General features: G+C 42.5%; 1 protein-coding gene across 1 annotated transcript; it reads left to right on the top strand.

The window, feature by feature from the left end:
* The first annotated feature begins 79,699 nt into the window (after positions 1-79,699).
* On the top strand, positions 79,700-141,732 carry LOC145403275 (glutamate receptor-like). Its single transcript, XM_080275089.1, has 7 exons — positions 79,700-79,729; positions 80,388-80,504; positions 88,988-89,223; positions 97,207-97,335; positions 98,847-99,005; positions 100,788-100,878; positions 141,400-141,732. The coding sequence occupies exons 1-7, from the start codon at positions 79,700-79,702 to the stop codon at positions 141,730-141,732; spliced, it is 1,095 nt and encodes a 364-aa protein (XP_080131215.1).
* The last annotated feature ends 2,447 nt before the right edge of the window (positions 141,733-144,179 follow it).

Here is a 144,179-nt window from a genome sequence, read left to right as displayed (position 1 = left end):
GACATGAAGGCAGAGCAGTGAACTAACCACATAAAGGAAGTCAGCAAGAAAAGCACCAGTGATAATATCAAAGTGGTGAAGAGAATAAAAGTGACAGTGCAACCGTGAACACGGCCACGCAGTGAGATACGGGTAATTACAGTGAATGCGCTACCATCTGCTAACACCACCTAATACTAAAACCGTAGACAGATTCCAGTGCTAAAGTAATACTTACCAACAGTGAAACAGTACCATCCACTCCACGAATATATAAAACCTATACTTCCTGCACTAACTTCTTCCCTAGGTGCTATTCATCTTGACCTGAGTAGTATCGTGCACGATACTAATAACCCATATCTAGCCATAAGAGTTGTAATTGTCCAGTATATCTGTATATGTGAAATCTACCCATTCCACTGTAGAACTTAGTAATACATGTGTAAGGTTGTTGCGTTGGGTTTTTGTGTCCTGCCTCTCTCCTATTTGTCTAAGCTCTGCTCTAGAAAGAGAGCCCACCTATACACTAGGCATTAGAGGGATGGGAAGCCAACCCTTAAAACACCTAGCATTACACTGGTGGACAGCGGTGGTTCTTGACCCAGGCATACGAGAGAGGTAATCAGGAAATACTGGAAAAATGACACCCAAACCGCATGTGCAATTTCCTAAGTTCGACCCCGAACAGTATGATGTTCACACCTACCTGGCAATTATTAAACCGTTGCTAGATATCAATTTTGAGGATGAGAAGCAGAGAATTGCGGTCACACTCCCACTACTGGGCAAAGCGGCAACTAATATAGCACCGAAGATCATTCTGGGGCTCACCTGGCAGAATTTCATGAAACTTGTGATCCAAGCCATCACTCCATCACTAGGTAAAGTGGTGGTGCTATCCCAACTGGATAGTTTAACTTTCGATGGCAACTTAGACAGTACTTTAATCCAGGCAAGATGCCTGATCACTGCTGCCTACGCTGAGGCAGATGATGAAACCCAGGAGGAACACACCTTTAATATTCCTCTGAGAGTGCTCCCCAGCACAGTCTAAAAGCACTTTACGATCCATGACCCGACTGGAGACATGGAAAAGGACGTTCAACTGCTATGTCGCCTCCTGACCTCCTGCTCTGCACTCCAGCAAATCATCGTGGTAAGAAAGTTTTCCACAAAGATTCTGGCTCCCCCAGTCAAGCCACGTCCACTTATGCCACGTACCATCCCCACTCCAGCACCCAGCCCACCAAGGGCACACCCCACCCACTGGCGCCCTAGCCACAGGGAGAACCCCAACCTCATCTTAGTGAATCCCTGGGAGTTCTCCACGTGCAGCTCCATGTGCCCACTGCACGATATCAGAGATCAATTAAAAGCTGCACGACGAAAAAGCACCACAACAGGCCAACACAAAGTTTCCTTTTTTACAGAATGAGGTAATAGAGGACGAACCCACACCCGTGGAGGAGACGAAACCTGGGGAACAAGAGCCAGAAGAAGAAGAAGGAGGCCCCAGACAGTTGGATTTTTAGGACCGCCCCCGCACCTTCCCAGGGTGGCGGTGGCCATCTTCCCCAAATATCGCCCCCAAGGTTACCACAAGATGAAGCTGAACAGGGTGAAAGCCGGACTTCTGGTTGATACGGGAGCAGCCAGATCCTGCCTGTATAACCACTACTTCTCCCGTCACAAATCGACCTTTGGCCCGTTCTTCCCAACAGCTACTCACCTTGTGGATGCGGGGGATGTCCCCCTGACAATCCGTGGGGAAACACGGGCCCAGCACGTCGACACCCATCAACCAGTGTCGACCCAGCATCAGTTCATAATATTCGACTCTTTCTGCCACAGTTACGATGGATACCTGGGGTTGGACCTGTTGCAGAAGTTAGGAGCCACCACTGATTGCCGCAACAGACAGCTCCAGTTTTGAAAATCACCCCCCCCCCCTCGGGCCGTCTGCACCAGCAAGCTCCGGCCCTGGCAGGAAGACTCTGCACCCCCCTCCTCCCCTCCTTCCCCCCCATCTTTTCCCACCACCATTTCCTCTGCCATCACCATTCCCCCCCACCATGAAGCCTAGGCGCCCCTCAACCGGCCCTCCGGCACCTCTGTCCTGTTCTCCCCACTCCTGCCGCCTGGAACCCTCTCAGCCTGCCTTCTTAACCCAACCTTCCTTCCCCCTCATCACATGGCAGTCCAGATTGCCAACCTCGCCCTCTCGCCCCTCACCCTTCCTATAGGGCTCATAATTGGAGAGATGGAGGGAGCCGAGCCCTGCATCCCCTCCCCTTGCCACTTCCCTGCCCCCCTGCCCCTCATCCCCGACCATCTCTCCACTCACCAGAAACCCTCCGCCGCCTCCTCCTGGATTTCCAGGACCTGTTCACAGCGGGACCAGCCAACACTGGACACACCACCTACCTGGCTCACGAGATTCATAAAACGGGCCCATCGATCTGGCAGCCATTCCAGCAGAAGAACCCCAAACAGCGGGAAAAGGAAGACTGTCAGGTACAGGAGATGATCGAAGCCAGAGTTGTCTCCCCCTCTACCAGCCCCTGGTCCTCCCCCATCGTCCTTGTGAAGAAGGATGGCACAATGCGGTTCTGCGTCAATTACTGCCAGCTTAACGACGTAACCACCAAGGATGCCACTCCACTCCCGCACATAGACGACTCCCTGGATTCCCTATGCGGCACTTCCTACTTCTCTACCCTTGACCTGCAGTCGGGATATTGGAAGGCCCCGGTGTGCCCGGAGGACAGAGGTAAAACTGCCTTCTCGACCAGCAACAGGAAACATTATGAATTTGATGTTTTGCATTTAGCCTCTGTAACTCCCCTGCCACCTTCTCCAGACTAATGGAATCAGTCCTCAGTGGCTTCACGTGGGAGATCTGTCTCGCATACTTGGATGACGTCATAGTTTTCAGCCAGACCTGGGCTGACCACTTTTTTTTTTTTTTTTATGTGTCCGACTCTGGGCATAGGCTTCACAGCCTGCTATCAAGGCCCACCAGTCCTCCTACATACCATACACCTCTACATGTCACCACTTCGGCGCTAACACCCACCATCCATATTGAATACATGCTAGGGCTGTCTCATACAGGACTGGTGTACTGGTATCAGCAGGTGTATTTTTAAGACATGTCGGCGGGTCTTCTGGTAGACCAGTAAAGCCTGATTTAATGAAATTCAAATCCTTAAACTGTTACCTGCCCCAGCCGGGATTTGAACCTGGGTCCGTTAGGACCGCACGCCACCTCTCTACTGGTTGAGCCACCGCCTCCCCCTGCAGCGCCTCCTCCTGGTTTTCACCAGGATCTGACAGGCAGGCCTCAAACTCCGGCCCACCGAGTGTGTCCTGGCTGCCAGAACCTTTTCATTCCTGGGGCATGTCACCTCCCAGGCTGGCATATCTTCCAACCCAGACAAACTTCGCGTCATCGTGGACATACCCCCACCACAAGACGTTCACAGGATCCGAGCCTTCCTTGGCCTGATGTCCTACTACTGCCGTTTTGTGAAGGGTTTCGCCCACATTGCCAAGCCACTCCATGACCTGACCCGTAAGGGAGAACCATTCATCTGAACAGAAGAGAGACGAGCCGCCTTCCAACAATCTCAAGATAAGCTCGTTTCCGCCCCCATTGTGGCCTTTCCCGATAATGCCCTCCCATTCCAGCTCTATACAGACGTTTCCCTAATTGAGATCGGCGCTGTGCTGGCACAAGTCCAAGAGGGCCACGAGCACATCATCGCCTGTGCCAGCCGTACTCTCAATCAGGAGGAAAAAAATTATGCCACCACCAAGAGAGAGTGCCTAGGCATCATCTGGGCACTTGAGCACTTCTGGGCATATCTATCAGGGACCCAAGTCACCATCATCACTGATCACCAGTCCCTCCAGTGGTTGCAGCAGTCTGACACCCACAATGCCCAGCTCATCCGATGGCGCAAAACCCTGGAGGACTTCACCTATGAAAACTCGTACTGCCCCCGCACACTCCACACCAACGCGGACGCTCTCTCTCGGCTCCCCATCCACGCCGCCCAGCCAGAACCAGACCTCCTCCAGGAGTGATATCACATGGAGCAACTCCCTTGGATCCCCCAGCACATTTTCAAGAAACTGAATCGCCAGGGCGACCACCTACTTGCCTCATCAGGGCATATCCTCCTAGCCCTCAACGCTGTCCTCGATGCCCTATGACACCTGCACACCCACAACGGCATTCACCTGGGCATGAAAAAACTTCTGCAGGTCTTTAACGACACCTACTGGTTGCCCAATCCTTCCACCCTCGCCAATGAAATTATCCAAACCTGCCGTGCGTGCGCTCTAGGTAAAGACATCACCCGTACCGCAGGTCCATTGGGCCATATTACCGCCCACAAGCCTTGGCAGCTGTTGGCAATTAATGTAGTGGAACCCTTACCCCTGAAATCGGGCTATAGGTACATGATCACACTTGTTGCCACATACTCCAAATTCATTGTGGCCTGCCCAGCATAGAAACATCACACTGTCGCAGTGGCCGACGCCCTGATTCAGCACGTGTTCCCGTACTTTGGTATCCCGCAAGCAATCCACTCAGATAACGCACCTGAGTTCACCAGTAAGATCTGGGAGGAGCTGGCCCACATCTTCGGTTTTAACAGCTCCCATTCATCCCCATACTGGCTCCAAGGAAATGCCATATGCGAGCGTAGCTATCGCATACTGATGAATCAACTCCTCACCCGGATGGAAGCCCAAAGATGACGAATGGCCCACCCATGTAAAAATTGTGCAATGGGTCATCAACTTCTGCCCCCGAGAAGATGGAATTTCACCATACGAACGAGTGTTCGGGGAAACGCCAATCCTCCTGCCTCTTCGGCAGCATTTGCAACCCCCCACTTCAACCCCCACAACAGACACATTACACCATCTCAAAACTTGCCTGACCCACCTCCAAAACAACCTGGACCTCTGCCCCGACACTGCCTCCAACCCCTACAAGCTGGGCGACACGGGTATGATTGCACAGCTCCCCACTCCCCACAAACTCATTCCGTGCTTCACGGGACCCCACACCATTATCCGCGTCCCTAACCCCTATCAGGTAATCGTCGAGTACCACAGCATTCCCCGCACTCTCCGAAACCAGCATGTGTGCCCCTTTCACATTCCTGCTTCCACCACCCCGGCCCCGTGCCCTGTCCCACCCTCTACCCCTGCACCGCTCCCCCCTTCCACCTACAACTGCTACATCTCTCCCTCCCCATCTCTCTCTCCCTCCCCCTCCCCAGCCGCCTCCACCTCACCTTCCGTCACGCCGCATCGCACCTCACCTGATGACCCACCGACACCACCAACTCCCCGCCACTCCCCCACCTCCTCATCACCCGCCGGCTCCTCTCCCACGCCCAGCGCCATGTGTCCCATCCACAACCCCACACCCCTTCCTCCCACCACATCCCCTCCCCAGCCACTGCCCACCATTGCCACCGCATCTCCCAGCCCGCCACCCACACATGCCCCCTCAACCTTGCCCGCCCTCAACTCCACCTGCGCCGCCCATGCTCCCATGACCCCACCACCCACTCACCCTACACCCCACTCCCCTCGCCGTGCTGCCCACACCCCTACAACCCCACAACTGCCCTCACGTGCCCCGAGCACCTCACACACACACTGACACTGCATACCCACATCACCACCCACACCCACCCTTAAATCAACCATCATGCACTCCAGCCGTCACATCCACCCACCTGCCTGATTCACGCACTCTCCCACCCCACCTGCCTCTTCGCAAAATCACACCCCTACCCCTGCCATAAATCATCGCACACTCATGATACACCAGGCACAAATCCCGACCACCTACACTCCCCAGAGACACCATGCCACATTACCCCCAAATAAAACCCCACACTCACCGTCCCTCTCCACCATTTGACACATCCCTGCAAGAGGACAACACTTAGCACCATGAGGATTCGACGAGCTGTATGGGCACCGCCCCTTGAATGGAAGCAACGAGTCTGAGGACCTCACCACCTCCTATGACTCCTCCACTCCTCCACCGACTTATCCACCCCCTTCCTCACCTGTGATGAACAACAAGATGAGAACTCCGCCACAACAGCCTGGCACACCCTCCAACACCTACAGCCAGTCTACAACACCTACGACACCAAAGTTTACCCACCTCCAGTCACAGAAGATGGTGGTAAAATGCAGTATAGTGCCACAGGGGGCGACCCGACACCCCCAGAAGGAGCCCATAGAGGAGCAACGAAAGCTCACCGGGACTCAGGACGACAACGGCATAAGTCCTCCCGGGCTGTGCACCCCTATGACCCGGAGCTCACCCGCCGCCACAGTAGCAGGAATACAAGACTACCTTCCAGGTGAGCCTTCCCCAACCAACATCAGGGTGGAGCTGTTTCTCCAGCTCCTGCTAGCATCCCTGAGACGGCCTGTAGCTGCTCAACCCTCCTGAAGGAGATGGTCTGCAGCTGCTCCCACATTCATCAGGAGACGGCCTGTAGCCGCTCTGAAGGTGCCCCTGAGTCTGCTGGTAGCTGCTCCCTCCCTCAGGCCACGGCCAGTAGCCGGGCCTTGGTGACGACCTGTAGCTGTGCCCGTAGAAGGCCATGGCCAATAGCCGGGCCCTACTGCAGGAGATGGCCTGTAGCCGCTCCTCTGTCAGGAGCTGACTCCGTTTCCCCAACCCACGACTCAGAGAAAGTCCCCAGCCTGGAGGAGTACTGGAGAGGCCCCTTGACTTCCCATAGCCTCTTCTCCCTGTAATCAGATCTAGAGAGGACTCACCTGATGGACCCCGACGTAGGCCAGTGCCGCGGCCCCTTCATGATGACACCGCTGAGCACCGGGGACCACAGCCCTCAGGACCCCTGGACCGCCCCCAGGACCCCTGGGAGGGACCTCCCTACACCATCACGCCGGAGATCTTCGTCCTCCATCAGGCGCATAAACGAGAAGCTCAGGTAGTTGTTCGGCCCCAGCCCTGAGGGTCGTACTCCCACCCCCAGCCCTGAAAGTGTGGGACCCTTCGCCACCCACAGCCCCGGATGAGAGAGGACCCCCCTACACGTGATCCCGTGACCTCTAGACGCAGAGGCCCCAAGCGGAACCCAGCCCCATCAGTAGTGAGACTGTGACACCTCCGCCGCCCTTGTACTAGACCACCATGATGCCTAGATCAGAAAGGAGTGACAGTGATAGTGCAGTGTCCGTGACTCAGTGACATGAAGGCAGAGCAGTGAACTAACCACAGAAAGGAAGTCAGTAAGAAAAGCACCAGTGATAATATCAAAGTGGAGGAGTGAATAAAAGTGTCAGTGCAACCGTGAACACGGCCATGCAGTGAAATACAGGTCATTACAGTGAATCTGCTACCATCTGCTAACACCGCCTAATACTAAAACTGTATGCAGATCCCAGTGCTAAAGTAATACTTACCAACAGTGAAACAGTACCATCCACTCCACGAATATATAAAACCTAGACTTCCTGCACTAACAGTATATAAACCTCTGCCCTAGGTGCTATTCATCTTGACCCGAGTAGTATCCTGCGCGATACTAATAACCCATATCTAGCCATAAGAGTTGTAATTGTCCAGTATATCAGTATACATGACATCTACCCGTTACAGTGTGGAACTTAGTAATACATGTGTAAGGTTGTTGCATTGGGATTTTGTGTCCTGCCTCTCTCTTATTTGTCTAAGCTCCAGTCTAGGAAGAGAGCCCAGCTACACACTAGGCGTTAGAGGGACGGGAAGCAGACCCTTAAAACACCTAGCATTACAGTTATGGTAATATACTGTTGTGCAATATAATGTGCAAGTTTGTTTTGCTCTGAAGTCGCTAGTAATAAACCTGTGCAGTTCTTGTAGTGCAGTATGGAATTTGATAAGTAAGTGATTTCACTACATCTGTCTATCTATTGTCAGATGCCTTAATCCCGTACGGGGTGGCCACAAACAAATCGCCTCCACGTCGCCCTGTCCCCCGCCATTTCACTGCCCTGCTCCCAGTTCACACCCCTCTCTCTCATATACCTCTCCATTCCATCCCTCCATCTCATTCTCGGCCTCCCCCTCCCTCTCCCCCTCTCCACCTCACTCACATACACTCTCCTCGTCAGTCTCTCACCCTCTATCCTCTCCACATGGCCAAACCACCTCAGTGTGTTGCTCCTAACGCTTCCTATCACATCCACATTCACACCAAAAAGCTTCTATATATCCTCATTCGTCAGCCTGTCTCTCCATGTAACTCCACAGGCTCCTCTTAAATAACTCATTTCCCCTGCTCTCACTCTTGACTTGTGTCCTTCCAACAACGTCCAAGCTTCACTTCCATACGTTAGAGATGGTATCACAATACTGTCATGCAGTAACTTTTTCACTTCCATGCTCACTTCCCTGTTTCTTATCACTGCTTTCAAGGAACCAGCAGCCTTTCTTCCTTGTTGTACCCTTTCAAGCACTTCACCCTCCAAACTTCTATCCTTACTCATCACACTCCGCAAGTACTTAAACATAGTCACATTTTCCATTTCCTCACCATCCAACTACATAATATTGAAAAGTATGGGTATAAAAAACCGAGCTCTGGTGACAATAAAAGTGATCTGACAATACAAGTACAAATGTTGCAATTACCAACAATGTATATATTTGTAGAGGGCCTGTTGTAAAGTAAGAAATTAGCTATATAAATGCTTTAGAGAATAAAGAGCATTGCAAGTGTAAGAAAAGAAAGTGATCTCAGGGATACTTAACCCGCCGCATCCTGGCAAATTTTCCACCAATGACCCCCCTCCCAATCCCGGCAGATTTTCGAAAAGTTTTTTTTTTTTTTGCTATAACCTCAACTTTCTATGAGAAACATCGAAAACTCAGAAAGTGCTCAGTTGAATTTAGAAACACAAATACAGATAAGAGTACCCTCGGTACTGTGTTCTCTCAGGGCTGGCTCCAAAGAAGATGTTTTCTTGGGAGGGGTAACTATTCCAAACCACTCATTATAGGTAAATATTCATTCATTTGGTACGAATCTATATGTAGTACGAGAGTATATTGGTTATTTCATACAATAATATAGGCGATATAAGCTTTGTTCACTTACCAAACACATCAACATATGGCACCTTCCCTTACAACGTTACTGCCTCATCACTTCTGCTTGTTTCTTCCTCTGGCTTGTTTCTTCCTTTGTCCTTCACCTCGGGAATCACTTTCGCCTTGAATTTCGTCACTGGAGAGACCGTGGTGCGACATGTCTTTATTGGCCTGGTTATTGCTAACAGGTGAGTTGCTGAGAAAATGGCGGGAAGGGAGGAGGGGGGGTCAGGTGGGGCCAGGCATTATCCCCGCCTGGCGTTGGGTAGAGGAAGGCCTCCCACATATGTCCACCAAAAATCACCCGTGAAACTTGAAAAATGTGCAAATGACGGACCTCGCAATTGCAAAATGTATGGATACGTTGTCGGGTGTCACCGTGACAAAACATGGCAATATATCCATCCGTCACCAGGACGCCTCGGATTAAAATGATTTTAGACGACACAGAAAACGTACCTGCAGGAAAGTAATAAATGATCTTTTGTGGCAAGTAACAAACCTTGGAAATTCTTTTCTCTCTGCCACACATACAAGGGGTGATGATTCATTCATGCAGTGGTAGCAGGGGCTAGTGGAACGGAGTGTCAAGTTCATGTGGGACAAAGGGGAGTGTTAGCAAGTGCCAATGGGAAATCTCCATCTGAGCAAGGCATCGCATGGCTTAAGAGCTGTAGTCACCTGTTTCCTGGCTTATATTAATGCAGCCTCATATGAACCCCCCACGCCAATTTGTCTTATTAATCACCTCTTACCTCAACACTGCCTCTACCTACAGACCTAGGAACATTTACAATGGAAACAGAAGGACTGGTGAGTATTACGATCTTAACAGAAAATTCTGCGTGCTATAGTTACGGAGCTGTGATTGGGTGAAAACAGGCTAGGCTACTTTTGAAAAAAAAAAAAAAAAATGCATGCAGGGAGGGCCCAGCACACAAGACCATCAAGCTTTAAGGATTGGAAACGGTGTTATGAAAGCTGCCTGTGTGTTCATTTTTTTGTTTGTGTTTAATTGCTCTTGTTACTTTGGATTTTCAAAAGTTTTTGGGTGTGGTATCAAAATAAGAAATTTGCTCTATGAATTGACCATCAAATTGTATACCGTTAGAATGTGTCACCAGTAAAATATTTTCATCTGTCACTGTACATAGGCCAAGAAGAATATTTGCTTTAATTGATAAATTCTCTGCTATGCAGATATACAGTAGTAGTGATTGCTGTGGTAGTCTCTGTAAATTTGATGTCTAACTGAATTGTACCTTTTACAGATATTTCTTTACCATCTAGAGTTTATAAATTTAAGTTTATTTCCTTCAAAAATGTGACATTCCTTCTATTTCAGAAAGTTCATTCTAATTCATCTTGTGTTATTAGATTGACTGGTGAGCCTGAATAAAAAAGAATAAAATGAGATATTTGCATCTTCACAAAAAAGCAGAAACCAGAATCCTGTCATTTCCATCTATGATTCCTATTTTAACTCTTGATTTGTTTCATTGTTTACTTTATTCTAAGTATTGTTATCGTTTGTGGTGATGCAGTCTTCCCCTGAATTGTACGTAGCAATTAGTTTTTCCACCACTTTACACTCTGCAGTCCAATGACCGACAGTTCTATGCTTCCTATGGGAGGGTTTAAACCCCTTTGATTTGTCTCTGTCTTTAGTTTTCATGTGACATTCAGGTCTCGTGTGGCCTGAATTTGCTAAGTAGAAACATAGTCTATCTCTCAAAAATGACCTACGAGATGATTTAACATATTTTGGTCTTTGTCGCATGATGCCTAGTAGGGCTATGCCCGAATTTCTGAACCTGCCTGTTGCTAGGTGTGTGTGTGTGTGTGTGTGTGTGTGACCGTGAGCTCTGCGGACAGTCTGTTTGTCTGAATTCTGGATGAGACTTTCTTTGGCCTTTATTTGGACTAGATTTACTTATCACTGTGCCAGTCTCTGCTGCTCTCATACCTGTTTTATAGCATTGTGATATTTCAGTCACACCAGCCTTATTGCACTACAATAATAATTCATACACACAACCAAGTAAACACATTCCTGGACTGTATCTTCTTTGCGATTTTTAGAACTCTTTAAGGCAATTTACATAGTGTAGCTATATATCCAGTTATGTCAATGACATGCACTGGTGACATATTACCTTCATCTCTAACCCAGTCTGAATTGCTAGATAACAGAGTTCTTTTAACCCGCCGCAAGCCGGACACCTCAGACAAAATGGCACGCCAGTGCTGGCCATTTTTTTTTTTTTTTTAGGGTAAAATTATATAATTTGATGTGAAAAAAAAAAAAACAATATGACCATTAAAAGACTCACCGGAGGGTACAAGTGCGTTTTCCGGAAGTCCTCGTCTGCCCCTCAGATGTGGTTTCCCAAAAGAACTGCTGTGAAGGTGAGAGAAAACCTCGTTTTCTATGAAGGCAAACTCAGGTATTCTGGCCAACGTTACTCTGGGAAGGTCTAGGAATGTTTTTTACACTTTTCAGTTCACTTCATATGCATATTTTTTCACTGGATTTCATACAGAATGTTTTTTTTTTTTTTTCCATACAAATCACTTAGTACTGCAACACCTGTCACTTGTCACGTATCTCTCTCACTGTTCATTCTTCGTCTTACATATACGGTAACTTATGTACAACTTTACTTCACTATGTACTGCATTTACCATCTATCTCTATCTATAGCCCGACGCCCAAATCCCACAAAGGGTGGCCGCAGACAAAACGCCTCCAAGTTGCTCTGGTACCCACCACTTGATTACCCTCCCCCCAACTCACCCCCTCTCCCTCATATACCTCTCAACTCCATCCCTCCACCTCATCCTCGGTCTACCCCTCCCTCTCCCTCCCTCCACCTCACCTACATACACCCTCTTAGTCAGTCTTTCATTCTCCATTCTCTCCACATGTCCAAACCACCTCAGTGTGTTTCTCCTAATCTTCTCAACCATATCCACATCCACCCCACAATGTTCCTTCACTTCTTCATTCGTCAACCTGTCCCTCCATGGCACTCAACATGCTCCTCTCAAGTAACTAATTTCTACTGCTCTCACTCTTGACTTGTTCCCCTCTTGCAGGGTCCACACCTCACTTCCATACGTCAGGGTAGGGATCACAATACTATCATGCAGTGACTTCTTAACTTCCATACTCACCTCCCTATTCCTCATCACTACTTTCAGTGAACCAACAACCTTCCTTCCCTGCTGTACCCTTTCGTGCACTTCATCCCCCAAAGTTCCATCCTTACTCATCACACTACCCAAGTACTTGAATGCACTCACATTCTCCATCTCACCATCCAACCTTACTTTACATTCTGTGACTTCATTCCTCTCAAACACTATAACTTTACTTTTCTTTACATTAACTTTCAGTTTCCTCCTCCTACACACTGTCCCAAATTCATTCCTTGCAACTCCCATTCATCTTCACTCAACAATACTGTATCATCAGCAAACAGAAACACCGGAATCTTCCAAATCTCACCCTCATTCATCAGATCCACCCCCACATCCATTGCCCTACCTTGCCCCTCCTTTACAACCCCATCCATGTATATATTAAACAGCCATGGAGACATCACACAACCCTGTTTCAATCCCACATTGAGATCAAAGAACTCACTCAGCTCACTATCCACTCGCACCATAGCCCGAGCTCCTTCGTACATACTCTTCACAGCACTCAACAATTTCCCCTCCACTCCATATATTCTTAATACCTTCCACATGCCTTGCCTATCTATTCTGTCATAAGCTTTCTTCAAGTCCATGAAAGCAGCATACACTTTCCTTCCCTTCTCTAGATACTTCTCCACTAAACATCTTAGAACAAATATCTGATCTACACACCCTTTTCCCTTCTTAAATCCCCCTTGTTCTTCTCCAACTAGCTCCCTGTCATATGCCTAACCCTATCAATGAGTATTCTACCATATATTTTACCAGTCACACTAAGAAGGCAAATACCCCTATGGTTACCACATACTTCTCTCTTCCCCTTTCCTTTGTATAAAGGAACAATTAGCCTGATTTCCAGTCCTCTGGAACCCTTTCCTCTTCCCAAGCCAATCTACACAGCTTCCATATCCACTCCACAACAATCTCACCCCCATACCTCAGCATTTCACCATACACTCCATCAATTCCTGGGGCCTTTCCCAACTTGATCTTCTTCATTGCTTCCACTACTTCTGCCCTACTGATCTCTTCCTCCCTCCTCTCATTTCTTCTTCTCCCAGCCATTCCCCAACCACTTATACTCGCACCGCTCTCACTCTACATTCAACAAATCCTCAAAGTGCTCCTTCCATCTCCTCAATTTCTCTCGCTTCTCCACCAACAATCTATTTTTCCTATCTTTCAGTCCCCTACTATTTCCCCTTTCACATTGCCTTACTTTCTTTACCTCCATCCAAAGCAATTTCTTACTCTTCCTCCATTTCACACTCAGATTACTCCCAAACTCTTCATCCACTTTCTTCTTATTCTCCTTCACCGGTTTCTTCACCTCCCTTCTCCTGCCCACATATACCTCTCTCTTCTCTCTCTCATCTTCTCCCCTACCTCTACTCGCTAACCATTCACTATATGCCTTCTTCTTTTGTTTTACAGCTCGTTTCACTTCATCATTCCACCATGCTGTCCCTTGCACATCCTTGCATCTCCTCCTTACTCCACAAACCACCTCACACGTTGAGCCTATCTCATCCGTGAATATCTTACATACGTCTTCCACCCTTCCATCTGCTCTGCCTCATACCTTCTCAATCTTTCTTCCACTATTCTCTTATACTCTGCCATTTTCTCACTATCTTGCAAATTCTCCACTCTTCTCACAGGAGCTGTTTCCTCCAGTCTTCCCCTTCGTCTCCTCAACCATTTTCTTTGCAGCTTTACCTTGGCCATCACTAAGTGATGTCCAAGACTCCATTTCCCCACCCTCTCCAAACTATTGCATCCACCACTTGTTTTCTCATTCGCTCATCCACACACACACAGTCTATCATTGCCTTTCGTTCAACAAGTTCACCATCCATCCTTCTCATTACTCTCCATGTATACCGGTGGATCATCTTATGCCGAAAGTAGGTGTTGGCTATTACCAACCCCTTACCAGCACAGATGTCCACCAAAGCACTATCAATCCCATCTACTTCAGCTGGCACACCCCACTGACCAACCACTCCATCCACTCATATATTCCCAACTTTGCCATTCATGCCTCCAATCAAAAACACTCTCTTGCTCCTCTCAAATTTGTCCATACATGCTTCTACTCTCACCCAAAACTCATCTTTCACTCTTGCCACTCGGTCCTCTGTCGGGGCATACACACATACAATCGCCCACGCTTGAATACCTACTTTCATCCTCACCCATACAATCCTTGCACCCACTGTTCCATACTGTCTTATATTCCCCTTCCACTTCTTGCTTATTATCAGACATACTCCCTCTCTTGCCCTCTCATTCTCATTGACTCCCGCACATATACCTAAACCAGATTCCCATTCTCTCACCCTTTCACATCCCATTTAGTTTCAGTCAATCCACATATATCCACTTTTCCATCCTCAAACTCCTGAACAATCTCTCTCTCTTTCACTTCATCATTCACTCCTCTCACATTCCAAGTTCCCACCTTACTTATGGTAAAATATTTACAGCATGCCTTCAGTATACACAGACACTGTAAGAGTTTTTCTGAGTGTCTTACTGTGAATACGTCGTCTTACACTTACGATAACAACATTACTTCACTACATACAGTCCTTACACTTATGAGAAAATATTTACAAGAGTCTTTCACTGTCTTACTCAATAGTTTTGAGGAGTGTGGTACTCCTCAAAGCAAGGATAGATGCACAGGCCAAGGTTGCATTGTGCACACATATACCTAGAGTCCTTCCACTGAGTGCGTGGCCCTGCAGTGCTATTTGCGCACACATGACACCTTCACTGCGGATTCTGACGAATCTCAGTGGGAGGGATAATCGTGGGGAAGTGGCGACCGGTGAGGCGGATAGGTATTCCAGCAGTGTGGCATGGTGAGCGGCAGTCCTTTCCTCTGAGTATTCTCTCAGTATTTCCCACACCAGCTCACGAATATAGCCCTTAAAGGTCTCCTTTACACCAGTTACCTAAGTGTGGAGTAGGTGAGCATTTAGGACTGTGATGTCGGGGAGATGGAAGAATAGTTTCTTGTACCACTTCATTGTAGGCCTGGCACAATCCACGCTGGAAATCATTGTGTCTGACTGATCTACCTGTCACATATTCACATTGTAGGCCAGGAAAGGTTCTGGTTTCCAGACTGGTGCCGCCCTTCTGTCCTGTAGTTGATGCTGTCGGTGCGGTGTACGAGTGGCCTGTGTACAGATGAGAGGAGGAGGACTTCTCTATTGTGATACCAGGCTGTTGCAAGGATGTTATTGCCCTTGTAAAATACAACTTCGTTCCTTTGCAGCTTCCTTCCCACCTTCACCATGTGCTTGTGGCTCTTTTTCACAGTGCCACACAGACCTGTCTCCTGAAGGTGAAGGTACCTGGCCAGAAGGGGGCTTGTTTATCAGTTGTCCAGGTATAGGACGTGCCCACGATGAAGGTATTCATCGATCATCGTCTTCACCACAGCCCCAGACAGTCCCAAGGTTCGATCTTTGACGATGTCCGTCTGAATACCTTTGTACAGGACTATGTCCTGCACATACCCAGTCTTACAGTCGCACATCACGAAGATTTTGAAACCAAACCTGTGCCTTTTGCTGGGGATATATTGCCTGAAGGCAATATTACCTCTCCATAGCACAAGACTCTCATCTATGACGAGGTCTCTGTAGGGATAAAAGGAGGTACGAAATTTCTCACGTAGGTGATTGAAAACCACACATACCCTCCTCATCCTGTCTATGTTGTTTGCATTTGCAGGGTCAAGTTGGTCAAAGAAATGCAGTCAGCTCAGGATGTATTGGAACCGATTCCTCCCTATTACTTTCCCAAAGACAGGTGTTTCCATTAGAGGATCTACGGTCCAGTAGGAAGGGAGCTGGTTCTTTTTCAAAATCCCCATCAAAAGTACCAGACCTAGGAACACATACATTTCGTTTAGGCTCACGTCCATCTCAAACAACCGGCTATGTGTTGCCTCTGCACGTTCAAAAGCAACAAAGGCATTTGTTAGGGCTACAATTCTCAATACAGAGTCCACAGTAAAGAAATTTCTAAAGAAATCCAGCCTACCTGAAGTTGGGGTTAGTTCAGGTACAGTACACCCAGCAACATGTTCATATGTGAAAGGGTGTATTTCTGGAACAAAGTCACTCCCATCCTTCCATTCCCACGTCTGTTACTCCTCATCACCCTCATCACCTCCCTCATCCAAGGGCCGTGGAGAAGCGTGGGGAAGTGTGGGGAAGGAGGGAAAAGTCTCACTGGAGGTGCTGGGAAGTGTGGGGAAGGAGGGAAAAGTCTCACTGGAGGTGCTGGGAAGTGTAGGGGATAGGGCAACACTTTCCCTCGATGTGCTGGGAAATGTAGCAAAAGGAGGAACACTCTCACGAGATGTGCTGGGTGTGGGGAATTGGGGAACACTTTCTGTGGATGTGCTGGGTGCGGGGAATGGGGAAACACTTAGTCCTGAGGTGCTAGGGCGGGCTGGGTCACGTGGGTGTGAGTGATAGCGCGGGCGAGATGACTCATCCACTTCCCCAGCCAGCGGAATATTCCCAAATCTCCCTCTCTTCCTCTTAACACTTCCAACCCCACGTGGGAAAATCCTTGGCTTCCCCAGCCACCTAGGAATACTAGAAGCCTTACCTTCCTCCTCTGAATCCTCCTCCTCATCACATAGGTCTAGGCGACGACGTGCTGATGGCCTCATTCCTCACTAGCATACCCCACATACCTGGATTTCCTTGGTGTGGGTATTTCCTCCTCATTAGTACTTTCCTCTTCCGGTTGCACATAATCCTTATCTTGCACATCGTCATCAACGTCGCTTTCGCCAGTGTAGGGCACCTTCAGGAGCTCATGAATCTCATCGTCAGAGAGACCGCAGCGAGACATGACTGTACAATATGAGTAGTACAAGCAGAGTAAGGCAGAGCGAGGGCGTTGACTCAGCGCACGGGTGTATCGGCCTGAGCGCCTGAGGCAAGGTGGTGGAAGAGTTGACATACATCCTCACCTATTCTTGCGAGAGTAGTTTGAAAATTGCTCTCTCCATGATTTTTTTTTTTTAAATGATGGTTTAAAACAGCACTGGCACTGAGCATGCAGTTGCGTAATGCTGTTTTAAAACGGCACTGGCACGAGGTGGGTTAATTGTGGACACGTCAGCTGTTATGTTACCCAGTTCTGAGTTGGAATTTGTTTGTTATAGTAGGTCTACAGTTTTATGTAATTCTGGGGCTATATAAGCCCCCCCCCCAAAAAAAAAATCTACCTCCAGAGAATTTTCTCAGGAATTCTTTCTTAAACTCATCATATGTTTTAGCTTGCAGAAGCTTGTCTGACTTAATTAAATTACCAGCTGGGCAATGTTCCTGATTAATTTTAGCTGAAAGAACAGGTATTTTTTCCCTCTCATCTGTAATGTTTCTCTTAACGAAATATTGTTCACATTCGTCTAACACTGTCTGTATATCTACTCTGTCCTTATCATTACCTGTAAATTTTCAGAGACTTTTGTCCTCATGATAAAAATACGCTGATACCGAATTTGTGTATTGTTGTTGTAAGGAAAGTAATGCACTGGAACTTGCTTTGTTTGTCTTGCTATTACCTTTTTGTCTTTCCATTTTTACTGGAATTTCCTTGCAATTGTAACATGAAGGTCATTCAACAGTGTTTCCTGACCTGCATTCTCTGTTGTCTAGGTTTTCTTAATTTATTTGATGATGATAAAAATGTATGAAAGTTCCCTAATCCTCACTGTCTGTGTCTGACAACTTTGACCACTCATCAACATCATTTAGTTCTGAGTAATTTTCATCTTTATTTTGTTGTTCTGTTTCTACTTCTGGATCGTTATTTGTTTCCTGGTTTTCGTGCTCTTCTTCTACTTATATTTATACTTGTGTTGGGTCATTTGATTCCTTGTGGTGGTTTTCTGCTACTACTTGTGTAGGGCTATTGGGTAATGCTAATGCGGGTTCTTTTGGCACTAAGCATGGGAGCTTTTAAAACATAATGATGTTACACACTAGATAGCATTAATTAATACTGTAATCACATTTTACAATTCTCTTGATACCTCATTAAATTAAAATCTAAATTATAAAACACGTACTATATTTCGGTGTACAATGTATATTGTCTTTCAGTATAGTTGTGTAGGGAGAAATACTGAGGTATTAAAGATAAATGATTGGAAGATATAAATGAATGATATATAATTTGTCGTCATCATCCAGACCTCCTTTCCCACCCTAGGGAAGGGTGAGTAGTAACAATGTCCAGACAGCTCTAATTTGCCCAGTCCAATAGGCCACGCTTCCATTCGCTCACCATTCAAACCCAAAGAATCATGGCTCTATCTGATACGCCAAAAACATTCACCAAGTTCTGTAGTTTCACATAACCATATCCGATAAAGTCAATCCGGACGTTGTCACGTGAACCCTGCTCAGGTAGAGGTGGATCTGAGAGACCTACACCACCTGTCCCATCTTCTAGTTCATTAACGTCTAAATACCCGAGAGCCCTGTTCTTCTCTGTAGCTTCCTAACCTGTGTATCCATGGAAGGGGTGAGGAGGTTACTTCAAGCTCTCTCTCCATTTTCGCAGTTTAAGGGTAAGTGAGTGTAAGTTGGGAATGTGAGACTCATGTCTACCTGAGGTGTGAGATATTTTGTTCTCCCTGATTGCAGATATGAATGCAGTGTCTGGCAGCCCCTCTTCACACCATGAAGCACCATCCCATACCAAGCTTTGGGATCATTCAAGCAACCATTCAGATTTTTAAATTATTTTCTTATAAAAGGCCTTTTTTGTTTTTACTGTTTTTTCTATTTTTTTGAGTTTGTTAAAAATATAAATAAAGAGAAGAACAGTTCATCTTTTTACATGTTTGTGTTCCAAAACATTATATATGTTACTCTATTTTCAGTACTGGAATAAAGGAAACATAAACATTTTTCCCGAATTTCTATATTTTGGGGTCTGAGAGATTCATGTCTACTTACTATGCAACACGCACCGACCTGTTGCTGAGCAGGGTTAAAATGGGGTGCCAAATCCCTGATCATGCGCTTTTCCTCACGATATTCATCCAGCCAGCTTGATCTCTTGTCAGTCCCATACCTCACCGACTTCCAGACCTCTCTTCTTCACACACTCATCCACCATATCCCTCCACCTTCTCCTTGGCCTACCTCGCCCCTTCCCTCCTTCAGATTCGCTCAGGTTTACCTTTTTTACAACTCTATTATTATCCATTCTCTCAACATGACCATATCATCTTCATACACTCTCTTCGATTCTTGTGTCCACAGCCTTCCTGTCTCCACATCTTTCACGAATCACATTATTTCGTATCCTATCCACTCTCTGTTTTCCACATGCGTTCGTCGACAGTCTCATCTCCACTGCTTTCACTCTTGACTTTTTATTTTCATGCCACATCATAGTCCTATATCTATATGTTAAAGTTAGCACTAACACTCCTTCATGTTAGCCTCGTGCAGCTGAAACACTCAAGCCTTTGTTTCTTGTCAAGACCTTCATGCACCAGCTACTTTCCTTCCTTGTGTCGCTCTACTTTGCACTTCTTCACACATTTTCCTCTCTTTTCTATCACCGTACCCAGGTGAACTCTCTCACCAATTCCAGTCTCTCTCCATTCATTCTTACACTGGCCTGGGAGTCCTTTCTCTCTCAGTAACCATTACTTTACTCTTTTCTACATTTCCTCTAAAGGCTCGATGCTCACAGACATTAGCAAAAACTCTGCACTAGTCTACCAAGTTCTTGTCCGGTATTTGCATGTAGTACTGCATCATCAGCATACAACAAATTTGAGATATACCATCCATCACCATTCAGTACCAACGCCATCCCCCTCTCCATTACTCGTGTTTTTACTTGTATTCTCACCCCATCAACATAAATAAATAAATATATAAATATATCTATATCTATATCTATCTATCTATCGATCTATCTATCTATCTATCTATCTATCTATCTATATATATATATATATATATATATATATATATATATATATATATATGTATATATATATATATATATATATATATATATATATATATATATATATATATATATATATATATATTGAACAACAATGGGGACATCACACAACCTTGTTGCACGCCCACACCGATCGTGATCTATCTATCTATCTATCTATCTATCTATATATTATATATATATATTTTATAGATAGATAGATAGATAGATAGATATAGATACACACACACACACACACACACACACACACACACACACACACACACACACACACACACACACACACACACACACACACACACACACACACACACACAAACACACACTCTAGCAGGGGTACCTAGCGTTGCCCAGGCCAAAAATGCAAACATTCTAATCCTGTTTGTTCTAATTCAATCTTTCTACTCCAGAATGACTATGTATCTCTTATGTTTTTGAAGAGGAGTTATAAGAGGTTCAGGAACCTTATATTTCAGCTTTGGCAGACTAACGCACAGTGGTTGTGTGCACTTGTTTACTATTACCAGTTACCTCAAAAAACTTCCGACTGGTGACCTCTAATGACCTCAGAGGTCAACCTCACATTGCATATGTCCGAACTGGAGGTCATGTGAGTCTCCATGTCAGATATTGGGCTGCTGGGTCCTGTCGTTTGATGATGTATTACCGGTGACCTCAAATTACTTCCAATCAGTGACCTCAAATGACCTTAGAGGTCAACCTCACATAGCCTATGTCCTAAAAGGAGGTCATCTGAGTCTCCATGTCAAAAATTGGGCTGCAGGGGTACCTGGCGTTGCCTTGACCAAAAAGGCGATCACTGTACCAGTAACCTCAGCTTACCTAGATCTGAATTTGGACACCCCCTCTCCCTCAAAACCATCCTTGGGTCACCCTGATTCAGATTATATGTATGGGGTGACTGTCTCTGGCCCTTGGTTTGGGTGTGATTGAAGGACAAGCAAACGAATAAATAATGGTGCTTTATATATATATATATATATATATATATATATATATATATATATATATATATATATATATATATATATATATATATATATATATATATATATATATATATATATATATATATATATATATATATATATATATATATATATATATATATATATATAATTTTTATTTATTTTTAGCACAATAGGTTGGTATTATTTTAATATTAAATGAATTAATGTTAGTTTAATATTTTAGGTATATAAACGGAACGTAGGTATATTTATATATGACGAAGTGCCAGTGAACTAACAGAACTTTGAAAAGAAAAAAAATATTTAACTCACTAAAGATAAATGTGGTAGGAATGTTTGTAGTCGATGGTGGTAGTGATGGTGATGATGGTGGTGGTGGAGGTGGTTGTTTGGTCTGGGACATGTTATGCTTCTGTCAGACTTTGTCACCATTGTATTCCTACTGGGTCGTTGGAAGTTGTGGTCGATGTGGTGGTAGCTGTGGTAGTTGTGGCAGATGTGGTAGTAGTTGTGGTAGCTGAGGTAGTAGTTGTGGTAGAGGTGGTCATAGAGGTCGGAGGTCAGGTGTTGATGTGCTTATTTCAGCTGCTTGCATCAAAACTCCATTCTCTTGCAGGTCAATACAGTACAGATATGCATATGTCACTTTTTTACTTTGTACTTTAGCCTTGCTTCATTCTTCCTTCACTTTCTACTTCTTTGTTATTCTTTATCTTTTTCTTCTTGTGATTAACTTGTAGAGTTTGTTTCCTGTAGAAGACTGCTGATTCTTTGTTGTAGTTGATCATAGAGTTGTAAATCGTAGAGTTTCGTCGTAGATACGTTGTTGTATGTCTTCGTAGAGTTGTAAATCGTAGAGTTGCATCTTAGATACTTTGTTGCAGTTGATCATAGAGTTGTAAATCATACGGCTGTGCCACAGACAGTTGTTGTAGCTTCTTTACTGCTGCCACCGGTGTCAGTAGGTAGATAGGTAGGTATCTTGGTAGGTAGGTGCCACCAGTGCCAATAATGTGGATAATGTAGAGAATTGTTGCCACCAGTGTCGGTTACCAATGTGTATTGTAGATTACTGCTGTTGCCAAATGTAGATAATAATCTTGGCTTAGGAGGCAGGGACTGTAGCTGCAGATTGGCGAGGCACCTATGTTACCAGTATGGGCTGGTACCAATGTAAAGAGTTGTGAGGCATTGGATAGTATGGAGATTGTATACTCGTGGGTTTTATCTCTCTAGTCTCGAGGTAGGTCTTTCTCAGCCAGACTCCCCCCCTCTGTCTATTTTGCATCATAAGTAAAGGTGAGGTAAAGACACTCTGGGGTTAAGGGGTTTTACTGTGACAGTCGTATTGTTCACCGCCTACCCCTGCACTCGTGATGATGGACAGAGTGACGTGACCCACTGATTGTCAGAGAGACACATTTCTTACTCTCCTGCCTATCTCCTACTCCTTCTGACTCCTGCACCTGATTTCTGGGTATATATTACTGCCTGGTTTCTGCTGACATATGCGTGAGTATGTGTGCGCGTATAATGTCTAGCACACTTCTGTCACATGGCTGAATGGCTTCCGTGAGTTATATCCTGTGTTTGACATTCTTGGTAGTCTAGGCCGGGGATGTTTTGTGTTCTTTTCCCAATACCAGACATATCCACCTGCATATTAAGTAATGTGCTAGTGTTACATATTGTGCTATAATTATATTAATGCCCACAACTATTACATATTGTGCTATGACCATATTAATGCCTATAGCCAAAAGGATGCAGAGTGTGACGATGGAAATCATAATATTGAACAAAATGCAGTGAGTCTTGCATACATCTCACACGGTCCCAGGACTAAATTATTAGCGACTTGCACTGTGGATGTTGGGGAGGCACACCGGCCTCGACGAGAAAGCTAGGTATTGGGGAGGATCTGAAAGAACCAGAAGCAAGATGCAAACCACTTTGACTGACAGGACTGAGAATACTAAGCTACTGTCCGGTAGCAGAGGAGCACACCTGGGAATTATTACCAAGTTTAGATCCTGCTAAGGTTTGATACAGGTATAGGAGTATCTTCTGATCAGCATCCCACGAGGTGTGAGACAGTACCCTACATAAATTCATTGGTTGCAATCATTCTCAGAAGTTTCACATGCGAAACCCAGTTAAGTCGACACTCAGATGTTCAGCCAAGAAACCTGTTTCCTTCCATTGGTTGACTGATTGATTAAATGTAGTAATAAAACAAACTGGTGGCGTAACTGCCAGGGTCATATATCACCGGAGATAAAGGTAGGAAACGCCAACAGAGAATAAGAGCAGGGAATGATTTAAAAGTCAAGTAAAAATATAAACACTAAAACACATCAAACTTATATTACAAAAATGCGAAAAAAGAGCATTTAAATTAAAAACAAAACTAAAACGACCTTCTGAGTGCAAAATCTTATTGCCGCTGCCACAACCAAGCTGCCACAACAAAGCTGAGGGTTTCCTTCCCATACAACAGGTCACCTCCCCAAGTATCGATGAAAGATGGCACGACTCATCACCAGCCTGGTGCTCAGAGTTATCGATGATGAAAATCTCTCAGACTGGAACATTCCACAAGCAAGTGCCAAACTATCAGGGGGACCAAGCACTCCTCACAGAAAGAAGGGGGAGAGCCCTCCATAAAAAATCCACTAGAGAACAGGATGTGGCCAATAATTTACCAGGATAAAGCAATCTCCCATCGGCGAGACAATGTCGGTAGCCTAAGTGAAGGAGCCCACCTTACCACAAGCAATACGCATCTTGTTAGGCCCCCCCACATTCCAAGGGTCGTGGAATCCATTTAGCAAAAAGCGGATGAAAACCATAATATGCAGGCATCCAGTGCAGAGGAGGATGGCATCCCACGGATGCAAGAGAGCGAACTGTTGCTGCTCTAGCAAGCAGATCACCCCACTCATTCACGGACATCCCCTTATGGACAGGAACCCAACAAAACACCAAGGAGAGAAAGCCACTCTTAAATTGATAATACCAGTGAGTCAGATGAAATAACCCGCCCCATCCCGGCAGATTTTTAACCAATGACCTCCCCTAATGCCGATTTGTTATTTCTGGCTAAAACCTCTGCTTTTTATGAGAAACATCGAAAATTCATAGAGAAATCACTCAGCTGAGGTTTAAAATACTGGATACAGGTAAAAGTACCCCATACCTCTACTGTGTTTTCTATGGGGCTGGCTCCAGATAAAACGTGTTCTACTGGAGGGGTGACTATTCACACCACTCATAAAAGGTATTTACTTACTTGTTTGGTATGAATTTATATGTAGTACAGGAGTATATTGGCTTTCACACAGTAATGTAGGTGATATAAGTATTGTTTCACTCACCAATCACATCAACATACCTCACCTTTTTTGGCGACATTACCTGATCATCATTTCTGACTGTTTCTTCCTCTAATACTACGTAAACTTTGTCCTCCACATTGTCATCGATTGGGGAATCACTCTGGCCTTGAATTTCGTACCATGGTGCGACATGTCTTTACTGGCCAGGTCACTGGTAACAGGCGAATTGCTGAGACAATGGCGTGCAGGGGGGGGGAGGTCATGCGGGGTAAGGCATTGCCCCTGCCTGGCATCTGGTAGAGGAAGGTGTCCCGTGTATACGTACCAAAAATCATGAACGAAATTTGAAAAATGTGCAAATGACAATCTGTACATGGATGGGGTAATAAAAGAGGTACAAGGTAGGGTAGTGGATGTTGGAGTGGCCTTTGTGAGAGAGGATAGTGTCTGGAAACTCCCTGTACTGTTGTTTGCAGATGATACTGTGTTGTTGAATGAAGACGAAGGGGAGCTGCAAGGCTTGGTGGATGAGTTTGAGAGAGTGTGTAAGAAAAGGAATCTAAAGGTGAATGTAGGGAAGAGTAAAGTGATGGTCTTTGACAGAGGTGAAGTCAGTGAATGTACAGCGAGGTTGGATGGTGAGGAATTGGAAAATGTGAGTATGTTTAAGTACTTGGGTAGTGTGATGAGTAATGATGGAGGTTTGGAGGGTGAAGTGCTTGAAAGGGTACAGCAGGGAAGAAAGGTTGCTGGTTCTTTGAAAGCAGTGATAAGAAACAGGGAAGTGAGCATGGAAGTGAAAAAGTTACTACAGGACAGTATTGTGATACCAACTCTAACGTACGGAAGTGAAGCTTGGACGTTGTTGGAAGGACACAAGTCAAGAGTGAGAGCCGTGGAAATGAGTTATTTAAGAGGAGCATGTGGAGTCACATGGAGAGACAGGCTGACGAATGAGGATATAAAGGAGCGTTGTGGTGTTGATGTGGATGTGATAGGAAGCGTTATGAGGAACACACTGAGGTGGTTTGGCCATGTGGAGGGTGAAAGACTGACGAAGAGAGTGTATGTGAGTGAGGTGGAGGGGGAAAGAGGGAGGGGGAGGCCGAGGATGAGATGGAGAGATTGGGTGGAGAGGTATATGAGAAAGGGGGGTGTGAGTTGGGAGCAGGGCAGTGAAATGGCGGGGGACAGGGCGATTTAGAGGCCATTTGTTTGTGGCCACCCCAAACGGGATTGAGGCATCTGGCAATAGATAGATAGATAGATAGTAAATGACAGACCTTGCAATTGTGGCACATTTATATACGTCAATGGGAATCACAGTGACAAAACGTTTGGACATATATATATGTCAACGGGAGTCAGCAGGTTAAAAGACTTTACTGTAGACAAAGCATGGTGGAAGACACTTAAAATTACAAAAACAGATTGGGAGTGAGCAAAAATGATTTCCAGAGTACATAAAATCACATTCAGTTCTGCTGTATGTCTTTCTATCTATATACCTAGGCTGCTTCCCCCAAGGAAAGGGAGGTAGCCGAGACGGGATGACACACTCCCCATTTACTATTCCATTCAAACACATTCATTTGCATCTTAGCCCCAAAGGGGAGAACGGACAGATCTTCACCGCACCACACCGCACAAGGGTCAACTGCGCAATGCAATCAGTGACATCCGCAGCAGGGCCCGACAGCAGAACTGGTTTACCCCTGCCACATCATAACAGACCCATCCCCTTACCCGCACCTGACCTGGCTAGCTGATCAGACCAAATGCGGGAGAATATCCCCTCAGGGCTGCATCATCACTTATTCATTCACAATTTCTCTCCATTTATTTCTGTCACGCACAGCCACTCTTCCTTGCTCAATAGACATCCCTCTCGCATCCAGCGCTCTCTTCACACTGTCCATCCATCCTATTCGTGGTCTTCCTCTCAGCCGTACACCTCTCACATCAGATCTAGTTATCTTTTTCACCAATCGCTCATTATCCATTCTCTCCATATGCCCAAATCATCGCAACACCCTCTGCTCAACTCTACCAGCCATCTCCCGAACAACTCCAGTTCTCCTTCACACTTCATCATTTCACACCCGATCCATACGCGTCACTCCACACATACTCCTCAGACACCTCATCTCCATTACATTCAAACTTTTCCTCTCTGTTACACCCATATTCCATGTTTCAGCCCCATATAACGCAGTCGGTACCACAACACCTTCATACAGCCTTCTCTTTACATCCATTCTAAGCGAACGACATTTAAACACTTTTTTCATTCCTCCCAGCACCTTTCCTACTTCATTTATTCTAAACTTCATTTCTGCATCTATTCTTCCATCCACAGCAACATGTGACCCTAGATATTTAAAACAATCTACCTCCTCAAGCAACTCACCATTCAAAACTATATTCATCCCCCTACCATCTATCAACCTCGTACACTTCATCACTTTACTCTTATTCTCATTTACTTTCAATTTCCTCCTTTCACACACCCTTCCAAACTCCTCTACCAACTGTCTCAATCTCTCCTCTGAATCAGCCACCAGTGCAGTATCATCTGCAAACAGCAGCTGCTTCAGATTTCACTCTCCACCATCAACATTCACCAGACTCAGACCTCCACCTAAAACTCTTGCATTCACCTCCCTTACAACACCATCCATGTAAATATTAAACAACCAAGGTGACATCACACATCCCTGTCGCAGCCCCACTCTCACGGGAAACCAATCACTCACAGCATTTCCCACTCTTACACACGCTCTACTATTTACGTAAAAACTTTTCACCCCTTTTAGTAACCTACCATCAAGTCCATACAATCTTATAACAGTCCACAAAGCCTCCCTATCAGTTCTATCATACGCTTTCTCTAAATCCATAAATGCCCAAAACACATCCTTGCCTTTCGCTAAATACTTTTCACACACTTGTCTCACAGCAAACACCTGATCAACGCATCCCCTCCCTCTCCTAAAGCCACACTGCTCATCACCAATCACTCCCTCTGTACCCTCTCTAACTCTCATAATTAACACTCTACCATACACCTTACCTACAACACTCAACAGACTTATACCCCTAAAGCTAGTACAGTCATACTTATCACCCTTGCCTTTATACAACGGGACCACACAAGCACTTGCCCAGTCAATTGGCACCATACCTTTCTCAAAGCACACATTCAACAATTTTACTAACCAGTCAACAATAGTCACTCCACCACCCTTCAGGCATTCCACAGCACACCCATCCATACCTGCAGCTTTCCCTGTTTTCATCTCCTTTACTGCCTTCTCCACTTCCTCCTTCGTGATCAAAGAATCATTCAACTCTCCCAACACATTTATTCCTTGCACCCTTCCATCCGCCCCAATCTCAGCCACTCTTTCCTCTTCTACATTTAACAATCTTTCAAAATACTCTGCCCATCTCTTCCTTACTGCATCCATCTCAATTAACATCCTTCCATCCTCTGCTTTTACTCGTTCTTCCTTCCTAGACTCTCCCTTTTGCACCCTTTTCACCTCCTTCCAAAACATTTTCTTATTCTGTTGAAAATTCTCTGTCAGCCGCCTACCCCACCTCTCATCTGCTGCCACTTTAGCATCACGCACAGCCCTTCTCGCTCTATTCCTCTTTTCCTTATACCTTTCATATGACATCTCATCCTTCCTCTGCAGCCACACTTCATATGCACGTCTCTTCTCAGCCACAGCCATACTTCCTCGCACCACCATTCACTTCCTTTTCTTACACCACCACCCACACGTCTCACACCACACACCTCTTCTGCATGCCCCACCACAGCACTCTTAAACAACTGCCATTCCTCCTCCACGCTGCCATTTTCCCGATCTTTCACTGCGTTCCACTCATCTTTCAATTTCTCCTGATACTCTATCTTTTTCTCTCTTTTATCCAACTCACTCACTTTCAAAACCTCCCTGCCACACCTAACCCTCCTAGCTCTCACCCATCTCTTACCTATTCTTAACTTTCCCTCCACCAGGTAGTGGTCAGACATACCTCCACCCTCCCCTCTCAGAACTCTCACATCCAACAATTTTCCTATTACATTCCTAGACACAACCACATAGTCCATCAAAGCTCTATCAACAACCCTTCCACCCTCCTGTCTCACCCATGTATACTTATAAATATCTTTCTTCTCAAACAGCGTATTCCCAATCACCATCTCTCGCTCAACACACATCGCTATCATTCGTTCCCCATTTTCATTTCTTCCAGGCACACCATGCATACCAACTACGCCTTCAACTGCTACATTTCCCACTCTAGCATTCAAATCTCCCATCATTACCACATTCAAATTCGCTCCAAAACTCTGCAGACACTCATCAACATCATTCCAGAAAGACTCCCTCTCTTCTTCATCCTTTTCACTACCAGGCCCATATGCACTCACAAACACCCACAACTCACGTTCAAATTTCGCTTTCACCCACATCAGTCTATGACACCTCCTTCCATTCAATCACACATTGCTGTACTTCCGGACTCACTAACAAGGCCACACCTTCTCTTGCCCTTCCTCTATCAACACCTGACAATCTTCCATTCACACTTCCAAACATAGACGCCCCCTTCCCTTTCATCTTCGTTTCACTCAAAGCTAACACATCCAACTTTCTTCTCACAAACATTCTCCCAATCTCCTCCCTTTTAGCCTCAATCGTACTACATCCACGCACATTCATAGACCCAATCTTCAGGGTACGGAGATAACTCCATCCCCCATCCCTTTCTCTGGCCTGTCTCTTTTTAGGAACTAAAAAACAGAGGAGGGGGTCCCTACTCCCCTCACCCCGCCCCTTTTAGTCGCCTTTTACGACACGCAGGGAATACGGTGGCAGTATTCTTCCTAACACAATATGTATGAAGCAATATCAATAAGGCAATTGCCCCAGTTGAAGGAAGGGAAAACAACACCAAAGCCCACTCCAGTATCAGTCTTGAGATCCATCAGTACAGACTGGGAAAGAGCCTTCATGAGTAGAACCATGCTCTAACAAGAGGGAGAGCGACACCTGAGAGGGAAGTAAGTTTTTTTTACAACCAACAGTACCTACAGAATGTCCCAAAACATCATGGTGAAGGGAAATAGCACTTCCCTGATGAGCTTTGTCGGGACAAGATCAGAATAAACTGCATGGTAGTCAGAAGGGCCGGATGGAACAGCATCACCAACCATGGTCCCGTGGATGCACATGCATACAGAAAAAAAAAGTGCAACAAGATGACACATTTCCTCCCACCTAGCATGTAAACTCCAATAAATCCACTGAATGGTGGAATCCATTGTGGAGGAAGTATCTCGATAAGGTGCACTGCAGTACAGCTTCTGACAGGCAAGCAGGTTTAGACTGATGCGTAGGAAGGCCCTTACGAAATGACTACTCACCACCAGTAAGCGGCACTTTGTGCTGAATATGTGAAGGCAAACATGAGAACGAGGAAGAAGAAGGTTTTACAATACTCCTCCCCTGAGGCAGAAGAATAGGTTGCATGGAAGATGGTTAGTAGGCTGTCACTGGTCCACAGGACCAGTACCCTGTGATGATGATATCCTATGGGGCAGAATTGAAGCACCAACGATCCGTCCAACACCATCCTCAGGTGGGGACCAGACCAGAGGCGAACCATCCACTTCACCCTGCACCTGGCAAGCATAGATATATAAACATAGGTGCCTCATGGGGAGGCAAAATATTCATTAGCTTTGCCGCCATGTTTGAAAGGTCTTGTACATGTCATCTTCTATGGTCTATAATTGTACCATCTTTAACATCTCTGAAATGTCACAGTGTTGCACTAACAAACGAACAGTTGGCACCAGACAACAGGGAATAACATTTCATCGGTAAATATATACATTTTGTATTATAAAATCAATTCAAACGTCAAATAGCCCTGCACTGCTCAGACTGATGCATGCAGACATGCAGTACATCCACACTGAGTTTAGTTGTAATAGAAACAAACTAGTCAATATGAATAACACCCAAGCTTCTGATAAAACGTTTGACAGTACCACAATGCATTATTTTCTATTTTGGTATGGTAATCAGAGTACAGTACTCAGATTCTCATTTACTGAGCCATGTAAGGTCAATGTCAAGAAAGCTCTCGCTGCCTCACTTTTGTCTGGTCTTGCAATTTTTTGTTGGGATGACACTGTGTACACATTATGCTTACTTTCAGCAAGTATTTTCACCCTCCCCCTTAAAAAAATTATGGGAATTATGTTCCCAGGTTCTGCTAATACTTCTTCCACCTCTGTTTTCCACAAAAATCTGATATATAATTAGTTAACCCCTAACATGTAGGCGCCGTTACGTAACGTCCGTGCATGTGTGTGAGGAGGCGGGTGACGTTACTTAATGTCCTGCCATTTTCGGTCCTAATTTATTGGTGAAATTGGGTGATGAGGCATCCTTGTCACCTATTGTCCTTCCCTCTACTCTCCCGAGCCTTGAAACAAGTAAAATAGAATATATATATATATATATATATATATATATATATATATATATATATATATACATACAGTAATCACTCTAATATCCAGACGCCCAATATCCGAACATCCCCACTAACCGGACATAATCGTCCCGGGATCCAATATTCCCAAAATGGTCCGAAAACCGCAAAAAAAAAAAAAACGAAATTTTCCCTCCCGTAATTTGAGCTTGCTGCGCGCGGCGCGGGAGAGCATTGTTGTGGTGCGTCATTCCTCCGATAGAGTGCCGCTGCATCCTCCTCACTTTCTGCCTGTCTCTCGCCGCGAGTGCACGCTCGTCGTTATGGCTGCCCACGTGCTCACTTTTGTGGTGATGCCTTACCTGCTGCAGGCACTCCTGCTGCTCTCGGGCCTCCTCTTAGTGTGTGTGATGATGGCCCCGCCACCTGAGAAAAGGAAGAGAGTGGTGTTGACTCTGGAGAAGAAACGGGAGATATTGGAGAAAGTAGATGCGGGGTGGTCTTCTTCCCACATCCTCCGCGAGTTCAACCTGGCCTGATCTACTTTGTTCGATATTAAGAGATCCCGAGACAAACTCATGCAGTACACGGCTGACTTCTCATCGAGAAGCAAACGCAACGTGGAGAGGAAGGTGATGCTTACTCCCAAGTTTGCTGAAATCGACCACGCCACGTTGATTTGGTATCGACAGCAACGTGCTGCTGGTGTGACAGTATGTGGAAAGGAGCTGAAGGCTGCTGCTGAGAAGTTCGCCAGGCTTCATGACGCCCTAGACTTCAAGGCATCTGAGGGTTGGCTCTTTGCATTCAAGTTACAGCATGGCCTTACCAACCATAAAGCTCATGGTGAAGCTTTAGACGCTAATGAGGATGGAGTTGACGAGTTTCGGCACAAGGTGAAGGGCTTGATCGACAGGGAGGGCCTCACTCTCGGTCAAGTCTACATCGCTGACGAAACTGGTCTATTCTATCGCTCTTTGCCAACAAACACTCTAGCCGAGGAGACGGAGAAGCGTGTACATGGCCGCAAGCTCTCCAAGGAACGAATATCTGCTTTGTGTTGTGCCAGTGCTAATGGCAGGCACCGGCTTAACCCCTAAAACGCGGGGCGTCGCGTATGGGATGCTCGCCGAAAAGAACATAACGGCGGAGCATCGCGTTTGCAATTCGAGTTAATTTTGAATAAACGCAGGCAAGGATGTTCCAGCTGGTATTGTCTATCAGTACCACCACCCTTTAGCTACAATTAGCATACTTTACCTTTGTACTACTGACCTCCGTTGTTGCCAAGTATCGCGTTTTTCTCCCCTCCCCCCCCACCACGGCCCGGCCAGCCTGGCTGTGATACATGGCAGCGCTCTGACTGCTCAGAACTGTAAATCTGCACTCTCCTCTCACAAGCAGTTTATGCTAATAGGAAACGTTTGTTTCCCCAGTTGTAACACTAGCCTTTTTTTCGCACAGTTTGCCCCTGTTTAGCGTCGGTTTACCGCAGGCTTTCAAAGTGACATTATGGTGAGTTCTAGCTCTTCCGAGTCAGTGCGAGCGGCCGACAGGAACGAGAATAAAGTGACGGGCGTAAGGCAGAATAAAAAGCGCTCTGCGGTGATCTTTTGAGAAGAAATATGATTCAAAATAATGTAGTATACATGTTTTTAGCTGTGAAAATGGAAATGTTTGTTGAGTGACGGGAAGACCGCCGCCACGCTGCATGTCGGCTGTATGCTTTGTTGATTTTAGCCTTATTTTCAGTGCTTATTGTACAAATACGGATTCCAAACTACCTGTACGTTGTAGTATAAAGTTTACTGTGACAGAATGAGGCTGTGGTAGAGGGGAAACTGGGTTGCTGGAGGTGTGAAAGTGAAGATTTTGTTACCCAACTTTGAAAGTCTCCACAAGTCCTTGGGTAGTCCACGAAGGCTCAACACCTGTCTCTGGAGAAAGCAGAATGTAAGTACTATCTGCCATACCAAGTATAATGTTCTAGGGTTAATCTCTGATTTTTGGCTAATATATTCCTACAGGTACTCAGACCGCGATCGAACGTCGCCACCCAGGGGGATCAGCTGTCAATGGCCGCTCTTTAGGGATTAAGCCCGTTGTTGTTGGCCGTGCAAAGCAGTCTCGGTGTCTTCGTGGGGTGATGGATGTCCTTCCTGTCGTCTGGTACCATTCTTTGAAGGCATGGTTTACAACCATGATCTTCAAAGACTGGTTCCACCGCCACTTCGTCAAGGAGGTCATCAATTACCAGACGAAGACACTGGGAATCCCAAGCGACCTGGTAAAGGCTCTCCTTCTCCTCGACAATGCACCTGCCCACCCGTGCGACAAGGACTTGGTGGCTGAGAATGGCCGGATTAGGTGCATGTTTCTGGCACCTAATACGACTGCTCTCATCCAACCAATGGACCAAGGAGTGATCGTGGCAACAAAGCTCCTATACCAACGGAAGTTCCTGGATGAGGCGATGGTTGTTCTCGAGGACGAGGACGAGCGCAGGGAGGGACGGGACACACGAGGGCCAGCGGACTTTGGAAAACCTTCGCCGCTACAACATCAAGTCTGCACTGTACAACTGGGCGAGTGTATGGAAGGAAGTCCCTGTGAAGACTCTGGAAAATAGTTGGTCTCGTCTGCTTCTCGAAACAGATGTGGAGTACGATTTTCTAGGGTTTGACGTGGATGACTTCCATGCACGGCTACGTACGCATGGCGACGATGTTGATGTGGACGATGTTCGTGAGTGGTTGGATGACGACGAGGGTGATCCTGGGTATCAGACATTGTCTGATATCGAGATCGCGTCTTCAGTTGCAGGTGTCAGTACTGAGCTTGAAGATTCCGACGAGGAAGGCGACAATGATGCGGACTCCTCTCAGCAGGACACTACTCCAGCCATCCCCAAGCTGAGCGCACTCCGGGAACATCTAGAGTTTGTCCTAGACTACCTGGAACACCCGGACTGTGACAGGGAAATGGGGCCCCTGGGACTTGTGGAGGAAGTGCGTGCTTTCAGGCAGCGCATCATCAATCGTCAGAATCGTCGGTCATTGCGTCAATCAACCATTGACAGTTTTTTCAGGCCCGTGACCCCCGCTGTGCCCAGCCCTGTCTCCACTCCAATGCCTCCCCAAGACAGGCCCTCATGCTCCGAGCCACAGCCCAGCACATCAGCCACGGTGGAATCACCACTTGACGTGAGTTTGTGGCTGTCTTCAGAGTCGTCTGCAGTGGGTACGCCATCACCACGACCCAGCGACGCACCCCTAGGTCACCTGCCAGTGATACTCTCGGACTCTGACAGTGAATAAACAGCAAGAACTTCTCCACTAGACCACACGGGAATTTACAGTGTTGTGCAGTGAAAAAAACAGTGTGTTGCATTAAGGATTTACAGTTGGGAGTGAAAAGACTAATATGGAACAAAATTTAACATAAATAGACTTGTTTGTTTTTGCTTTTAAAAATTATCAGAAGAATGGGAAAAGTTAAAGTGCAGAGTGCAACACTTAATAAGTTACAATGGAGCATTAGTTAGACAAGAGTGCGCACTGTGAAGAGAACGGACTTCTGTGTGCGATTGACTAAGTTCAGTGCAAGACTTCATGAACAGTGTACTGGAAGTGCTTCAGGAAATCCTTCTCACTGTCAGAGTCCGAGAGGAGGTGGTTATTCATCGAGGAGGCCATGGACTTGATGTAAGTAGGCAGAATGTTTCATACTGTACTTTTTTCCACACTGTGCTTACCTTATTTCACTCTTTAACGTCCTTTATTGGTGTGAATAGGGTGTTAGGAGCTAAACATGTGCGGTAGGAAGGTGTTTTTATGAGTTAGGCTAGGTTAGGGTCCATAAGTACCAGTCCAGGAGCCAGTCACCAGAATGTTTAATACTGTATGAACCTACTTCTAAACCCTCATTTTATGTTTCTTTTGTATTTATTTCAGTCATTTATGTGCCTTATTGGTGTGATTTGGGTCTTAAATAGGTGCTATGCATGTCCAGAGGGAGTTGTATAGGTGTTTCTCTGAGTTAGGGTCCATAAGTACAAGTCCATAAGCTGGGGCACAATATCCGGACAGGACCACTATCCGGACCTGCCTATGGCTCTATTACATCAGATATTGGAGAGATTACTGTATGTATATATATATATATATATATATATATATATATATATATATATATATATATATATATATATATACATATATATATATATATATATATATATATATATATATATATATATATATATATATATATATATATATATATATATATATATATATATATATATATATATATATATATATATATATATATATATATATATATATATATATATATATATATATATATATATATATATATATATATATATATATATATATATATACATATATATATATATATATATATATATATATATATATATATATATATATATATATATAAGTTGTACTGTTGTAGTTGTTCAAGTAAAACAGCATATACGTATGTAAGTTATATTGTTATAAGTGATCAAGTAAAACAGAAAACACATACAAAAGACGTTGAAGACAATGAATAATGTAAAGAAAGCATAAATGATGAATATAATGTTCAGTGGTGAAGAAAAAACAAATGAGTGAATAGTTTGCTAGCCTCACTCGAGGCGCGCCTGGTGATAAGCTGCCTGACCGCTCTCCTCCCTCATTCCTCCCCACCTCCTTCAACAGCCAGCAAAGACGTAATACCACGCATGTAACACCTCTTACCTTCGTTTTTCATCCATGTTCATCGATTTATGCATGTTTAGGCTTATTCTTTGATACTTTATTTTTCCGAGAATATACCGCCCAATACGGTGGTATAATTAATAAGTTGCCTGCCCATAAGGGGTTAATACTGCCACATTAGTGAGTGGCGAGGGCTTTCTTGAATTTAACAATTGTCACTGAATGTTTCCTTGCTTCACCATGTCCATATAAGTTGTAAACTGTAACACTCCCTGAATTCCTATATGCATATACGTAAACATTCGATATTTTACATTAACAAAAGGTATAATCAATATTTTCACTATGGTGGCATATAATTTACTTAAAATTTTGGAGGAAGTAGGCTGTAGCACCAGTTGAACATGGTGGTACTCCCGAGATGGATGGGAAGCTAGTGACAGGGAGAGCTGGAGCTCCCGTTTCACCAGCCCTCAGGACCTGGTCCTAACCATCTCCCATTGCTGAACATTTTCAGTGCTTTCACTTACACAAAGCATGCTCTCAAAATACCTCTACCTTCAAATGTCTACACCACGCTCCATGCACACTAGATACCACACCTGTTTCCATTCCCCCTCAGCAATGGCCGCTGCATTATCTTCAAACCAGTGGTATCTCGGATTGCAACCAGGGGCAGGGTAGGGCTGGAAGCACAGTGTCCTCACGCTCGCTATAAAGCGACTGTGCCGACAGTGACTATTGCAAACACAGTTCATGCTCATCAGCAAACAAGTGCAGGATCGGCCCTATACTTCACCAGAATCCATGGTCTTAGTACCCATTTGAATTCTGTGCACGTTTTTCTTATATCAGTATCCCCTCTTGCCCTGTTCCTCACAGAATCCCAAATCTCACCCTCTACTGAAATATCTCCATTTTCTTTTCCTTGTTATCAATTCCTCACAAACTTCCATAACAAAAGTGGCACCTGTTGTTATGTCAAATCTGATTTGGCAGTTGACAATTTTTTGAACTTCAACTAATTTTGATTATTCACTGTATAAACTAAATTATCTTAATATTACCAGATATGTCTGTGTAGTTTACTTCTCCCTCATCGTTTTTTCAGAACCCTGTGGATTGGACTCCATATCCACTTGGTTAACTAACCTTAACCTCACCCATAACATTGAAAATGGTTTTGTGGTTGACTGTAACGTACATAATGTAGAATGGTTATTGCATTCTGCCAGGGCCGATGATTTTGGTCTAGAATGTGAGCTGTTTGCAGAATCATTTAATTTCACGCAGTTGGTAAAGCAACCAACCAGATTACAGATAATCCAGACCATAATGCCAATCTCTTGGATCTACTCCTGACAAAAAACCCTGATCAGCACTGGATAGAAGTAATGTCACTATTTGGATCCTCCAACCACACTCTTATTAAATCCCAAACCTCCCATTTCTGAACCAGTCAGAGTGACCCGATGGCACTTCGACAGGTCAGACTGGATGGATTCAGAAATTGCTGACATTCCATGGCAGTCTTTCTTCTCCAGTGACATCAGTTCTACCCAGTCCCATATTAATGACTTAATACAACCTGGTATAGAACTGTCCATACCAAGTCAACATTTCAGTAAAAGATCAGACTCCTCAAAATGTTTTGATAGCAGTTGTAACATTACAACGGCCCAAAAGTCATTAGCATATAACTCTTACTTAAAATAAGAAACACCTGAATCACTCAATTTAAAATTGCTAGAAACCATGCTAAAGCAGTAATAAATCTCGCTAAGTCAAACTTTCATCACAACCAAGCATCCAAACTACTACACAGTCCTAATGACAATAGAATACTCCGGTAAATTGTTTCAAAATAACTTTATCAAGTCATCGCCCATTACCCCTCAATAATCTTCAAATGATAACATCACAAATGACCTGAGTGAAAGCGAATATCCTTGCCAGTATACTTACGAGACATTCTACGTTAGAGGAAGTCAGCCGTTACGTCCCAGTACTAGAACTTGACTCTCCCGAAATTGCTCCACTTAAAACTCAGACTAGATGTGTACAATCCATCCTAGACAATTTACCAACCAACAAAGCTCCAGGCCCAGATGGAATTCTTCCAATTCTTTTGAAAAAGTGCTCCCCAGAACTTGTTTCTGTTCTAGTCAAATTGTTCAAACTATGCATATGTCGGCGAGGGTGTAATGGCTCGGACACTATTTTTCAAATATTTCTAAAAATCTAGGTTTAAGCAGTAGTGAAATCGTGTTCATGTTAAAACGTTGCCTCATCATTTGGTTCTTCAGCCTGATTATATTCAACTCTTAGTTCCTTTCAGTTTAACGCTACAGTTAAGAATACACAATTTTGAAAATAGTCCAGACCATCCCTACCAGCGGTGATGGTTCTGACAGAAGGGTGGGATGGTTTGGGTACATGAATTACTAGGCACATTCTTAAAGTTTTTTGATTTGGACTAGCTAAAAAACAAAAATATATCAATTCCAAGACATTTTATTTTCCTAAAGTAGAAAAAAACAGCTCAGAAGCCAAATGAACATCATATTTCTTTAAAAATAACAGACCTATTTTACAAGTGAAAAAAGCTTCACCAGAATAATGGATACTGGAATTAGCCTCTTACTTTCTGCATTAAAATGATGCATAATTGGCCTCTTTTCTCTCTTTCACACACACAGGCACAAAATCTGACTCCAACATCCAAATAAATCTCTAAACATCTGTTCCAAAACATATTTTGTTTAAAAGTGAAATTTAATTAATCAAAATTATGGATAACTGACATAACCTCTTACTCTGCTTAAAATAATGCATATTTGGCCTTACATCTCTCTCTCTCTATCTCTCTTTCTAAGTTCCATTCCCTTTCTGTCAATGAGTTTGGCTGTCTTACTGAGGCGATGTCATATTTCACTGACGTGTTGCACTCAGCAGCCCTAATATCTATTGACCCCTCGTTTCCAAGAACGACAGGTCAGTTTCCTAAATATCCGGTTCCTTGGTGGAACTCTGAGTGCAGTTCTGCAGAGAAAGCCAAACGAGTCGCCTTCTCTCGACTTCGTCGTCACAGTCGGGATTCTCAGAGTTTGGTGGCATATCAGAGGGCACAAGCGGTCAGGCGTGGAACCGGGTAAATTTTCAGGAAAATTTACTGTTCCCTTCCCTCCTGTTTTATCTGGAGCAGGTGAAACTGTGGCTGATCCTTTCGCTCTTGCAGATTTGTTTGTTGATCATTTTGCCAAATAATGTAGGGAAGAGTTAATTCTTTTTTTTTTTTTTTTATAATGAATGGAGGAAGTAAAAACAAAGTAAAAAAAATAAGTCCATGTGCCTAAAGACATCCTCCATTCATAAAATACTTATAACAATTGGATTTAAAATTGAGAGGATTAAATGTATGTGGGAAGCAACTCCCAGGAAGTGAATTCCAGAGAGTAGTAGTTCTGGGGATAAATGAATTTTGATAAGCAGAGGTTCTGCATTGTGGGGAAGAGAGTGTGAGTTCATGGGTGCTCCCAGCTGCCCGAGTATTTCGGGAGAAAATGTGAAGAGGAGGCACAATTGAAGCCAGTTCGTTAGAGCACTTACGATAAAAATATCGATAAAGTAGTGCTAAAGAAGCAACATCTCTTCATACTGATAACAGAGGAAGGTCCTGCGTTATGGCAGGATTATTGATTAATCTAATGGTTTTATTTTGAATTTTGTCCAACTGCCTCAATGCAACCGCTCCACATCCACTCCACAGTGGTGAACAGTATTCGATCTGAGAACGCACATGACTTTTGTATATTGTGGCCATCTGCTCGTCCATGAAGAACTCACGAACTCTGTAAATAAGTCCTAGTTTTTTAGAAGCATTTTTAGCAAGGGATTTAACATAAGCTGTCCAGCTTAGGTTGGCTTTTAGAGTAACACCTAGGATATCAATTGTAGTGGATATGGAAATACTGACATCACTTAAAATTATATGAGAGTCTGAGGGATTCTTTCTATTGGAGAAATTAATGTATTTAGTTTTCTGAGGATTAAATGAGACCAGATTTTTTTGTCCCCATTGATTAATTTTAGAAAAGTCCTGGTTCAGAGAAATTGCTGTGTTTATTTGGGAATTTATATCAAATTGTGTAAAGGAGGTACTAAATGTGAAAGAACTATGAAGGGTCGAGTCATCAGCATAAGAGTGTACTGGGTTGTGCGTGACAACTAGGAGGGCATTTATATGTATGAGAAAAAGGGTTGGCACCAAAACTGATTCCTGAGGTATGTCAGCATTTATGGAATGAAACTGAGAATAAATTCCATCTACCATGACCCGTATTTTTCTACTACGAAGGTAAGAAGAAATTAGAGGAACCAGTGATGCAAGGCCATAGTGTGACATCTTAGACAATAAGGCCTTGTGCCATGCTCTGTCAAATGCTTTTGAAATATCAAGTGCTACTGTGTGTGTTTTACCATGATGGTCTACTGTTTTGTTAATCTGATGGGTAAGAAGGCAAAGTATATCTACAGTTGAACGTTCCTGTCTAAATCCATACTGCCGATCATTGAGCTATTTATTGATTTCTAGATGCTTGACGATGTGTTTGTTAATTAGTATCACAAACTTTATCGAGAACGGAAGTTATTGCAATTGGTCAATAGTTTGATGGATCAGAAATTGCCCCCTTTTTAGGAACAGGATGGATATTAGCTTCTTTCCAAGGGGCTGGAAAAATTGAGGTACGGATGCATAAGTGGAAAAATTTTGCTAATAAAGGAGCCACCATTGAGGAGCAATTTTTAAGTACTATTGAAGGCATTTCATCTGGACCAGTGGCTTTGTCTGCTGATAGATTCTGTAATACGGCTTGTATTGAGAGGGGTGAAGTCAATGAATGTACAGCGAGGTTGGATGGTGAGGAAATGGAAAATGTGAGTACGTTTAAGTACTTAACCCGCCCCGTCCCGACCACTTTTTCACCACTGGTACCCCCCAATCCCGACCATTTTTCGACCCTTTTTTTTTTTTTTTTGCTAAAACTTTCGCTTTTGGTCAGAAACAATGGTCAGTGACAAAGAAATTGTTCCCCGGTGTCCATAATTACCTTAAACAGGTATGCCTTGGTCCCACCTGGCCCCGTGTTCTCCGTAGGCGGTCTGAGCCTCTAACATTTTCTATGGTATTATAAGTCTGGGAAACCAATGAAAGTAAGTAGATATGTATTTATTACAAACATAAAAACATGTGATAAAAGAGTATATTGGATTTTATACAAAAATAGAGCAGAAATAAGCATTGTACCATCGTGCGAAACGAGCAAAATCGGGCAACTTGGTCACGATGAATCGCTAACATTCGAAAATCATGATACATATCATTTTTTTTACTTACATAATACTTCTACAATAACATTATACCATTTTACATTTTATTGAACTGTTTTTACGTATTCACAGGCCTTTTGATAACATTTAGCGTAATGTTAACGCTTATTTACGTAGTGAGTGAACTCGCTGTGATTGTTGTTTCAACTCGTATTGTGTTTTTTCTACTCACATAATACTTTTCTAATAACATTATACACTTTTCAACTTTATAGAACTGTTTTGAGATAATTTCAGGCCTTACGTAAATATATAGTGTAATAATAGCGCATAATAACACACACGGTGAAGTCGCTATGACTACTATTTCAACTTACAACCTATTTTTGTACTTATATAATAATTCTCCACTAACATTGCACATGTTTACACTTGATATAATTGATATCACATAATTTCAGAACTTACGATGCAACTGAGCGTCATATTAGCGCGTACTTACACAGGGAGTGTTATCGCGATATCATTTGTTTCATCTTACACTAGTATTCAACTTATAAAATACCTTACTACTAACATTACAACAAATTCCACTTTATATAATTCCTATCACATACTTACTGACCAGAATGTGGGTGTACTCGTGACATCAATTATTACAACTTACACTATTGTTCAACTTATACATTTTATTCATGCTAACATTACGCCCGTTTCCACTTTATATTCTTGCTATCACATATTTACTGACCAGAGTGTTATACTGAGCGTCATATTTTCGCAGATTTACACAGTGGGTGTACTCATGACATCAATTATTACAACTTACGCTATTTTTCAACTTATACGTTTTATTCATGCTAACATTACACCTGTTTCCACTTTATATTCTTGCTATCACATATTTACTGACCAGAGTGTTATACTGAGCATCATATTTTCGCAGATTTATACAGTGGGTGTAGTTTTCATATCACTTCGTTCAACTTACACTATTTCTCAACTTATACATTACTTTCCTGTAAACATTACACCCGTTTCAAGTTTATATAAGACTTGGCACATACTGACTGGCCTTACCATTATACTGAGCGTCATATCGCCATCCCACAGTTTCAGTAGTGTAGGAAGTTATGGTACTCTCTGAAACATGGCTGAAGGCACAACGCAACATTGGTGGTGGTGGGGGAGGTGGAGAGCGGCGCCTTTCATCACTCGCACTTCTCTTCCCTCTCCCTTTTCCTTTACCCTTTCCCTTCCCTTTCCTTCCTTTCCCCACATCCTGGGGCTGTGTGGAGGAAGTTTGGGAATATTGTATGGCGAAAGATGTGCTGGGGAGTGGCTCCACCTCCTCTCCCCTAGGCCTACGTGCACCACGTGCTTGTGCTGCCTCCCTCACACCACTTCCCTTTCACCCCGCACTCCCACCACACCACTTTCGCCTTCCCCAGACAAAACACTAGGCCATACTTTATTTGCCTTCTCGCCCCACCTTCTGATCCTCGGGGTGAGATTTTTTCCTTCCCCAACCACGAGGCAACATCACATCCTAAGCCGCCGTCATCGTCATCGTCCTCATCCTCGTCCTCATCAGAATCTCTCTCTAGGGGATGGAGAGAGGTCCATGCAGGTGTTTTGGGTGCAGGCTGGCCTTCCCTTGCCTTACGATACGTGACATACCGCTTTTTCCGGGGCGAAGGGACCTCCTCATCACTGCTTGTTATTTCCTCCTCAGGCTGCACATAATCTCGATCCACCACATCATCATCAAGTGGAGAATCACTATCTCCAGTGAAGGCATCCAGGGCGGATTGTATTTCGTCGTCTGAGAGACCTTTACGTGCCATGTCTGACCTGGGTCACTGCTAACAGGTGAGTGACCGAGACAAGGGCGAGCACAGGTCACGCGGGGTCTGGGACGCTGCCTGCCTGGGGGCAGGTAGGCGAGGCTTGGGTACGTGGGCGAATCGAAAATCTCGCGCGAATTTTGAAAATTGTGGAAATTATGAACCTTGCAATTGCAGGACGTTGAAGTACGTCAACGGGATTGGCAGTGACATAACGTGAGGACGTGGAAGTACGTCGACGGGACGCCGTGGGTTAAGGAGTGTGATGAGTAAGGATGGAAGTTTGGAGGGTGAGGTGCTTGAAAGGGTACAACAAGGAAGAAAGGTTCCTAGTTCCTTGAAAGCAGTGATAAGAAACAGGGAAGGGAGCATGGATGTGAAAAAGCTAGTACATGACAGTATTGTGATACCAATTCTGACGTACGGAAGTGAAGCTTGGACGTTGTTGGAAGGACACAAGTCAAGAGTGAGAGCAGTGGAAGTGAGTTATTTAAGAGGAGCCCATGGAGTCACATGGAGAGACAGGCAGCATTGTGGTGTGGATGTGATCAGAAGCATTAGGAGGAACACACTGAGGTGGTTTAGCCATGTGGAGAGGATGGAGGGTGAGAAACTGACGAGGAGAGTGTATCTGAGGTGGAGAGGGGGAGAGGGAGGGAGAGGCCGAGGAGATGGAGGGATGGGATGGAGAGGTATATGAGAGGGAGATGTGAATTGGGAGCAGGGCAGTGAAATGTCGAGGTACGGGGCGACGTGGAGGCGATTTGTCTGTGCCCACCCTGTATGGGATTGAGGCATCTGGCAATAGATAGATAGATAGTCACAGAAGGATGCAGATACGCCTTCAGCTTGCCACCGTCAGCACCCAGAGTCTCGTGGTCTCAGTTTTGCCTCTTCTGGGGGAGAGTCTTATAATGTTCCCTTTTCAATTTCTGAACTCCAGGCGGCTCTGTTACAGTGTCATGATTTCTCTTCTGGTTGTGATGATATTCCTTATGCTTTTTTACATCACCTGTCAGATGAATCCCGTTCGTTTTAGCTGTCATTATTTAACCCGTCACGTCCCGAGGTTTTCCGCACCTCCGATATCCCCCAGTCCCAAGGTATTTTCGATTTTTTTTTTTTTGGCTAAAACCTTCGCTTTTGGTGAGAAACATCGAAAATTCATAGAGAAATCGCTCACCTGAGGTTTAAAGTGCCCAATCCAGGTAGGAGTTCCTCCTTACCTGAGTGGGTTTTCTAACATGCTGGCACCAAAGAAAACGAGTTCTATGGGAGGGTAACTACTTTATCCACTCATAAACGGTATTTATTTATTTACTTGGGACGAATGTATATGTAGTATGACAGTATATTGGTTTTCAAGCAGTAATAAAGGCATTATAAGCATTGTTTCACTCACTAACTAATCACCATACCTGACCTATTTTTGCCACACTACCTGATCATTATTTCTGGCTGTTTCTTCTTCTAATGCTATGTAAACATTGTCCTCCACATTGTCATCGATTGGGGAATCACTCTGGCCCTGAATAACTTTACTAGCCAGGTCACTGGTAACAGGTCCTTTGCCAAGACAATGGCGTGAGGGGGGGAGGGGGGAGGTTATGCAGTGTAAGGCATTGTCCTTGCTTGGTATCTTGTATAGGAATAGAGGAAGGTGTCCCGTGTATACATACAAAAAATCATGTGCGAAAATTGAAAGTTGTGCAAATTAGCGACCTTGCAATTGCACGACGTACTGGTATGTCGCCGGGACTGGCAAATGCAAATCGTTGCAACGTACCCATACGTCGTCGGGACGGGGCGGGTTAATAAGAGCTGGTGTTCTGGTGAGTTTCTGGCTTGTCGGGGTGTTGCTGTAGTTATCCCGATCCCCAAACCAGGTAAGGGCCACCTACAAGTGACCAATTACTGACCAAATTCTCTGACTTCCTGCATATGTAAAGTTCTGGAAAAGATGGTCAGTGTTAGGCTTGTGTGGTTTTTGGAGATAGGCAACTTCTTATGCCGTGCCCAGTATGGTTTTCGAAAAATTCGATCTACCTCTGATGCACTGCTGTCCTTGGAATCTTCTGTCTGTGAGGGTTTCTCCACTAACCAACACCAGGCCATGGTCTTCTTTGATCTGGAGAAGGCATATGACACTGCATGGTGTCATGGCACTTTACTTTCCCTTCATGAGTTTGGTCTTTGTGGACACTTACCTATTTTTTTTCAGTAGTTCTTATCTAACCGTCTTTTAAGGGTCCGAGAGGGAGGAGTGCTTTCTAATGCCTGTGCACTAGAAGATGGAGTACCACAAAGAGGTATCCTTAGTGTTACTCTCTTTGCTGTGGCCATCAACAGCGTAATTAGTATACTTCCTGATGGTGTATTAGCCTTACTAGATGCCAATGACCTCTCAATTTTCTCCACTGCATCTAGAATATATCTGATAGAGAGGAAGTTGCAGCTGGCACTTAATATAATTTCTGAGTGGGCAGAGTTTCACTGTTTCCGTTCTTCTTTGACAAAGGCAGTGGCTATGCATTTTTGTCACCTTTGGGGGTTCACTCAGACCCTTACTTGTATCTCTATGGTCGGGGAATATCCTGTGTGGAAGAGACGCAGTTTCTGGGTCTTCTTTTTGATAGACGAATACCCTGGGTTCCTCATATTCATTCAGTTAAGGTAGCTTGTCTTAATGTTTTGTGTCTGTTGAGGGTTTTGGCTCATACCTCTTGGGGTGCTGACTGTCAGACCCTCCTCCTGTTGCATAGGTCTCTTATTCTTCCTAAACTTGAATATGGGTGTGATTTCTACTCCTCTGGAACAAATGCCCATCTCCGGTTATTAAATTCTTTGCATCATGCTGGTGTACATCTGGCAACCGGGGCATTCAGGTCATCCCCGATTTCAAGTTTGTTGGTGGATGCTGGTGTCCTCCCCTTAGATTTGTGGTGCCAGTCGTTGATGACGAGGGGTTGGTATGGTCTTCACTGCATTCCAGACTCAATTTCTTATGCCATCACCTCCCAGGATTCACGATCTTTTTTTATGACACCCTTCTTAGATTCTCGAAGCCCCTTGGTTACAGGGTCTGGTCTGTCACATTAGCCCTCTCTGTTCCGAAACTGGCAGTTATTCCACATTGGATCCCAAGAGTGGGTTTTTGGCTACTCCCTTGTGTGACATTATGTAGGTCCGTTGTTGGTAAAAAGGGCTCACTTCCCTCTCAGGTGTCCCTCTCTCTCTCTTTAGAACATGCCTCCATTCATGAAAGTTTTGTCCCCGTCAATAATGATGGGTCTAAGACTGATACTGGGGTAGGCTTTGGTGTTGCCTTCCCTTCCTATAGTAGGGGCAGTAACCTTCCTGGTACTACTTCAATGTATGTGGCGGAACTGATTACGATTTTATATGCTCTTAATATAATTTTTCTCTCCCCCAATCTGTTTTTGTATTTTTGGTGACTCCAATTGTGCTCTATCTCCACTGGAGTCTTAATGCATCCCATCCATTGCTTTTATCAATTTTAGAGTGGCTTTTTCTTCTTGGTCGTTGTGACCCTCATGTGGACTTCTTTTGGGTTCCTGCACATGTTGGTGTGGTGGGCAATGAGAGGGCAGATACAATAGCTAAAGCTGTGTCTTCTCAACAGCCCCAATCCGACTACCCGCTTCCTGATTCAGATGTAACACCTTACTTGCGGTACACGATTCGTACGTGTTGGAAGAGACAATGAGATAGTGTTGCTCATAATAAGCTAAAAGAAATCTTTAAGAAGAGTGGTTGTGCCAAGGGTTCTTCCTTCCATGCCTTGGCAACTGGAGTTGGCTCTTGCTACACTTTGTACTGGGCACTCTTAGCTTACATGTGGGTTCCTGATGATTGGTGGGACTCAACCATACTATGATGATTCCCTTGTTCCCCTTACTATCCGTCGCTTGCTGGTTGAGTGTCCGAGTTTGGGGGACCTCCGTCAGAGTTTTCTCCATATGCATAGGAGAGCAGATGGTGCCTGCTGCCTGTCCTTGATGCTTGTGGTGCCTCCGACGATTTTTCTGATGTTATTAATTTTCTTCAGAAGGCAGGTCTCCTTCAACTTTTATAAGTAATAGATATTTTATATGTTTATTTTCAGTCTTTTATTCCTACTAATGGTTATTAACCTCATTTTGAATATGGATTTCTTTTTTCTGTTTTCTTTTATTTTTTTGGTGTCTTTTACATTACTGCCCTGTGGCATATGACCCTGGAAGTTGTGCAGCCAGATTTAACTTATATTCAGTCAATACTCTCTCTCTCTCTCTCTCTCTCTCTCTCTCTCTCTCTCTCTGGCATACTGACTTTACTTATCACTTTCCAGGCTTCTCTTTCATATTGCAAAACAAACCTAATCTATCATTTTATCTATTTATTTCCCTCTCTGACTGCCTGACTGACTTAAGACATTTTTAATGCATATTGTAGCCAGGGATCATCCGGACACTGACGAACTATCCTCCTCCTCAACTGTCCGAATCATTCCGAATTTATATAATCAGTTAATGGGTACTTGCAACTTTTACACCAGACTGTATTACATTCATTTTTTATACTTGCAAGGTTTACACCAGGGTATATTACATTGATTTTTGATAGCAGTATCTTCTACATCCAACACAGATCCACCATAATAATGCATAATTCACTGCTTGACATATTCATGGAGGTAGAGCTTACAATATTCACTCAAAATATAACATTGGAGGTGCCAAAAAAATGACCTGCACCAAGAAGTGTGGCATTTGTAGCTAGGAGGTTCCACGTGATCGAAGCAAAGAAACGATCACACTTTCATGCAAGACTCACATCCGTAGGTCCCTTATGTTTCCCAGGAAATGCACTGTCAAACCATCACACTGCCCGAACCATCACTGCACTCCCCTACTTCCTCATTCCCTGATTCTTGCAAAGAAGCCAATATCCACCCAATTCCAAAGAAAGGAGGTTCCTCTGACCCCATTGATTACACGCTAATAGCTATCACATCTTTTCTTGGTAAATACTTAAAATCTTAATTAATATGCAATGTTAAACATCTTGATTCCAATAACTTAATTAGTGACAGACAGTATGGTTTCTGCCTTGAAAAATTTACCATTGATATACTTAACCTCCTGACTCACACAATCCATCAATCAGCTGACTAACATGGAGATACTCAGGCAGTATCCCTTGATTCTAAAGCTTTTGACAGAGTGTCCCATGTTCCCTGCTATCCAAACTCCCTTGCTATGGACTAATGTCTTTTGTTCCTCAGATTTCCTCAGATCTCAGGGGCAGAAAGATAAAAGTAGGTGATGTATATTCCAATTTCCACAAAATTTCCATCGGCATGCCACAAGAATAAGTTCTGGCTTCAACCCTATTCCTGATTTATATTAATAGTCTCTTCTCTGTCACCCAGAATCCCATCCATTCATATGCAGACTCAACACTTCATAGTTCATCAACATTTAAACACCCATTCACAAAGTTTAATATCTCTAACTCACAGCTCAGTACAGCTATCTCCATAAATCAACACTCATCTAGGGTCACTGAATGGAGACAAAATAACCTTGTCTGATTTAATGCTAGTAGAACCAAATATATACAGTTTACTAATAGACAGATATTGCCAAATTCCTTTAGTACCTTCAGTGCTATAACACTCCTGTCTCCAAAAGTATTGAAATTCCTGGTGTTTCACTTAACCATCTCACACACCATGACGCAATACGAGTCATAGTCCTTGCAATCTGAGGAGTAACTGATGACTCACTATTATGCAACTTCCCTATAAATGATAGTAGAAACTTTTCCTGTGGCTGAAAGTGCGTCAAATTTTGATGAGTCAAAGGTGAGGGTGGCCAGGTCTGAAGAGAGTCTATGGCAACACCCACCAGCCTATCACAAGGACAAGCAGCCTATTTTTAGCTCAGTGTCCTCTCGGCAGTCAGGCTTGGAGGGTGTGTGCGCACTCAGCCAACCATCTTTTTCCTCATTTTCAATTATGTCACCATCCATTTCTTAAGTGCATTTTAGTGATATTATGTTATATATTGTGCAGTGTGCCAATGAAGAAGGTGTATAGGGTTTTTATATATTTTCAGAGAAATCCAAATTTGAAATTCATAACCGATTGCGACCATTCCCCTGCTATACATTGAAACCATGTTGGATGGGAAGGGCTTATCAGAGGAGGAGTACTTGAAATACCTGTTCAGTGAGAGGGAAAGTGAGGAAGATAGTGACAAAGAATCTGGTGAAAATGAATAGGAGAGTGACGGGTGAGTTGCAGAGAGAGAGGGAGAAGAAGGGGAGAGCTAAATCCTCCCACAGAGGACTAGATAAACCCAAAGCCACGATCAAGGCCATGGCAATTAGCACAACCACAGCCAGTAGCACCATCACTACCACCACTGGTATCACCACTGGTATCACCACTGTCTGGTCAGCCCTATTATATGGGTGCGAAACGTGGACAGCAGAGAAGAAAATGAGGGAGAGATTACAAGCAGCTGAGGTATGGTTTTTGGAAAAATGATGCCAATATCATGAATAGAAAAAGTAACAAATGAAGAAGTTCTGAGAAGGGCACCAGTGGAAACAGAAATGATGAAGACTATAAGGAAAAGACAGATGGAATTTTTGGGACATGTTATAAGAGTAAAAGAACTTGAAAATGACTGTCTACTTGGAAGAATAGAGGGAAGAAGAGCAAGAGGAAGACAATGATTAAAGTATATGGATTGTATAAGAAGCCATTTACAAGAAAGCATTTGCAATGTGGAGTTAATCAGGATAGCTGAGGATAGAGGAAGATGGTGCTCCATGGCTGCTAATGTCACCTGACTAGCACTTTGGTAAAGGTAAATCACCACTGCCACCACTGGTATCACCACTACCACCACTAGAACCACTATGACCACGGAGACTGAGCTGTCTTATTGCTACCTCTCTTCCACCCATCCCCCATCGCAAACACTGACCTCTTTACCTCCACAGTCACCCTACAATCTCACAACACTCCAACCTGCCTGTATTTCACCACCCATCCAAGATATTTCAGTATCATCTTCCCCTACGAAATCATAAAAGTCACTGTCCCCTTCAGACTTCATTCCCCCTGAAATTCAGCCATCATCATCATCAGCAGCAGCTGCACCACAACCATATCCACCACCATGATCACCTGAACCTTCATCCATCCAACCATCATCAACACAATCATCATCACCACCTCCCCCCAACACCACAAAGTTGAGGGTGGCTTGGGCATAGGCGAGGCAGCAGTGGGCAACAGAGAGGTAGTCATCTGGCTCGGGGTCGTGTACGCCACACATGTACACAGCCAAGTATTTCCTCAGGTGAAAACTGTTAGGATGGAACCTGAAATTCTGGGTCATTCACACCCAATTCTGGCCCCTTCACTGAAACTCCAAGTTTTTGAGTGGCAGCACCAACAACTCCACTCCAATATTTCCAAATTTTTTTTTACCAGGGAGTTGTTGATCTAACTGACTGTCAAATCCAACAACTGTGCAAAATTCCTGGGGACTGCACTAGATGCTTAGTACCTCTGGAATGAAGAGGAGATGGCCAGGTTCCTCGGGTTATACTTTCTTTGGGGGATTTGTAATCTGCCAACCATAAGACACTATTGGCGGTCCACAGAATGTTCACGATTACCCCATCTTTCGGTGGACAATGAATGGAAAGTGCTTCAGAGCCATCGTGAAGCATTTTCATGCTTTCAAAAGTCTCACCATACCCAAAGACAGTCAAGACTGGCTAATAAGGATTCGCACAGTGATGCAGTATCTCCTTCAGAGGTTCAAGGAGGTTTACATCCTGTGTGAACATCTTAGCCTGGATGAGGGATCTCTTCTTGGAAGGGGCGGCTCTCCTTCCATGTATAGAACCCTATGAAGCCCCAAAAGTATGCCATCAAACTTTACATCTTGGCTGAGGCAAAGAGTGCTTACATTAGGAAATTTTGAGATATACCTGGGGGAGATAAATCTCTAGAAAACACAGTGTGGGAACTTGTTGAACCTTTGAAGGTCAAAGGATACAAGTTGTATATGGACAGTTATTACAACTCTGTATCACTGTGCGAGCACTTCTTCAGTGAGTGTGCATGTGTGTGGCACAGTACAACTTGAAAGGGGAGCAGTGAGGGAGCTGAAGGACATCAACAGTACTAGACGCAATCCTGATGATGGAGTGGAAGCTAGGCACAAGGGCAATGTATTGGTGTTGCTGTGGAAGGACAAACATATCGTAAGTATGGTGTCCACCTTCCACAGTGACACCACCGTCCCTAAGCAGATGACAGCATTATAAATGGCACGCATAGGAAAGCGATTATCTTTGCCAGTACATTTGCCAGAAATTCTACTGCGGAGGAAGTCAGCCAGAACGTCATAGTACTAGAACTTGACTCTCCCGAAACTGTTCCACTTAAAATGTAGTTTAGATATGTAAAATCCATCCTAGCCAATTTACCAACCAACAAAGCTTCAGGCCCAGATGGAATTCCTCCAGTTGTTTTGAAAAAGTGTTTCCCTGAGCATGACTCTGTTCTAGCTAAATTATTCGGACTATGCATACGTAAATCTTCATTCCCTAATTCATGGGAAGAAGCCAATATCCATCCATTTCCAAACAAAGGAAGTTTCTCTGACCCCACTGATTTCAGACGAATAGCTATCACATCTTCTCTTAGTAAAGTATTTGAAACTGTAATTAATAAGCACATAGATAAACACTTTGAGTCCAACAACTTAATTAGTGATAGACAATATGGTTTTCACCACGAAACATCCACCATTGACATACTCAGTCCCCTGACTCACACCATCCATCAATCAATTGACCAACATGAAGAAATTCAAGCAGTAGCCCTGGATATTTCTAAAGCTTTCGACAGACTGCAGCGCCGTTCCCTGCTGTCCAAACTCCTTTGCTATGGACTAGCATCTTTTGTTCCTCTGCTTTCCTCATATCGCAGCGACATGAAGATATAAGTAAAGGTAGATGTATATTGCAATTTCCACTCAATCAACGCCGGCGTGCCACAGGGATCAGTTCTGGTGCCAACCCTATTCCTTGTTCATATTATTGATCTCTTATCTGTCACAACCACATTCATTCACATGCAGATGACTCAACACTTCGTAGTTCATTCACACTCAAACATCTATTTACAAATTTTAATATCTCTAACTCTCAACTCAATACAGCCATCTCCATAAATCAAGACTTACCTAAAATCAGTGACTGGGGACAAAATAACCTCGTCTCATTTAAATCTAGTAAAACCAAATATATACAGTTTACTAATAGACAGATATTGCCAGATTCGCATACTACCTTCAATGCTACTAATAATCCCATCTCCAAAAGAATGAAAATCTCAGAGTTTCACTTAACAATGCCCTTAGCTGGACCTCTCATGTCAGATTACTTGCTAAAACTGCCTTAAAGCAACTTGGATTATTGTATAGAGTCCGAAACTTCTTCACTGACGAGCACTTAGGTATAATTCATAAGAGTCATATGCACTCTCAGGTTGAATATTGTTCACCCTTGTTGAATGGATGTGGAGAGGTCACACTAAAACAACTAGACAAAATTCAGAACAAAACTGTTGGAAGTATTAATAACCCTGCTATTATAAACAAACTACCTCCCCTACAAGTAAGAAAAAATGTTGCCAACCTTGCATTATTTTACAGATACTTTTGTGGCAAGTGCTCAGACGAAGCTGCGTCCATTGTGCCACCTCTACATGCCTTTCCTCGTGCTATACAGGCATCTGGTAGTGCTCATGATTGGAATGTCACACAGCCATATTGCAGAACTTCTACCTATCAGAATTCTCTTGTTTCCTGAACTGCATCTCTCTGGAACTCGGTTAAGTGGAGTTGTTTCCCCCCAATTTTCAACCGACAGCTGTTCAAATCCAACTGTTACAAATATTTTATGAATGGAGGACGCCAGTAATCTGGTGTATGGATTATTATTTTTATTCATTTGTTATTCCTTCCTCTGTTCTCTTATCAGAAAAAAATAAAAAATGTTTGTCTGTGGGTTTAATCGCAGAAGGGCACTTAGGGTGAGGGCTTGAAACGTTCCAAGCCTCTCGCAGACGATCGATTGCCTTTGCTGTCACGAAAGTTGTGCTGACTGGGAATCGGCATACCTGCACTGCTGAGGTGAGGTGGCGTTGTTCTGGCGAGATCAGCAGCGATGGTTACCAATACTGCTGGTCTGGTTTTGACACTGGAGCCGATCTTGGGAGTGTTTCTGTGGTAAATTCTATTTACTTTACTTCCTCTGCCGAGAAGGCTATGTCATTGCTCTTGATTCTGTAGAACGATGGGACACCTTTAATCATATGACTCTGCCATTAGTTCTTGATTGTCTTGTAGGATGTATGAAACTAAAGAGGGGTTATATCTTACCAAGGATGCTGACAACAAATGAAGAGCGTCATGTTGTGGTCAGGAGTGTGGGATCCTTGCGCAGTAGGGTCATCCAGGTTTGATATTAGAGTTTCCACTCTCGTAGGTGGACTGCCTACCTAGGATAGCGAGCTCTACCAACTTCAACAGATGGCTAACTTTTAACAGAATTCATAACGTATATATACCATCATCTATCTATCTATAATCTATTAATCAATCTCTCTCTCTCTCTTTCTCTCTCTCTCTCTCTCTCTCTCTTTCTCTATACGTGTGTGTGTGTGTGTGTGTGTGTGTGTGTGTGTGTGTGTGTGTGTGTGTGTGTGTGTGTGTGTGTGTGTGTGTGTGTGTGTGTGTGTGTGTGTGTGTGTGTGTGTGTGTGTGTGTGTGTGTGTGTGTGTGTGTGTGTGTGTGTGTGTGTGTGTGTGTGTGTGTGTGTGTGTGTGTGAATAATGAAACAAGTCATGGCGGTACCGTATTTTTCACTTGAAAATTCATAGGTTTCTGCATATAGAAACACACTTCATGTAAATTTCACCTAGACGATGATGCAGATTAAGAAATGGGACATACTTCTCCAAGTCCTTCAAGTGTGAAGCACCTCGTAACAGTTTTTGAACTCAGTGCCAAGGTGACATTAGATTTTTTTTTAAATTTAAAATTTATGTCTAGAATACTGTAAGATGGTGTTAGACACGTTTGGAATCACTGATGGATATCTCCGTATCACTTATCATGGGTTAGTGTTTGGCCGAGTTATCAGTGAGGAATTTCGGAGAAAACGTTTGTATTTAGAAAAACTAGCATTTTCGATGGGTATTTATCCTTGCATAGACAATGGATAAATTGAATTTACATGAACAGATTAATATCAAGGAAAATGTTTTACAGTGACAGTTCATTCTTTCATTTTTTTAATTTTTTCCTAAGCCTTATGATGTAAAAATTAATTGTTTCAGCAACAAACCAAGCGTGACTAAAATGGGCAAGCCCCACTCCACAGCAGGAGACTAACTGCAATCACATATATATGCACAGTTTGTCCCTAATCATCTTTATCTTGTTTTTAGTCAGAACTCTGCATTTCTTCCTCCTTCTCCTCCTCCTGCTCCATGGAGAAAAGCCACGTGTTACCCACTCCCAGATGGGCTAGACGTGGAGTGAGAAAAATAATAACTGAAAATAATTGTATTAAACCCTCTGCAGTTTTTGTAAGCACTACCTCAACTAATGCCAGATGTAGTCTGTCTTTCTACATTTTCATACCACTGAAATGGTAAATTTCTAACAAATTTATGGTAGAAAATTTCGTAAACTTTGCACTGAATACATAAAAACATGATACTGTTCAGCAAAATAATTCAGTCATAAGGTCAAAGTAAAATATATCTATATATTATATTTATATCTAGGAGTGGCTCAATCGGTAGAGAGGTGGCCTGACGTTCTAACGGACCCAGGTTCAAATCCCCGCTGGAGCAGAGAACAGTTTAAGGATTTGAATTTCATTAAATCAGGCTTTACTGATCTACCAGAAGACCCGCCGACATGTCGTTAAAATACCCTCGCTAATACCAATACACCAATCCTGTATGAGACAGCCCTAGCATGTATTCAATATGGACGGTGGGTGTTAGCGCCGAAGTGGTGACATGTAGAGGTGTATAGTATGTAAGAGGACTGCTGGGCCATGATAGCTGGCTGTGAAGCCCATGCCCAGAGTCGGACACATAAAAAAAAAAAAAAATCTGCATCTATATCTATCTATCTATGTATATATCTATCTTTACTTCCCTTGAACATCACGAACTCCAAAAGCATTACGTCTGCATAATATTATTTTATCATGTAAGAATAATGATAAAATGTTTCTTATATGCCTTCAAGTTGAAAATATGTTGATTTAGCTGAATAGTACGGTATGCTCAAAAGTATATACTGTACAAGACTACCTGTGGCTCCAGCTCATTGCACTCAGTTACATCCATGACCTACTTATGAAAAGTGCAATGCTTGACCCTCTGATAGCGTCGATCTCCCACATACCCACCCACTATCTACAGTACGCCAAAATACAACGTAGCTCCATGGCTATTAAAACTTTGTTTAAGCTGTCTGGCCCAAGAACTGAACTTGAGGTTTTGCAGTTACAGGATGTAGTATATAAAAATGCTACCACTATATCACCAGAACCCCCATATGTCAGGTGTTGTCCCCGTCCTGTGGTTCTTTATCTAACAAAGAAAGGGCAGGATGCTGATGATATGAAAGAAAACGATTTGTCAGTTTTACCTTTGCTACACCGTATTACCCTTCCACACCATGCATGCTGACTGTGCATCATATTACCCCAATAGATTTTAAACATTTTTCTTCCTGTTTCATTCATGATAACACCCCTCTTCCAGCTTGTCAAATCTGGGGTGTACCGTGATTTTGCAGACCTCTTTGACAGAGCGAATGACCATCACCTCGTAGAGCACTTTCCTGGCAGACATTGATAGGCTGGCAAGACATCACACTCATGTGGTGTTTGATGTCGATATTAACTTCTGGAATTTCATGGGTGCAGACTTTTCTCATTCAGGTTCTGGTCTATTCATAATCGCTCCGCATGAATTACAGTAAGGAAGCTCTGTAGTAAGGGAAAAAATAATACTCTTTGATATATTAATGAATAGTTTGGTAGATTATAGCTTATTTAACTGGAGAAAAGGTAATTTGTATTTAATCTGGTAACTCAGTTGAAACTTTACGTTACTTATTTTGGACAGGTCAGTGTGATTTCTACATGAGCAGGACCACTTACCTACCGCTGCCTCCGATATTTTTGGCTCAGAAGAACAGTCCAATTTTTCCTGCTTTGGACAGGGGGTAAGTGGGGCGGAAATATCGAAAATTCAAGACGGAAAATACAAACGAAAAAGAATTAAACTTAATAACATACTCTAAATCAGTGACACACACACACACACACACACACACACACACACACACACACACACACACAACCTCGGTGGCTGTACGGTGTCCACGGAGGAAAGGGCAAGAGAAAAAACTTTGAGAAATCATGAATGAGGATTATGTAGGACAGAAATATTACATAAACACATGCATGGCTTATGGAACAACGGTATGATAAAAGTTCAGTCCAGGGTCGTTAGACACCAACTCTTTGCCACTGGCCAGGGACTGGTTATTGGATGGAGGACACACCCTCCTCCATCCTCTTCTCGATAATGTTTACATAAAGCTTCATATGTTTGTACTTCTTATCGATCACATTAGTTAAACAGAATATCACAGCAATATTTTGTATATATCAAGGCTTCTGTTACACATAAAATGTAATAAGATGTAAATGTATGAAGTTACAATGTCATAGTTTTCACTCGATTCGTAAACAGAATGAGAATAACTCAAAATTAATTACCATCATTAATAATATACCAGTACATGGAAGCGAGATGCAATGAAAATTTATCAGTTCAGTGAACTACGCGACTACCATGGCCAAAATTAATCTTATTACGCTTCATATGTTACATAAACTCAAGAATGTAAAATAAAATCTATTGGAGGGTAATAAATTAACTGCGAGTAATGGTGTGTCTATTTTTATAATACGTATATAAATTTATTTTGTTTGATCTTGACGATTACTGCTAACGCTGTTATAGATCAAACATTTACCAATTTTTTCGGACATGCAGGATTAGGGTCTGTAGGAAATGGCAGGGCAGTTAGATTAGACTATTTATATTTGGAAGACCATACAATGTGACCCATTAATAGCACTCCTCTTCCACTCTACCGCATGAGCTCCCATGTGTTTCGGGAACGGCTCAGTCAGCGTTTTCAATGTCAGTCCTGAATTATTTACTTAATCCCTACTCCCAGAGCCACATCCACGCCCATACCAGCACATTGAGCCATCCCCTGAACACATAAGATATCGGCAGGTGGGTATCTAGAGTGATATTTCTGGGCCAACTGGTATCTGACAAAACAATATAACAGAGTAAGTACAAGGACATACAATCTGGAAATGAGACTGTTTCTGTTCTTCCTAGTGCCTTTGCAATTGTGGAATCGGCTTTACATGAGAAGTAGATGAAGCACTCCCTGGCCAACACCACCGCCTGTGTCAATCCACCCATGGTTATTACCGTCCTCTAACTCCCCAACCTCTGGGTAATTAAGTGTGTGCAGACAGACACACACTGAGAGAGAGAGAGAGAGAGAGAGAGAGAGAGAGAGAGAGAGAGAGAGAGAGAGAGAGAGAGAGAGAACTCTAAAATCTTCATTAATAAGGCTTTTTTTTTTTTTTTTTCCATTTCAGGGAATGTTTGTGGTGCTTGGTATTGGTTGTGCAGTAGGCTTCCTTGTACTGCTTTTGGAGAAGATTGTGTCCAGTATAGTGTCAGTGATACGCTGAATGAACATCACGGTGAATTATCCGTTAAGAAGAGAGTGTCTATCTACAGGTATTGCCAAACACCATAATCCCGTGAGGGGTGTGTGTTTGCAGTTACCTTATTAAATATATCAATTGCAGCGATATCAAGGTCAAAACTGTGGCCAACGAGGAACAAAATAAATTATGCCGAATATGCTTCGAGAGTTTCATTTCATATAAAGAAAAAGAATATTAGCTGAAAATCACTCGCACTTTGACGCATGGAGACCCGCTCTTACATACAAAATATATTAGCTAGGATGACACCAACTCACAAACTATCTTGCATGATAATACGAACATGTAATTAAGTGAATTTAAAGGATCTGTCTGATGATGAGCCAGACTTCTACTAGTGCCAGCATATTGCGAATATATCTACCTTTTGGATGCTGACCTAAAAATTATTTAGAGGTTGCCTGGAGGTGGATGGAGAAGAGATGAATTGTGTGAATAGATGAGAGTTTGATACCAGGAAGGGGCAAGGAACAATGCAATTATTTCTTCTTTAAAATAGACTTCATTGACCCTCCATAAACTCACAGACGCTCATATCACCACACCAGAGCTAAATGAGACAGCCCTTGCCTGAAATTAACATGTCACGTGGGCATTAGTGGTGACATGGAGGTATGTGGCACGAAGGAGGGTTTCTGGGCCTCAGGGAATGGGCTAACAAATCTATGTTCAAAAGTAGGACTAATACATTAAGGGAAAAAATTTATCCTACAGCTCTACTAGCTACATGATTTTGAAATATGCATACCCTTCACTTGATAACATGTCTAATTAATTATACAAAAAATTAAAGGTGCTCAGTTACAGAATTAAACCATCATATAATTATTCATCTTCAACCGGGTGTGAAAAAATCCAGTCAGGATAATACCAAATATTCCTTTATATTAAGTTACCACTGTTGACTGCTAAGATCGTGAGTGCATACATAGCTAGGAAGTCCATGCATTATATTCTTTTTAACCTGTCTTCCTGGGCTGATATAAGTTCAAGGTCCATGGTCCATATTCTCGTCGGGTGAGGAAGCTCCCTAACACCTTTTCCTAATTGATTTGTTTTGTTTATTACGCCTTCTGCGTTACATAAACCCTTCCAGTATAGCCATACTTTGCATAAATAACCAGCCATATCTCAAAATAAATCGCTAAAGAAGAGGTGCTGGGGAGTTTCCTTAACCGATGGGAATACCAGCCCAAGTTCTTACCAAGAGACTAAGGTCCGTGTCCCATATTCAAGTTCATCTTCGAGAACGGCCCCGATCACCACGATCTTACCCTTGAGGTATGATCTTGGTGAAATGCCACGATCATACCTCAAACGGTAGGCCTAAACGGCCATTTCGCGACACAGTTACGTTAGCACTATGACGCACAAAGACATTGCTACGACATCCCACGACACCCTACGGAAGTGTTACGTTATCCTGACGACACACTACGCTCATCCCTCAGTAAAAAATAACGGTCACTTTGACTGCACGTCACGCCAAGACATCGCCACGTAGCGTGTCGTAAGTTGTCGTAGCGTACCTTAGGTATATCTTTGCCTGTCGTAGGTATAACTTCGCCTGTCATAGCAGGTCTTTGGGATCCGATCTCCAAGTTATTGCTACGACACGTCGTCACACGTAACGACAAGCTACGACAACCTACGACAAGCTAAGACGCGCTAAGTCACAGCTAAGACAAATAACGTTATCGTCACGACATGTCACGTTCTCCTCCTTGTCGGCGCCCACGCCGAAAATTTTTGAACATTCCAAAAATTGTTGCAGCGCGCCAAGAATCGCGAAAAATGACCAAGTTCTCCACGTCAGCGCTACGTCATCGCTAAGTCACGCCATGAAACTCATGATGACATTCGGCGACACACGAAGACATGAAGATCGTGGCGTGTCGTGGGAAAGTTCCTGACAGTGGGACAAAGGCTTAATTCCAAATGTTTCTATGCCTACTTGTGTATTAATGTGGTTCTCTCTTATTTCTTACTGGATTAAGGGCTGCCTGGCTGCACCGTTGGCTCTACAAATTCGTAAATCTGTGTTTTTGCCTTAGTGTACACGGTGTTCCGTATAACAATAACTGTGAATGAGCAACTGTGAGAAGGAAAGGAGTGTGAGGAGTGTATGTGACTGTGAGAGTAAAATGAGTATAGGGTGTGTATGTTACTCTGTGTGAGAGTGAAATAAGTGTGAGGGACCAAGAGTGTATGTGACTGAGTGTGAAAAAGAAATGTGTCCGACTAAGTGAAAGTGTATGTGACAGAGTGAGGGTGAAATGAGTGTGGACTTAGTGAAAGTATGTGATTTAGTGTAAGTGAAATAAATGTAAGGGACTATTTGGAAGTGTAGCTGACTTAATGCGAGAGTGAAATAAGTGTGAAGGACTAAACGAGAGTGTGTGACAATGTAAGAATGAGCTAAGTGTGAGGGACTAAGTGAAAGTGTGTGTCAGAATGAGTGTGAAAAGAGTGTGGACTAAGTGAGTGTATGTGACTGAGTGAGAGACTAAGTGAGAGTGTATGTGCCTGAGTGAGAGAGTGAAATGAGTGTGAGGGAAATGAAAGCATATGTGACTGAGTGTGAGTGATGAGTTGGGAAGTATGTTAAAGTGTGTGTAACTGAGTGTGAAATTTAAACAAGTATGAGGAACTAAGTGAGAGAGAACCAGTATGTGGCTGAGTATACGAGTATGTGACTGTGTAAGAACGATAGTAAAAAACAGAACGATTTAGTAAAACTGAGAGAGAGTGTGATATCATAATATGAGTGTATGGCTTTAGGGAAAAAATAGGGAGACTATGAGAATATGAATTAATGAGACTCAGAAAAGTGAGAGTGAATGATCGTGTGAGCATGCGGGACAAAGTGAGTGACCTAAGGTTTGTGGGGAAATATATGGGAGGCTGAGAGATTACTGTAAATATATAACTGAAAGTGTGAAAATGTTCTAAGATGTGCCGATGTGTGTGTGTGTGTGTGTGTGTGTGTGTGTGTGTGTGTGTGTGTGTGTGTGTGTGTGTGTGTGTGTGTTTACAGAAAAAAGAAAATACGGAGACCGAGGGAAAGGAACCGATTTATTGACGGTAAAATTTTCGAGTCTTTTTTCCCCCATTAAATCAGCAAAATAACGCTTAGTGAAAGTGTAGGCGATCACTGGCTGGTGCAGTGAGAGGGAAGGTGTTCATTGGCTGGTGCGGTGAGAGGGGAGGTGTTCACTGGCTGGTGTGGTGAGAGAGGAGGTGATCACTGGCTGGCGTTCGCTGGCTGGGAGTGCTTACATAAGGGCGGCGGGAGGCGGGTCAGCAATCAGTGCTCAGCTGCCGCTCCAGCTGAGTCCTGCTCCGGCCTTACCGGCCCCCGCACCTTCACTGTGAGTCATGTGGCACCGTGTTACTGTACACTTTGTTGTCAGTCATGTGGCACCGCGTTACTGCACACTTTGTTGTCAGTCATGTGGCACCGTGTTACTGCACACTTTGTTGTCAGTCATGTGGCACCGTGTTACTGCACACTTTGTTGTCAGTCATGTGGCACCGTGTTACTACACACTTTGTTGTCAGTCATGTGGCACCGTGTTACTGCACACTTTGTTGTCAGTCATGTGGCACCGTGTTACTGCACACTTTGTTGTCAGTCATGTGGCACTGTGTTACTACACACTTTGTTGTCAGTCATGTGGCACCGTGTTACTGCACACTTTGTTGTCAGTCATGTGGCACCGTGTTACTGCACACTTTGTTGTCAGTCATGTGGCACCGTGTTACTGCACACTTTGTTGTCAGTCATGTGGCACCGTGTTACTGCACACTTTGTTGTCAGTCATGTGGCACCGTGTTACTGCACACTTTGTTGTCAGTCATGTGGCACCGTGTTACTGCACACTTTGTTGTCAGTCATGTGGCACCGTGTGACTACACACTTTGTTGTCAGTCATGTGGCACCGTGTTACTGCACACTTTGTTTTCAGTCACGTGGCACCGTGTTACTACACACTTTGATGTCAGTCATGTGGCATCGTTTTACAAAACACTTTGTTGTCAGTCATGTGACACCATGTTACTGCACACTTTGTTGTGAGGTACTGTCACCCCGTAATTACAAAGCTGTTTGAGTTGCTGCACTATTGCTGATGTGCTAATATCGTTTGTTGTGTCCACAGAGTGCAACGATTGTCACAGAAATATCAAGTACTCGTCTGGGGCATTTACCAAGTTGTATTTTACATTCAACCATTTGTAGGGACGAGCTACGTGTAATGAAAAGTAAAATAATTAAATTGGGTTCGTGCAGTTTAATCAAAAGCATTCATGTATTAACGTATGCCTATTGTTTGAATGAAATCAGCGTATGTCAGTCCAGTGCTAAAATCTGGCTTGAAGAATGATGAAGCCAGGAACACTGTGGAAAAATATGGTTCTCTAGTCTTCAGTTACGTAGACAATGACTATTCATTCGTTTATAGTTAATGTAATGTTGCTGGAAAATAAAGAAATTATTATTACGAATATGGTAAAAGGAACTTACTAGTATATACGAAAGACCAAAATTAAAGTGAATGATTGATTGATTGATCGATTGTATTAGAAACTGGCGGCGCAACTGCCAGGGTCATATGCTGCCGAACAACAAGCTAAAACACGTAGCCAATAAATAGTGCATATTGGAAATAAAGTTAATAACTATTTCTAGAAATATTAAAGTGAAGGAAGAATATTTTATTTTTGTATATGAAAAACGGATGGATATGAAAGAATTTTGCAATTTCCATTGGCGTCAGACTAACTTTTTTTTTTTTTTAATAACAGAACGGAGTAAGGAAAAACAAATGAGTAAAAAAAAAAAAAAATCCATACACCAGATTACTGGCGTCCTCTGTTCATAAAATATCTGTAACAGTTAGACTTCAACAGCTGTGGGGTGAAATTTGGAGGGACAGAACTCTGAGGAAGCGAATTCCAGAGAGATGCAGTTCTGGGAATGAAAGAATTCTGATAGGCAGAAGTTCTGCATTATGGCTGAGTGACATTCCAGTCATGAGCGCTACCAGATGCCCGTGTAGCACAAGGGAAGGCATGGAGAGGTGGCACCATGGACGCAACTTCGTCTGAGCATTTGCCCAAAAAATATCTGTAAAATAATGCAAGGGAGGCAACATTCCTTATTACATGCAGGGGAGGTAGTTTATATGTAATGACAGGGTTGTTAATGATTCTAACAGTTTTGTTCTGAATTTTGTCTAGTTGTTTCAATGCAACCCCTCCAGAACCATTCCGCAAGGGTGAGCAATATTAAAGCTGAGAGCGCACATGACTCATGTAAATTATAGCTAACTGCTCATCAGCGAAGAAGTTACGGACTCTGTACAATAATCCAAGTTTCTTTGAGGTGGTTTTAGCAAGTGATTTGACATGAGAGGTCCAGCTGAGGGCACTGTTATGTGAGATGCCAAGAATTTAAATACTTTTGGAGATGGGAATATTAGTAGCACTGAAGGTAATGTACGAATCTGGCAATATCTGTCTATCAGTAAACTGTATATATTTAGTTTTACTAGCATTAAAAGAAACAAGGTTGTTTTCTCCCCATTCAGCGATCGCAGATAGATCATGATTTATGGAGACGGCTGTACTGAGTTGAGAAGAAGAGATATTAGACTTTGTAAATGGGTGTCTGAGTGTGAATGAACTATGTGGTGTTGAGTCATCTGCATATGAGTGAATGGGATTGTGGGTGACAGATAATAGATCATTAATATGAACCAGAAATAGGGTTGGCACCAGAACTGATCCCTGCGGCACGCCGGCGTTGATTAAGTGGAAATTGGAATATACATCGTCTACTTTTACTCTTATTTTCCTGTCATTAAGATATGAAATCAAAGGAACAATAGACGTTAGTCCATAGCAAGGGAGTTTGGACAGCAGGGAACGTGCCGTACGCTGTCGAAAGCTTTTGAGATATCAAGAGCTACTGCATGAGTTTCTCCAAAAAGATCAATTGATTGATGGATGGTATGAGTTAAGACAATGAGTATGTCAATGATGGATCTTTCGTGGCGAAAACCATGTTGTCTATCACTAATTAAGTTGTTGAATTGAAGATGTTTAACAATTTTCTTATTAATTAAAGTTTCAAATACCTTACCAAGAGAAGATGTGACAGCTATTGGTCTGTAATTGGAGGGGTCAGACGAACTTCCATTCATCAGAATTGGGTGGATATTGGCTTCTTTCCATGAATTTGGGAATAAAGAAGTACGCATGCATAGTCTGAATAATTTAGCTAGGAGAGAGGCAAGTTCAGGGGAACACTTTTTCAAAACAATTGGCGGAATTCCATCTGGGCCTGCAGCTTTGTTGGTAGGTAAATTGTCTAGGATGGATATTACGTATCTTGTCTGTATTTTAAGTGGGGCAATTTCGGGAGGATCAAGTTCCAGTACTGGGACATTCTGGCTGGTATTGTCTATGGTAGAGTTTCTGGCAAAGGTACTGGCAAAGCTATCTGCTTTTCCACGCAAGTCATTTGTAATGTTGCCATTTGAAAATTTTAGTGAGGGAATGGAAGATGACTTGTTAAAGTTATTATTGAAAGAATTAAGAGTTGACCAGAATATTTTATTGTCATTAGGGTTGTTAAGTAGTTTTGATGCTTGCTTTTGATGAAAGTTTGATTTAGATAGATTTAATACAGCTTTTGCATGATTTCTAGCAATTTTAAATTGGGAGGTGATTCAGATGTTTTTGATTTTAAGTAAGAGTTATATGCTAATATCTTTTGGGCTGTTGTTCTGGCACAGTTGCCATCAAACCATTTTGGAGAGTTCGATGTTTTAGTGAACTGTTGACTTGGTATGAATAAATCCATACCAGCTAGTATTAAGTCACAAATGTGGGACTGGGTAGAATTGGGATCACTAGAGAAGAAAGACTGCCATGGAATGTCAGCAAGATAATTTCTAAATCCATCCCAGTCTGCCCTATCAAAGTGCCATCGGGTCACCCTGACAGGTTCAGAACAGAGAGGTGTGGGAGGGTTAACTAATGAGGCTTTGATGAGATTGTGGTCAGAGGATCCAAGTGGTGACAGTACCTCTATCTTGTAGTGATCTGGATTATTTGTCAAGAATAAATCCAAGAGACGGGCATTATGGTCAGGATTATCATGTATTCTGGTTGGTTGCTTTACCAACTGGGTGAGATTAAACGTTTCCGCAAACAGCTCGCACTGTAGACCAGCGTCGTCAGTCCGGGCAGAATGCAATAACCATTCAACATTATGTATGTTAAAATGACCCAAAATGATAATTTCGGTGCAAAGGGCAAGGTTAAGGTTACTCAACTGAGTGGATATGGAATCAAATACACTGGGTTCCGAAGAAGCTTTGGGGGAACGATAAACTGCACAAATATATTTGGTAATATTTTGACAATTTAGTAAACATAAGCAGTTTAAATGATATTTATGGATAAAAACTAACCACAATGAAAGAACTTGAACATATCTATACATTCTAAATGTTTAAGAATATCAGTGAGATCTAATATGTTAACCTGGGTAACGGAAATAAGTGTGCAGATAAAAATGAACACAGTCATTTATATTTTGTAACGAGAGACCGGGTTAATGTATGGCCCGGCCTCCATTATAGGTGGAGGAAATCTTCAAACGAACGATGTAACGAGAGATGTATCAGTGTATTCTGGTTTCAATAGAAAACGCCAAGTGGTACATCACTGACTACTTACGTATCTGAAATGAGAGCAGTATGCTTGTATTATGGAGAGGGGAGCATTCATCTGGTGGCACCAAACTAGCTGGATGGTGGAGTGACCTATTTATACAGATATCCTTCAGCTCCCTCCCTATCTCCAAAAGGGGATGGTAGGCTGCAGGAAGAGGGTAACTACAGCCTGCAGTCCAATGAGTTCATGTCCAGATAAGCCTGGGGTTGCAATTACTATACTGTCTCCGATAACAAACGTACATTTTTTTTTTAAATAACAGAACAGAGGAAGGAAAAACTAATGAATAAAAAAAAATCCATACACCAAAATACTGGTGTCCTCTGTTCATAAAATGTCAGTAACAGTTAAACTTGAACAGCTGTAGGTTGAAGTCTGGAGGGAAACAATTCTGGGGAAACGAGTTCCAAAGAGATGCAGTACTGGGAATGAAAGAATTCTGATAGGCAGAAGTTCTGCAGTATGGCCGAGTGACATTCCTGTCATGAGTGCTGCCAGATGCCCGTGTAGCACGAGGGAAGGCATGGAGAGGTGGCACCATGGACGCCACTTCGTCTGAGCATTTGCCATAAAAATATCTGTAAAATAATGCAAAGGAGGCAACATAACTTCTTACTTGTAGGGGAGGTAGTTTATTTGTAATGGCAGGGTTGTTAATAATTCTAACAGCTTTGTTCTGAATTTTATCTAATTGTTTTAATGCAACCCCTCCACATCCATTCTACAAGGGTGAGCAATACACAAGCTGAGAGCGCACATGACTCTTATAAATTACAGCTAACTGCTCGTCAGTGAAGAAATTACGGACTCTGTACATTAGTTCAAGTTTCTCTGAGGCGGTTTAAGCAAGTGATCTAACATGAGAGGTTAGGTGAGGGCATTGGTAAGTGAGACGCCGAGAATTCCAATACTTTTGGAGATGGGAATAATAGTAGTACTGAAGGTAATATACGAATCTGGCAATATCTGTCTATTAGTAAATTGTATACTTTTATATAGTTTTACCTGCATTAAATGAGACAAGGTTGTTTTGTCCCCATTCACTGATCGTAGATAGGTCTTGATTTATGGAGATGGCTGTGCTGAGTTGAGAGGTAGAGATATTGGACTTTGTAAATGTGTGTCTGAGTGTAAATGAACTATGTAGTGTTGAGTCATCTGCATATGAGTGGATGGGATTGTGGGTGACAGATAAGAGATCATTAATATGAACGAGGAACAGGCTTGTTATATTATAGACGATTTGCACATCGTAATGAGAGTTGTATGAATGTGTTGGTGTTCTAACAAGATAATCATAATGGTATATCATATATTGATGAGTGACAGAAGACCGAGAGTTAGGCGGGAGAAATAATGATAGAGTACAAAGGAAGGGTGATTGCCTTTGACACGGAATGATTATAGGGATATAAATAATTCTGTCTTTACGTTCCTTTTCAGGTCATTCAGGTTAGTTCTTTTACGTGACTTCTAATAATGGTTATTGAAATTTGAACCCCAAGGAAGCCCATCACAGCAAATGATTAGGACGAGTGGATTTGAGCTGGGAAGTTGCTGGGTGGCAGGAACAGTGGGGAAAATGAAACTTGTGAATATGGGTAGCCTACTGTAGTATGATAGTGAAGGCAGTAATTTTAAAAACATTTGCCGTATCACAAGAGTAATGGGTGGATTAAGCTGAGAAGAGCTGGTGCTATGAAATAAAATAATGATGAGAGCCATTCATATCCCTGCAGATTGTGTACATCAAGGCATGTCTCCCCCCCCCCCGACCTGCGATATTGGTGTAGTGGGTGAGATATGTTTATTCAGGTAACTCAGGATTGGATAGAATGGGCAAAGACGAATGGATGGGAAGAGTCGAGTCGTTCGTGGATGCTAGATCACAATGGGGTAAGAATGCCCTGTGAATAAAAACATTTTGATTTTACTGTTTGTCTCCCTAGCTAGTTGTTTTCCGGGAAGGGGCATTAACTCTCCGTCAACCCACTTGTTGACATGTAGGGAACACGTATTGGTTAGCTATAAGGTTACCACCCAATGTATTAAATGTCTTCCTGGCATACAGGAAACCATTTGGCTTGTCACTCAATGTGGAGTCACCCAGGAGTAGATTACCACTACACTGAGTGAATGGATGTTGGTCGCCCCCACCGAAAAGGTTCAGCAGGGATGAATGGTTGCTGGTTCTTTGAAAGCAGTAATAAAATATAGGGAAGTGGGCATGAAAGTAAAAAAAAGTCACTGCATGATAGAATTATATCAACTCTGACGAATGGAAGTTATGTGAGAAGAGCATGTGGAGTTAGAGTGAGAGACAGACTGACAAATGAGGAAGTGAAGAAGCGTTGTAGTGAGAATGTGGATGTAACAGAATGCGTGTAGAAATATACATTGAGGTGGTTTGGCCATGTGAAGAGGATGGAGTATCAAAGACTAACGAGGAGAGTGTATGTGAGCGTAGTGGAGAGGGGGAAGAGGGAGGAGGAGACCGAGGAGGAGATGAAGGGATGGAGTGGAGAGGTATATGAGACAGGTGTGTGAGCTACGGGGAGGGAAGCGAAATGGCAAGGGACAGGGCGACATGGAGGCGATTTGTTTGTGGCTACCCCTAACGGGATTAACGCACCTGGCTATAGTTCGATAGACAGGTAGATTTACTGTTAGCTATAAATATCACACAAAACGAGTTACATCATAAAATTATGTATGTATTTGTCTTTATTTATATCTATCTGCCTATCAATCTGTCTATATAACACAATACATAAGGTATATATAATATATGTATATTTTACGAAGCATTACATATAATTTAAACAATATTAAGTTTATATATATATATATATATATATATATATATATATATATATATATATATATATATATATGTATATATATATATATATATATATATATATATATATATATATATATATATATATATATATATTATGTATGTAATTTTTTACACACCATATAATATATCGTATAGATAGCAAATAACACAATATATGTATTATATATGTAATATATTATGTATAAAAATAAATATATAATAAAAGAGGTCTCCAGCCTCCCTTTGGCTCCGACAAAACCACAAACAGGATAACAGCAGCCCCCAAAGATAAAAACGCTACTTGCCTGAGTAGTTTTTGTCTAGCTTCGCCGTGACATTGATCACTGCAGTTTGCAGTATGAACTTTCCATTCATCTGCGTCTAAGTGACTGCCATTGTTGTAAAAGCCCAGCTAGATGGCACACTGGGTTGAGCTCTAGATTTTTTTTTTTCTGCCTAAAATCTCCTCAAAAGATCTTTAACATTATATTTTGGAGTTTGTTGCAATCACTCACTGTTTTTGCCCGATGCTGCATATAGCGTTCGTTAGATGCAATTTTTGAACTTAAACGATGTGCTATGTAAATATTTCACAATGCATGTGGTGAGGAGAGCAGAATTTCGACTGATATGTGAATTGCGAGACAGTCCACTTTCACTTGTCTGTCTGATAGTAACCATTCTAAACTAATTTTGTTGTTTCCCTTTCTCACGTACCCATTACCGACAGTAACCGAAGGAATAGAATTAGATTGATGCTGAGAAAAATAGTTTATAAATGTGTCCTAGTGACCACAGAACCATTCACAGAGCTAGGATGCAGTTCCCCCGGTCCACCAGCTTCAGTGAGCGCGTGAACTTCGTGTGGCTGTGGGTGGGAGGCATGTCGATCCGCGAGATAGCCCAGGAGACGGACACCAGTGTCCCCACCGTCTGCAGGTGGATTAAGCGCTGGAGACAAGAGGGCCACGTCCTGAACAGACCACGAGGAGGAAGACTAAACAAAAGGAAACATAACATTCATCATTGCAGTCGATATAAAGCATTCAGCACATTAGATTGTAATATTGTTACATCCAAAGAAACTGGGAGGCACGTAGGACAAACAAACGTTAAGCAGAATTATGGGACAGTGACTCCTTTTATGATATATCCCGCGACCTGGATTTTTACATTACTCCAGTAGTTATTACCGACACTACAGAGTCCTCCCATAAAAATTTTGAAGTCCAGTTGTAATTAAACCGTAGTATTTTGGATTGATTAACGATGAAGTAAGAACATAAGATACTGATAATAGATACAACTGAACAGGATACCGATATTGACCTTTAATACATTACTTTTTATAATAGTTCAGGTGAATGGTATGGCATATTGCATTGGGAGGGATGGAAAAATTTCAATTATGCCATATCCTTCGGGGGCATAGGATGATCATCTACTGCTATGTCTTCATTCTAAACGCGTATCCATTATTTCACTCTAAACGCATATCCTTTATTTCACACTTGCCCTCAGACAATTTATTTACTAAAATGAGACTTTTCTGAAATGGCTTGGTTACATACAGCCCTCAGTAATTCATTCAGACGTGCCTTCTAGATACGTGTATGTCACATACTATATCATCCTTATGTAGGGGTAAAATTTTGTGGATACAGTAACCAAATCTTGAGACACAAACCTAACATCCCCATTACTAACAGTGCATGATGGTGATAAAATCTATATAATAATAAATTGTAGCCTGTCCATAGCAATAAAAGCTTTAAGGTTTTGCTGGGTCTCAATCATCCCCTAGAAAAGGACAAGGACCCACAGCAGTCAACTTTACATCCAGGTCCCTATTTATATTGCTATATTAAAATGGAAATGGGGGAAAACTCAACTCGGGTTCTTCTAGTTGCGGGATGAATGTGCAACAGTAGTTCTCCCAGGAAATGAAATCAAGTTCTAGATACTGTGTTCCTTGACTAAAAGGAACATGTACTCTATGAAGGGATGAATGGCAAATATGCCAAAGTGCAAAGTACTGGCTCAGCTGTTACTTTCAAGATGCAACTAGGCACACATTATTTACTTCATTTACCTACGGTTGTAAGGAATATTATAATGTGCATCAGAGAGAATCTCTTGAGTGTGTGGAAGAGTTTTGTTATTTAGGAGACATGTTGTGTGCTGGAGGTGGGGCTGGAGCTAGCTCTGTGGCTAGGGTGAGAAGTGGTTGGAAGAAGTTCAGGGAGCTCTTGCCTCTCCTGACATTGAGGGGGCTCTCCCTACGTGCTAAGGGGTCTTTGTATGCAGCGTGTGTTAGGAGTGTAATGCTGTATGGCAGTGAGACCTGGGTAGTGAAGGAGGAAGACATTCGCCGGCTCAGACGTACAGAAATGACAATGATTAGGTGGATGTGCAGTGCGTCCCTGCGTCCAAGGCCTGGAGGGGCTGGGTTTACAATGGAAGAGTTGAGAGGTAGGATGGGACTGGAGTGTATTGGTGTTGTGATGAGGAGAGGTAGATTGAGGTGGTTTGGACATGTGGAGAGGATGGGGGATGATACTTGGGTGAGGAAGGTGAGAAGTGTTAATATTGGGGGTGGGGTTATGAGGGATAGACCGAGAAAGACATGGGACGAGGTCATTAAGTGTGACCTTAGGGTTAAGGGACTGAACAGGGAGGCTGCAATGGATCGTGCAGCATGGAGAGCCGCCATTAGGTGACCAAGGCCGACACATGCAAGCATGTTGGAGCCTTTAAAAACGAAAAAACGAAAACGAGAGAACGTTGGCTTCCCATACTTCCACTGCGCCCGCCCTGACTCCACCACAAATCTGACACTGCCTGAAATTGTTGGTAGTTTAGTTAATGCCTTCTGTTGTCCTTTTCCTAACAGCACCTGCAACAACTATGTTGTTTTTACTCTAACCTGGGCCAGGTTTTGGTCCTGTTGCAGTTTATTTCTCATAGCTCAGTAGCAAAAAAAGATAGTACTACAGCTCTACATTCTTCCCACAGCACTTCTTCGTGATTAGCATCATGCTAGTGTTAATCTATTGTTTTAACTCACTATCGAAGGTTGACAGACGGTAATTTTAGGCCCAGAAAAATCGAAAAGAGTATATTGTAGGTACGTATACCTTAACAAACATTTCCTGCTGCAGTTGTACCGTGGGCAATCCCGAGCTGGTGGTGGTCTAGTGGTGATGGCAGGTGCTGTGGGAAGACTGTGGTTGGGCCTGGTTGTGTCCTGCCTCACGGTCCACGCCCGCCTGCCCCGATGCTGTGGTATGACGTTTGTTTGATTTAGTTATACTTAGTACATTCTAAATTCGATATTATATGAAAAAGGCACTTTCGCAACTTGTCTTGAGTTCTCGGTGCCCTGAAGTACTGAAATAAAAGAATTATACCCACATCAAGAGGGTCTAACACAGGCTGAAACAGTTGTATCTCCCCATTAATAGTTTTTACAAATTTGGATACAATATTATTCTTTTTTTATACATTTCTGTGGTGTCACCGTGAAGTAAGAAATGAATATATTTGTTAGATAACATCGTCTAGTACATGAGACAACGAGAAATGGAGTTAGGGCGCTATAAATTTCTGTGCCAAAGTCAATGCAGAATATGAGCCATTTGGTAAGCATATAAGCTTAAATATAAATTGCAAATGATAATTAGCAACGTGCTAAAGGAGGTTTTTAATTAAAATGTCAAAATGGGGATTTTGGATCACTTTGCCACAGTCTAAAAACATAAGCAGATTTTCTTATATTTTCAAATAGTACTTCATTATTACTGACAGTGATTTGCGCTGTGTTGAAGTTTTCTTTTGTTGTCATTTTAATCATCATGCTAACCCACTTTCCCATAAAATACACGCGATGAGAGTGATCCACAAACAGGAGCAAAATAAGTGAAAAGCTATAAAATTCTCAGAGCTCCCGAAAAATGGACCACACATCTAATCACTAATCATTCAAGTCTCCAAATTATTGACATCACCTTACAGACTGAATGATTAACACAATACAGTATTAACATTAACTGCACTTATAGGATAAAGATCAGATGAACTATGCGAGATACCATTTTATTTTGTTTTCGAATCTATGCTTGTTCCAGACCTGACCCAATCAGCGGCAGAGTTTCATGCTGCACTGGACGCCATGTTGGCCACACAGTCCTGCAGGCGCTCCTCCGTATTTGTGGTGACAGATGGCTCGTACTGGACCTCCCTCGTGTCCAGGGTAAATTTAATTACGCTCCCCGTGTTACTTCATTACTTATCGATCTAAAACAGACGGCAATAATTAGTTGTATGCTAGAGAATGACGAGCTAAAGAGGAAATTTTATTGCACTGCGAGATGTAAGCATTAGATGATGAATGGTTGCTCACTACTTAGCCTTACGCACTTTCACCAAGTTCTCATGTCCCTGTTCACCTAGCACAGAGTAGGTACACTGCTTTTGGCAACTAAGGTTCTGTATCTACTGTTTTTCTTTCTACAGTCTTTGAAAATTTGTGTCTTGAATCTGAAACATATGACTCAGATGACACTGATCTATGGCTAAATAATCAGTGTCAGTTGCTGTAGAATCACCAGACTGGTTTTCATTGCCCTTGGAGACTGAAGTACTGTAGGACAGCCGACAGAACTTTTGCTGCCAAATGTATATGGACGTAAATAGACTGAGCGAACCGAAACAAGAGGGAAGAAACTACCGACTCCTGATACACGCAAACATAAGACACTTACTCCTTCACATGCACCCTGCCATTTCCCTACACACCCCTTCCCAGCCCAACTTAAGTCATCGTGGGATGTTTTCTTGGCTGTAAGCCTCCTAAATGTGCAAGTCTAATCCTACAGTGAACCGTAAAGAACTGGTCATTGTACTTTTTATTTATCATTATATGTACAGGAAAAGAAAATTATTTGATAAAGAGAGAGATTAATTGTGGAGTGCACTGCTCTGTTTTTTATAGTCTGTCCTGTAGTTGTCATTGTTGTTGTTATTGTTGCTGGTGGTGCTGGTGTTGTAACTGCAGGCTTATCTGGACGGGAATCCAGGACAGATGGATAGTGGCCACTACAACCGGTCACTCCCAGAGATCTTTTGTGGGAGGTTATGCTGAAGGACTAAATGGGTTGCTATGGTGTGGTGGATGTGGTGAATTTATTGTAGTGTGAAGGGCCGTAATACAGTGTAGGCATAATGGATTGTGAGTTGTGTTTTAGTTCGGTATTGGGGCATATGTTTGCAGCATATTTAAAGCAGAAAAGAAACCGTACGTCTGCAAATGGCATAGCGTATGATGAACGGTAATTACAATGGAACTGTATGACAAGTGTCATGGCCCAGATTGTGGCGAGAGCCGGAAAGTATCTCTAAAGGAAAAGTACCTTGGTAACTGTCACTGGAGAGGAACTGAAAATCGGACAACGTATGAAAGTATGGCAGCTTTCTTGTTGATTAACAAAGTAAACCAAAGGCTTCTGCTTTATATTACTCATACAATGTAAATATACAAGCGCCAAGATATTACTGGATATTTGTTCGATAGTATAATCAACCTTGCAACAATCAATTTGTGAAACAATTCTGCTGATTTCCTTTATATGATTATATGTTTCCTACTAACCAGACATAATAAACAAATGGCATGAGGAGAGGCCTATCCTTGATATCCAGTCATTACATGTGAACACAGATGTATTATACTATACTGTATTGAATTACTGCACATAGTATCTTGTGATTATGCTTTACCACATACTGTATATCAGACAGCCAAACAAGCAACATGTAAGAAGTACATGACCAAAAAATATTGTCATCTCAAATTTTCTACACTCATCATAAAGGAAATTCAAGAAAACCTAATCTGTTGGGCACCACGACAATGTTCTTGCAGAAAGGTCGCTTCTGACGTCACGAAGCATCAGTGTTCCAAGTAATGTTGTCGTTGCAGAGTCCCAGACTTCCGACTTGACCACGCCCTTTCTGGCTGTCGTGTTTCAACCGCAACGATGCCAACTGTTCTTCAAGCAGACCCTCGGTCATCCAACATCCAGCATGACCCTCTCTCAAGCAGGAATCCCGTGCAGACGTCACATAACACAGACGTCACTTGTGATGAATTCTCTACTGCAAAAAGATGTTAACTCGATCAGAAATAAACAGAAAATGATTCCCTGGGCCTACATTCCATAGCACGATTGCTTGCGTTCGCAGAAATAAAGAGTGGCTACTTTGCCTGCCAATGGAAAAGGCATTGGAAACTAGTGCGGCAGCTAAACCTAGTGCGCCATCTCTTGACCTGTAGAAATGTCATTAAATTTGACTTCGTGACAATATACCCCCCACTCAAAATGACATTTCTGATTTTATTGTTTCTCTTCCAGATCACACACACACACGAAAGAAAAGGGGATGACTTTGCCTCTATGTCCTAACAAAAATTGCATGCATGTGAGACTTTTAGCAAAAATTTATTGCTCAGGGCATCTACTCAAAAAATCAGCTCCAAAATTGTCCGAACCTTTGATCACCTCTACATGATAATTGTGCGACTGCAATGCCAGTGCCCAGCGCATCACTTCTGGATTTTTCATCCTAGCCTGAGATAGATATGCTAGTGGGAAATGGTCTGTTTGAAGTGTGAACCTCCTCTCATGTAAGAAGTATGAGAACTTCTTGACAGCCCAGGACAGCGCAAGACACTCACATTCAACTATAGGGTACAGGCGTTCATGACTGTGCAATTTACGACTAGCGAAACAGAGAGGGAAAAGGGTTCCCTCATGCACCTGCATCAGCACAGCACCGATGCCGACATCGGACGCATCCATTCGTAACACGAACTCCTTGCTCGTGTCAGGCACCCTAAGTATCGGAAAATTACTTAGTCTATTCCAAAGAGTCTGGAAAGCATGTTCATGATCATTATTCCACACAACCTTCACTGGTGCATTCTTCTTCGTAAGGGTCAGTCAGTGGAGCTACAATGGTAGACCTGCTGGGTGTGAATTTATGATAATAACCTACCAACCCTAAGAATGATTGTACTTCCTTCTTCGTTGTCAGCCACGATGCTGACATCACTTCGTTGATCTTCTATGGTGAAGTTTGACTTTACCTTTCCAAACGATGTGGCCCAGAAACTCAACCGAACTGCATGCGATGTGACACTTGGTTGGCCTAGCCGTCAGATGGGCTTCGCGCAACCTGGTGAGTACAGGACGAACTTCGTCAACATGTTCATCCCACGACGAACTATAGATGAGAATGTCATCTATATAGTGTACAGCGTGGGGAAGTCCATGTAGCAAGCTCCTCATCATTCTCGTAAAGAGAGCTGGGGCATTAACCAGGCCGAATGGAAAAACTCTAAATTGGTATTGGCCATCAAGGGTCATGAATGCAGTCTTCCCTCTGTCTTCTTTGATGACCAATATCTGCGAATACCCCTTTGAAGGTAAACTTTAGTGAAAAATTTTGCTTCTACAACCTAGAATTGGCTTTTACTGTCTCTTTTCTTCACACTGACAACTGGTGATGCATAGGGCGAGGTCGACTTCTCGACGATTCTCATCTTCATCATCGTTTCCACTTCATTCTTGATCGTCTCTCGTAGTGACTGGGGCACAGGATAGGGACGAGAACAGACGTGCTCATTGGATGTCAGCTTGATTGTGTGGGAAATGATGTCCGTCCGGCCTGGAACATCAATGAGGACATCTCCAAACTCTGTCATGAGTGTCTTAATTTGCACCTACTTATCGTCGTCCAAATCATCTCCATACTTGAGATCGTTGACATCCTCAGTCTGCTCTATCGACGGAAATGTGATTCCTGCCGATCCATCATCCAATTTGTCTTCGACCACGACCTGAATTGCACTATCTTGTACCCATGTAGAGTTGACATTGGTTCCATCGTCACTTGTACTCTCGATGTATCTCTTTAGGAAATTTGCGTGGTACGTCTTCTCATGTCCATGCACCATCAACTTGTAGTCGTTATAGACGACTCTTCTCACCACATCATAAGATCCTTTCCACTGCATGATCAACTTGGTGCTAGTGGGTAGTAGCAGAAGAATTCGATACCCCCATTCAAATCTCCTCTCCTTTGCTCTGATGTCAAAGTGTCGCTTGTACTTCGTTGAGGCCTTCGTCAGCTCCTTCCCCGCCATCTCACATGTTGAAGTCAGTCGTTCCTGTAAGTCAATAACATACTGGTAAGTGGTTTTGATTTCGTTTTCAGGGACATTACCAGACCACATTTCCTTCGGTATGATCATCGGCCCTCGAACAATCCTACCATACATTAACTTAAAGGGGGAATACCCTAAACTCTCGTGGGGTACTTCTTGGTATGAGAAAAGCAATGCTGGTTAGTACCTGTCCCAATCTTGGGGATGCTCTTGGCACATCCTACGATGTATTTGCTTCAATGTTCCATTGAAACGTTCACATGCCCCATTTGCCATGGGGTGGTATGGTGTGGTATGAAACTGGCTAACTCCAAGTGAATGAGCAGCCTCCTTCATAATCCCTGACACAAACTGCGTTCCTTTATCTGATAGGATCTCATTAGGTACTCCTAAACATGAAAATACTTCAACCATAGCCTCCGCTACACACTGCTTCAGTGTGTGGCAGGGCAACTTCCTCGGGGTATCATGTAGCTAGATCTACGATAGTGAGTATATATCGATTTCCTCAGTTGGAAACAGGCTGCATTGGTCCTATCAAATCTACAGCAACTCATTTAGAACAAATGTCTATCAATGGGGGTGTAACAAGCGGTACATTACCAATCTTTCCTTTTGGCGTGGTATGCTGACATCACATGAGGTGCAGGATCTTCTGACGTCATCTTGAAGTCCTGGCCAAAAGAACTGTGTTAGGATCCTATCAGTTGTCTTCCTGGTCTTTAGATGTCCTGCAAGGGCGGAATCATGAGCTAGGCGGAGGACTTGGGTCTGGGATGGCTTCCGTACCACGAACTGTTTGATCGTCTTCCCGTGGTTAATTACAGGTGACTTGTATTCACAAAATAAAATTGTACTTCATTTTCTTTCCCTATAATTTTCAAATTATCTGTTGCTGCAATCTCCCTCAGTTTCTCCAACGACTAGTCAGCTTGTTGGGCAGCGATGATGTCTTCTCAAGTGGCTCCTGTCTCTGGCTGATCTGCTGATCCTAATCGTCTCAGAGGTCGATCTTTATGCCTCCTCATTCCTCTCGTCTCAACACTTGCTCCATGCTGAACAGGTTCCATTGCAGGCGTTCCACTTGGTTCCCTCTCCATGCTGATGACTGTCTCATCATTGGCTTGAAGTGTCTGATGCTCTCCAGCTGAGGATGTAGAGGGCCCCCTCAGTCCTGCAGTTTCCCCGTCGATGTCATCCGGACGATCAGCTTGAAAAGGCACATCCTCCTCCTTGTGACAGTCTTGTCCACCACGTCCGATGCATCCATCCTGCAGAGCGGCACAACTCCAGGCTCTCCTGCACCTCTTACATTACCAATGATTAAGTCATACAGAAGGTTATCCATACAGTCTGTGGCCTTAGAATGACCCCCCTCTTGCTCAGGACATTGCCAAACAAAATGTCCAGGCTTCCAGCAAGCATAACATAGGCGTTTGTCGCGTGTCGACCCAGGGCTTTTCTCACTTTGATCTTGATGCATCTTATCCTTTCCTTGCACATGACTACCTTGGTCCTTAGCAAAAGAACCATGTGCAATACGATATTGCTTCACGAGTGTAACCATCTCTTGAACATCTGCAGGATTTCTCTCATGCAGAAAAGTGGACTGAGCATGATCAGAAGATTCACATACTATATGTGTTTGCGTACAAGCATATCTAGCAGTGTGTCAAAGGTCTTAGCCTTATCACTCAAATTGATGTTACGCGTAACATAACCAGTCAGCCGTGCTGCGAACTGGTAATACGATTCATCGCGTCGCTTCTGTGCTTCACGAAATTGCTTCCAATTGCCTTCACTCGTAACAGCAAAATGCTGTAAAAGCATGCTTTTCAGAAGAACATAATCGCTTGCATCTTGTGCAGTCATTGATGCATAACCATCGAGGGCGGTGACGGTAAGCAAATTCCCTAAAGCAGCAGCCCAGCATTCTTCAGGCCATAGACTGAGAGTGGCATGCCGCTCCAAATGCTCAATGTATGCATCGAACTCGTCAGAGTCAGTGCGGAATGCTGGCATGCAAGGAACTGCACTGTGAAACCCTCTAATAGAAATCCTGCTATTGCGCTTACACTCACTTATTTTCAAATCAAGCGTCTTTTGCTTAGTAACCTCTTCTAGTTTCATTTCCTCATCTTCCCTCGTGAGTTTGTGCTCCTCCCTAGCTAACTGTTCCTTGGTACGCTTCGCTTCTAGCACTCTGTCTCTTTCTGCAACAGCAAAATCAAGAAACTGTTTCCCGTCTAGACCACATTCTTTACCAAGATTAATGTACACCTCTAAATCCATTGTCTTATCCACTCTTCAGGTTCTGCTCGACAGAAAACCAAAATTCTTCTCCTTTGCTCCCGGACAGGCCCCCACATGTAACGGTCCATACTGTGGTGAGAGCCGGAAAGTATCTCTAAAGGAAAAGTACCTTGGTAAATGTCTCCGCAGAGGAACTGAAAATCAGACAACATATGAAATTATGATAGCTTTCTTGTTGATTAACAAAGTAAACAATAGGCTTCTGCTTTATATTACTAATAAAGTGTAAATATACAAGCACCAAGATATTTCTGGATATTTGTTGGATACTATAATCAACCTTGCAACAATCAATTTATGAAACAATTCTACTGATTTCCTTTATATGATTATATGGTTCTTACTAACCAGATATAATAAACAAACGGCATGAAGAAAGGCCTATCCCTGACATCCAATCATTTCATGTGAACACAGATGTATTATACTATACTGTACTGAATTACTGCACATAGTATGTTGTGATTATGCTTTGCCACATAATGTATATCAGACAGCCAAACAAGCAACATGTAAGAAATATATGACCAAAAAATATTGCCATCTAAAATTTTCTGCACTCATCATAAAGGAAATTCAAGAAAACCAGATCTGTTGGGCCCATGACAATGTTCTTGCAGAAAGGTCACTTCTGACGTTGCGAAGCATCGACGTTCCAAGTAACGTTGTCATTGTGGAGTCCCAGACTTCCGACTTGACCACACCCTTTCTGGCTGCCGTGTTTCAACCGCAACAGTGCCAACCATTCTTCAAGCAGACCCTCTGTCATCCAACATCCAGCATGACCCTCTCTCCAGCAGGAGTCCCGTGCAGACGTCACATAACACAGATGTCATTTGTGGTGAATTCTCTGCTGCAAAACGATGTTAACTCGATCAGAAATAAACGGAAAGTGATTCCCTGGGCCTGCAAGCCATGGCACGATTGCTTGCATTAGCAAAAATAAAGAGTGGTTACTTTGCCTGCCAATGGAAAAGGCATTGGAAACTAGTGTGGCAGCTAAACCTGGTGCGCCATCTCTTGGCCTGTAGAAATGTCATTAAATCTGACTATTCGTGACAATAAATTTATCCAACCCTCCTCTGGAGTAATTGGCAAATAGCCGCACTAGAACGTAACAGGACAGGTAGAAGTGAACAGCAGGTCTAATAATGTATTCCATTGGTACAGGATCTGCCTAAGCTGCGAGCTCCCTGGGGTCTGGGAGTTTTCGAAGGCAAGATTCATGCTCAAGACCAGAACACAACTCGGGAACATCTTATCAAGGTCTTCAGTGATGCTCAGCGGGTAGGTTGTGCGACAATATATTAATGATTACCAAAAACATAATCTCACTAGTAGCACTATTATAGCAGGGACAATGAAACTTTTCTACTTATACCAAGCACAACTGAGTGGAACTCACATCCCCAATTTGTTTCCCCCATACTTAAACCTACAGTAATTCAATTCCAACTGCTGCTGATTTTTTTTCTTAGCGAATGGAGGACACTTTATATATATTTAATTTCTTTTCCTTTCATTGTTCATCTTCTGTATAAGTAAAAAAAAAAAAAAAAAAATGTGCCCTCAGTACTAACAAAATTGCATTTTGTCTTTCCTTCCTTCAGCTTCTTTGGAAAAATAAGAGTATTTGCAAACTCTTGGCCTGAAGTTCGACTATGATTTAACTCAAGTCGTTTCCTTTAACCCATTGGATCCCAGGGGTACTGGGCGAGGCATGGCACTGGGGTGGGTACTAAGCTTACCGCCCTCCGCCTATTGGCTCATAGTCGTGAAGCTCATAGGTCCCTACCCGGGGGTTTCCTACTTTATAAGGACTTGAAGAATTCCAGTTCTGTCCAATATTCCGGACACTGGGCTCCAATGGGTTAAGTTTCTCGTTTGTAGTTTACTGGTCATGCGCGCACACACACACACACACACACACACACACACACACACACACACACATATTCATATTTTATATTTATATAAATATATATATATATATATATATATATATATATATATATATATATATATATATATATTTATATACAGTATACTGTAAAATGACCCAGAAGGATTGAGTAAATAAATTTCTGCATATAGTGTAAAATCGCAGACTGAAGTTCACATTAGCTGGTGGTGAAATATTTTGGAACCCCCGACGCATACCTTCTAATATGCACACCTAAATTCTTCATTTTCTATACACTTACTATTTCTCTCTCTCTCTCTCTCTCTCTCTCTCTCTCTCTCTCTCTTTGTACACATGAACAACACTGGATCGACTTTTTTTTTTTTTTTTTGCCTCACTTTCTTCGCATATGATTATAATCTAGTTTTATGTCGTGACTGTGTATTGGTGTTGCAATGTTTACCTTGTTATGCCCCCAGCTCGAACTAGTAAGGCTTAAAAAAAAAAAAGTCTGATATGGTATTTGTGGTTATAATGGGATTGCTATAGAATTCTTGTACGCTGTGACTTAGTGGCATAAAACAATATCGTAGAGCAGTACAGATAACTGGGTCGGTATTACAGACTACGAGTATGCTGTTCTTAAAGCTGCATGATAAAGCCATAAAGGTTTGTCAAAAGAAAATATGAGTTCAGAGATAAAATGATGTTATGGGAGTGTATATTACGGTGTGTTCTTAGCCCTTATTTAATCACCAAAAGGGATAAGGTAAAGCTTACAAGAAAACTGACTTAACTTTACTGTACACTATAACATACACAACCAAAGAAGATACCAGGGTTCGTTTTATAAGAGGAGGGTTCATGTAGGTATCAGAATACAAATATAAAACTAGTTATTTCTTACCTAACAAGAATACACTCAGTGGAGGCTAAGTACTCACAAAGTTCGTGGAAACTTGTAGACTTCGGTGATACAATCTAGATATAAATCACTCATTAGTGTAAATGAAGGTGTGAACCAAAAATGGGAAATGGAGCACAAACAGTGTGTTTTGTAATCAAAGACACGTAGTGAGTATTGTGTGAAAATATGAGAAAAGTGCAACACAATGTGACAAAAGTGTAACATGACAGTAAATGACAAAATGTGAACAAATGTGTACAAAATGATACAAAATGTTTGAAGAAAAATGTAAATAAAAATGTGTCTCTCTTACATCGTCCTCGAGCTTATAAAGCAGACTTACTCCGCCTCTCTCAGCTAACTTACCACTAGGCTGTCATAAAAATAATCTTTGTCTATACAGAGACAATAGAGGCACCTGCTAGGAATGGGAGCCTTACACATTTTTCACAAAACCAATGGCGTGCCATCAAGAAAGTAGAGAAAGCGTTATTTAGGCTTCTAATGGCAAATACCCTCTTTTTGCTCCTCCCACACTATAAGTTTCACCCACTAGTTCAAGGACAAGAGGGTTGCCTGTGCAGTTTATGGGAAAAACAACTAGTGTGTTATCAGTCCAGAAGGCAAAATTGACCGCTGAGTAAATACATCTGGGGATGAGGGTTACCCTTACAGCCAACAAAACTGATAAGGAAAAAGATTTATCTTCTTAACGGCTAGCCTGTCGCCTTATGTTATCACTTTATCTTGTACTTCACCCATTCGGTACTGGGGAACTATGCCAGTGACACCTCCCTTCCTGAAAGAAGAAATTTCTGAATACTGTACAATTAAGTTCTGGACAGGTAATCTGCTAAAACATTACTTTCACCTTTTACATGTCTCACATCAAGGAAGTATTCCTGCTAAAATAGGGCCCAGTGGGTCAATCCAAGATTTTTGTCCTTAAATCGGGACAAAAATTTCAGAGGGTGGTGATCAGTGTACACTACAACATCACCGACCCTGGACCAACATACACAGAGAAGTGTTGAACGGCAAGTATGAGTGCAACGAGTTCTTTCTCAATAGTTGAATAATTTCTCTGGGCCTTATTGAACTTTTTGCTAAAATAGCACACAGGCATCTCAAAGCCTTGATCAATATCCTGAAGCAAAACTATGCCAGCCCCTAGGCCACTGGCATCAACAGCTAATTTAAAGGATTTGTCAAAATTGGGAGCTTGAAGCACTGGGTGACTTGACAGGATGGCTTTGAGTTTAGAATAGGCATCCTCACATTCTGACTTCCACTCATACTTGACTCCATTTCTTAACAAATCTGTGAGGGGAGCTACAAGCTCAGAGAAGTTCAGGACAAAACGTCTGTAAGACCCTACCATACCCAAGAATCGTTGCAACTCTTTCTTATTTTTGGGTTGGCGGGAATTGACAATGACCTGAACTTTAACATCAGGTAGACTCATTTGGCCTAAACCGACCACATAACCTAGGTACTGCACTTGAGCCCTCACAAATTCACATTTAGTTGAATTAAGCACTAAACTAGCAGAGGACAGTCTCTGCAGCAAGGCATCTAGTTGGCTCGAGTGTTGTTCCCAGGTGTCACTAAAAATAACATCATTAACGTATGTAACACAACCATCCAAGTTCTTTGTGAGATCATTCACGAGCCTCTGGGAGGTGGCAGGAGCATTCTTCATACCATAGGGCATGACCTTACATATAAGTATTGCCACCGACCACAAAACAGGAAATTTCTTGGGCCTTTTCTGTGAGTGGGACTTGCCAATATCCCTTCATCAAATCTAATTTTGTGATAAACTTAGCACTGCCTATCGCATCCACACAATCATCTACTCTAGGAAGTGGGTAAGTATCAGTCTTGGTAAGGGAGTTGGCGAGTTGACTTTAAGATAATCAATACTAAAGCAATGTGACCCATCAGGTTTTGGAAGCTCTATGACTGGGGAGCACCACTCACTTTGACAGGACTCGATTAACCCTTGCTACAACATGTAATTCAGTTCCTTTTGAATGATGGTCTGCTTCTGAGGAGTAGCCCGGTAGGGGGACGGCTTTACAGGGCTGGCATCTCCAACGTCCACTTCCATCCGTCCTGGGGTGTCCTGGAAGACATCAGGGAACTTCCTGAGAAGGGCAACCAGCTCGGCACACCGCTCTGCAGTCAAGTGGAAGAGTTTATCTGTCAGTGTACTCCAAGCATCCTGGTTTTCTCTTCAACTGGTCATCTGGTCCAGAGTCAAAGGGAAGCCCTCATCCTTCGCCAACTCGACTGCCGACACCACCCATGCAGCACTACGGGGATCCACGTCTCGTCCATGGTACTCCTTCAACATATTTACATGGCACAATCTTCATTCCTTCGTCCAGTCTGGGGTTAAAATGACATAATTTACTTCACCTACCCTCTTCTGCACTACATAAGGGCCCGCAAAACTTGCCTGCAGAGACTGACCATGAATGGGAAGCAAGACGAGAACTTGATCATCTTGGTGAAACACTGTTCCTAACTTTCTTAGAGTGGTAATACCACCTCTTCATCTTCTCCTGAGATGACTCCAAGTGTGCCCTGGCTACTTCCATACTATAGGCCAGTCTTTCTTTAAATTTTAGCACATAGTCTAGCAAGTTAATTTGATCATCATCCTTGACCCATTGTTCTTTGAGGAGTTTAAGAGCTCTTACTTCATGGCCAAATATTAACTGAAATGGGGAGTAGCTCAAAGACTCACTCGGTGCCTCTCTGGTTGCAAAAAGTGGGAAAGGCAAACACTTGTCCCATTCCTTTTCATCAACACATAGTTTTCTGAGCATACTCTTCAAAGTTTGGTGATACCTATCTAATGCACCCTGACTCTGAGGATGATATGCTGAGGAAGTGATCTGGGAGATTCCTAACTCCTTAAGGGTTTGTCTGAACAGTTTGGAATCAAAATTACTGCCTTGATCTCATTGAACTGCCTTAGGGAGACCAAAATGGGTAAAGGAGGTCAGTATCTCTTTTACAACCAATTTAGCTGAAATATTTCTCAAAGGAATGGCTTCAGTACATCTAGTGACCAAGTCTAACATTGTGAGGATGCACTGGTGGCCTGAAGAGGTTTTTTGGCAAAGGGCCAACGATGTCCACGAGGACTCTAGTGAATGGGGCCTCAAACACAAGTAGAGGAACCAAAGGAGCCGCAGGGATGGGTTTATTGCTCTTACCGACTAGCTGACAGGTGTGGCATGACCTACAGAACCGGGAGACATCTCGACATTCCAGGCCAGTAAAAATGCTGCCAGATGAGAGAGAGAGTCTTCCTTACCCCTAAGTGACCTGCTAAAGAAGAGTCATGAGCAATGGACATAATTTTTTGCCTATAAGGTCTTGGAACCACCACCTGATGCACAGTCTCCCACTCGTTATCTTGAGCAACACTAGGAGGTCTCCATCTTCGCATTAACACATTCTTCGGCCGTAAATAATAACACTCTGTCAGTTCAGACTCACATTCATCTTCCCTAACTGCTGAGTCAATCTGTGGGTCAGATCTTTGCATATCAGCAAACTTTGCGCTTGCATCAGTCTCGGGAGAATCATCAACCTCTGATTCCTTTAACTGGGCAAAAAAGGTATCACCAAGCCTAATATCATCATCGGCATTGCCAGTGCCATTACTGGCAACATTCTCATGGCGGCTTTTGCCGTCATAGCACCAGTTACAGCACATGCAGGGAACAATTTAGAACATGTATCTTCCAATTCTTTAATCCTATCCTCACTCAAGGGAGTTTTTGACACACAGGGAACAACACTCACCTGTCCTCCCACCAAGTCATTACCCAATAGGAAAGTGACCCCTTGTACAGGAAGCTGGTCAACAACACCCACACGCACTGAACCAGTAACTAACTCTGAGTGGAGCTTCACCTCAACTAGGGGAACAGATACAAATCCAGCTATACCCTGCAACAAGACACATTCATTAGGGTCAGCTACATCAACAAACCCCTTCAACATTAGTGACTGTGAAGCTCCTCTGTCTCTTATTATAGTGACTTCCTTACCACCCTTTTCATCAACTGAAACAAACCCCTTAGATATGAAGTTAGCAAATAAATGATCTGGGGAGGAGTCACTTCGTGTACTGCTTGGGGTAGGACACTCTGATAGAGTCTTATTACCACTCTCACCTGAACCTGACGGCTGCACTGCTCCAGCCTTACTAGTGTCTAACAATGGCTCTACAGGAGTCTGTCTGTCCACCACTGACGGCTCCACTCTGGTCTTATTAACAATATGCACCTGCTGGGGTTGTGTCTGGCTACCACTAACAATATCTGTGGGTGGTTGCTCTCTGTTGGTGTCACAAGATCCCCAAGTGTTTACCAAAGTAATAGGTTTCACACTGAAATTTTTCCCTCGTTATTTCCAGCACCAATCCTCCAAGTGCCCCGTTTTCTGGCAATACTGGCAAAACTGACACTTTTTCTTGGCCCTCTGGCAACACTGTCCTCACTTGCTTTCGTGGAACTAAATTGCTCTGGGGTTGCAGTGTTCCCTCTAGTGGCACTTGACATTAACTTGCCTTTACCAAAAGAAAGGTTCACAAAAAAATGGTTGGTTCATTCTCCTACCCTTAACAAATGACTGAGGCTTACGTTCGTGTTTATGAATTATACTATAATTATCTGCTACAACAGCAGCCTCAGCTAGGGTATCTAAATCTTTCTCCACTAAGTATGTAGCCACAGCCCTATCTATCTTACCAGTGAAGTTCTCCAAGATAATAAATTCTTTAAGTTTACAGAAATCATCAACCTTCTTAGAATGCAGCCATTGATCAAATAAGTCTGTGAGTACTCTAGCATATTCCAGATGAGTCTGATCTTTCTGCTTATCTGATCTTTCTGCTTAAAGGTAGATCTAAATTTAAGCCTATATGCCTCTGTCACGAGTTCATATGCTTTTAGAATGGCCTCTTTCAAACAATCATAGTTATCACTTTGATCAACAGATAAAGAAATATAAGCCTCCAGAGCTTTTCCTTTCAAAAACACTCTCCAGCAGTACTGTCCAAGAGTCTTTTGGCCACGAGAGACGACCTACCACCCTTTCAAACATATGGAAGTACTTAGTGACGTCTTGCTCATTGAAGGGAGGTACTAGCTTAATATTCCTAGCAACATCAAAAGATTCCCTGGCAGATGAACTACTACTAGCTAGAGGTGAACTATCAGAGTGCTTCAGTCTGATTTCATGATCCATTTCTTTTTGTCTCATTTGAGCCTGTAATGCTAATTCCCTCATTTTAGCATTCGATTCTATTTTTCTTATTTTTGCTTGCACTTCTAGTTCCCTCAGCTTAATTCTGGCTAACTTAAGTTGCACTTTGTCACCAGTATCATGAGCGGAAAAATCACTAGGGCCAGCCACCTCCGATGCCAAAGGCTCAGGGTCAACACCTTGTGCAGTATCTGATGGCTCAGAACTAACTATGGATTACTCACTTTGCTCGAACATGGTGTCCAATATTACATCAGGTAACTTAGTTTTAGTGATTGAGGCAGGAAATCTAAACTGTAAGGCCTGGGCATGCAATATGAGCTCGTGTTTTATGAGTGTTTTCACTCTGTTTGGGGATGGCTTAGAATCACTTTCAAATCAATATCACTCATTAGAGCCATGATTACTGATTATAGTTAAGTATGTAAAAGTAAGCACTGCGTATGTGGCCAAGGTTGCCAATATTATGTCACAGAGCTATCCTGGGCAGGAGGTCGCCAAAATGTTATGTGGGTGTATATTACGGTGCACTCTTAGCCCTTAATTAATCACCGAAAGGGATAAGGCAAAGCTTACAAGAAAACTGACTAAACTTTATTGTACACTATAACATACACAACCAAAGAAGAAACCAGGGTTCGTTTTACAAAAAGAGGATTCATATAGGTCCCAGGATACAAAATATAGAACCAGTTATTTCTTACCTGACCAGCATACACTCAGTGGAGGCTAAGTACTCACAAAGCTCGAGGAAACTTGAAGACTTCAGTGATATAATCCAGATATAAATCACACACTAGTGTAAATGAAGGAGTGAACCAAAAATGGGAAATGGTGCACAAACAGTGTGTTTTGTAATCAAAGTCACGTATTGAGTGTTGTGTGAAAATGTGGGAAAAGTGCAACACAATGTGACAAAAGTGTAAATGTGGCAGTAAATGGCAAAATGTGAATAAATGTGTACAAAATAAGAAAAAAATGTGTGAAGGAAAATGTAAACAAAATTGTGTCTCTCTTACATCGTCCTCGAGCTTATAAAGGAGACTTACGCCGCCTTTCTCGACTAACTAACCACAAGGCTGTCTTAGAAATAATCTCTGTCCATACAGAGACAATAGAGGCACCTGCTATGAATGGGAGTCTTACACATTTTTCGCAAAACCAATGGCGTGCCGTGAAGAAAGTAGAGAAAGCGTTATTTAGGGTTGTAATGGCAAATACCCTCTTTTTGCTCCTCCCACACTGTAAGTTTCACCCACTAGTTCAAGGACAAGAGGGTTTCCTGTGCAGTTTATGGGAAAAACAACTAGTGTGTTATCAGTCCAGAAGGCAAAATTGACCGCTGAGTAAATGTAGCTGGGGTTGAGGGTTACCCTTACAACCAACAAAACTGATGAGGAAAAAGATGTATCTTCTTAACGGCTCGCCTGTCTCCTTACGTTTTCACATTATCTTCTATTTCACCTATTCGGTACTGGGGTAACTACGCCAGTGACAAGGGTAAAATTACCCAAGTACACAACTTCGTAAGTTTAGAATAAAGCTTGAAAACCTATTCGTGTGCAGTGCAAAACTTGGTAAATTAGCAAGAAAGTATTAACAACCAGTAAGAACAGTGTAATATCACATAGCTCTTAACATCCTTCTAATATCTGATATCATCAACAGCTGAGCGAGGTGGTGTGGTGCTTGACTGTGGTGGTGGTAAGTGATGACCCAGACTTCCTGTCCACTTTCGCCGAGTCCTCCTTCAAGACTCACCTGCTGATGATTCAGCAAACGAGGATGCTCGCCTTCACTCGCCTCCCATTGCACCGCTTCCACACCCTCCACTACCTTCACAGGACATTTTCCCGCACTGACTCACTCTTCGCCATTGTCAATGACGACGAGACAACATTCAGGTAATCATCATAATGTGATACAAACTCCTTTGCTACACGGGGTTAAATAAGGTATTTTTAAAAAGTAGTTAACTAACCACCTTTAGCATATTTAATGGGCAACATACTCGTGCATCATGCTATACAAGTAAATCCACTTCCTTACCTTGTAGCCTTCATGAATTTTCTGGACATTTTCTTCACACCTAGCACTTCCTTCTAAATTATGTGACACTGGTAACTCAAGTAAGCAATGTTACATTAGCTTGATAATCACTGAGATGCAGCCGTGGTTCAGTGGATTAGAGCGCTCAGCTCTGACTGAAGGGTCGGAGAATCAAATCCACCCAAGGGTCATTGGTAAACATCAGGAATGGCGTCCGGTCAGAAAATGCTACATGCTCCAATCCAAAAAGTCCTCTATGTAGGGGCAACTCCTCAGCCCTTCGGGAATACCAGGCATAAAGCCAATTAATTTTAAGGGAGGCAGTAGTTCAGTTGGTAGAGAAGTGGCCTGCAGTCCTACTGGACCCTGGTTCAAATCTCCGCAGGGGCAGGGAACTGTTTATGGATCTGAATTTAATAAAAGCAGACTTTACTGATCTACCAGAACATGTCATAAAAATACCCCCACTAATACCAATACACCAGTCTTGTATGAGACGCCCCTAGCATGTATTCAATGTTGACGGTGGGTGTTAGCGCCGAAGTGGTGACATGGAGAGGTGTATGGTATGTAGGAGGACTACTTGGCCTAGGAAACAGGCTGTGAAGCCTATGCCCAAAGTCGGAAACAAAAAAAGAAAAATTATGTAATAATATTAAAGCACAAAATAACCGCTAAATATTTTAAAGCGATATTAACACAAGTGAATCTAGGGAAGGCGATGGCTCAATCGGTAGAGAAGCAGCCTACAGTCCTAATAGACCCAGGATCGAATCTCGGCTGGGGCAGGGAACAGTTTGAGGGTTTGAATTTCATAAAAGCAGACTTTACTGATCTACCAGAAGATCCGCTGACATGTCATAAAAATACCCCCGCTAATACCAATACACCAGTCCTGTATGAGACAGCCCTAGCATGTACTCAATATGGACGGTGGGTGTTAGCACTAAGTGGTGAGATGTAGAGGTGTATGGTATGTAGGAGGACTACTGGGCCTTAGGAGCAGGCTGTGAAGCCTATGCCCAGAGTCGGACACACAAAAAGAAAAAAATACATTGCTATGCATCAGGCTCTCATTACATTTTAGTAAAAGTTGCCAAGGTCATCCTCATTCATTATACAGTGTTGTTATCAAATGACTCTAAGCCACGTATTAACCCCTAAGCCGCGGAGTTGTTTTGGCTTGATTTGCATGTCCCGCGGGCATATTTGCACTCTGACAGACTCTCTAAAAATATTTGCCAAAAATCAGTTATTAGTCCTAGAATAATAAAATTACAAATGGATATGGCACATACTTTCAGTTTTCTCCTGGGTTGTTTGTTGAGCCTTCATCGAGTACCGTAGGACTTGTGGATACCTCTGAATTTGGGTAACGAAGTCTCGACAACCTGTAATATGACTACTACAGCCTCATATTATCACTAGAAACACTATACTGTGATTTTCAAATAGTTTGCAATCCATACTAAAAAAAAAAAAAAAACACTGTGAAAGCAATGAAAATTATGAGCATGTATGACCTTCCCACTTGCGCTCATTCACCGCTTGTGTTCTGTCATTTATTATACATAAAAACACTCACACTTTATATTTCTATTACTATATAACACTTATATATATCTGCAGTCTTTAACCATAAGTTTCCTTCAGTAATAGTAGTTTATTGTCACTGTAGGCATTCAATTTCTCTTTCAGTAAAATACGTAGCATTCAATTTCTCGTCCTTTATACTAGCGCTGAGAGCGAATCTGTCACTTTCACTTCCACTTTCATAACTCATAGTATTCATACATGCTAGAGTGAAACTTTCACTTTCATTACTCCTAGCCCTTTCAGGCACAGTCGCGCGATTCGCGTGATGTCGGCTTGCATTCCGCCAGACACAGTCACGCGACTCGCGTCCTTAAGGCCCCTTCAAGGCCCAAAAATATTCGTCAGAAAAAAACTTATAGGCCGATTTGCGTGATTTTTTGGCGCGTCTTAGGGTAGCCAAGGCCTACTGGAGGTAAGTCATTGGCAACACTGCTTTGCCTTATCAGCCTCAGCCCGCTCCCTCCAACCTCAGTGTTTGTTGAGCAGTCAGCCAGTGATGTTTGACAGCTCGTGGTTCCCTTTAAATCGTCCATAATTCTCCTCCTCTTGCCCAAGGCAAAGACCCTATTGAATCAGTGAGATAATACATTGTATGTGAACATATAGTGATGTGATATTGTTGATGGAACATTCATATATGTATTGAAAAGCAATTCTGGCCGTTAGCAATCGTTGGGCCTTGGAGCCAGACACATGGTCAGTGTAGCGGGGTTGCACCACTCCACCCCCCGTAGGTCGTATGGCGTGAGTGGAAATACGTATATAAATGAAGCCAAGGCATAAATATATATTGTGTGAAACATACTGTGGATGGCTTGGTGAAATTATGGAGCCAGCAAGCGTTATGTGTGGCATGAAACAGAGTGTTGTGAAGGGGCAAACCTGAAGTTGGGAGGAGAATTACCGGTGTTTTTAGGGCTGGAATTATTGTGATTCTGATAGTGTAAATGCGTATGGAATTGTATGAAATATACGTCAAACAAGCTGCGAGTTTCCGTGAACGAGTGTGGTGTGTGCTAAAAATAGCGTTGCCTCATACTCTCAGGGAGAAGCTGACTCACACACACACACTACATAACTCCTTATCTTCAAATCCGTGGTCTAACTGGATCAACACCCCTGGAGGAAGTGAGTTCTGCAAATTTTGTTGATATATGTAATAATCTATTACCATTACCTCTCACACTTTCAGACAAATATCCATTTTCTCCTACAGATTACACATATGAAAGAAAGTAAATCTCCACAGCAGTAACTATAGAAGAGTTATGTTTATGTGTAGTAGGTTATAACAATAGAAAAACATCCATGGAAGATGTAATAGTCTGTACAGATAGGGGAAAAAGAAAGTTAGTAGCATAGTCTTCAGGCCGGTGTGCGAGGAAGAAACAGTGTGTGTAAAAGTTGGTAGCGATCGGAAGAGTAACCTCACTTTGTCGGCCAATTACTCGAAAACTATTAGACTTATCGATTTCCTGTTACAACCATCATCAATACCACTAAATTCTACGTAAGATCAATACCAGAATGTAAGCCTTCGGTAGCGTTTTGGGGGTAAAAGGCGAGAGAAATGTTTTTGTTCCTAGCGGTTGTTGTGTGACATGACAAGCGCTCAGAGTAATAACATCATTTTGTCGGCCAGTTACTCGAAAACTATTAGACTTATCGATTTTCTGTTACAACCATCATCAATACCACTAAATTCTATGTATGATCAATACCAAAATGTAAGCCTTTTGTAGCGTTTTGGGGGATAAAAGGCGAGGGAAATGTTTTTTTTTTTCCCTCGCGTTTATCAGTGACATTCGCTCGGAGTAATAACCTCACTTTGTCGGCCAATTACTCGAAAACTATTAGACTTATCGATTTTCTGTTACAACCATCATCAATACCACTAAATTCTACGTGTAATCAATACCCGAATGTAAGCCTTTGGTAGCGTTTTAGGGGGTAAAAGGCGAGGGAAATGTTTTTCCTCGCATTTGTTATCAGTGACAAGCGCTCGGAGTAATAACCTCACTTTGTCGGCCAATTACTCGAAAACTGTTTGACTTATCGATTTTCTGTAACAACCATGATCTATACCACTAAATTCTACGTATGATCAATACCAAAATGTAAGCATTATGTTACGTTTTGTGCGATAAAAGACGGTGGAAATGAGTGTCTCTTCCCGGCTGTTACCATTGAGAAAGGCTCGTAGTAATACTCTCATTTTCTCTGCCAATTACTCGGAAACTATTGGACGTATCGATTTCACGTTTGAACCATGATGAAGAGCAGGAAATTCTATATATGTACAATACATAAAAATGTAATATTTCTCATAAGAATTCGTGGTTACGTAGACGGGAACATTGCGTACGCCATGCGCGCATCACGAAAGTCAATCACGCACGGAGTGCCTTGTACTTTTTTCGATTTACTCGAGAACTATGAGGCGTATGGGGTTTTCCCGTCACAGTGGGAAAGCTGGATAATGGGGGCATATTACTATGTAATAAAAACGTTAGGTCCCTGGGAAAACTTAGCTCTCAGAGGTCAGTGAAAATTTTTCGAAAATGGCTCTCAGTTTTTGACCATTTTCTCGAAAAGTATACATCGTATCTAAACCAGATTGGTTTCGTTAGAAAGCTGTTGAAATTCTCTATAAAAAAATATTAGATCATTTTCCTGTAGGATGGAAAACATTCAAACGGCGATGTTGGGAAGTCAAAAATGTTTACTCGACATGCCTTCCAGGGCTCATAACTTTCTGTGCTGTTGTTTTCCTGTGTTTTGGTCATGTTTATCAGATAGAACAAACATCCATGCATACCTGGACATAGGTTTCATGGGAATACACTGATTTTTTGGGGGCGAAAATAAGGCAAGAATGTGTTTCATTCGCTCAAATTAGCTCAAATTTGCCGCGCGCGCGCTCACCGGCCGGGCGGCTTCGTAGTCGAAATTCCGGGATCAGAAAACTTATTGAAACTTATCGTGCGCGAAAGGGCTAGTATATATACTCGTATTCTTATATTACTACTCATTTACATTTCTATTTACATTCTCTATTTTTTTTTACATTATCTACATTTCTGTTTTATTTACACTGTTATGCACTGTCACTTGCTGTAACTTATAAAACTACTTTCCTCTGTTCACTTATATTTACATTCATTGCTTTCACTTGCTGTTTACACAATATTTACATTTTCTTTTGCACTGTTTTAGTCACCAGAAAGATCATAGTCACTGTCCATCATTTTCCTTGATAAATTAGCCAGTTCACGTTCCACAGCAGTCACTTAGCCCTTTACCCCTTTCCTCACGAGGTTTAGTAGGGGTAGAGGTCACAGGGCCCTTTGCATGGGGCTAAAAAGCGGCGGAATTGGACAGGTGCGAATCTGACGTGGTTTCACCTTGAAAGACGACAGTAAACTGAATGCTGTGGTGGCCTAGGTGGAGTACAACGCTGCCAATGTCAGTGTGGTGACAGCTGCTAATATATACGCTATGAAATGATTGGCAGGAAATCTAGACAATACATAATAAATTAGGTAGTTCCAGGTGAATGTAAATATCACTTAGGCTTCTCCCTTCCTTTCTTATATATATTTTTATTACAAGAATAGATTATACAGCATATTTCTAGGGGAAATAAACAGGGAAAATTAGCAAACAAGTGCACATGGGGTGTTGTCAGGTGATACTTAGCCAATTCCAGTTGTATGGCACTATCATTTACCTTATTTCTTTTTTGTATATATTATTTGGTATAAGAATAGGGCACAGGGCTTATTTCAATGGATGAAATCAGTGGAAAATGCTTGGGAAGATTACTTAGTGCAGCATGGCCGGGCAGGCGAGAGGAGAGGGTAATGGAGGGGAGGTAGGGAGGGGAGTCAAGAACTGGGAGAAATGGCTAAATTGTCAACAATGGATGGGAGTGCAGATGAGATTACGAGTGCTGACTAATGTTGGACATTGGCAGTACTGATAGATGATACAAGCCACCACTTGAAAGCCTGGGCGAATTCAAAATAACACAGAATCACAAAAGTGACACCCTGCGGTATGATCCCTTGCTCCCAAGCATCACGAAAGTGACACCCCGCGATTAAGGGGTTAATAGTCAGTTTATAGGGCTTTGTAGCTTCTTTTTTGCGATTTACTAAAGATAATGATACTCAGCATTCTCTTGTATGTTATTTATGTCATTTAATATCGACATTCGTTACATCAGTAGCATATAAGGAAATAGTGAGGCGTAAGGAGCAGAACAAATCGCTGAGGAATAAGTGACCAAGCTTGCAAAATCCATTATGATCCTAAGTGACTAGCGAACCAAATAATTTCCTATAACCCAGAAAACTACTTACTATGCTGGGTGGTTGCCATATTCCATAAAAAGATGCTTGATAGTTTGGTGGGTCTAGGCGCTCCAACTGCATGTGGTACTTGTATATAAAGGCTTATATCAGAGGAGTTATTAGGGTTTATATGTCTTTCTTTCCTTCAATCTTTCCCCGTACTTCTGTCTATGCTACACTGAGTGACAAGCCAAATGGTTTCCTGTACACCAAGAAAGCATTTACTACACTGGGTGGTAACCATGGTTTAGTGGGCAATTAAGGTGCTCCAATTGGATTGAGCTGGTGAAGGTTTATATCCAAGGGATGGTTGGGGTTTATTGTTCAAGTAATGCCACTCACGGATGAGTGAGGCTGGTCACTCTCCTCTAAAATGTCAGGATCAACCTGCCTAGCCTCGGGCTCTGCTTCTCATTGGGCAACACTGGATTAGATGATGAAAGATGAAAAATTACTTGTATGCCACTTGGGGTTTTGCAATTATAACCTGTTTACTTTAACGACCTAAACTTGCCAGCTCTCAGTCTTGAGCGCTAAAATATAGCAATAGGATAATGCTAGAATATGATGCTAGTCACGAAGTGTAGAGCCCTAGTAAGGTGTTATTCTGCTACTGATCAAGTTTGAAATAAGCTATAAAAGAACAAAACTCTGGACCAAGTTCAGGTAAAAGGACTACAGTAACTAAAAGAAAATACCAGGACTAAGTAACCTAGCCTCGAGTTCTTACATTTCTGATGGGGTAAATTTGGAATGATGATGATGACGGGATTACCACGACTTGAGTAGGTGAGGCTGCTTAAGAACCTCTGTGCAGTACTGGAAAAACAAGGTAAAGGTGCGGTGGGAGTAGAATGTGGGATGTTCCTGGAGAGATGGTGACCGATGCCATAATAAACTTGATACTAAGATGGAGGCCTGGGTGTGAAGAGTAGGCTATATGAGGAGTACATTGAGGTGTGTTACTGCAGTGTTCAGATCGACATATGGGCGAGAGAATTTTGCTTTGTATGAGGAGAAGTCAAACGTTAGACCACTGCTTATATAAATGAGGAATGTGTGTGCAGTGTATTTAGTGGTTAGAATAAGTAATACTGTAGATGAGATAGTGCTTATACCCACTGCCAGGCAACTTGGCCCTTAAGCCCTGCCCCCTCAACCACTGTCCAGAAAGTAGGAAGCCATCGACGCAGCCACGACTTCAGGAAGGGGGCGGAGTATACGAGATAAGTTGCCTGGTGGCAGGTATAATAACAAAGTAAGGTATGTGCTTAAGTGGTCTTCATTATGGGGAGAATGACTGCAGACAGGGTAATGGAAGGATAAATTTGAAGTATATGAGTCTAGTCAATGAGTGTTTAAGAAACCAAGGTATGGAAATGGGTGATACTATGGATCTGACAGGGTAATGGATACGTTTGACGAAATTTATAAGGATGAACTCATGATGTAGTTCTGGTAAAGCCTTCTAACTTGACTGCCGCTATCTGGCAGGTGCATGAAAAACACATTTGTAATACGTGAATAAAAAAATAAAAAAAATACAGATAAAGGTAATGCCTGATGGTTAGGCCTGCGAGGTGGTGGACCCAGGATTCCGCTGCTTTGTGTGACGTGTAAATGAATGTCCGAACAATTTCACTGCGCTGTTGAGACTTCTCCTTATGTCGTGGTTTTTCTTTTGTTGTGTTCTGGAGCCTACCCCATCCTATCTTTAGCTGGGACAGATGGTCAGGACAATGACAAACAATCAACAGTGTTGTGATTATAAACATCCCCTCGAAATCATCATTGCCATCATTGTCATCTTTGCTGTCGATGTTGTTGTTACTATTGTTGTTAGTATGAAATGACCTTATTATGATTACTTTTATTAAATGTTTTCAGAGTGAGCCTTTACTCGTTTTTGCCGTACAGCGATTCATTTACCCTGCCAAAGCGAGTGGCCACCTGGACTGCTGAGAGAGGCCTGGTTCTTGCCCCCACCACCCAGCTCTTCCCTTCGAAGTTTGTGAAGTAAGTGATCTGCACCTAAACAATGGGTAAGTTTACCCATGCAGAAGAATATTTTACCTAATAAAATAATATATATACCTATAAAAACTTTCCTAACCATTCTTTTCTTCTCATCTGTTGAAGCATTTGCATACATAGACGAACATATTTGCGTACATTCCCATTTTTCTCTGAGACTAGATAATTCTCAGCTTCATCCTCTCAGAACCTTTTATAGTATCCATCGATTTCCTTGCCAAGACATTTTCATTAACAGCATACACGTCTTTCCCATATCTCATACTCCTACTGCCCCTCACCTCTGCCTTTCATCTGTTTTCTTAGATATCCAACCTCGTATTCATGTATTTATCTTATAATTTCCCTCACGTCAGACATTAACTGACAGCCTTCATGCCTGATAATTTCTCTCCATGGCTTTTATGGTCACCCGAACTCTGTGGAAGTTTTTTTTTTTTTTCTTCTTTTTATGAAGTCTGTACTGTACGGGATTCATGTCAGGATTCTTGTGAAACGTAGCAGTGTAAATGAAAGTCGAGCACTAGTGAATTCCTTAGGAGGAACTGGAGCTTTTGAGAAAAAAAAAACATATTATTATTATTATTATTATTATTATTATTATTTTTAGTAGTAGTAGTAGTAGTAGTAGTAGCAGATGCAATAGCGAAGCTGGTATTGTTTTCAATTTGTCTGTGTGTTTGTGTGTGTCTGTTTCTGTTAGCACGATAACTTCGCAAACGCTCAAGATATCATCATATAATTTTACATGTATTTAGTAGGAAAACCAATAGATCACGAGTTCAAACCTGGTGAAAGTAGATCAAGGTCTGTGTGTCTGTTCCCACGATAACTTTGCAACCACTCAAGATATCATCAAAAAATTTTACAGGTGTGTAGTAGGGATCAAAATCTCCAACGAGTTCATACTTGGTGAAAGTAGAACAAGGTCAAGGTCATACTTGGAGCCGCGCTTGATATGTATCGGCTCGTGGCTGGTGTTATTCCTCCCATGGGGAGCCTCTAGTTATTAATATTATTAGACTTTGCGCAAACTGAATGCTTTGTATTCTTTTTTTTTTTTTTAAGCAAAGTTCATTTCCTCAGGTTGTTAACAGTGACCATACCCATGCCTATTTACACAGTACACCCCCTTGTTATACTGTTTTTGCTCTTACATACTTGGTCCAGGCTTTTGTCTTTTTGCAGCTTATTTCAAGTAGCTGTGTGGCAGAAGGAGGCAATGCACTAATATACATACTTTCCATAGCACCTCGTTGTGACCAGCATCATAGTCTAGTGTCAATATATTCCAACAGCTCAGCATTCAAATCGGGGAGACAGGATTTTTAGGGCAAATAAGAGTAAACACATTATAGTAATTCTTGCTCTTAATGCAATACCTACGATCACCAAAATTTAAAGATATTGTGGTTTCTTAATACAACTTATATGCTTTCACTTTGAAACGCTTAAATACAACGGAGAAAAGTAAAGGCTCCATCCCATCCCAGGTTCCCCAACCAACCTCGCCTGGTGGTCTCGTCACAGTCGTACCCGACACACGAAGCGCTGATGGTGGATGACCCAACGGCCCCTGGGGGTAAACGACTCACCTTCAGGGGACCCACGCATAATGCTGTTGAGTTCCTTGCAGCAAGGATTAATTTCAAGTAGGTCACACTGGGAGACTAGTTTAAAGAATTTAGTAATGGATTCATTTGCGATTAACATTGTTTTCAGAAGATAAGACAAATGTACAGTATTTACAGATTTAGTTACAGGTATAACTGGGCATACTGCATCTTTAGAGCTACTGTAAGCCATGAAACTAACTTATAAGAATTTTAATTAGTCTGAATCACACTTCTAACATATATAATATCGCCATAGAATTTTAATTAGTCTGTATCATACTTTTAATATACATAATATTGCCATACCATTAAATGATACAAATATTTTAGAAGTACTGTAGGTGTCTTATGTCTCTTCCTTAACATCATATCAAGTGGTAAAGCAGTGGACTGTTGACTGGAAAAATATGATCGATTCCCGACTGGGACTGAGAGCAGGTTTGGGATTTGAGGTAACTTATCATCCGCAAGACTGTTCTACTTGTCCTGCTGATAGTCACCGGTAGGTGTGCTTCAAACATGATGATGTGACGTGTAGACTACGACATCGTTAAGATATTCGAGGTATACCTCCCACCTGAGATCACAGAGGCTGTGGAGCTATGAGTTATGCCGCAAGGGAGATTATTGAACTAATACAGTTTTTCACTGGGATTTGCCATCCTGTGACACTTGCCAGTCAGGATTTACCTGACTGGAAGTCACGAATCGAAAAGCCAGTGCACATCAGACATCAGTGTAGGAAAAGGTTAATTCGACCTTAATGGTGAGTTGTTCTAGAAAATACCTTTGCTCCATATTTCCTTTTTACGCCCGCACGAGCTGAAATCGCGAATGGGATAACGTTTTTGCAAGTTTCTTGAAGGGGAGTGGCCAAAATAACTCAACCAACTGTCAAGTGATTTTAATTATGTCAAAGATGAAGGTCACAGGGCAAGATAAATATTTACCTAGCAAGGCCAATGTAATCAGTTTTCAAGCAATTTAGACCAATCTTGGTGACAGGGCTAAAGGTACGGCAGGAACGAAGATTACGAAGTTGGTGAACAATCGGTCGATGGTCGTGGTAATAAGGTAAGGGCAAAGTACGACCTTTATGTGTCTGTGAGTGAAATAAATGAAATGGTTTTGATTTGATTTAGACCAAACGTGGTTAAGCGGTTAATGGTCACCCGGTGGGTTGACCTTGTGATATTTAGAACAACAGGTCAAAAGTAAAGGTTACATGACATGGTTAACTTGGACATTTTTGCTCCGACCAAGCGTCATGGAAGACTTAAGGGTCAGGCAAGAATAAAATAATTTCATTTTGAAAACACTCGATTAAAGGTCAAGATTACTGAATGAAGTCAAATGTTCGACCTTTAGACTGGTTGTAAGGTGCGGGTGACGACCTCGTGAGTGGCGTTCATTTTCCTTCTTTATATTTTCTTCTGCATGGGGATGGAAGAATTGGTGGTCCACTGATCTCTTTGTAATACAAAACCATACAGATCTCATCAAGGTCTTTGTTTGGTACCTGAGTATTTTTGTCACCCTGGAGACAGGACTCTCTTAAGATGAATTATTCCACAATCATATACTGAACAACCTAGGCGATATCGCACGACCCTCTCACCAATTCTGATACTAAACCAGTCAGTCCCACACCTTCAAGTACCCTTAAACAGGACTTGCTGCTTTGAATATTGTACAAAATTAAGTAATTTTCTTTCCAAAACACACATACGAAACTCCTTTCAAAGAAGCTAAATTTGACTCATTTTACCTTGTAAATTAACAATGGACCATAGGGTATTAACAACAAAATAACTTCAGGTACTGGTATGTGAGACCAGATGACGATGAGTTTGGCACCAAGCAGAAGGATGGCTCATGGTCTGGTATGGCTGGCCAAGTATTCAGGGAGGTAAGTGTTTAGACACAGAGTTATCCACCATTCTATATGTATATAAGATAAAAGAATAACTAATAATCCTGTGGTCTACAACGCATGCAGGAATGGAAAATAATTAGTTTTGTGCATTAAATAAAATCCTCAGGAGATAGGGCGCTGTATGAGTAACGCCAACAGGGATATAGGTCGATCACCCATATGTAACTGTTCTTGTCTGTGGTTGCCTAGCCTTAGACAACTCCATCTTCCCAGCTGTGTGAAATATTACAGCGTCTCTTGCTATTCCACACCAGGTACAGACCTCCACAACTATCACATTACTCCACAGTATTAGCTTTTTTTTTTCTTCTGCACACTAAATCGACAAAGCGTTATGTAATTACTGTATATATACTCTGCACCTCCAGCTCCCAGGGTGTGTGGAAAATTTGAGTGATTTTTACTGTTCCACGCTAAATAATAGACCTGCACAACCATCACAGATCTCTGCAGACTTTGTTGTTTTTTCTTCCACACATTAGGTTAGTAAAGCATTGGGTATTTATTATATAAACACCTTGTTACGTAATTTTTCCAGGTCATCACAACACTCCGTTCATTATTTAGTGGTTACTCTGGTGACTCACCTTTGTAGTCATTGTTTCCAATACGTTACTCACAAGTCACGATCTTTGCTCCACGATTCTTTGTCCACGCTTTATTTTCTTCTAGCATTTTTATATCAACTTATGGACACTGCATTTTTTCCTGTTCGACTGATTATTCCCTTATGTAGCCTACACTGTCTGACATGTTTTATAAATAGACCATAGCACAATCCCTACAGGATTTGACAGGCTTTGCGTGTATCACAATCCATCATATCTCAGTTTTGTCAGGTACATAGTACGTGTAGTCACTGATTTATACTTAGGTACGTCAACCTTCTTTGTACAACAGCAACATCGATCACTTGTAAGGAAGAATTAGTGGAGATTAAAGTAGCAGCACTGATAATAAGCAAAAGGAATTGGAGACTACAACGACATACTGGTATTGAGGAATAGCTATGGATTGCCAGTCACAGCAGGCTTATTTCAGGGGTTGGGGAGGAGGGAGGACAGTTATATGCACTACGATTTTACCCCTGTCAAACTTCTTAATGATTCAGGGATGACTGATGCATGATTTATTCCGTGCCAGTGTAACGTGGTGTTTAGTGTCATTACCACACATGGCAACTCAATACGTGGCCGTGGCTCCACCAGTACTTTGCTGTGATATCACTTGTGCATTGGCATTGGTGAAAACACAGGTTCATCTTTAATTTTCTTCATTACGCTTCTTGTGCAAGGTGAGAAGTTATGACAAATAGTCGGTGATGGAGGAAGTACAGTACAGTTGGGATAAGAAGTTGTGTTGGAGAGACATTGGCCATGAAAGTTACATACCTCTGTTACTTCTGATTATTGTGAATAATTTTGAACTTGATTTCCACCATCTGACAACAGTTCACGATGACTATATTTCCATCTGACACACCTTTGACTCTGCCCTACTGACGAGGAGTTAAATCGGCTAAATCAGGAACCTGGAATTCACAAAGTCTAGATGAAATGTTCATCAGACAGACCCAGACACAAGAACAGGATAGCACAATAGCAGAATAGCTCTAAAAAAGTGCCCCGTAGAAAATGAACCACATATCCAGTTATAAATCAAGGTTCCGAAATTCTTAGCCTTACCTCACAAACAACTGCACCTCAGAATGCCTGTGAGAGTCAACATACAGTATGCATCTTCATACTGAACATATCACACCTTCTATTCACATCTTTAGTAATGGCCGCTGCAACCTTAATATCAAATGAGGTGGTACCTCGGATTGCCACCACCGGCAGGGTAGGGCTAGAGGCACAGGGTCCTCCCGGTCGCCATCAAGCGACTGTGCCGGCAGCGACTGTTGCTATTTCCGGGAATGCTCGTCGGCGAAGAGGTGACGGTGCGGCCTTATTTTTTACCAACATCCGCGGCCTTACCACAAATTTAAACTCGGTTCATTTTTTCCTTCAGTCCATATCCCCTTTGGCCCTTTTCCTCACAGAACTACAAATCTCTCCCTCTACCGATATATCACCATTTTGTTTTCCCGGTTACCCTCTCCTTACAAACTTTCGTAACAAGGGCGGCACCTGTTGTTATATCAAATCCCAATATGCAGTTGACACTATTTTAAACTTCACTTCATCCAGTTTTGATTACTCATTATATAAATTAAATTGCCAAAACATTACCAAATATATCTGTGTAGTTTATCGTTCCCCCAATGCTTCTTCGGAACCCAGTGTATTTGATTCCATATCCACTCAGTTGAGTAACCTTGACCTTGCCCTTGGCAATGAAATTACCATTTTGGGTGATTTTAACATACACAATGTTGAAAGGTTATGGCATTCTGCCCGGACTGACGACGCTGGTCTAGAATGCGAGCTGTTTGCGGAATCGATTAACCGCACCCAGTTGGTAAAGCAACCAACCAGAATACCTGATAATCCTGACCATAATGCCCATCTCTTGGATTTATTCTTGACAAATAATCCAGATCAATACAGGATAGAGGTACTGTCACCACTTGGATCCTCTGACCACAATCTCATCAAAGCCTCATTAGTTAACCCTCCTACACCTCCCCATTCTGAACCTGTCAGGGTGACCCGATGGCACTTTGACAGGACAGACTGGGATGGATTTAAAAATTATCTTGCTGATATTCCATGGCAATCTTTCTTCTCTAGTGATCCCAATTCTACCCAGTCCCACATCTGCGACTTAATACTAGCTGGTATGGATTTATTCATACCAAGTCAACAATTCACTAAAAGGTCAAACTCTCCAAAATGGTTTGATGGCAATTGTGCCAGAGCAATAGCCCAAAAGTCATTAGCATATAACTCTTACTTAAAATAAAAAACATCTGAATCACTCTCCCAATTTAAAATTGCTAGAAATCATGCAAAAGCTGTATTAAATCTATCTAAATCAAACTTTCTTCAAAAGCAAGCATCAAAACTACTTAACAACCCTAATGACAATAGAATAGTCTGGTCAACTCTTAATTCTTTCAATAATAACTTTAACAAGTCATCTTCCATTCCCCCACTAAAATCTTCAGATGGCAATATTACAAATGACCCACGTGGGAAAGCAGATATCTTTGCTAGTACCTTTGCCAGAAACTCTACCATAGATGATGCCAGCCAGAATGTCTCAGTACTGGAACTTGATTCTCCCGAAATTGCCCCTCTTAAAATACAGACAAGATATGTAAATTCCATCCTAGACAATTTACCTACCAACAAAGCTCCAGGCCCAGATGGAATTCCGCCAATTGTTTTGAAAAAGTGTTCCCCTGAACTTGCCTCTATCCTAGCTAAATTATTCAGACTATGCATACGTACTTCTTTATTCCCAAATTCATGGAAAGAAGCTAATATCCACCCAGTTCCTAAGAAAGGAAGTTCGTCTGACCCCTCCAATTACAGACCAATAGCTGTCACATCTTCTCTTGGTAAGGTATTTGAAACTTTAATTAATAAGCATATTGTTAAACATCTTGAATCCAACAACTTAATTAGTGATAGACAATACGGTTTTCGCCACGAAAGATCCACCATTGACATACTCAATCTCTTAACTCATACCACCCATCAAGCAATTGATCTTTTTAGAGAAACTCATGCAGTAGCTCTTGATATCTCTAAAGCTTTCGACAGAGTATGGCACCGTTCCCTGCTGTCCAAACTCCCTTGCTATGGACTAACGTCTTTTGTTCCTTTGATTTCTTCTTATCTTAGTGACAGGAAAATAAGAGTAAAAGTAGATGATGTATATTCGAATTTCCACTCAATTAACGCCGGCGTGCCGCAGGGATCATTTCTGGCGCCAACCCTATTTCTGGTTCATATTAATGATCTATTATCTGTCACTCACAATTCTGTTCACTCATATGCAGTTCATAGTTCATTCACACTCAGACATCCATTTACAAAGTCTAATATCTCTACCTCTCAACTCAGTACAGCCATCTCCATAAATCAAGATCTAGCTACAATCAGTGAATGGGGACAAAACAACCTTGTTTCTTTTAATGCTAGTAAAACTAAATATATACAGTTTACTAATAGACAGATATTGCCAGATTCGTACATTACCTTCGGTGCTACTAATATTCCCATCTCCAAAAGTATTGAAATTCTTGGTGTCTCACTTAACAATGCCCTCAGCTGGACCTCTCATGTCAGATCACTTGCTAAAACCGCCTCAAAGAAACTTGGATTATTGTACAGAGTCCGTAACTTCTTCGCCGATGAGCAGTTAGCTATAATTTATAAGAGTCATGTGCGCTCTCAGCTTGAATATTGCTCACCCTTGTGGAATGGTTGTGGAGAGGTTGCATTAAGACAACTAGACAAAATTCAGAATAAAGCTGTTAGAATCATTAACAACCCTGCCATTACATATAAACTACCTCCCCTGCAAGTAAGAAGGAATGTTGCCTCCCTTGCATTATTTTACAGGTATTTTTTTGGCAAATGCTCAGACAAAGTTGCGTCCATGGTGCCACCTCTCTATGCCTTCCCTCGTGCTACACGGGCATCTGGTAGCGCTCATGACTGGAATGTCACTCAACCATATTGCAGAACTTCTGCCTATTAGAATTCTTTCATTCCCCGAACTGCATCTCTCTGGAACTCGCTTCCCCAGAGTTGTTTTCCTCCAAATTTCAACCCACAACTGTTCAAATCTAACTGTTACAGATATTTTATGAACAGAGGACACCAGTAATCTGGTGTATGGATTATTTTTTTTTTTACCCATTTTTCCTCCCTCCGTTCTGTTTTTAAAAAAAAAAAAAAAAAAATCCGTTTGTGTCCTCAGTAATTTCTTTCGTTGCCTCTGCTCCCACACCTTGCTCACTCACACATTCACTTACATTATCTATCCACTAAGCCTTCCACTCCTTCTCCTGCTCTGATACTCACTAATATTGATTACCGTATTTACATTTATGCTCTCCGTGTGACCATACCATACCAACTTATTGTACTCTCTTCGACACGTTCATCAGAAACTTCCCTACTCCACATCTGCAGTGAAAGTCGGCAGTTCTTATCTTGTCCACAATAGGCAGCCCACATGCGCTCCTTAATATTTTCAGTGAATGACAATCCAGGAACCCTCTCAGCATGTTTGATGGTAACCGTATAAGCAAGTGGACGCCAGATGGTCTAGTATATTAAGGCTCCTTCACTAGATGGAGTCCATAATGGTTTCCATGTGTGGGGTCATTGGGGTTTGTTGCTCATTTAATGCCACCAAGGGGAAAATGAGGCTATTCACACTCACCCTAAAAATTGAAAATGAATGCTTTACCCACAGGACCCTATGCTTTTGATTAAACAAACACAGAAGAGAATTCGATGATTCATGGACAGATATAAAGACAGAATGATGTGATCATATCCAGATTCTATCATAAAATATCAGCACTTTTTTTTTTTACGCTGAGTTACCATGTCTTTCTGGTTTAACAGGTGTCCTTGGTGTCCGAATGCAAATGCCCTGGCAGTTGTGTCGTCAGTAACCAATAGGTCTTTTCACTGGTGTATAAATGCTGTTAGTAGAATCAGGGAAGGGTGCAAAGTCAGCAGGCATGTATAGTTGGACAAAAATGTTCCATCCGCTTCTATGTTGTGTGTATGTGGGCTGATCCTTTCTGTGAGGCAGGTCACACTGCGGTATAAAGGTGGGGTGTAGCTGGGTAGAGGGCAGAACGAGCCTGAGGTAGGGGCTGGGTGGCTGGGAGAGATGTCAGGCGTAAGAGGGGTGTGGTGTTCAAAGCAGGGATCAAATCTGTCTAACTTTTAGGGCATAGTGTACAAGTTGTGTCAATGGATAATGTATTTTTGTATTAACAGGAAGCCAGGAATGGCTGATGACGTAACACTTCTTTGTCTCAGACCTGTCACTCATACCGACCCAAACAGACATTGTGAGGGTGATTAAGAGGAGGTTTGATTTTAAAGTGAAACAGGGTTCCAAACAGGTCTGTGAAGTCTGCATCGTATCCTTGTAATACCAGTAATTTTTATCCCACCGCTGCCACCAGTGTAACGGTATGAGATTTTCCTTCCACCGTTATTTTTCAATCAATGTAATGTTAGGATTTATAATCTTACCTGTTGTTGGTACTGGTTAACTTACCTATTGATAATACAGATGGTACTCGACTTAGTCTCCCCTCCTTGGTTAATAGAAAATTCACTTCAATAAAACAAAAGGGGGGAGGGGGTGGTGGTTTGACTTGATATGGTAGATGATAATTGTTTAAGAAAATTTTGGTAGCGTTTGTAGTTTTTGGCCAAGTCTAGATTAAGTCAGTACCAAGTGTGGTCGTCATTCCCTAAGCGAAGGAATCTTGAATTGGAAGGGGAGTGAGTTACGCATGAGTTACTGGTTTTCAAAAGACATTTTTAATTACATGACCTTTTGTCATATGAAAGAAGGTTGTACATTAAAACCATGGTTTGGGTGATCATTCCTACAACATTGTCACCAGGCAAAAACAATTTGGTACATACAAGCGATTTCTGAGGTCATCGTACCTTACTTTTTTTTGTCAGTTATTCTTGGGCTTGACAATACCCTCAAGACAGGTACCTTTTTACGAGCTTGGGTTGTCTTTTCGGGCTGGCATAGCCTCGAACCAATAAAAATAATTACTCGTGTTCTATTTCGTCCGTATAGTATACTCTCATCATGCAATTCTCTATAATCCACAAACACTATCAATTCATAATTATTAATAGTTCATAATCATCATTACTACATAATCACCAAAATGCATAATCACTCGGGCTTGTGTAGCCTCGAGGAACAATTCAAAATCGCATTATCACCAAGAATACAAAATCACTCGGGCTTGTTTAGCCTCGAGGTACAATTAAAAAATCACATTATTGCTCACAACCACTAAGTTCCCTTCCACGCTCCTAATTTTCTAACACATTCATATAATAGAAAGAAAACGGTTAATGAATTTGAATTTCGCCTTTCCGTTACAAGATCACATCACTTTTAAATTTCTATTCCTGATCTACAGAAAAAAAAAAGAAGTTCACTTGATAGGTCTATGATACCATTTCAACTACATTTAGTTTATAAAATAATTCATGGGTAGTGTAATGTGTGTATGTAAGAGTCTATGGGCAATACCATGGGAAGGCCTCGTGCTCACTCTGACATCGCCGGTGTCTGGGGACTGAACCAATGTCCATTACACACCATGTCTGAGCAGCGAATCTTACGTTAAGCTTTTAATAATATTACTTCATATGGTTCAAACCAAGTAAGGATTAAACAAGGAAAAGAGGGGGGGGAAAGGGGAATGTGGACAGCTCACCTGAACCAACGTCCATTACACACGATGTCTGAGCAGCGAATGGGGCTCCCCAGGTATGCCAGAGACGCCACTGCTAGATCAAATGAGTTGGTGTTTTTGGAATATGGTGGGTTTCAATTCTCTTCACAATTTATTTAGCAGTGTACACATGACGCCAGGACTTTTGACTGAATTGGGGAAAATTTGGGATTCAATCCTTACTTAATTTAGATACTGAATTTACCACTATCCCGCCTTGAATTTTGGGGCAGCTTATGCCATCTAGTGACAGCTAAGGCAAGCGGGACTATTAAATCCTCACAAATGACATTATTTAGGCCTTTTTGAATGTTAACCCCTACACCGCGGGCTTGTTTACCAATGACTTGCGTGTGCCGCGGGGTTATTTGGGCTCCGACAGACTCTCAAAAAATATTTGCCAAAAATCAGTTATTAGTCCTAGAATAATAAAATTACATATGCTTATGGCACATACCTTCAGCTTTCTCCTGGAATGATTGTTGAGCCTTCGTCGGTTACCGTAGGACTTGTCGAGACCTCTGAAGTAGGGTAATGAAGTCTCCACTTTACACTTCCCGACAACCCGTAATATGATTACCACAGCCAGATACAAACACTATAAACACTATTCTACAATTTTCAAGTAGTTTGGGATCCATACTCAAAAGAAAAAAACACTGTGAAAGCAATGGAAATTACGAGCGCGTCTGATCGTCGCACTGGCACTAGTTCGCTCTTGGTACTCTGTCATTTATTATTCATAAAACCCCTCACACTTTATATTTCTATTACTATATAACACTTATATATATCTACAGTCTTTATCCATAAGTTTCCTTCAGTAGTATTAGTTTATTGTCACTGTAGGGATTCAATTTCTTTCAGTAAAATACGTAGCATTCACTTTCTCGTCCTGTATACTGGCATTGAGAGTGAATGTCACTTTCATCTTCACTCTCATACCTCATAGCATTCAGACATGCTAGAGTGAAACTTTCACTTTCACTACTCCTAGGGTATATACTCGTATTCTTATAATACTACTCATTTACATTTCTATTTACGTTCTCTATTTTATTTACGTTATTTACATTTCTATTTTATTTACACTGTGTTGTGCACTGTCACTTGAAATAACTTATAAAACTATTTTCCATTGTTCACGTATATTTACATTCATTACTTTCACTTGCTGTTTACACATTATTTACACATTATTTACAATTCCACTTGCACTGTTTTACTCATTAGAAAGATCGTAGTCACTCTTTTGTCAATTGTCAGCCCTTTACCTATTTCCACACGAGGTTTAGTAGGGGGTAAAGGTCACAGGGCCATTTGCATGGGGGTGAAAAAAGGCCTTGAAGTCAGCAAGAAGAAACATACGTACCCTCGCTTCGGAAGATGAGAGTAAACTGATAACGGAGGGCCAGCGTGGAGGCCTGCTTAGGGGTTATTCAGAGTTACCAATATTAGTTCTTGAAACAGCTAAGTCTAGCACTGATATGATTGGCAGGAAATCTAGACAATACATTATAAATTTGGTAGTTCCAGGTGAATGTAAATATCACTTAGGCTTCTCCCTTCCCTCCTTACATGTATATTTATTGCGAAAATAGATTAGAGGCCTACTTAGGAGATATATATTCAGAGCTACCAATGTTAGATCTTGAAACATCTTTGTTTAGCACTGATATGATTGGCAGGAAATCTAGACAATACATTATAAATTAGGTAGTTCCAGGTGAATGTAAATATCACTTAGGCTTCTCCCTTCCCTCCTTACATGTATATTTATTACGAAAATAGATTATACGGCATATTTCAAGGGGAAAAAAACAGCGAAAATTAGCGAACGAGTGCACGTGAGGTGTTGTCAGGTGATAATTAGCCAATTCCAGGTGTATAGCACTCTCACTTACCTTATTTCTTTCTTGTTTATATTATTTGGTATAAGAATAGGACATAGGGCTTATTTCAATGGATGAAATCAGTGAAAAATTCCAGGGAAGATTTACTTAGCGTAGCACGGCCGGGCAGGCGAGAGGATAGGGTAATGGAGGGGGGGTAGGGAGGGGAGTCAAGAACGGGAAGAAATGGCTAAATTGTCAACGATGGATGGGAGTACAGATGAGATTAGGAGTGCTGACTAGTGTTGGACATTGGCAGTACTGATAGATGATACAAGCCCCCACTTGGAAGCCCGGGTGAATTCAAAATAACACAGAATCACAAAAGTGACGCCCCGCGGTATGATCCCTTGCTCCCAAGCGTCACGAAAGTGACGCCTCGCGGTTAAGGGGTTAATCTTACATAATTGGGTTCTAGTAGCTTCATTAGTAAGCATTTCACAACTAGGATACGGAAAGAATTGTATACCCATCATTACTCTGTTTAAGGTTTAAACTTGGCGCCCCACAATGACGCACAAACAAGGAGAAAAGCTGCGCGCATCTGTTATTCATTACTCGACCAGACGGAGGAATTCCCGTAGCTCAACATCCACAATTACATCACCCAATGCATAGATACAAAGATGCATACATATAAAAATAAAGTTAACCCTACATCAATCACCAACATATGACTTACTACTTAGGACAGGAATTTATAGACTAGTATTCAGGTTACACCTAACTTAAAAATTACAGTACCTCTAAACACATACATGAATATTAAATTTGTGGCACTACACGGCTCCCATGTTCGGAAGACAAATTTTACACAAGTCAATCATCTATGACATGTGCATGGATGGAATGTTGTTACTCTGATAACTGCTATGAACACTTTGAATTGGAATATCTTTCCCCTCAATCGGTGGCACCTGTCGGTCCACATTAAACACATGATGTGTACCTCGGAAGGTCGCTTACTCACTTCATTAGGAGGTATGATCACTCCTTACACGGGATATTATGAGGGAATTTATGCCCCAGTCAGCCTCAGGTTTTGGAGGATACCTTGTCGCTCACCTGAGCTCGACAGGGTCTCTCGAGAGTGAGATCACCACGGGAGGCGCTTCCTTCCACTCTTCCATTCACATTCGCATTCACTCTATTCTTTTGTTTCCAGCATTCCACCCGGAAGAAGGTGAGCGCTCATTCTGTCCTGAAGACTCCACTACCTCACAAACCGTGCTAACTGTAAGGTGAGGGGATTGATCACTCCCCTCGAATTAAGGCACTTCCCAGTTCCAACAGGAACTCTCCTCTCTTTTCCTTCTTACACCCTCTCCTCGGGGATGAGTCCACCCGGAACATAACTTTAAGCAGTTATTTTTCACAACATTCGTCTCATGCACTTATCTACTTTTCTAACTAACACTCCTCCATGAGCCTCCAAGGGGCATTCCTCACTCGCGGTGGTAATCGCTCATCTTCGGGCTCCGGGGCGAGCTCCTGTTGCAACGGTTCTAAGAGCCATTCCTCGGTACCGTAATATGGTTTTACCTTTTCAGCAGCCCTTTGTATTTTTTTTCCACTAAATACATTTTCAATGATGTAAACACTTCCATCTAGCAGCACTTCGATCACTTTATACGGGCCGTCCCATTGCATTCAGTTTCCTACAGGTACCCGGCTGTATGGTCTCTTTTTTCGCCCACACCAAGCTATTGACTCCAACCTTCTGCGCTCTCCTCTACCTGTTGGCCACCTCTCGGTATCGCCTGGTCATTCTTTGGTGGGTACCTTTGATGAGCATGTGTGCTATCGCCAGGTCGTCCTCCTCTGCATCCACGGAAGGCAAAAAGGTACCAATGAGGTGAGGGGGATGGCGTGAGAAGAAGGCATAATAGGGCTGTTGTCCCGTGCTCGAGTGCACTGTTTGATTTACGACGGTTTGGCACGACTGGAGCAGCTGAGGCCAACGCAAGGGGTGTACATTGCAGAGAGATGCTAGGATACTTTTCATAGTCCTATGCATCCTGTCAGTGGTGGAATTTCCCTGGGGATGATAAGGGGTGACGTAGAACAAGTCCACCTGGTTCCTCCGGCAGAATTTCTTGAACTCTCCACTCGTGAACTCTCCTTCATTGTCCAGCACGATTCCTCGTGGCGTCCCAAAGTTGGTGAAGTATTGCCCAAGACAGTGTATGATGTGTTGTGTATATTTATCTCTGAGTGGGTAATATTTCACAAACCTACTTTAGTAGTCTATCACAGTAAGGACATATCGGTAGCCCTGAGCTCCAGCAACCATATCAGTCAAGTCGATCTCGATACGTTCCAATGGTTTACTTACAGGCATGAAACCTTCCCAAGGTTGCTGCATCCCAGTTTCACCTTTGAATCTTTGACAAGTGGGACACTGTTTCACATACTCGCATACATCTACCTTTAGATTTGGCCAATAGAATAGTTCTTCAGCTTCTTAATGGATTTTTTCTGACCTAGATGCCCTGAGATTTCATGAGCGTGTTTTATAGCTTCTTTAGTTATTAACTTAGGAATCACCAAACAATATTGGATGCTACCATCATTTGTTTCACGAGCAAAATATAATAGTTCGTCAATCAATGCAAACTGGCTCAACATAGCTTTCGGTAGTCTTTTAGCAGGGAGCTTCTCACTACACAAGTACTTAGCTAACTCATCCCACATGGGTTCTTCTCGCTGCTTATCCCTCATTTCATCTCGACTAAATCCAAGCCAGTTGGTTTCTGACTGGTGGAATATCACTCTGACAGGTCTAGAAAGCTGATTGGGGACTATATTATATTTACCCTTGACATATTTCACGTTGCAGTTGTATTCACGCATCTCGAGAATCCATCGGTTCATTCGTGGGGATTTGGTTTTCCACTTAAAAATGCTGGTAAGCGGTTGATGGTCTGTCAAGATAGTAAAGTGGGAACCCCACAAGTAATGATGAAAGTTGCAGCATGTGAGAATGACTGCCAATGCTTCTTTGTCAGTTGTGGAATATTTTCTCTCGCAAGGATTGAGCTTTTTGGAAAAGTAACCAATAGGCAAGTTGGAGTTGTCTGGTGGTATCTGGCTCAATACGCCACCAATATGGGTGTTGCTCGCGTCGGTGGTTACAATGAATGGTCGAGTCACGTTGGCTCTTACCAATACTGGCGCATTCACCAAGCTCGACTTCAATTGATCAAACGTGGATTGGCACTCATCTGACCATTTGAACGCTATTCCGGATCTTGTTAAGTTAGTAAGGGGAGCTGCTAGTTTTGCGAACGAAGGTACATGTTTTCGGTAGAACCCGCACATCCCAAGGAATCTCCAGACTTGTTTTACTTTTGTGGGTCTTTTCATTTTGTTGATAGCCTCTATGTTTTTTGGGTCCGGCGTACTCTTGGCCGCTGAGATTTTATGGCCAAGAAAGGTTACTTCTTTTAACTCGAAAGTACATTTGCTTAAATTTAGCTTGGCCCCATTCTGTGTGAGTAAAGTGAATAGTTGCTGTAAGCGACTCAACAACATGGGGAAGTCATCAGCCCAAATTATCAAATCGTCCAAATAATTCTTTACCCAGCCTTGTTTCAACAATGGAGTAAGAATGTCCTGCATTCGTTGGGAAAATATGGCTGGCAAACATTTTAGTCCGAACGGTAAACGCCTAAATCTGTAAAGTGTGACTCCATCACTGAATGTGGTTAAATCACGACTTTCCTCATCCACCATGATTTGAAAATATGCCTCACGCATATCAAGAGTCACATAGTAATTATGACCTGCGGCCTGCTCGACTAATTCTTCCAGTCTGGGCAGTGGATAGATATCGTGGCTAGATGTTGATTCACGTGGCGATAATCTAAACACATGCGCTTGCTGTCGTCCGGCTTGTTAACTAATACAATAGGATATAACCAGGCAGCTGTTGATCTTTCAATAATTTCTCTCTCTTCCATATCTTGCAACATTTCAGCGATCACCTGTTTAGCTTGTTCAGGGTATCGATAGAGCAGTCCACGGCTGGGCTGTGGATCTGCTACTTTAATGTGAACGGGGGGACTGCTGATGGTCCCTAGTTCTCCTTTTTCCAAAATGAAGAGGGGATCGTGTTGCAGAATTACGTTAGCTAATTCTCCTTGTTGAGCTGAAGCTAAGTGAGGCCATGTCTGTTCGTCAATTAGCTTTCGGAGTCGTTGAACACGAGTTCCACTTTCATCAGTTTGATCACTGGTAGGAATCAGGTCATTATGAATTTTAGTAACTGAGCTGACTGTACTTACAGGAGGGTCGTCAATAATTTCATATGAGCCTAGAATGGTACCTATCCGAAACAGTTTATCTTGTTTGGCTCTATTACTGAGAGGTAAATAGACTAGGCCCTCTGAATTCACTTATAATATGTAAGGGTGACTATTATGACTGAAACGCGCTTGTGGGTAGAACAGTAAAGTGGTTTTAGGCTCCTCACTCACTGGCACGGCAATGAATTTGGTTTGATATGGAGTGAGTCTCTCTACTGTTACGAGATTAATTTGCTTCAACTGTTGAGGGTTCCATTGACAGCTCTGATAGGTGTGGCCTGGACTCGCTCAACTTTTCCTTTCCACTGCGGAACATGGTTTATGACGTACGGGGCTCCTCCCCACATCAGCGCTCGTTGCGCACCATTCCAGATCAACGGAGATTGTCTGAGGACATCACATCCCAACAACATTTCAGTAGTCAAGTAGGCGTTCGGAACGACTGGACACCACTGTTGATAAACTTTCTCATCTCCCACTCTGATATCTACTTTGACCATTGTTACGGAACAGAGAAAACTGTCCCGCAAAGTTCCAGGTTCAAAACAAAGAGTTAGGTAAAATTACAAGTTAAAGTTTAATGCTCAAACTAACAACAAAATATTCAGGACTCATAAGGATAATGTAATGGCAAAAACAGGTTAAATATATGGTTAACTGCAATAGCCTCTATTAACACAAAATTAGCAAGAGTAAATTTATCTATGTCAGCCCTGATGAAATGAGAAAGCAGGCTAATACTCAGTGAATGCAAGATATATTATTACAGATACAAAATATTATTAATGATGGCTGACAATAAGAACCTTACACGAATCACAAAAACTTCACTAGGCCCACGAATCAACACCCCATGCTATACAGTACAAGGAAAAAATGCAATAACCGTTATACTCAAATTACACAGCTGCTAGATGGTTGGAGACTTCCTGAGCACTCACAATAATAACTGTACAGGGGAGGACAGAGATGTGAACAAAATGAGGAGTAGATCTAAGTAGCAATTAATGTAGAGACTGAGCTCATTATAAAGGGGCCGGCAGAGCTTGATACAACTTGTAAGAAGGACGCGCAAATGAAGCCATGGGGACAAAGAGTTGACAATCCTGCTCTGAACAACAGAAAGAACGACTTACTCTACTATAAGGGAGGACGCGGGGAGTGAGGTAGAACACGCTCGTGATCAAACATGCAGCATTCTGTACGTTAGAATTACACAAAGGATGATGAAATCATAGGCTATGTAACACCTCCCCACAAAGAAAAAAGAAATTTTCAACAGAAATTTCTTATTACTCTAAAACAATCTGTCTAAAGTCTAGATAAGCAATCTGCAATAACATTTTCTTTCCCCTTGACATGTTGTATGTCTAATGAATACTCCTGAAGAAGTAGACTCCATCTTGTCAATCTCTGATTCTTATCTTTAAACTTACTAAGGAATTTCAGTGGGTTATGATCAGTATAAATGACTATGGGGTCAAAACCAGAACACAAATAAAATGAAAAATGCTGTAAACACAAAATCAAGGCCAAAAGCTCTTTCTCAATAGTTGAGTAGTTCTTTTGAGGTGGAGTGAACTTCTTGCTGTAATAAGATACAGGGTGTTCAATACCCTGATCATCCTCTTGCAGCAAAACAGCCCCAGCTCCTGTATCACTTGCATCAACAGCCATCTTAAAAGGCTTAGCAAAATTTGGAGTAGTGAGCACTGGCTGACTTAATAGGATAGCTTTAAGTTTGTTAAAAGAGGATTCACAGTTATCGGTCCAGACAAATTTAACTCCCTTTTCCAGTAGGTCTGTAAGTGGTGATACAAGAATTGAAAAGTTAAGAACAAATCTCCTGTAATAACCTACCATTCCCAAAAATCTTTGTAGCTCTTTCCTACTTTTAGGTCTGGGAAGATCACTTATAACCTGAACCTTAGCTGCTGGTGGTGCAACATGTCCATCACCAATTACGTACCCAAGGTACTGAACTTTAGCTTGACCAAACTCACACTTTGATAAATTAGCTACAAGATTAGCCTGAACTAAACGCTCAAGAAATTTACTGACATGGCATAGGTGATCTTTCCAGTTGTCACTGAAGATTAATACATCATCAATATAAACAACACACCCTGCCAAACCCTCTTTTACAACATTCATGAGCTTCTGAAATGTGGCTGGTGCATTCTTCATACCATATGGCATTACAGAACATGCAAAAGTCTTTCCTAGTGTTACTAAACATGAGATCTCCCTAGCACGTTCAGTCATAGGTACTTGCCAGTATCCCTTTAACAAATCAAACTTACTTATGTACCTAGCCTTTCCGATCTTGTCTATGCAATCTTCCACACGAGGGAGAGGGTAAGAGTCTGTTTTGGTTATCTGATTAACACGTCTGTAGTCAATGCAAAGCCGCTGTGACCCACCTGGCTTAGGGACTAAAGTGACAGGAGAACTCCACTCGCTCTGACAGGGCTCAATCATCTTGTGGTCCAACAGGTAGCCAAGCTCCTTCTGGATGAGAGGAACTTTCACTGGGTTCACACGGTAAGGAGGCAGTTTAATTGGCTTTGCGTCTCCAACATCGACATCATGCATCAACACAGTGGTTCTTCCTGGAGTGGCACGGAACACTTGCGGGTACTCCTGCAGTAATGCCGAAAACTCCTGCCTTTCCTCAGGAGGTAGATGAGAAAGCTTAGTCTGGAGATCATTCATGATATCAGGTATTACGATCCATGGGGAGTATTTAACTGTATCTACCCTATGAAGACCCATGGAAAGCAATAAGAAAAGAGAAGGATCATGAACACTATGCAACTAGACAAACTACAGGGTAGATTGATAATGATTTGGTTGATTATTCATTTAATTTAACAAACTAAACATACAATAATTACAACCCTAAACCTAACTAAACCTAAGAAAAAAACAATATAAATACCTAAAGCCATTCACCATCAGAAGATTAATGAACTAATGCAAGGAGAAAACTGATACTCATGGTTTACAGCAAAAGAAGGCGTTGAAGATGGGTTCCCTATAACACAGGCTTCCAGGTAAAGGTCAGGAGTGGTTCACTAAGATATTCCCAGGGCAGAGGATGAGTGTGAACTGAACTTGCGCGGGAAACCAGATAATCAGGCAACCTCGCTTCACACAGAAAAAGGGAGGGAAAGTCAGGTGACATGTTGGGAAACTAGTAGTATCAAATCCAGTCAACAGATGGAGCGCTGGTAGCGTGAGGTGGACGAGTGCTTGACTTCAGTCAAAAGATGGGAGTTCACGAGGGATGAGGCGGAGGAGTAATAATTATAGCCGTAACACCTCCCCACAAAGACCTACGCAGTGGAAGCACGAAGGAGGTAGATTACTCTGTAGCCTCGATGGGATGTCTCGACAGGGTATCCGCGAGAATGTTGTCAACACCCCTTATATGCTGAACTTGAAGATTAAATGGCTGAACAAGCAGGGCCCATCGTAGAATCCGTTGATTGGAATTCTTCATAGTCTGGAGAAATACAAGAGGATTGTGGTCCGTAAAGACAGTAGTAGGATGAGGATGGTGGCGAAGATAGCACTCGAACTTCTTGATTGCTAGCACGAGAGCTAGAGCCTCTTTCTCAATTGTGGAGTAGCCCCGTTGATGTCCTTTCAGCTTCGACGAATAGTAGGCAATAGGATGGAGAACACCACTCACTGGGTTGGTTTGCAGCAAAACAGCACCAACCCCAACTCCACTAGCATCGATATGAAGATGGAAAGGTTGCGAGTGGTCAGGAGTTCTGAGGACAGGTCTGCTGGCAAGAAAAGTTTTCAGACGTTGAAAGGCAGTCTCGCAGGCAGAGGTCCACTTGAAGGGGGTTCGAAGTGCGGTGAGATCAGTCAGTGGAGCTGCAACACTGGAGAAGTTCTTACAAAAACGACGATAGAAACCGGCCATCCCCAAAAACCTCATGACTTCCTTTCTGGTGGTTGGAGTTGGGAACGCTAGAACTGCTTCCACATTGGCCTCCTTCGGTAGAACTTGCCCCTGTCCCACAACATGTCCAAGATATGTTACTGTAGAGTCTCCAAAAGTAGATTTAGCTAAGTTGATGGTAAATCCTACTTCTTTTAGTTTGTTGAAGAGGGCATGGAGACGTGTCAGGTGTTCGTCCCACTGGTCAGCCATCACCACAAGGTCATCCAGATAAGCTGAAGTCCCAACCAAATCCTGTGTGATGAAGTTGATGATCCTCTGGAATGTGGCCGGAGCATTAGATAACCCAAATGGCATTACAGTGTACTGATATAACCCAAATGGGGTTATGAAAGCAGATATTAGTTTAGCTCTGTCTGTCATACCTATCTGGTAATAGCCTTTTTGGAGATCTATTGTGCTAATAAATTCGGAGTTTCCTATGCAATCTATTAAGTCCTCTATGAGTGGTAGGGGATAAGAGTCAGAGACAGTGACCTTATTGACTTTACGATAGTCTGTACAGAACCTGTGGCTTCCATCGGGTTTTGGAACTAAAAGGCATGGGGAAGCCCAAGGAGAAAAACTTGGTTCTGCAAGGTGATTAGCAGTTAAGAATTCAACTTCCTTTTTCATTACTTTCATTTTTAAAGGATTAAGACGATATGCTGGCTGTTTAATTGGACTAGTAGCATCGCTAACCAACCGTATGTCATGTTTTAAGAGACCACAAAACCCTGGTAAATCAGCAGTAACTTCAGGATAAGACTTCAATAACAATTCTAGGTCATCCTTTTGTATGTTGGTCAAACTTGATAGGTAATCACATAGAGATTCCATGATCATGCTGTTAGGTAGGTTACCGGACGGTTGGGGTAGGTCCAATTCTGGGTTTGTCAAGTCTGAAGTCTCTGGCTCTGGCTCTGGCTCCGTTCCCACAAACAGTACAGGGTTCATCTCATTTCTCTCTGCATAGTGCTCCTCTGGGCATCTAGTAAAATAAGGTTTCATTAAATTCACATGAACAAGTTGAGAGTCTTTACGTCTATCTGGGGTGTGTACTACATAATTCAACTTTGATAGTTTTTTGGCAACTACATATGGGCCAGTGAATTTACTCCTGAGGGGACTACCTGGAATGGGAAGAAAGAGCAAGACCTTGTCTCCTGGGGAGTAACTGTGTGCAACAGACGATGGATGTTGAAGTCTTTCCATTTTACACTGAGCCTTTAATAAGGTATCTTTAGCAATCGTTCTGACTTCTGATAATCTAGATCTTAAATTATCAATATAGTGAGATACAGATGGACTTTCTTGAGTAGTGCTGTTAAACCACTGATCTTTCAGAAGCTTCAAGGGACCCCTTATTTGTCGTCCATATAATACCTCAAATGGAGAATATCCTAAAGACTCCCGAGGACACTCCCTTATAGCAAAAAGAAGAAAGTCTATGCCTTCATCCCATTCCTTGTGGTTTTCCAAGCAATACTTTTTCAACATTGATTTAAAGGTCTGGTGAAACCTTTCTAAACAGCCCTGGGATTGTGGGTGATAAGCCGAGGAAGTGACATGTTTAACCTCTAGTTCCTCCATAACTTTTTTGAAAAGCCTACTGGTAAAATTCGTCCCTTGATCCGATTGGATTTCTTTAGGGATGCCAAATGCAGTGAACAAATGAAGCAGGGATTTCATTATAGTTTTAGAGGTGATATTTCTGAGGGGATAGACTTCAGGGTATCTTGTTGCAGTATCCATGATAGTAAATAAGTACTGGTTACCTTTCTTTGTCCTAGGTAGAGGTCCCACACAATCAATAACTACCTTTTCAAAAGGTGCTGTCACTACAGGAATTGCATGGAGTGGAGCAGACTTAAGCTGTTCATTAGGTTTACCAGCCACTTGACAAACATGACAAGTTTTTATAAAAGTAGAAACATCCTTTCTAAGACCTGACCAATAGTAATGTTGTAGGATTTTTTTGTAAGTTTTTAAGACCCCTAGGTGACCAGCTATCCCGTCATGAGCCAGTTTAAGGATGGATTGTCTGACAGATTTGGGAATCACAACTTGGTGGATTTCTGACCAGGTATCAAGATGTTTTAGTTCTGGTGGTCTATAAGCTCTCATCAAAACGCCATCATGGAAGTAAAAACAAGGCAATGTATTTAGGTCTTTACCTTCGACTGCAGCATGTCTCAGGGTAGCAAGTGATGGATCAGCCTTCTGAGCTTTAATTAGGTTTTCTTTTGAGATAGTCTGATCCAGCAGATATTCCTTGGGAGCAGGTGGTGGTAATGGATTGATTTTGTTCTTTTTAGCCTTCTGTGACCTAGTTACAACACAGGAGGGAAATAAGTGGGGAGCAACAGTATCTAGAATCTCAGTTGGGCTCTCAGTTAAAGGGTTTTCAACCACTGAAACCATAGGCACAATGAGTTCTCCTGCCAAATCATTTCCCAATAGCAGATGAGATCCCTTGACTGGCAAAGGGTCTTCTCTGACAGCTACTTTAACATTTCCAGATAAAAGGTCACACTGGAGATAAACTTCAGCTAAGGGATAGGAGGGATTAGATGAAAGGTCAGACAAAATCACCTTCTCCCCAGTGAAGGCACTAGATACACAAGGAATAGCATTTCTGACCAAAATTGATTGAGATGCTCCAGTATCTCTCAAGATAGTAATGGGATATGACTCATCATCTTTATTCAGTGAGACTGTACCCTGAAACATAAAAGGAAGGAAGGAATTCTGATGAGGCTTATTCGAATCATAAGTCACTACTGGCTTTTCAATTTCATGAGGAGATTTTTCTTTGGGGTTAAACATGTTTTTTGAAGTTTTACAATTAGGGTGTTTGCAGGACTGGATAGAATGACCTGGCTTTTTGCAATAACTACAGGATATATTGGAGATATTTTGAGTCCAAGGCATCAAGTGTGAAGAGCTCTGCTTACCACCCACCATACCGGAGCTTACACCAGAGGAGTACTTAACACCTGAGATGGAACCACTCCTGTTATTTAGAGATCCCATCAATAAATCATAGGCGTCAGCCAACTCCGCTGCTTTCACGAGATCCTTCTGTCCTTGCTCCTCCACATGCTTCAGGATGGTGAATGGCAACTTACTCTTCCACTCTTCCAAAACCATGAGATTAACCAGGTCTGAAAATGTTGAGGTGTTAGTTGTTTCAAGCCATTTCTTAAACTGTCTTAATTTATCATTTGCAAACTCCACATAAGTATGAGAAATTGATTTTACATGTTTTCTGAACTTCTGTCGATATCCATCAGGAGAAATTGAATATGCACGAAGAATACTAGTCTTTAAACCATTATAATCATTTTTATCATCAAAACTATTATAAACTCTCTGAGCTTTTCCGATCAGCTTTGGGACCAAGACTGATATCCAGTGTTGTTCAGGCCACTCATTTTTCTTGGCAATGTGCTCAAATGTGTTTAAAAATCCATCCACATCATTCTCATCAAACTGAGGCAATAAAGCAGCTTCCTTGTGTGGTTTAAACGCAGTTAATTTCTCTCTCAATTCAATTTCCTTTTCCCTAAGGTTTGAATTTGCATTTGCTTCAAGCTCTCTTATTTGTAATTCTTTCATTTTTACTCTCTCTTCTTGAGCTAATTGTTCTGTTCTCATTCTCTCTTCTTGAGCTAATTGTTCTATCTTAAGCTGATATTCTAATCTTAATCTTTCCATCTCCACTGGGTCAGTGTGTCCTTGTTTAGTATGAGTTGAATAAGGATTATCAACCCTAGTAGGAAAGGAATAACTCATAGGAGTCAAAACATCAATAGCCTCTGTCCCCAGGACTTCCCTTTGAACTAAAGACTCTATAATTGTGTTTTTTAAGACCTCTTGTCATACGAGATTCAATTTCTATTTGGAAGTAGGTAGCAATGCTTTTCCACTCATCTTTCTTTAAGTCTTTTAATTGCTCATGGCTAGGATTTTCAACAAATTTTTGAAGGTCAAACATGATTAAAATGTATGAGAAAATTATGGCAAGTTATATTTTAGACACAGATTACAGGAAGAAAACTCTTTGAAGTCCTGGAAACTTCCAGAGCCTTGACCAAAATATTAACTTACGAAAGTCGTTGTCTATGATTAAGAGCAGAGGATGACGGCTTTTAGCATGATCCGGATTACCCCTGATTATAGGATAAGACAAAACAACTTTGATTCTTGAATAATCTGGGACTTGGAAGAGTGAGTGTATCAAACTAGCCACTTGCCCTATCGCAACTAGCAGATGTAGACCTCACTGGAGCGTGGGATACGGCATTATAAACGATCCGGATATATTCCCCACATTTGATAGAACTTATAACGACCCTGTATTTCGTTAAAAATGAAAGATAAGTTCTATGAAGACTCCTGAACCTATAAACCTATGTGCTGACAAGTTCACACAAATACCAAAATGTTTATTGCATCAAGGATTTTAAATCGAATGGAAACAAGTTTCACACTAATACCAAAATGCTAAATACATCAAGGAAAATTTAAAATCTATGGGAACAAGCAACAGCAACCCCTCAAAACACCATTACTGTAAATGTCTGTCTAGCTGAAATAGGTCCTGTCACGGTCGCCATTATTTATTACGATCCATGGGGAGTATTTAACTGTATCTACCCTATGAAGACCCATGGAAAGCAATAAGAAAAGAGAAGGATCATGAACACTATGCAACTAGACAAACTACAGGGTAGATTGATAATGATTTGGTTGATTATTCATTTAATTTAACAAACTAAACATACAATAATTACAACCCTAAACCTAACTAAACCTAAGAAAAAAACAATATAAATACCTAAAGCCATTCACCATCAGAAGATTAATGAACTAATGCAAGGAGAAAACTGATACTCATGGTTTACAGCAAAAGAAGGCGTTGAAGATGGGTTCCCTATAACACAGGCTTCCAGGTAAAGGTCAGGAGTGGTTCACTAAGATATTCCCAGGGCAGAGGATGAGTGTGAACTGAACTTGCGCGGGAAACCAGATAATCAGGCAACCTCGCTTCACACAGAAAAAGGGAGGGAAAGTCAGGTGACATGTTGGGAAACTAGTAGTATCAAATCCAGTCAACAGATGGAGCGCTGGTAGCGTGAGGTGGACGAGTGCTTGACTTCAGTCAAAAGATGGGAGTTCACGAGGGATGAGGCGGAGGAGTAATAATTATAGCCGTAACACAGGATTCTTCCCCAAACTATCACTCAGGCTCATGCTGCATGGGAGAATTTCACTTGCAGACTCGGGTGGAACAGCTACAGTGCAGACTGGATTATTTTCGTCCAGCCTGTGATATAACTTTAGCATGTTGATGTGACAAAGTTGCTTGTTCTTTCTACGATCTGGTGTGGCGATGACATAGTTGACATCACTGAGTTTCTTCTCCACGAAATAAGGACCACTAAACTTGGCTTGAAGAGGTTGCCCATGAACCGGTAGCAGAATCAAAACCTGATCTGGCTAAAAGTGGCGTAACCTGGACTTCTTATCATACCAAGTCTTCATCTTCTCCTGTGAAGCTCCTAAATTCTCTCTCGCCAGCTGTAAAGCAGTGGACAGCCATTCTTTGAACTTCATCACATACTCCAGCAGGTTGACGTCATCTTCCTCCGACAGCCAGCATTCCTTGAGTAGCTTAAGGGGTCCTCTTACTTCATGGCCAAACAGTAGTTCAAAAGGTGAAAAGCCCGGTGAATCATTTGGAGATTCTCTTGCGGCAAATACAACGAATGGAAGACCTTTATCCCAGTCTTTCTGATGTTCCAAACAGTATTTCTTGAGCATCGATTTGAGTGTTTGATGATATCTCTCCAACGCTCCTTGGGTCTGGGGATGGTAAGCTGAAGACGTGATCTGGGTGATGCCCAACTCTTTCAGAGACTGCTTGAAAACATTTGACATGAAATTACTTCCCCGGTCGGACTGTACCTCCTTGGGCAGACCAAACTTTGCGAAGAACCCTAGCATTTCCTTAACCACGTTCTTTGCTGAGATATTTCTAAGTGGAATGGCTTCAGGATAACGAGTAGCCATATCAATCAGGGTCAACACATAAGAAAATCCTGAAGAAGTCTTAGGAAGAGGGCCCACAATATCCACCAACACACGGGTGAATGGCGCCTCAAAAGGAGGAATGGGAACTAGAGGTGCAACCTTTTCGGTCTGATTACACTTCCCCACAACTTGACAGGTGTGACAAGACTTACAATACCAGGAAACATCCCTGAAGATACCTGGCCAGTAGAAGTGCTTCAAAATGCGTGCCACAGTCTTCCTCACTCCAAGGTGTCCTGCCAAACTGGAATCATGAGCCACTCTAATGATATCCTGCCTACAAACACGAGGGATGACAACTTGATGTACAACCTCCCATTCACAGTCGGCTGATGCTGTTGGTGGTCTCCACTTCCTCATAAGTACTCCTGACTTTATATAATAACAAGTAGAAGCACCAGCTGACTCTTCCTCACTGCAAGCAGAGTTAGCTACACCTTTCAACTCAGGGTCAGCAACCTGCAACTCAACCAACTCTTGACGAGACAAATTATCAACACTACGGGGTACTGCCTCATCTGGTGAGTGGTCCAAATTAGCAAGAAAAGTGTCAGCTAGGATAACATCATCATCATCATTATCCTCTAAATCACCAGTAACTTTAGACTTAGCCCTAGTGACAGCACATGCAGGGAACACATCAGGGACATCACAATCCTGGGCCACAGCCACTGGCTCACTAGACAACTGAGGAGCTGGACACACTTGACTTCCACCAATATCATTTCCAAGTAAGAAAGTTACACCTGACATTGGGAGTGTCTCAAGCAACCCAACCATAACGGAACCATTAGCAAAACCAGACTCTAAATTCACTCTGCACAGAGGGACAGAGAAGTAATTATTCCCTACACCTTGTAAGATTACAGTTTCATCAGAGGAATTAACATTAGAGCTTAGAACACTGGTCAGCATAAGGGATTGGCAAGCACCTGTATCACGATATATTGTAACTGATTTCCTGTCATTACTGTCCAGAGGACTGACAAAACCTTCAGACAGGAAATTAGCACATGAACTCTTGAGAGTGTCACCCACGTTACTACTCAAAAGAGGAGCTTCATCATATATATATCTATATATCTATCTATCTATATATATATATACTTACAATGAATGGATGAGAAATAGGGGCGTGGAAGAGGTTGAAAGGCGGAAGAGAGAGTTGTATGTAGAAAGGAAGAGAGAGGTGAAAAGATTAGTAAGAGAGAGTAAGAAGAGAGTGGATGAGGAATTTGGAAGAAATTTGAGTGTAAAGTGGAGGGACTGTAAGAAAATGTTCTGGAGAGAGGTGAAAAGAGTAAGACAGGGTGGAAGTGAAGTTAGCAGGGGAGTGAAAGATAAAAATGGTAGATTACTAGTGGAGAAGGGAGAAAAAGTGAGCAGATGGAGAGAACACTTTAAAGAAGTATTGAACGTAGAGGATGGAAGTAATGCGAGTATAAGTGGCCGGGGAATGGCTGGGAGAAGGAGGGAGGTGAGAAGACAGGAAGAAATCAGTAGGATAGAAGTTGTGGAAGCAATGAAGAAAGTTAAATCGGGGAAAGGCCCAGGAATTGATGGAGTGTGTGGTGAAATGCTGAAGCATGGGGGAGAGATAGTAGTAGAATGGATGTGGAAGATGTGCAGATTGGCCTGGGAGGAAGGTAGAGTCCCGGAGGATTGGAAGCCAGGTATAATTATTCCCTTGTACAAAGGAAAAGGGGAAAAAGAAGTGTGTGGTAACCATAGGGGCATTTGTCTTCTTAGTATAATAGGAAAAGTGTATGGTAGGATATTTATTGACAGAGTTAGAGAAAGAACAGAGAAATTAGTTGGAGAAGAACAGGGAGGCTTTAGGAAGGGAAGAGGTTGTGTAGATCAGATATTCATTCTCAGATCTTTATTGGAAAAGTTTCTAGAGAAGGGAAAGAAGTTGTATCCGGCATTCATGGATTTGGAGAAAGCATATGACAGGGTGGATAGACAAGGATTGTGGAATGTGTTAAGAATATATGGAGTAGATGGAAAGTTGTTGAATGCTGTGAAGAGTATGTACGATGGTGCGAAGGCTGCAGTGTGTGTGGATGGTGAACTAAGTGAATTTTTCTCTTTGAAGGTTGGGTTGAAACAGGGATTTGTCATGTCTCCATGGTTGTTCAATCTGTACATGGATGGGGTAATAAAAGAGGTACAAGGTAGGGTAGTGGATGTTGGAGTGGCCATGGTTAGAGAGGATAGTGTTTGGAATCTCCCCGTACTGTTGTTTGCAGATGATACTGTGTTGTTGAGTGAAGACGAAGGAGAGCTGCAAGGCTTGGTGGATGAGTTTGGGAGAGTGTGTAAGAAACGGAATCTAAAGGTGAATGTAGGGAAGAGTAAAGTGATGGTCTTTGAGAGAGGTGAAGTCAGTGAATGTACAGCGAGGCTGGATGGTGAGGAATTGGAAAATGTGAGTAAGGATGGAGGTTTGGAGGGTGAAGTGCTTGAAAGGGTACAGCAGGGAAGAAAGGTTGCTGATTCCTTGAAAGCAGTGATAATAAACAGGGAAGTGAGCATGGAAGTGAAAAAATTACTACATGACAGTATTATGATACCAACTCTAACGTACGGAAGTGAAGCTTGGACGTTGTTGGAAGGACACAAGTCAAGAGTGAGAGCAGTGGAAATGAGTTATTTAAGAGGAGCCTGTGGAGTCACGTGGAGAGACAGGCTGACGAATGAGGATATAAAGGAGCGTTGTGGTGTTGATGTGGATGTGATAGGAAGCGTTATGAGGAACACACTGAGGTGGTTTGGCCATGTGGAGAGGATGGAGGGTGAAAGACTGACGAAGAGAGTGTATGTGAGTGAGGTGGATGGGGAAAGAGGGAGGAGGAGGCCGAGGATGAGATGGAGGGATGGGGTGGAGAGGTATATGAGAGAGGGGGGTGTGAGCTGGGAGCAGGGAAGTGAAATGGTGGGGGACAGGGCGACTTGGAGGCGATTTGTTTGTGGTCACCCCAAACGGGATTGAGGCGTCTGGCAATATATATATATATATATATATATATATATATATATATATATATATATATATATATACTGTATACATATATATATATATATATATATATACATATATTGTTACATAGCCTATGATTTCATCATCCTTTGTGTAATTTTTAACGCACAGTATGCTGCATGTTTGATCACGAGCGTGTTCTGCCTCAGTCCCCCTTCTACCATTATAGTAGAGTAAGTCGTCCTTTCTGTTGTTCAGAGCAGGATTTTCAACTCTTTGTCCCCATGGCTTCATTTGCGCATCCTTCTTACAAGTTGTATCAAGCTCTGCCAGCCCCTATATAATGAGCTCAGTCTCTACATTAATTGCCACTTAGATCTACTCCTCATTTTACACATCTCTGTCCTCCCCTGTACAGTTATTATTGTGAGTGCTCAGGAAGTCTCCAGCCATCTAACTGCTGTGTAATTTGAGTATGAGTGTTGTTGCATTTTTTTCTTGTACTGTGTAGCATAAGGTTGATTCGTAGGCCTGGTGAGGTTTTTGTAATTCATGTGAGGTTCTAATTGTTAGCCATTGTTCATAATAGTTTATATCTGTAATAATTTATCTTGCATTAACTGAGCATTACCCAGTGTATTTTCATTTTATCAGGGCTGACTTAAGTAAATTTACTCTTGCTAATTTCGTGTTAATAGAGGCTATTGAAGTTAACCATATATTTAACCTGTTTTTTGCCATTACATTATCCTTATGAGTCCTGAATGTTTTGTTGTTAGTTTGAGCATTAAACTTTAACTTGTAGTTTTACCAAACTCTTTTGTTTTGAACCTGGAACTTTACGGGACAGTAGTGATTTTTAGTATTCTCACTTAAAGTGTACATTATCTTTCTCTGTTCCGTAACATAAATTTGGCAACCTCTTATCAGTATATTCAGGATATTATCATATGGATATTGCTTGATATTTTGTGACTGTCATTTATTCATGATGTCTACTATTACTACACTTGATGAAGCCAAAGATTTTTTGTCAAATGTGCAAACAGTGTGTGATGTAGAGAACAGAACTAAGAATGAACTTAAGCTTGTTGCTCAACAATTGGGAATTGCTTTTCGCTCTCATCATTCTAAAGATCAAATTGTTGACAAGATTAATGAAAGCTTGTTTAATGTAACTCCTCCAAATGAGCAAACGCAGATTGAAATAGCTAAGTTACAGCTAGCCCTGCAGGAGTCTCGTGCTAAGGAGGCGGAGTCTCATGCTAAGGAGGCTGAGTTTCAGGCTCGTGCTAAGGAGGCTGAGGCACAAGTTGAAATTGCTAGGATTCAGGCAGACCATGAGTATCGCATGAAACAAGGTGGAACTGGATCATCTAGCTCTGATGATTTTGATGTGGCTAAAAATGTTAAACTTGTCCCTCCTTTTAATGAATCTGATTTAACAAAGTATTTTCAGTTGTTTGAGAGGGTAGCTACAGGTTTTAATGGCCCAAACAGTATTGGCCAGTACTCCTTCAAACTGTTCTCACCGGTTAAGCTCAAGTAACTTATGCATCTTTGCCTCAGGATCAATGTGATAATTATGATGCAGTTAAGAGCTTGATTCTTAAGGCCTATGAGCTTGTCCCTGAAGCCTATAGAGTAAAATTTAGGACAACTTATAAGCAAGATAAGCAATCCCATGTTGAGTATGCAAAAATCAAAGAAGATCTGTTAGAGCAGTGGTTAAATTCTAAGAATGTGGATTCTGATTTTGACAAATTTAAGCAGATGATTTTGCTGGAGGACATCAAAAGGTGTATTAGTAAAGATGTAAACCTATATCTTGATGAGAAAAGAATAGATAATTTGTCTGATGCTGCAGTTTTAGCTGATGAAAATGTTCTCACTCACAAGAGATATTCTAAAGATAAAGGGAAAGCTGAGAGTAAGTACGTTGCCTCTACTCAGAGTACAGGTAACAGGAAAGAGAATAAAGATGATGTTTCTGAGGAAGTAAATACCAGCTCCACCTCTAGATTTCAGAAAAGTAAATGTACTTATTGTAGTAAGCTTGGTCATACTACGGAGAAATGTTTCAGGAGACAGCGTGATGTGAACAAAAAAGGAGTCTTTAAATATTCAGTCAATTTGTCTATTGTCCACTCTTCAGAGTTCCCAGAATTCTTTAACTGAGTTAACTGAACCTGCTTTGAGGGGTAACTTAAATTCTCATGATGGAGCTCCTCTTTTGAGCAGTAACGTGGGTGACACTCTCAAGAGTTCATGTGCTAATTTCCTGTCTGAAGGTTTTGTCAGTCCTCTGGACAGTAATGACAGGAAATCAGTTAAAACATATCGTGATACAGGTGCTTGCCAATCCCTTATGCTGACCAGTGTTCTAAGCTCTAATGTTAATTCCTCTGATGAAACTGTAATCTTACAAGGTGTAGGGAATAATTACTTCTCTGTCCCTCTGTGCAGAGTGAATTTAGAGTCTGGTTTTGCTAATGGTTCCGTTATGGTTGGGTTGCTTGAGACACTTCCAATGTCAGGTGTAACTTTCTTACTTCGAAATGATATTGGTGGAAGTTAAGCGTGTCCAGCTCCTCAGTTGTCTAGTGAGCCAGTGGCTGCGTCCCAGGATTGTGGTGTCCCTGATGTGTTCCCTGCATGTGCTGTCACTAGGGCTAAGTCTAAAGTTACTGGTGATTTAGAGGATAATGATGATGATGATGTTATCCTAGCTGACACTTTTCTTGCTAATTTGGACCACTCACCAGATGAGGCAGTACCCCGTAGTGTTGATAATTTGTCTCGTCAAAGAGTTGGTTGAGTTGCAGGTTGCTGACCCTGAGTTGAAAGGTCTAGCTAACTCTGCTTGCAGTGAGGAAGAGTCAGCTGGTGCTTCTACTTGTTATTATATAAAGTCAGGAGTACTTATGAGGAAGTGGAGACCCCCAACAGTATCAGCCGACTGTGAATGGGAGGTTGTACATCAAGTTGTCATCCCTCGTGTTTGTAGGCAGGATATCATTAGAGTGGCTCATGATTCCAGTTTGGCAGGACACCTTGGAGTGAGGAAGACTGTGGCACGCATTTTGAAACACTTCTACTGGCCAGGTATCTTCAGGGATGTTTCCTGGTATTGTAAGTCTTGTTACACCTGTCAAGTTGTGGGGAAGTGTAATCAGACCGAAAAGGTTGCACCTCTAGTTCCCATTCCTCCTTTTGAGGCGTCTCTCACCCGTGTGTTGGTGGATATTGTGGGCCCTCTTCCTAGGACTTCTTCAGGATTTTCTTATGTGTTGACCCTGATTGATATGGCTACTCGTTATCCTGAAGCCATTCCACTTAGAAATATGTCAGCAAAGAACGTGGTTAAGGAAATGCTAGGGTTCTTCACAAAGTTTGGTCTGCCCAAGGAGGTACAGTCCGACCGGGGAAGTAATTTCATGTCAAATGTTTTCAAGCAGTCTCTGAAAGAGTTGGGCATCACCCAGATCACGTCTTCAGCTTACCATCCCCAGACCCAAGGAGCGTTGGAGAGAGATCATCAAACACTCAAATCGATGCTCAAGAAATACTGTTTGGAACATCAGAAAGACTGGGATAAAGGTCTTCCATTCGTTGTGTTTGCCGCAAGAGAATCTCCAAATGAATCACTGGGCTTCTCACCTTTTGAACTACTGTTTGGCCATGAAGTAAGAGGACCCCTTAAGCTACCCAAGGAATGCTGGCTGTCGGAGGAAGATGACGTCAACCTGCTGGAGTATGTGAAGAAGTTCAAAGAACGGCTGTCCACTGCTTTACAGCTGGCGAGAGAGAATTTAGGAGTTGCTCAGGAGAAGATGAAGACTTGGTATGATAAGAAGTCCAGGTAACGCCACTTTCAGCCAGATCAGGTTTTGATTCTGCTACCAGTTCATGGGCAACCTCTTCAAGCCAAGTTTATTGGTCCTTATTTCGTGGAGAAGAAACTCAGTGATGTCTACTATGTCATCGCCACACCAGATCGTAGAAAGAACAAGCAACTATGTCACATCAACATGCTAAAGTTATACCACGGGCGGGACGAAAATAATCCAGTCTGCACTGTAGCTGTTCCACCCGAGTCTGCAAGTGAAGCTCTCCCATGCAGCATGAGCCTGAATGATAGTTTGGGGAAGAATCCTGATATCATGAATGATCTCCAGACTAAGCTTTCTCATTTACCTCCTGAGGAAAGGCAGGAGTTTTCGGCATTACTGCAGGAGTACCCGCAAGTGTTCCGTGCCACTCCAGGAAGAACTACTGTGTTGATGCATGATGTCGAGATTGGAGACGCAAAACTAATTAAACTGCCTCCTTACCGTGTGAACCCAGTGAAAGTTCCTCTCATCCAGAAGGAGCTTGGCTACCTGTTGGACCACAAGATGATTGAGCCCTGTCAGAGCGAGTGGAGTTCTCCTGTCACTCTAGTCCCTAAGCCAGGTGGGTCACAGCGGCTTTGCATCGACTACACACGTGTTAATCAGATAACCAAAACAGACACCTACCCTCTCGCTCACGTGGAAGATTGCATAGACAAGATTGGAAAGGCTAGGTACATAAGTAAGTTTGATTTGTTAAAGGGATACTGGCAAGTACCTATGACTGAACGTGCTAGGGAGATCTCATGTTTTGTAACACTAGGAAAGACTTTTGCATGTTCTGTAATGCCATATGGTATGAAGAATGCACCAGCCACATTTCAGAAGCTCATGAATGTTCTAACAGAGGGTTTGGCAGGGTGTGTTTTTTATATTGATGATGTATTAATCTTCAGTGACAACTGGAAAGATCACCTATGCCATGTCAGTAAATTTCTTGAGCGTTATTTCAGGCTAATCTTGTAACTAATTTATCAAAGTATGAGTTTGGTCAAGCTAAAGTTCAGTACCTTGGGTACGTAATTGGTGATGGACATGTTGCACCACCAGCAGCTAAGGTTCAGGTTATAAGTGATCTTCCCAGACCTAAAAGTAGGAAAGAGCTAAAGATTTTTAGGAATGGTAGGTTATTACAGGAGATTTGTTCTTAAGTTTTCAATTCTTGTATCACCACTAACAGACCTACTGAAAAAGGGAGTTAAATTTGTCTGGACCGATAACTGTGAATCCTCTTTCAACAAACTTAAAGCTATCCTATTAAGTCAGCCAGTGCTCGCTACTCCAAATTTTGCTAAGCCTTTTAAGATGGCTGTTGACGCAAGTGATACAGGAGCTGGGACTGTTTTGCTGCAAGAGGATGATCAGGGTATTGAACACCCTGTATCTTATTACAGTAAGAAGTTCACTCCACCTCAAAAGAACTACTCAACTATTGAGAAAGAGCTTTTGGCCTTGATTTTGGGTTTATAGCATTTTTCATTTTATTTGTGTTCTGGTTTTGACCCCATAGTCATTTATACCGATCATAACCCACTGAAATTCCTTACTAGGTGTAAAGATAAAAATCAGAGATTGACAAGATGGAGTCTACTTCTTCAGGAGTATTCATTAGACATATAACATGTCAAGGGGAAAGAAAATGTTATTGCAGATTGCTTATCTAGACTTTAGACAGATTGTTTTAGAGTAATAAGAAATTTCTTTTGAAAATATCTTTTTTCTTTGCGGGGAGGTGTTACATAACCTATGATTTCATCATCCTTTGTGTAATTTTTAACGCACAGTATGCTGCATGTTTGATCACGAGCGTGTTCTGCCTCAGTCCCCCTTCTACCGATATAGTAGAGTAAGTCGTCCTTTCTGTTGTTCAGAGCAGGATTTTCAACTCTTTGTCCCCATGGCTTCATTTGCGCGTCCTTCTTACAAGTTGTATCAAGCTCTGCCAGCCCCTATATAATGAGCTCAGTCTCTACATTAATTGCCACTTAGATCTACTCCTCATTTTGCTCACATCTCTGTCCTCCCCTGTACAGTTATTATTGTGAGTGCTCAGGAAGTCTCCAGCCATCTCACTGCTGTGTAATTTGAGTATCAGTGTTGTTGCATTTTTTTTCTTGTACTGTGTAGCATAAGGTTGATTCGTAGGGCCTGGTGAGGTTTTTGTAATTCATGTGAGGTTCTTATTGTTAGCCATTGTTCATAATAGTTTATATCTGTAATAATTTATCTTGATTAACTGAGCATTACCCAGTGTATTTTCATTTTATCAGGGCTGACTTAGGTAAATTTACTCTAGCTAATTTCGTGTTAATAGAGGCTATTGCAGTTAACCATATATTTAACCTGTTTTTTGCCATTACATTATCCTCATGAGTCCTGAATGTTTTGTTGTTAGTTTGAGCATTAAACTTTAACTTGTAATTTTACCAAACTCTTTTGTTTTGAACTTGGAACTTTACGGGACAGTAGTGATTTTTAGTATTCTCACTTAAAGTGTACATTATCTTTCTCTGTTCCGTAACAATATATATATATATATATATATATATATATATATATATATATATATATATATATATTATATATATATATATATATATATATATATATATATATATATATATTTATATATATATATATATATATATATATATATATATATATATATAGTCCTATACACAGGTAGGTAGATAGAAAAACCACGATTTGCATTGTAAAATTACCTCTTGATTCAAAATCCCAGTATTAGGATAATACATGCACATGCACCTGATGTGTGCGTATGTGCGCGTGTGCGTGGACAACACACACACACACACACACACACACACACACACACACACACACACACACACACACACACACACACACACACACACACACACACACACATGCACGCACGCACGCACGCGCGCCAAAATGTCCGATCACTGTCCTAGTTCCAGGGCATTACAATGAAAGGAAGTCGGGGTGAAGGGTGAGAATGTCTTTGAGTATATGAAGATGTGTGATGAAGTAGGTGCACACAAAGCATAAAACAAGAGTCCAGGGGGTCTGAAGGGGGCAATAACTGTTCATTTAATAATATGATGGGATAATGCTTCCTCCATGGCATTGTGACAGAGCTTACATAGCCTGTTGGTGGTCGGTCATCCTGTGATTTCCTCTGGGGAGAGATACCCCAGGTGAATGCGGGTGTCAGCCACATCACAGCGGCGAGTGTGGGTGGGCTGCTTGCCATAGGTGTGTCTTACGCCACTGTAGGTGTCATAGTGCTGGATGGTGACACTAGTGCGACGTTCAGCATCGGTACGCAGGGGTAGGTACTCCCCGTACTCCTCGAGAAGGATTCTCCAGATAATTGTTGTGGACACAGGGAGGCGGATGACAGCCAGGGGTAGGTTACAGGCTGTTCGGGCCAGGCGATCTGCCTGGTCATGGCAGATATGACCAGCATGGGCTGGGATCCAAATAAAAGAAACCCTGAGACTAAGAGCACGAGCCTGATGGAGACGAGAGCAGAGAGAGGCTGAGAGAGGGGAGGAGCGTCGGGGGAGGGGGTTCGAAGTAAGGCAAGGGCAGCTTGGGAATCCCTGATGATTAGACCTGGTAGGTGATGAGAGAGAAGGAAGTAAAGCACAGAGAGTATAGCAAATAATTCATACTGGGTACTGCTGGCCCAGTTGGGAAGGCAATGGGAGGTGGAGAAGATGGGGGAAGCAGAGTTAGTAAAGGCAATGCAAGCAGCTCCCACCTGGCCGTTAGTGAGGATAGAATCGTCAGTGTAGATGTGAATAGGAGGGGAAGGGTAGGTGCAGGCTATGGAGTTAAGGGTTTCAGTGATGGAGAGCTGTGAGGGGATTGGTAAACGGTCAGAAGCAGTGGCAGAAGGTGTCTAGTGCACAGCAGGAGTCGTACGTGTCCAGGTAGGGGAAAGGGTCAGTAGGGTTGGGAGTGACAATATCAGCACGGATGCTGGAGGGATCACGGCCAGGAAGCTGGAAAGGACAGTTGAATGCTGAACGAATTCGTTTTAGCCAGGATGCCAGGCCTAGCACATCAGTAAGCCGGATCCGATCTAGGTGAGTGGAATCTGAGAGAATGTCAACCAGTCGGGAGGAAAAGGATGAAGCAGGAGACGGAAATGTGATCAGACACTGTGTGGCAAAGCAGACTCCAAGCATATGAATGCGATCAGTGATGGGACACAGATTGAGTTCATGGAGCATGTTAAATACTCTGGCAGACCTGGGGCAGGGGTTAAAGAGGGAAGAGAGGGGAATTCCTAGATATGTACAATCCTGCACTACCTCAAGATGACAGCCGAGGTGGGTTATGGTTGTGAAAGCAATCCTATGAGTGAGGGATCATGTAAACAGTTTGGTTTTGGCAGTGTTGATAATCAACCCACAAGCAAATGTAGCCTGGCCGAACTTAACTAGGAGACTCTGAAGAGTGACAGGAGAAGGGGAGTGGATGCAGATATCAACAAAGGTTGAGAGGAATCAGGGATAGGACCTAAAAGATGAAGGAGTCTATGCAGGAGATGATTGAAGAGAAAGGGGCTAAGTACCCCATCTCGAGATATGCCAAGATTGAAAGATCGATAATCACTAACCGCCCCACAAAACAGAACCCAAGAGTGACGATGGGACAGGTAGCTTTCCAGGCAGCAGAACAGGTGGCCAAGTTCGTAAAGGATGACATCACGGTTTGTGACGTCGATTGCACCTTTGAGGTTAATGAAGGCTGTACAGGAGGAGGTTGTGAAGTGAGTGAGTAATGCTGCAAGGCAATGCTGTGTGCTTCGCCTGGGAGGAAACCAAAAAGATTGGGAAAGAGCTGGTCCTGAAGAAGAGCATGGAGCCTTGCTAAAAGAATTCTCTCAAGGAGTTTGCAGATGCAGGAAGTCAGGGAAGTGGGACGGAAATCAGAGGAATTAGGCTTAGGGATGGGGATGATTGTGCTACAGGTCCAGCTTGCAGGGAGACTACCTTCGGAAAAACTAAGGTTGAACAGTGAGAAAAGACTTGAGCGATGAGTCTGAGTGTGGCATAGGTGATCCCGTCTTCACCCGGGGCAGTTGCTGTGCCTTGCAATAGCACAAGTTGCAACTCCTCACTGATGATGTGGTGATCATCAAGGGGAGAGGGAATGGAGCGAGCCTCTCCAATACATGCTAGCCTGTTTCCGTTAGCAGCCAAGAGGCAAGCCTTGATGGGGGGAGGCAGGGATGTCAGGTGAGATTGGGTGGACCATTTGTCAACTAGGTTGTTGGCATATTCCACAGGACTGTGGTGGAGAGGAGGGGAAGGGGACTCGCATCACTGAACAACTCTTAGATTGAGGAGTGTGTGCGTCAATATGCTGGAGAAAGTCATGCCAATACTCCTGGCGAACACTGTGTTTAAGGTTGCGGGAGATAGGAGAGGTTGTCAGCGGTGTGGTCAGTGCGGTACACAGCCGCTGCTCACTTCACTTCCTCCTCGCTGTCATGTAGACGGCGATCCCTTACCCATTTCCCATTCTGCTGAGCAGAGGTTTTCATAGGATTGACTTGCAGAATATAATGATCATAGAAGGTCTGTATTATGGTAACTAGAGAGGTGTAAAGTTCAGATGAACGAATGGCAAACCAGGTGGTGAGCATGTCCTTGAAAGTTGGTTGCAGCGGATTAGGGATATTAATTTTTTTCCTGAAATGGCGGTGCTGGGAGAGTAGTATGGGAATGGAATATGTGGCAAGGATGCCATTGTCGTCAGAGATAAGAGTAGGGACAACGTCAACAGTGATAGCATGTTGTAGCACGTTGCTGCCAAGGACGAGATCGAGATAGCCTCCCCCAACATGAGTGGGGTGAGAAGTGGGGAATGGATGCAGATGATGGTTATTGGCAAAGTCAGGGAGACAATGACCAGCAGGAGAAGCATGGGAACCGCCAAATGATGGATGAGAGGCATTAAAATAGCCCAGGTAAAAGACAGGTGAGGAGTGGCAGGTAGGTAAAGTGGTGAGGTCACTCCCAGTTGGACTGAGATAGACGTTACATATATACAAAGAGGCATCGTTGACAGTGAGGCGAAATAAGTGAAAGAGGGAGGAGTGAGAAGAGGCAGGTAATTTGGTAATGAGGGTGTTAGGAACAGAGTGACGAATGTATGTACCCAGGCCCCGGCCAGAATGGGTGTGATAGCAGTGGTATCCCTGAGGCCTGGGTGGGGGTCTGGGGCGACGAGAGTGAGGGAAAGCCTCCTGGAGGTAGATAACAGCAGGGTGATGAGATGAAGCATAATGAGAAACGTCAGCCAGGCAGTGGTGGATGCTCCGTGTGTTCCAAAATAACATTTTATATTATCTAGGTTTGGGAGCCATTAGGACATGGATGGAGACGGAGAATTGTCATGAGAGAGTTGGGGAATGGATAGTTGGGGAAGTGGGAGAAAGGAGGAAGAAAGTGGGTGGGGAGGCATGCGAGAGGGAGGTCTCATATGTGCGCTTGCCAGGAGAGAGGGAGGTAGGGGGAGGGAGGGGGAGAGGGTGGCAGTGAGGCGAGGATGTATGGGGGAAAGGAGTGGGTGAGGGAGTACAGACAGAGGAGGTTTGTATGAGAGGGTGAGGCTGGAACACAAGTGGAGGGACAAGGCTGGGTGGTGGTGAGATGGGAGGGAAGGAAGGAACAGGGATAACAGCAGGGGTGGTAGTTACATGGGAGTTGGTTTGTGGGAGGTGGAAGGTAGGCAGAGACGAAATATTAAGGTGAGAGAGTACATCCAAAAGGAGACTGCATAGTTCCTCATAGTGTTGTTCCAGTAGTTGAAGTTGATGGTCTGATAGGTGGGGCAGGGGGTGAGGGGAGGAGGGAGGAGGAGCTTGTTGCGGGGCATGGGGAGGGGGGAGGGGGGGCATGATGTAGAGCCAGAGGCAGGAGGGTGTATCGGCTGATGATCAGGAGCAGGAGTGGCAGTGAGGACAGGAGCAGGGGCAGGGCGGCCTGAATGACAACTTGGGCAATCCAGGTGCCAAGCAGTGATGCCCACATGCCCACACTGGGGGCACTGGAACTGCAGTGAATGTAGGAGACGAGGGTGGGCAGCCATGGAGTCAGTGGGGGCTGGTGGCGTGGGTGGTAGGGGCAGTTCCAGGAACTCAGATGAGTGGGTGTCAGGTGCATGGGGACTGGGAGAGTGAATGGTGGCTGAGCGTCTGACACGGCAGGTTGTGGTTGAATGGGGACCACTGCACAGCACCATTATGCAGACAAGCAGTAGCGTGAGATGTGGCTGGACTAATAACAGTGATAACACAAGGGCTGTGATGGCGTGGCCTCTCAGAAGGTACAGGGGGGAAGGAGCAGCTCATAGCAGTATTCGGGAGGGGGGAGCCCTCTCCCTCCCATACAACAATGGCATGGCTGATGGGTTCACCCAAAGAGTTGCACAGGTGACGTGCTCGCTTGACACCAGGTGTGTTCAGTAGGACTGTAACAGAACAGTAAGTTGCCAGGTGTTTCATGAGGTATTCTGGCAATTTCTTCCTTCAATTAGGGCATCACGAAATACATATTTGATGCCCAACAGCCCCTCAGTTGTTAGGGTCTGGTTGAGATCGGGATAATTCCTGTGGACATAGATGTTAGGAGGTGCAGGAGACATAAGGGAAACAGATTCGGGGTGTTGAGTGATGAGGAGGTGAGTGGATGCACACTGGCACCAGGCACTGCGGACAGCAGGTGTGCACATGGAGGGGAATGCAAGGCACACATATTAGTCTCGTGGTATGACAGGAGGGAGCCGGGGCCAGGTAGGGGGGTATGGGACCACAGGAGGGGTGCTGGTGGTGAAGGCAGAGGCAGGGTCATCAGGGCTGGAAGGGTGTGAATTTGACGGAGGGTCATTATGGGTGGTTGGCACTTGGTACCTGGATGTTGGGGTGAGTGACTGCCAGTTCAGCACTCTCCCCTGTTGGGAAGTGTGAGCCACTAGCATCATCATCTTCACCACTAGCACTGTCAAGCCTGATGCATTTAACCCTTTGAGATTCCGATGTCATGATTTTGCGTCATCATAAATCCAACCGTTGAGGTTCAGATGACTCAAATTCGAGTCATACTAAACAATTTTTTTTTTCATGTTTTCCATCTCCTGTCTGGCCTTGTTCCACATACTCTATCTTGGTTATCCTTTTCCAACTAATAATTTTTACAGTGACGAGTACATCAGATAGATTTGCATGATAAATATGTTTTTGCCACGAATAATATCGGTATTACCGGCAAGGATATTTGCCAGCATGACAACGAGAGCTTTCTCTTTTCTCTGTGAAAACTGTCATAAATTGCCATAAACTACATGTGAATAGAAAGGGAATTTACTGTAGATTGACATGGTGCTATCAAATTTCACGTAACTCTATTACTTTTTTTTTTTTACAAATATTTTCTTTATGGAAAAGTGTGAAATTTTTCCTTTTTAGCAAACTTCTGCTCGTCCTGTTTGCCTTTTAGGTATGGTATTTACTTTTTTCAACCATACTACGATAAAGAGTAACTATTCAGCTTTAAAAACGGTACCACATTCATTAGTCTACCATAATAATTTAGTGTACAGTGGCCGATTAAGTTGAAATATTGCTGCACAACGGCACGCTCAGTGAAGGGTAAAAAATCTCAATGGGTTAATTGTTCCAGTAGTAGGTTCGTTGGATGCAGCAGGCTCACCAACAGCCGAGACTGAAGTGCGGGGGGCATTAGTGTCCGGCGGGGAATGTGTGCAACGGCATGCAACAGTCGGGGGGGCAGCACTGGGTGTAGCAGCAGTTTGTGTTGTACTACTGGGGGGTCTGGCACCCCGTTTTGGTTTGGGTTTGCACTTCCCCTTACCCATAACACTGACCTTGCCATGTACTAATGTTATTAACACTGCACAACGAGTAGGAAGGATAGCCCAGAATGCCACACAAATGCCTGGGGCAGGGGGCACACACACATCTGCAAGCCACCAAGGCAGGGCTAGGACTGCCGGCACATGTAGTAAAAGATTGGAATAAAATTGTTCACCCACAAATTCTCTTGTTTTGGTCTTGCTCTCTGCGTAGACTTTATCAGAGAAAACAGAGAATGGCTAATACAAGAATTTCCCCTGAATTCGTCAGCTGTGCCGTAAATTTTGCGACTTTTCATTGCCCGCACAGTTGCGAGCGGCAAACGTATATTGTTTTAGGGCAAAATAAGCCATTTATAAGGGAGTTAGGCCATTTTTACTGCCGGGAATGTAAAATAGATGAACAAGCAATTGGTGGTGAAAACCAAAAATCGATATCCTAGGCACATTTCGGTCGTAGAAGGACATAAATGCTACATGTTCACAATCTCCCATTGCAAATTTCCCAACTTATGTCTGCCAACTGGCTCAAAAGAAGTTATGGTTTTGGGAAGGTCCAAGTGACTCTTCCAGCAATAGATATATATACAAAGTCACATACACAGGTAGATAGACAGATAAAAACGATACGCATTAGAAAATTACCCCTTGATTGAAAATCCCAGCACCAAATGCTCATTTAGTGGATATGCTGTGGAAAAACAGTCAACAGTGTCCACGGCTCAATTACATTTGTTTTATTTTCTCAATCACTTAGTTCTCAGTGAAGATAACTATCTCTGTCTTGTTTATATAATTTATCAAATCTTGTCGAATTAGGCTAATATGACTTCCATATCAACTGATATAACATAAAACGATGGCAACCCTTATACAGCTCTGTATGCACAATAATCACTACTTTTAAGTCTTGACTTAAACTCTTGACATAAAGTGTACCAACTAATTATCACTTTTTTATTGTTCTGCATTTTCACAACCGGCCATTTTCCTAAACAACTTTCATATCTGATTGATTTTCAGCTACGTACACTTTCTTTATATTAAATCACTAAATTTCAGGAGGCTGATCTCAGCTGTGGGCCACATCCCATCTCATCCTACAAAATTAAGGATTTGTACTGCAGTCCTATCATCTTTATGACGCAGTATAAAATTCTGGGCACCCGTGGACGCCCCGAGGTGGACCCGTGGGGCTTCCTGCTGCCTCTGTCACCATTAGTGTGGGTGGCTGTGGGGGCGGCACTGCTGGCTGTGATCACTCTCATGTTGGTCCTGCCCTCCTGCCTTTCCCCAAGCACCCACCTTACAGACAGGCGAGACACAAACATCTTCAACTGTGTTCGCGTCCTCCTCCAAGAAGGTTCCCTAAATGTCACAGTCCAAACTTCTTGATATCTATCTATCTGTCTATCTATCTATCTATCTATCTATCTATATTATGGCTCAGAATTGTGAGGACAAATGTTCAGGGTACAAACATCGTAATTTGGAAGTATATCATTAATTAGATCAGGATATTTAACTAATATACATAACATGGAGATTCATTATGGACAAAATTATCTGGCCAATCATTTGCACACTCTCTCCTCCCTTCCCACTCCCCTTAATTATCGTCTGTGAGTTACAGAGGTGTCAGAATTGTAAAATGTCTTCACACTGTTTAGACTCTTGTTAATGAATCCTTAAGAGGCGTTTATGCATGATTCTGAATAACAGTGGATGATGGACAATGATGAAACCTATATATGTCATGAAGAGGATATAAAGCCTTCGTACTTCTGTCCTAATTGTAAAGCTTATGTACCTTAAAAAGCTAAAGGTAACTGGATAAATAAGTTGTAGGGAAATACAGCGTCAAATTACAAAAGTATAAGTAAAGAATCTCTTACAGAACATTATTATTCCCACTGTTATATTAGTGAAGTTAAAAAAAAGCAATGACATGAAGTATTATAGTGACACATAGCTTACACAAGATGTTCCATGTGCCTGGCTTTTACCTTCACACATAGATTACATCAACGTGTAATGAAATGACTAACACGTTTGAATACCTCAAGTGTATTGCTAATTCTGTCATAGACCTCCTGAATCCGTGCAAGTAAATAGTTTCTCTCAACTGGATCCTCAGACACACAGGTTTTCAAGTGACCTCCTATGAAGAAGTCAACTAGATTCAGATCCAGAGATGGTGCTGGATATGGAATGGGAGTCACGCGCTCAATACACTGTTCACATTATTTAGCATCTTAATAAATCTGCACTGTACAATTGCACTATTATGGGAGACACTCCTTCGTGCATTAGCCACATTCTTCTGCGTGTAGCTAGTGGTACATTTTGTATATCTGGCAAACTGTGCTAAAGAAATTAAATACCAATTTCTTAAAGGATAGCCATGGAGTACACGAGAACCTACAAATAATCCATTATCCCGTTTACTATCCCACGCAATGCAAGCAGTTCTATGTTGATATCCTATACACCTCTGCACATGCGGGTTTTCCTCGTCCCAGAAAAACTTATTAAGCGAGTTGAAGCTGCCTGTCGTGCTGAAAGTGGATTCAACATTATACAGTCCAAAAAAAAGAGTATCGCACAGGGAGGGTGCGATGAAATCCTAAATGATTAATACTCAAACAGCTTGTGATATTCTAAGGTAATTAATTTGTTATCATCTGAATGTACTTATGATAACAGTACTAAGTGGTAAGTGTCAAGCAGGCAAGATAAATGGAATCCTTATGAAACCAAGCTTCTTTACATGAAATAGATGAATCTGTGTTCTTGGAATAGCCATCTGTATGGCATCAGAACGTTTCGCGTGTACTCGTAGTGTTCACAAATTCCTTTGTAAAAAGGTGGATTTTACATTACAGTACCGGGAACATCACCATTGTGAGATACCCGACTTACGAACAACTGATAGAATTTTAGACGTCTTAGATGATGAACAGGCTTTTTTTTTTTTTATGCTAGGATGAAGGAACCAAAGGCATGGATCCCGCAAACCGTTCTCTCCAAAAAAAAAAAAAAAAAAAAAAAACATTACAACAGAGAGTCATATTCACTATCCGTTCATTTCCAGATGTCTGGATACACACTGCTTTTGAAAGACTGGAGATCATAGGAAGTAGGAAATACAAACAGAGGGAGACAGTTCCAGAGTTGACCTGTTGCATAAATGAAGGACTGGGCATAACGGTTAACTCTTGCATTAGAGAATTAGACAGAAAAGGGATGAGAGTTTGTTGCTAGACATGTGCTACGTGCTCGTCGTAGTGGTGGAGGGGGTGCAAGCAGATAGTTCAGAGGAGCAGTGACCATTGGAGTAGCTATAGAAAGGTGATAAAAATACAATAGTGTGGCGAAGAGACAAAGGTTGAAGCGAATCAGTACGAGGAGAAGAATTAATGAGACTTAGAGCCTTTGACTCCACCTTGTTGAGAAAAGCTGTATGTGGGGAGCCTCGTCACACAAGAGAGTTGTACTTTACACAGGGGCAAAAAAAAACAGTGTATAAAGTCAACAACTGTGCAGGGGTAAGGAAGGTACGGAGACGGCTTAACACACCTAATCTCTTGGAAGCAGATTTTACAAGAGATGTAATATGATCTTTTCAAGATATATCCCGAGAGAACGAAACCCCAAGTATGTTTAAAGATGCTGGAGGATTGAGATGGATATTATTAATATCTGTGGGTTCTCCTGTGGAAGATTTTGAGGGGTTGATAGACGTAAAAACTGAGTTTTTGAAGCATTGAAAACAAGATTACTTTTACCCAAGTCAGAGATATGAGCCTAGTCAGACATTTGGTGGCTCATAGCCTCGTTCT

Source organism: Coenobita brevimanus, chromosome 60, assembly GCF_032717465.1.
Source record: "Coenobita brevimanus isolate Jiangsu-jjx chromosome 60, ASM3271746v2, whole genome shotgun sequence".
In the NCBI taxonomy this organism is placed as follows: Eukaryota; Metazoa; Arthropoda; class Malacostraca; order Decapoda; family Coenobitidae; genus Coenobita; species Coenobita brevimanus.
Note: the sequence above shows the minus strand (reverse complement) of the source record. Positions and strands in the feature narration are given on the sequence as shown.

Coding starts and splice junctions, on each gene's coding strand:
- LOC145403275 (XM_080275089.1), top strand. CDS start 79,700: ATGTATATCAGACAGCCAAACAAGCAACAT. Junction 79,730..80,387: donor GACAGCCAAACAAGCAACAT/GTAAGAAATATA, acceptor CCATTGGTACAG/GATCTGCCTAAGCTGCGAGC. Junction 89,224..97,206: donor GACGACGAGACAACATTCAG/GTAATCATCATA, acceptor AAATGTTTTCAG/AGTGAGCCTTTACTCGTTTT.